Source organism: Mobula birostris, chromosome 13, assembly GCF_030028105.1.
Source record: "Mobula birostris isolate sMobBir1 chromosome 13, sMobBir1.hap1, whole genome shotgun sequence".
Taxonomy (NCBI): domain Eukaryota; kingdom Metazoa; phylum Chordata; class Chondrichthyes; order Myliobatiformes; family Myliobatidae; genus Mobula; species Mobula birostris.
Window position 1 is genome coordinate 68,826,916 of NC_092382.1, and position 144,179 is coordinate 68,971,094.

Consider the following 144,179-nt stretch of genomic DNA (forward strand, 5'->3'; position numbering starts at 1 on the left):
CTGTGTCCAGTTCTGGTCACCTCACTATAGGAAGGATGTGGAAGCATTGGAAAGGGTACAAAGGAGATTTACCAGGATGCTGCCTGGTTTAGAAAGTATGCATTATGATCAGAGATTAAGGGAGCTAGGGCTTTACTCTTTGGAGAGAAGGAGGATGAGAGGAGACATGATAGAGGTGTACAAGATAATAAGAGGAATAGATAGAGTGGATAGCCAGCGCCTCTTCCCCAGGGCACCACTGCTCAATACAAGAGGACATGGCTTTAACATAAGGGGTGGGAAGTTCAAGGGGGATATTAGCGGAAGGTTTTTAACTCAGAGGGTGGTTGGTGCGTGGAATGCACTGCCTGAGTCAGTGGTTGAGGCAGATACACTAGTGAAGTTTAAGAGACTACTAGACAGGTATATGGAGGAATTGAAGATGGGGGCTTATATGGGAGGCAGGGTTTGAGGGTCGGCACAACATTGTAGGCCGAAGGGCCTGTACTGTGCTGTACTATTCTATGTTATATGTTCTAAACTCTTTGCAGCAGTTTCCTGTTTTTCCCCTCGGCCTTTCTCACATAACACGACCGTGTGGCCTAATGGATAATTTCTTACTATCTCTTCTGTCAGTTAGTCCTGACGAAGGGTCTCGGCCCGAAACGTCGACTGTACCTCCTCCTATAGATGTTGCCTGGGCTGCTGCGTTCACCAGCAATTTTTGTGTGTGTTGCTTGAAATTCCATCATCCGCAGATTCCCTTGTGTCTGCATCCTCCATATGTTGTATCGCTTTATTTCATATTGGTCTTTTGTAAAAAAAAATGTCACAGAAAGGGCAGATTTGTTGTACGTTCAGTTCCGTTTAAAATGTTTAAAACCTGATATGCAGCAAATTCCAGAATTCACTTCTGCTGTTAGCTGAAATCAGTGTTTGACTATTGCTTTAAAATGCAGATAGATGAATTTGGTATTTGTTTCTAACAGTGAGAATACCGTCTCCAACCGACAAAGCCGTGTCTCACTTTTATATTGATGAGGGAGACAGATTTGAAATTCTGAAGCTACTGAAAGTTCCTGGGTATCCCCCCTGCACGCTTGATAATTCTACTTCAAAGATCACCCGGTAAGATGATCCGGGCGCAATCTGCTACAGAGCTGCAAAGTGATCGATGGCGCTAAACGTCAGTCAGCGAAGAATCCTGATTAAAAATACAACAATTTGAGCAAAAGATCCGTCAGTGGTAATGGAGACCCCCTCAATAGTTTTATCCGCAGGGTAGTATTTGGAATTAGGGAGTGTTAGTGTGTTGCCAATACATGTAAACCAATTCCATTACACAGTTTTCGCAGATTAAAACGGACAGAAGTTGAGCAAACCTGGAGAATGTATAACAGTCATTATTACCAATGGAACTCCTGCGGCACTGAAGACAGATGAAACAAATTAAATCCAGATTTTCCGGAGTCAGTCGCTCTCCTGCAGTTATGTTTCCGGTGCCTTGTTCTACAATGCCATTGTTCAACCCCTCAATCCATTTCCTCTCTTTACTTGGTGCGGATCGCCGACACAGGCGGCAACGATATCAAATCCCAATGGTAAATGAAGTGAAAGGTTCACTTGTAAACATCAGTTGGCAGTGAAAGTCGTTGTTGTTGTTGGACCGGAGCAGACCGGCCTGTAGGTTTGCACAGCTGAGATTTCCCAAAGTCCCAAATGAAATGTACCTGTCAATAGACAATAGACAATAGGTGCAGGGGTAGGCCATTCGGCCCCTCGAGCCAGCACCGCCATTCACTGTGATCATGGCTGATCATCCACTATCAGTATCCAGTTCCTGCCCTATCCCCTGTCGTCGTGGAACTAACTTTCCAGACCAAGTGGGCAGGGGATATTGTTTCATTGGATTCATATTTCCAGAACCTTTGCTTGGTTGTGCATGTGTGCTAAATAAATGACGTAAAAAGCATTTCCACCTTATTTCGTGAATAGGACGATATGAAAGTTTCAGAAGGAAGTTCGTGCAGCTGATCCACTTCTGGTACAATTGCAGGCTTGGCCGGTCTGAGGAGGGATATGAAAACAAATGAGACGGACCTGTCAGCTCATTGAACGAATAGAACAAGCGGCAATCTAACTATTCCGGAAGGCGGCAGTCATCCGTCACTTACTGATATGAAGATGACTGGTTTCCGTATTGGTCATGGTCTTTAGTACAGCTACGTGTCCCGTTTAACTTCGCTTTTGCAAAATAAATCAGCGTTAAGCTTTAATATTAATGCTAATATTTCTCTTGCCAATGAAAGGAGAAACATCTAATTTGAATGCTAAGAGATTCTACGGAAAAGAGTACAGCCGAGGTTTAAGTCCTGCCGAAGCGTCGACTGTACATGTTTCCAGAGATGCTGCCTGGCCTGCTGAGTTCCTTCAGCATTTTGTGTGTGCTGCTCAGATTTCCAGCATCTGCACATTTTCGCTTGTTTGTGATTGAATGCCAAGAACAATACCTTTCAGTGATATGGAAAGATTGGAGTGAGGGTTAGATTATCCGTGGAAGATGAAAAACTGTGAAGGAATTTGCCAGGGTTTTATGAAAATTTGCAGGGTAGAGTCAAAGTAGATGGAGCGGGAAAAGTTTGGAGGAGCATAACTGTGATATTTAGGTAGGTTGTCGGACTAATGGGGAATATGACAGATGAAATTCAGCGCTGATGACAGCGTCATGTTATATTTTGACTCCCAATAATAAAACAGACCTCTTGCACCGCACTCTCCAACTGACTGCACATGGTTCCAAGTGGCCACACAGACCGACCCCACCTTCGGCATCACATAGGCCTCCAGAGACAGATTAGCTCCTCCATTAGCCTCATCAAATTACCTAACGATTCAGCATCAGCTGTACCCATTGAAACCGGTCTCTCCACAATTCTCCACCACTGACTATTCCTCCTCACCATGCTCTGTAATTGAACACACCCTTTCTCCGCCAGCTCTCAATAACCACGCGTCTTCCCAGCAGCCCGTCCTGCTGTGCCGAACCCTCCCACACAAATCCCAGTGAGTCCATTCCGTCATCACAGTGCCTTCGCATTGAAATTATGAATCCCACACGTTTTACACATACCCAAAGACCACACACTACATCATCGAATCCTCCTCCTAAATCTACTTCTTCCCGATCAACATATGGCAATGAATCTGATCATCTCTGTCAGCTTCTCCCAGTGATATCATCAGATCCAACAGCATGCACCCCTGCAGCCTCGGCGTCCCATTAACCCTGATTGCGTAATCCCCCCATTGACCACCTCTCTCAGCAGTTCCTCTGACCCCACTCATAAGCACAATTCCCAATGACCCCACAACCTCGAGTGGTCACACAACTTCCCATATGTTATCTCTGACAACAGAATTCCTCCACCTTCCGACACGTCCCCTATAGTTCCTGCTGATGCCACATCGGCACGTCCAGAATGACGCGACACCCCACTAATTGCTATTGAAGCTACACTGTTTCCACATTACAAACAGCACCACAGCACATCCAAGAGCCCCTAATGACGTCACATTTCCACGTCCTCAGTAATCACACACCATCACAGCAGTTTGTCAGAGTATTGGCCACTCAACCTGCCGATTATTTCTCACTGACCCCCAGGTCTCAACTTTTCCAATGACGACATGCCTCGCATATTCTCTCTGAGTACCCTCCTCCACAGCAGTTCACACAGCGCCCATGCCTCCTGAAAAGACCCCAGAGTTCCGAGGCGTCTGACATTGACCACACACCACTCTCGTACACCACATTCGCCCACACACTCAGCCTGTATCTCACCCACCGGACCTGAAACCGTCCCCATACTTCCGCACCAACACCACACCTGCACCTCCAGCGAAACAAGGCCTAACGATTCTCTGGCCCCATAACTACACATAAGCCGCTCCCATAGACACCATCAGATCCCTGGCACTAAGTAAACCCTTTCGATCAGCCACCACAGACCCCACTCTTCCACTATCAACTTCCACATCTGCAGCAACGCAGATTACTAACAACACACACACACACACACACACACACACACACAGTTATCTAACTGACCGCTCACCCCCTCCGGACTGGATAAATGTCAATGCTTGAGACGATGCCTCTCGTACGACATTTCACGGGTCTCCTGTCGGCAGTAGAAATCTCCAATAAACTAATCCGCTATTACCAAGAGGATAAAGTGAAATTGTGCTGATTATGAATGGAGAAAGGAGACTAAAAAGAGAAAGGGTCAGGTTTTGGGAAGTGACCAATCACTGATCGCGACTGAATTGTGGTCATTTGCCCCATCTTCTATGCGCTGACAACTCTCTGAGCAGACTGGATATCTCTGCTCCCTGCCCCGGTTCCAAAGCTCCATCTAATCGCAACATGATCTGCGTATGTAGCTGCCTTCAAAGACTCCTGGTGAATCTACGTTATTAGTTAGTGCCTTCCAAATGACAAACACTGATTCTTTGACGTTTTAAAGGCCGTGAATCTCTAACTCTCCGACCATTAGCCCTCCACCACTATATCGTCCTTTACACCCGCTCAATGCTTTATGTCTTGTTTGTAAAATCTATTTTGAACCTTGTCTTCACTCAGAGGTTCACTCGGCTTCTCCGGTGTAAATGGAGGTTACCGCCTGGTACCTTGTCTTCACTCAGAGGTACACTCGCTTCTCCGGTGTAAATGGAGGTTACCGCCTGGTACCTTGTCTTCACTCAGAGGTACACTCGGCTTCTCCGGTGTAAATGGAGGTTACCGCCTGGTACCTTGTCTTCACTCAGAGGTACACTTGGCTTCTCCGGTGTAAATGGAGGTTACCGCCTGGTACCTTGTCTTCACTCAGAGGTACACTCGCTTCTCCGGTGTAAATGGAGGTTACCGCCTGGTACCTTGTCTTCACTCAGAGGTACACTCGCTTCTCCGGTGTAAATGGAGGTTACCGCCTGGTACCTTGTCTTCACTCAGAGGTACACTCGCCTCTCCGGTGTAAATGGAGGTTACCGCCTGGTACCTTGTCTTCACTCAGAGGTACACTCGCCTCTCCGGTGTAAATGGAGGTTACCGCCTGGTATCTTGTCTTCACCCACAGGTTCACTCGCTTCTCCGGTGTAAATGGAGGTTACCGCCTGGTACCTTGTCTTCACTCAGAGGTACACTCGCTTCTCCGGTGTAAATGGAGGTTACCGCCTTGTACCTTGTCTTCACTCAGAGGTACACTCGCTTCTCCGGTGTAAATGGAGGTTACCGCCTGGTACCTTGTCTTCACTCAGAGGTACACTCGCTTCTCCGGTGTAAATGGAGGTTACCGCCTGGTACCTTGTCTTCACTCAGAGGTACACTCGCCTCTCCGGTGTAAATGGAGGTTACCGCCTGGTACCTTGTCTTCACTCAGAGGTACACTCGCTTCTCCGGTGTAAATGGAGGTTACCGCCTGGTATCTTGTCTTCACTCAGAGGTACACTCGCTTCTCCGGTGTAAATGAAGGTTACCGCCTGGTACCTTGTCTTCACTCAGAGGTACACTCGCTTCTCCGGTGTAAATGGAGGTTACCGCCTGGTATCTTGCTTGCACTCCGTGCAGTACTAGGCCTGCTGTCCGACGCAATACCCCAGCCAAGGTCAAGTTTCCCACAGCAGTACACAATCACGTCGAGGACTCGGATAGGGCAGCATCCGTAGAGGGGAAAATGAATGTCGGCATTTCAGATCGAAACTCGGTTTCAGGACTGGCGATTCATCGTGATTTCCGTGTTTCGCATGTATTCACTAATCCTATTCCTTTATGAGGTATCACAGTTTCTTGCATTCTGTGTCAGGTGGATACGGAAGGAACTGAGATAGACCGAGTTTCTGTTCACTGTATTTATCGCTTACCACCCATTTCTCTGGAAGCCTGATTGTTGCGCCTCAGGAAGGAAAGTTTCAACTTTGATGTTTACACACAATAGATTGTTATTATATGGTCTGTTGACAAGGATGAAACAAGGTCTGTGGAGTGGATCGACCACGGCCGCGAGAGGATGGGGAGACACGCAGACGGGGAGACGGGGAGACAAGGACCTAGCAATCACACTCGGCATAAATCGCGGATTAAATTACAGTTTATTCACTGTTATACATTTTCTTCCGTGAAGAAGCATCGAAAATCACAGACAGCTATCTATAGAAACTGAGCGGACAAACTGAGAGATCGTTTCCCTATCAGCAATAGGTAGCTAACGGGTCGCCCTACTGATCAATGTTTGGCGTCTGATCTTGACAATCAATATCGAAAATTCTGCTCTGCGTTCAATCCCAGATTTTTAATTAACATAATAAATTGCAAATTCACGAATGGACTTCAATCTGAAACTCAGTGGAGTATTGCATAGAATTCCCCCTGGATACGTTGTAAATTTGGAGCACTAGCAGATGGAATTTAATTCGAACAAATTAGCGTTAATGAATTTTGGAGCTTCCAGTAACGTAAGCAGTAAATACACAGAGTAAATTGTTTGCACCGAGGAAAGCCAATACTATAGTTCCACGAAGGTTGCCCTTTCTATGAGAGATGATTAACTGCGCGATGAAGAAGATTGGCGACATGATTGTGTCTGTAATTCTGGGCCTAGAACTGAAATGTTGGGTCGTTATATTGCAACGTCACGGTGCTGCAGTCTAGCTCACCGCATTATGGTGATGAAGTGATCATTTGAAGTGAGTGCAGGTGATACCTTCCAGGATTTTTTCTTACATTGCACAAATCAATACATTGATTTATGAAACCGAATTTGCAAAAAAAAACTATATTTACGATCCTAACTACTTTGCCGCCACTTTCGACGAATTATGGATCCGTATACCCAGATCAATTTGTCCTACCACACTCCTCAGTACTCGACCGTTCACTTTAAAAGACCTTCCTTGGATGGTGCTACCAAAGTGCAACACTTCGCACGTGTCTGCATTACATTCCATCTGCCACTTTCAGCCCATTTTTTCCCAGATGATCCAGTTCCCTTTGCGAGCTATGATAACCTTCCTCGCTGTGGCCACATTATCATCTAGATCATTGATATAGATGACAAATAACAACGGACCTAGCACTGATCCCTAGTCAGAATTTGGATAGACATGGACTGCTTATACATGGTTATACATTACCTACCACGAACAAAGTCCATGCCTGTTTAAATACTCATATATCCAGTCCCTCAGAATACCTTCCAATAACTTTCCGACAACTGATAACAGACCTCTAACTTTCTGGTTTATGTTTAGATTATTTCTTAGATTGTGGAACAATATTGGTTATCCTCCAATCCGCGGGCATCTCTCTTGTCGCTAAGGATGATTTAAATATCTCTGCAAGGGCCCCCGGCAACTTCTGCAATGAACTTGCCCTTAATAGTGTATCGTCTCCTTGCACTCTCCTAAAGAAGGTGCAACATTTCACACTCAGCACACACTGAATGCTGGAGCAACTCAGCCGGGCAGCAGCATCTATAGCACCATCTGTGGAAAACAATAGTGGGTGTCTCGGGCCGAGGCCCTTCGTCAGGACGGAATTCAATCAGTTCAATTATGAACTTTTGCACTTTCTGTCACGAAATCCAAAGAGGCAGCATAATGTTCGTGTCGAGACACTTAACAATGTTTACGCGAAGACCGATATTGGTATCGAAGTTCATACTGCCATGAAAATGTCTACACATGTAGACAGGGTAGTAAAGAAGGCATGGGGGGTATTTGCCATTGTTAGTGAAAGAACTGACCATCCAGAGATTGGGAGTTTATGATGTATCTTTATGAAGCTCCAGTGAGGCGGCAGTGGAGTATTGCATTTAGGTCTGGTCGCTCCATCTCAGCAAGCATGTGGAGGATCTCATAATGAAGCAGATGATGCCTGAATTAGAAGGCATGTGCTGTCGGGGAATTTGGATAAAATCAGTTGCTATGTTTGGTACCGCGAAAACTGAGTGGATATTTGAGAAAGATTCATGAGATTATGAGGGGCATAGGTAGAACTGTGAGTCAGTATCAATTTGGCAGCGTTGAAATGCGTATCATCAGAGTTCATGTACTTTAGAGGAGGTAATTTCAAAGGTCTATTCAGAGATACTGGTTAGTACCGAGTATGGACGTGCGGTGGCAGAGGTGAATGTGAAGTAGGCGTTCAAGAAGTTCCTGAGCACATTGTTGGGCAGGGTTGCGACTCTGCTGTGACCTAAGAATAAGCGAGAGACCTGTTCCCTGAAGCAGAAGGACAGTGTTCAAGTCAACAGAGCAGACCAGGAAACAGCTGCAGGGTGATCGATAGGGCATTCAGGTAGAAAAGAATGTGGTCATTAACTTTGGCAGAGATTTACAGAGATCAACTGAAAGCAGTGAAGGACAACACACCTGCGGCGCAGGGGATGAAGAAGTGTGTGACCGTCATGGGATGAAAATAGGATCAGCAACCAGAACAGAGAACCCATGGGAAACTTCCCCTCAATAACAAGTATCTCACTTCAGATACTGTGAGGAGTGACGCCCTAGCAAAACAAAGCCACCGGGTCTGACTGTCTGACACAGAACAGAATGGAAACAGACAGATAGTAATGACAGGGGATTCAATGTTTATAGGGACAGGCAGGTTCTGTGAACGAAAACGATATTCGAAGATCATAAACCTCCAGGCTTACCAGTGTTGGATAAATCTTGGATAATGTCCATAGCATTCTTAAGTGGGAACGGGAGTGGGCGAGCAGCATGAGGTCGTGGTTCCCGGGGGTATCAATGCTACGGGCAGAGAGTGTGACCATGTCCTGCAAAGTGAGTTTAGGTTGTTAGGTGATATAATAGGGGACCAGACCTCAAGGTTGATTATCTCAGGATCTGTAACCATGCCAAATGCCCCAGACGCTCGGAATATGAACATAACACAGTTTAGCATGTGGCTCAACAGATAGTGCAGGAGAGAGAACTACAGAGGTTTGGATCTTTGGAGTCTCCTCCACAGAAGCTAGGACATTTCCAACGGAGACAGATTGCACATCAACTGCATTGGGACGATTATCCTTGCAGTAAGGGTTTCCGGTCCTACTCATGGACAATTGAACGAAAGCTGCAGAAATATGGAAACCCGTGTGCCAGGATAGCTGGTGAAATAGTTGTGGGGAAAGTAGGGTTTAGGCCTACATGCAAAGACATGACCGAAGATTTGCGCATTTTGGGACAAATATTCTGAGTTGCCTCTATTTCAGTACAATGAGCATTGTTGGTAAGGCAGTGATATTATATGTTGGATCAGCACGTGGATTCTGATGTGCGACCATTAGTGACAATTACATGCTAGAGGGCAGAGCTCGAAGTTCACTGTTCCGAGGTTCTATTGTTTCATAACGAATGGAGAGGTGGATATTTATGAGGGAAAACGGTGCCGTTACTCGTCATGGAATATGCCATAACAGTGCTCATGCAGGACCACCTCGAGGTCTTCTATAACGAGTCTATATGAGAAGGACAGAATACAAACTAACTCATGATCATGTTTTTCAGGTTATATCAAAGATCAGCGGGATTTAGAGGAAAACATTTGCAGAAATTTCCGATAGTTGAAAGGGAAATAAGGTTGTGATTGAAGATAATTTTAATTTTCCACGTGATGAATGCGTCTCGGATACTGTAAATTGTTGGAAGGGGTAAACTTTGCATAATATGTTCAAGTAAGTTTTCTAAAAAATTATATAGCAGTCCCAACTAGAGAGAGCGAGATACCAGCCCCCCTCTTAGGGAATGAGACAGGGCAGGTGGCAGAAGTGTGTGTACGAGAAAACATGTGCCCAATGATCTTACTGTCATTAGTTTGAAGAACGACTGGACTGGTGCTCAGTTTGAGATCCGAAAATTGGAGAACGACCAGGTTCGATTGCATCGTAAAGGATCTGTAGCAGGTGTGTGTGATGTCGATTAGGATGGGTTCCTTATATCAAAGGGATGCTTGGTGTCACGGACCCCGTGATGGGAATAAAGAACCAGCAGAGATGGAAAACACTTTGGAGTCTAGTATTGCTATAAACTAATAATATTTATTAGTAACTACTCAAAACAGTAATATAAATGTAGATAAATCAAACAGGTTAGCAATGATTCTATATGTAAGTATATCAGTAGGTGTGGAAATACATGTATGAAAAAACAAATTCCTTTAAGTCTAGGGGTTAAAAGATACAGTCTTATGATGATGGGTAAAGTTCAGCTCAGTGCAGTTCAGTTCGTGGTATTGAGTTGAATAGTTATGGAGAGAGAGAGGGAGAGATTTGAGTCTTCAGGTGAGCTGATGTCGTCGATCTTCTCGCTGTGCTTCGAAATCCTTTAAAAGTCACCGACTGTGACTTCAACAAAGGGGATCAGTTTTCTGTGGTGGAGCTATCCCCCAGGTGAGGGTGGGCACATGGACAACTCCCCACCAGTCAACCCTTTTCCTCCTTCCATTGCAAGAGCGATGGATCGATCCGCCTGATCGATCCTCCAAAACCCATTTTTCTTGCGGGCACAACAATGCTCATTCAGTGTCCAAACATGTGCCTGAGGTCTGTATCATCTGACCTCCTATTTTATCTTCCCCTGCTGAACATCAACTGTCATTCAAATAACTCCTCCTTCCTATCTCTGTGAAGAAATGCACAAGCAGGTGAACTGTCCTTGAGAAGTGCCAACAACCTGCCGAAAATCATAACATCGAGTGTCCATTAAATAACACGGCCTTTGGTCACCATAGCAACTTACTAGCTGCTCGGCGCTGTCTCTGACTCAGCAGAAATCCAAAAGTTAACCAGTTCTTAAAGTGACAGTCCAACAGTTAGTCATCATCTCTCTCTCTTTCTCTCTCTTTCCAAAGCAACATGTCGGTGTTAAATAACTGTCTCGCTCTCTTTTCAAAAGCACAGTTCATAGGGATGCTTCAGGATTCCGTCACGCTCCCCTTCCTCGGAGAAAAAATGACGAAGACGATTTTTTGACTAAATGTAAATTACAGAGTTTGCAACAATACAGGTTAAATTATCAGATAACACAGCAAAAATGTGCATAATTTGCAACTTAATATCTGGATAACTAATCAGCTATAATATTGTCAGTACCTTTCACATGTTTGATTTTTAAGTCACCTTCCTACAATATCAGACTCCAATTTAACAACCCTCTATTCTTATCCTTCATCTTAATTGGAAACACCCACAGATTATAACCCATGTAAACCACAAGTGGTCTCTGGGCAACAGAAAGATTTCGAGGCCCCTGCACATAGACCTCAAAATGTGGTCAGATCAGAATAAGTGCTAATAATTCATTTTCAAGAGTTGAATAATTTTTCTGGTGTACATTAAGTTTCTTTGTGAAATAAACTACTGGACGTTCAATGTCATCCACACCCTTCTGTAACAGTACTGCCCCAGCAGCTTCGTCACTAGCGTCCGTTGCTATAGAAAATTGCTTTGAGAAAACAGGTGCTTTGAGCACAGGATGGTTTTCAGACGTTCAAATGTCCCCTGGCAAAGGTCATTCTATACAAATCTTTCACTCTTCCCTAGGGGTTTTGTTAGGGGGAGAACGATGTCAGCAAAGTTCTTACATAACTTACAATAATACCTAACCATTCCTAAAAACCTTCTCAAAGCCGGAACAGGAACTTCAGCAGTAGCTTGCCCTTGGCCTGTACAGGAGCCAGTTGGCCTTGGCCTACTACGTAGCCAAGATAAATAACAGTAGCATGATTAACCTCACTCTCATCAAGGTTCATGGTAAGATTGGTTTTGGAAAGTCTCTCAAACAGTTTCTCTACAGCTGCAATATGTTTTTCCCACGTGTCATTCCAGACCACTAAATCATTGATATAAACCCCACCCCCCAATCACAGAATTGATCATTCTTTGAAATGTCCCTGGAGCATTTTTCATCCCGAAGTGTAAAAGATTGTATTCATACAGTGTAGATGGTGTCACAAATGCTGATATCTCTTTAGCCTTCTCTGTTAAAGGAACACCCCAGCATCCTTTTAACAAGTCAATCATTATAAGGTATTTAGCCTTCCCCTCTCTATCAATACAGTCATCCATTCTCTTTCCTTCTTTCCTGTTTCTAATTTCTTCTTCAACCATTTTACTTTTCTCGAAGTTCTCACTGTGAAGATGCTGTTTCATAGGCTGGGCTGAATTTATAATGATGTGATGCACTACACCTGTGCACCATTTCAAAATACCAATTAGTGCTTTTACTTGTTTTTGTGGTTTTGGGTCCAACTGATGGACCTTATCAGTAATATTTTCCAAAACACTGGAATTCTGACATTTTGGTGAGACGAGATTTAGTGGATAAACATGTTTTTCCACTCCATCATCAGATTCCATGACTGCATTTTGTTCCATAACAATTCTCCCAGCTGCAATTCTAGCAAACAGATGTCTTATTTTGTTTCGACCATTTTGTAAACTTTCCTTTGCAAGGACACAAAGCTTACTAAATCTCTTCCAGAGTTTGAAAACATACTTGAACACACTGACACATTTTTCTAAATCAGACCATAGTTCTCTGAGTAGGGTCAAAGGTCCTTTTGGCCTGAAACTGAATACAGGTTCTAACAAACTACCCTTCACTGCCTTCTGAATTGAATCTCCAACAATAAATAAGGGAAGGGGAACCCCTCATCCCAATTTTTCCCATTTCTTACACAATGTGCTTTAATCATGGTCTTAAGAGTTGAGTTGAGTCGTTCCAAGGCTCCCTTGGACACTGTGTGATATGTAAATGACACCATGTGCTTAGCTTCCAATTCTCTAACTATACCTTGGAACGTTCTCAAAGTAAAGTTACTGCCCTGGGCAAAGTGAATTTCTTTGGGCAAAGCTACCAGTGTGTAAAACTTACTGAATGATTTGACCACAGACTTGGCCTCCGTGTTTTCAAAAGGCACTGCTACAGGGGACCTGGACACAGCACACACAATTGTTAGCCCATATTGATAACCAGCTGCGGTCTTTGACAATGGGCCTACACAATCCACTATGACCCTAGGAAAAAGTTCACTAAAAGCAGATATCAGTTTAAGTAGTGTTACCTGAATAACCTGATTAGATTTCCCCTCAACTTGACAGGTATGCTCAGTCCTGTTAAAATTCACAACATCCTTTATTAAACTAGACCAGTAAAATTCCTTCATAATCCTGTTCACTTTCTCTCTCACTCCACGAGGTCCACCTAAAGGCATACTGTAAGCCATGTTTAAAATTTCAGCCCTATAAACTTTCAAAACCACCACGTGACTTGCAGGCACTGTGGCTGGTCTCCACCTCCTCATCAACACCCCATCTTTAAGGTAATATCCTACTGGTTCTCTCTGAACCTCCCCTCCTGTGAGAGCCACCTCCCTTAAAGCCAATATTCCAGAATCTCGCTTCTGTTCCTCTGTAAATTCCTTCCTCAATAAAGACAAACCTTTCTCATACACCTTACTCTTCTCAGCCTTACTACCCTCTAAGTCCTGCTGAAATCTGGATGGTAGAAAAGTCTGCATCACATTATCATACATTAAACCTGTGGTTTTGCTATCATAGGCTCCAACAGCAGCTCTGCTCATCAGCTGAACAGCCATATCAACCTTACCTTGGAGAGGTGTCAACATGCCTCCATTGTTTACTAAACTCAGCACCATCATCAGGCTTATGAGAACTATGTATACATTATGGAAGAGACCAAACAATCCACCCATCTGATTATGACCTACCCTTCGACTTGCTTCCATAACATCACCCTGAATAACAGTATGACCTTGCAGGTGTTCAAATGTTCAAACAAAATTCAACAGAGTAGTACATCCTTTCTCAGCAGGCCTTTGTCCTGCAAACAGGGTCAAAGGTCGCGCAACCAATCCAACCTTTTCTAGCACTTTATACAGAAGTCCAGAAACAGCACTTTTGCCATTATTTCCAGTACACTGACCTCATCAATTTCTACCTCTTCACCAACTTTTAAAACACGGTCTGATACAAGTGACTGAAAATCCTCACATTCCACTGGTATCAAGGTTAACCCCTTATTCACTGAACCAAGATCATCTGACACACAGAAACTGCATTCCTTTCCAACCAAGTCAGACACCTCCGACTTCAACTGAGCTTTAACACAAGTTTAAGGCTCTTGTGAAGTCACAGGTACTTCCACAATCTGAACACATTCAATCGGAACAGCTGCCTCTTCTGGGCTGTCACCACTTATCCCAGTTCACCCGAACCTCACAGCTATTCTCTGGCAACCACTTTCCTGGAGTAAACTCAACCTCGTGGGTTAAAACTTCCTCGTCTGCTCTCTTATCAAACCCCTGCAGGGTAGCAGGGAAATCAAGAACACGACCCACCCAGCCAACACACTTTTCGTCCCTCGTCCCTCCTGGAGAAGGCTCAGGAGCTTGAAGACCGGTACGGCCAGATTTGGGAACAGCTTCTTTCCAACTGTGATAAGACTGCTGAACAGATCCTGACACAGATCTGGGCCATACCCTCCAAATATCCGGAACTGCACCTCGGTTTTTTTTGCACTACCTTACTTTCCATTTTTATATTTTCTATTTATTATTTATAATTTGAATTTTTAATATTAACTATCGATTTGTAATCCAGGGAGCGGGAAGCACAGAATCAAATATCGCTATGATGATGGTACGTTCTAGTGTCAATTGTTTGGCGATAATAAAGTATAAAGTAAAAGTAGCGGCATCCTCAGCATCTGGGTATGTCCTCACACAAAACAAGCCCTTCCGAGCTGTAAACATTATCAACGTCCGACACTAAACCTCTTTGCTGCAACTTCTCTATCCTTTCCAGCTCGAACCGCCTCTGCATCTGGGTATGTCCTCACACAAAACAAACCCTTCCGAGCTGTAAACATTATCAACGTCCGACACTAAACTTCTTTGCTGCAATCTGTCTATCCTTTCCAGCTCGAACCGCCTCTGCATCTGGGTATGTCCTCACACAAAACAAGCCCTTCCGAGCTGTAAACATTATCAACGTCCGACACTAAACCTCTTTGCAGCAACCTCTCTATCCTTTCCAGCTCGAACCGCCTCTGCATCTGGTAATGTCCTCACACAAAACAAGTCCTTCCGAGCTGTAAACATTATCAACGTCCGATACTAAACCTCTTTGCTGCAACCTGTCTATCCTTTCCAGCTCGAACCGCCTCTGCATCTGGGTATGTCCTCACACAAAACAAGCCCTTCCGAGCTGTAAACATTATCAACGTCCGACACTAAACCTCTTTGCTGCAACCTGTCTATCCTTTCCAGCTCGAACCGCCTCTGCATCTGGGTATGTCCTCACACAAAACAAGCCCTTCCGAGCTGTAAACATTATCGGGGTCCGACACTAAACCTCTTTGCTGCAACCTCTCTATCCTTTCCAGCTCGAACCGCCTCTGCATCTGGGTATGTCCTCACACAAAACAAACCCTTCCGAGCTGTAAACATTATCAACGTCCGACACTAAACTTCTTTGCTGCAATCTGTCTATCCTTTCCAGCTCGAACCGCCTCTGCATCTGGGTATGTCCTCACACAAAACAAACCCTTCCGAGCTGTAAACATTATCAGGGTCCGACACTAAACCTCTTTGCTGCAACCTCTCTATCCTTTCCAGCTCGAACCGCCTCTGCATCTGGGTATGTCCTCACACAAAACAAGCCCTTCTGAGCTGTAAACATTATCAACGTCCGACACTAAACCTCTTTGCTGCAACCTGTCTATCCTTTCCAGCTCGAACCGCCTCTGCATCTGGGTATGTCCTCACACAAAACAAGCCCTTCCGAGCTGTAAACATTATCAACGTCCGACACTAAGATGTCCATGAAGACGTCAGTGAACTAGGATATACATTGCCTGCGTGGGATTTTGAATAGATAGAGTGGATAGCCAGCGCCTCTTCCCCAAGGCACCACTGCTCAATACAAGAGGAGATGGCATTAAGGTAAGGGGTGGGAAGGTCAAGGGGGATATTAGAGAAAGGTTTTTTACTCAGAGAGTGGTCGGTGCGTGGAATGCACTGCCTGAGTCAGTGGTGGAGGCAGATACACTAGTGAAATTTAAGAGACTACTAGACAGGTATATGGAGGAATTTAAGGTCGGGGCTTGTATGGGAGGCAGGGTTTCAGGGTCGGCACAACATTGTGGGCCGAATGGCCTGTACTGTGCTGCACTATTCTATGTTCTATGTTTACACTTTAGTCCACACAAGATGAATGCAAACATTTCATACCGGCTGATTTGATATACCTGCGGAGAAAAACTTGTGAAGTTTTGAAGATGTCCATGAAGACGTCAGTGAACTAGGATATACATTGCCTGCGTGGGATTTTGACGTCCGGCAACCTTACAAGAACTGCTTCCATGCAAACTCCTTGTCATGTCTGCCGCTGCAGCTGATAAGTAGGCGTCTACCATGAAGGCGTTTTGTAGACGGGTACTGGGTCTATACAGGGTCCTTCTCATGTCTGCGACTGCTCCGTACAGTGGCTGCGCATTTGGAAGGCGTTATGTTGACGGGGACTCGCTCTCTGCAGACTTTTTCTCATGTCTGTCGCTGCAGACAGTGGTTGCGCACCTGGATGGCGTGATGTTGCTTCCCTCGGTGTGTGCAAATTATTTTTTTTAGAGATTCGGGAGGGATGCCTGACTGGAACATTCGACGCCATTTTTTCCTCGCGTCGCCAATAATGCCCTGATGCCCAGCTACATAGCGTTATCAGAAAGGTGCTCCCGTTTATTGAAGTTGTGTTAGACAGTCTGTGCCATTTTGCTACTCTGAGAATTATTTTGATTCCAGACAAAGTCAGCGTATATTCGGACCTGCCGTGCGGCCTGGCCTTTTGCTATCCCCAGGAACGGCCTTGACATGCTGCCGTCGGAGGAAAGCCTGCGCACTCGAACCATCCCCTCTATCATTCTCTGTGCCTCTTTCACTCTCTCAGCTGATCGAGAGTGACAGCCAGTCGGTCCTCCAAACGGGAGGCTTGGAGAAGCAACGCTGTAGACCGTAACATCAAAAAGATAGTGTCTGGTTCTGGAGTATCGGAATGATAGAGCGGAGGAAGGGGAAAATAGAAATAAATCTAAGATAGTGAGCAGTAAAGATGTCAGGAAAGACAGGCAGGTGATGGGGCATATGTGTAGCCATTGGGATGAGTTGCAGTGCAATAAAGTTGCAGTGAAATCAAAGCAAAAAGTATCAAATACTGGTCTTAAGGTGTTGTACTTAAATGCACGCAGCATAAGGAATAAGGTGGATGATGTTGTTGTACAGCTCCAGATTGGCAGGTATGATATTATGGCCATCACTGAGACTTGGCTAAAGGATGCATGTCTCTGGGAGCTGAACGTCCAAGGATACACGGTGTATCGGAAGGATAGGAAGGTAGGCAGAGGGGGAGGTGTGGCTTTATTGGTAAGAAATGATATTAAATCATTAGAAAGAGGTGATATAGGATCGGAAGGTGCAGAATCTTTGTAGGTTGAGCTAAGGAATAGCAGGGGTAAAAGGACCCTGATGGCAGTTATTTATAGGCCTCCAAACAGCTGCAGGGATGTGGACTACAAATTACAACTGGAAATAGAAAAGGCTTGTCAGAAGGGCAGTGTTATGATAATTGTGGGGGATTTTAACATGCGAGTGGATTGGGAAAATCAGGTCGGCACTGGATCTCAAGAGAGAATTTGTAGAATGTCTGCGAGATGGCTTTTTAGAACAGCTTGTTGTTGAGCCCACTCGGGGATCGGCTGTACTGGATTGGGTATTGTGTAATGAACCGGAGGTGATTGGAGAGATTGAGGTGAAGGAACCCTTAGCAGGCAGTGATCATAACATGATTGAGTTCACTGTGAAATTAGAAAAAGAGAAGCCGAATTCTGATGTGTCGGTGTTTCAGTGGAGTAAAGGAAATTACAGTGGCATGGGAGAGGAACTGGCCAAAGTTGACTGGAAGGAGACACTGGCGGGAAAGACGGCAGAGCAGCAGTGGCTGGAGTTTATGTGAGAAATGAGGAATGTGCAAGACAAGTATATTCCAAAAAAGAAGAAATTTTCGAGTGGAAAAAGGATGCAACCTTGGTTGACAAGAGAAGTCAAAGCCAAAGTTAAAGCAAAGGAGAGGGCATGCAAGGAAGCAAAAATTAGTGGGAAGACAGAGGATTGGGAAGTTTTTAAAACCTTACAAAAGGAAACCAAGAAGGCCATTAAGAGAGAAAAGATTAACTATGAAAGGAAACTAGCAAATAATATCAAAGAGGATACTAAAAGCTTTTTCAAGTATATAAAGAGTAAAAGACAGGTGAGAGTAGATATAGGACCGATAGAAAATGATACTGGAGAAATTGTAATGGGAGATGAGGAGATGGCAGAGGAACTGAACAAGTATTTTGCATCAGTCTTCACTGAGGAAGACAGCAGGATACCGGACACTCAAGGGTGGCAGGGAAGAGAAGTGTGCACAGTCACAATTACGACAGAGAAAGTACTCAGGAAGCTGAATAGGCTAAAGGTCAATAAATCTCCTGGACCAGATGGAATGCACCCTCGTGTTCTGAAGGAAGTAGCTGTGGAGATTGCGGAGGCATTAGCGATGATCTTTCAAAAGTCGATAGATTCTGGCATGGTTCCGGAAGACTGGAAGATTGCAAATGTCACTCCGCTATTTAAGAAGGGGGCAAGGAAGCAAAAGGGAAATTATAGACCTGTTAGCTTGACGTCGGTGGTTGGGAAGTTGTTGGAGTCGATTGTCAAGGATGAGGTTACAGAGAACCTGGAGGCATATGACAAGATAGGCGTGAGGAGCATGGATTTGTGAAAGGAAAATCATGTCTGACGAATCTCATAGAATTTTTTGAGGATGTAACTAGTAGAGTGGATAGGGGAGAACCAGTGGATGTGGTATATTTGGATTTTCAGAAGGTTTTTGACAAGGTCCCACACAGGAGATTAGTGTGCAAACTTAAAGCACACAGTATTGGGGGTAAGGTATTGGTGTGGGTGGAGAGTTGGTTAGCAGACAGGAAGCAAAGAGTGGGAATCAACGGGACCTTTTCAGAATGGCAGGCAGTGACTAGTGGGGTACCGCAAGGCTCAGTGCTGGGACCCCAGTTGTTTACAATATATATTAATGACTTGGATGAGGGAATTAAATGCAGCATCTCCAAATTTGCGGATGACACGAAGCTGGGTGGCAGTGTTAGCTGTGAGGAGGATGCTAAGAGAATGCAGGGTGACTTGGATAGGTTGGGTGAGTGGGCAAATTCATGGCAGATGCCATTTAATGTGGATAAATGTGAAGTTATCCACTTTGGTGGCAAAAATAGGAAAACAGATTATTATCTGAATGGTGGCCGATTAGGAAAAGGGGAGGTGCAACGAGACCTGGGTGTCATTATACACCAGTCATTGAATGTGGGCATGCAGGTACAGCAGGCGGTGAAAAAGGTGAATGGTATGCTGGCATTTATAGCGAGAGGATTTGAGTACAGGAGCAGAGAGGTACTACTGCAGTTGTACAAGGCCTTGGTGAGACCACACCTGGAGTATTGTGTGCAGTTTTGGTCCCCTAATCTGAGGAAAGACATCCTTGCCATAGAGGGAGTACAGAGAAGGTTCACCAGATTGATTCCTTGGATGGCAGGACTTTCATATGAAGAAAGACTGGATGAACTGGGCTTGTACTCGTTGGAATTTAGAAGATTGAGGGGGGATCTGATTGAAACGTATAAAATCCTACAGGGATTGGACAGGCTAGATGCAGGAAGATTGTTCCCGATGTTGGGGAAGTCCAGAACAAGGGGTCACAGTTTGAGGATACAGGGGAAGCCTTTTAGGACCGAGATTAGGAAAAACTTCTTCACACAGAGAGTGGTGAATCTGTGGAATTCTCTGCCACAGGAAACAGTTGAAGCCAGTTCATTGGCTATATTTAAGAGGGAGTTAGATATGGCCCTTGTGGCTATGGTGGTCAGGGGATATGGAGGGAAGGCTGGGGCGGTGTTCTGAGTTGGATGATCAGCCATGATCATAATAAATGGCGGTGCAGGCTCGAAGGGCCGAATGGCCTACTCCTGCACCTATTTTCTATGTTTCTGTAGGCAGAACTCAGCATGGATTCCTTAAAGGAAAATCCTGCCTGACAAACCTATTACAATTTTTTGAGGAAATTACCAGTAGGCTAGACAAGGGAGATGCAGTGGATGTTGTATATTTGGATTTTCAGAAGGCCTTTGACAAGGTGCCACACATGAGGCTGCTTAACAAGATAAGAGCCCATGGAATTACAGGAAAGTTACATACGTGGATAGAGCGTTGGCTGATTGGCAGGAAACAGAGAGTGGGAATAAAGGGATCCTATTCTGGTTGGCTACCGGTTACCAGTGGTGTTCCACAGGGATCAGTGTTGGGGCCGCTTCTTTTTACATTGTACATCAACGATTTGGATTATGGAATAGATGGCTTTGTGGCTAAGTTTGCTGACGATACGAAGATAGGTGGAGGGGCCGGTAGTGCTGAGGAAACGGAGAGTCTGCAGAAAGACTTGGATAGATTGGAAGAATGGGCAGAGAAATGGCAAATGAAGTACAATGTTGGAAAGTGTATGGTTATGCACTTTGGCAGAAAAAATAAACGGGCAGACTATTATTTAAATGGGGAAAGAATTCAAAGTTCTGAGATGCAACGGGACCTCGTAGAGGATTCCCTTAAAGTTAACCTTCAGGTTGAGTCGGTAGTGAAGAAGGCAAATGCAATGTTGGCATTCATTTCTAGAGGAATAGAGTATAGGAGCAGGGATGTGATGTTGAGGCTCTATAAGGCGCTGGTGAGACCTCACTTGGAGTACTGTGGGCAGTTTTTGTCTCCTTATTTAAGAAAGTATGTGCTGACGGTGGAGAGGGTACAGAGAAGGTTCACTAGAATGATTCCAAGAATGAGAGGGTTAACATATGAGGAACATTTGTCCGCTCTTGGACTGTATTCCTTGGAGTTTAGAAGAATGAGGGGAGACCTCATAGAAACATTTCAAATGTTAAAAGGCATGGACAGAGTGGATGTGGCAAAGTTGTTTCCCATGATGGGGGAGTCTAGTACGAGAGGGCATGACTTCAGGATTGAAGGGCGCCCATTCAGAACAGAAATGTGAAAACATTTTTTTAGTCAGCGGGTGGTGAATCTATGGAATTTGTTGCCACGGGCAGCAGTGGAAGCCAAGTCATTGGGTGTATTTAAGGCAGAGATTGATAGGTATCTGAGTAGCCAGGGCATCAAAGGTTATGGTGAGAAGGCGGGGCAGTGGGACTAAATAGGATAAAATGGATCAGCTCAATATAAAATGGTGGAGCAGACTCGATGGGCCGAATGGCCTACTTCTGCTCCTTTGTCTTATGGTCTTATGGTTCCGCTCACGGTTTGCAGTGGTTGAGGGGTTGGGGATGTGGGTGGGAGAGCCTGTGTGAGATACACAAGTGCTCGGTTATGGTCTGTAGTTTTTTGATGTACTGCAGATCAAGTTGGCTTTGTTACTCTAAAAGTGCAGACCATTGAAGTGAACGGGAAGAGTTCCGGTCCTTTGGGACTGCGGAGGATGGGAGTGAATGGGAAGGGTTTGGGGCCACAGGGAGCCTGGACCGTTGGACCGAATGGAAAGGGTTGGTGCCCCATGTGAGTGCAGACGGTGAGAGTGAATGGGAAGGAGTGGGTTCGAAATGCGTATCTAGACCGTGAGAGTGAGTGGGATGGTGTGGGATCACTTTGTGTATGCGGGCGGTGAGAGTCAATGAGCGTGCGGATAGGGGGAGTGCATGGGAAGGGGTGTGGTGCCGCTGTGAGTGTGCATGGTGGGAATGGATGGTAAAGGGTGGGGTTTCGCTAGGAGTCAAGTGAAAGTGAATGCAAGTGTATGGCGTCCCGTTAGAAGTGTGGTCTGAGAGGTTGGGAATGTATGTGGTCCCTTGTAACAAAATAATTATCTTCGATTCCATCCATTGATACTTCTCAACGCTCAAAGTCAAATGAGATTGTTATCCGCTAAGTTTCTGCGATCCACCTGTACACCTCTGCACGTCTGTGTCCCCCTCACTCACTCCTCGTTTTCGTGATATGACTCATTCCTCTGTTACCGCTTCTCCACCCGCGTGTCCCAGACGTGACAGAGATGGTAAATATTCAAGGGGTATGCTCATTCTGCCATTTCTGGAGCTTCCTTGCTCTCCAAAGTCCTCTGTTACATGGCCGCTCCGCCTTATATTTATATTTATCTCTCTCTCTCTGTCTCTCTCTCTCTCCCTCTCTCCTCCATACCCCTGCCTCCGGGACGCCACCTTCTCCCTCCCCCTGCTTGCTGAACGCTCCTCTCTATCCTTACCTCCTTTCCTCTCGTCAAGTGTCTTTGGATACCAAAGTATATTTGCAGCTATAGAAAGAGCAAAAGGGTGACGATTGAGAGGCAACATGGCGAATTAAGAAATGGTGGACGATTTTTATAAGTATTCTGAGTCACTTTTAACCGTGGCAGACACCATCATGGTGTGAGATATTAAAAAATGTCAGCGGACAGGATTGAATTAGTTGCTATTAATAATGGTTCAATGGTTCAATTTAGAATGTACTTCGGAAGATGAAATGTCTGAAGGGAGATATGTCACCTGGACTACACCCCAGGGCTCTGAAAGAGGTAGCTGAAGAGACTATGGAAGCATTGGCAGTGATCCATTATGAATCAGTAGATTCTGGAATGGTTACTGAGGACTGGAAAATTGCAATCGGCACTTCAATCCTCAGGGAGACGAAAACAGGAAATTATACGCCAGTTAGCCTGACTTCAGCGGTTCAAAAATGATGGAGTACATTCTTCAGAATGGAGTTTAACGATACTTGGAGGCGCATGATGAAATAGGCGAAATATACAAATACATTGTGCCCTTAAGTAGAAATCTTGCCTGGCAGATCTGTTGTAATTCTTTGAAGAAATAGCAGGCAGTACATACCTTGGGACGGTCAGATAAGAAGTAATGGTATTACAGGAAAGATGGCAGCAGGGATAGAATCACAAACAAGAGAAATTCCGCAGATGCTGGAAATAAAAGTAAGGCACATGCTATGCTGGAGGAGCTCAGCATGCCAAGCAGCATATGTGGAAAATGGTAAACAGTTGACGTTTTGGGCCAAGGCCCTTCATTGGAACTGGAACAAAAAAGCTGGAAATTCAGCGGAAGCAGGTGGTGGCGGGGATGTTCAAGGTAGTAAGTGATAGGTGATACCAGGAGATGGGGAGAGGTGAAGTAAAGAGCTGGGAACTCGACTGATGAAAGTGATAAGGGTTCGATAAGTGGAAATTTGATAGGAGGGAACATAGGCGAAAGGGAAGGGTGATGCACAGTAGATGGCAGCTCTTGGCCAGGTAAGGAGATAAGAGGAGAGAGGGAAATTGGAAGGGGCAGTGATAATGGTACGATGAGTAGAAGTTCATGCCATCAGGTTGGCGGCTACGCCGACGGAATATAATATGTTGATACTCCACTCTGAGTGTGACTTATCCCAGATATAGAGGAGGCTAAGAACTGAAGCGTCGTTCATGCCCAGGTTGGAGGCATGAATAGAAGAATGGCTGAATATCAGGATGCATAGATTGTGCATAAAACTGGATCTTTCTGTTTGGCTGTCGGGAACTAGTGGTGTTCCGCAAGGGTGTCGGTATTGGAACCACGTTTTCTGTCACACGGATTTGATTGTTTTGTGGCAAAGTTTCCATGTGATACAAAAATAGGTGGAGAGGCGGGTGGTGTCGACAGAGCAGGACGACTGCAGAAGGACTTAGAAGACTGGGAAAACGGGTAAAAACTGTGGCAGATGGAATACTGTATCGTGGAATATATGGCCATGAATTTTGGTAGAACGAATAAAGGCATAGACTACTTTCTAAACGGGGAAAAAATTCAATAATCAGTGGTGAAAAAGGACTAGGGAGTCTTTGTGCAGGATTCTGTAACGTGTAACCTGCAGGTTTATCTGTGGCAAGGAAGACAAATGCAATATTAACATTCATTTCAAGAGCACCAGAATATTGAAGCAATGATATAATGCAGAAGATTTATAAGACATTGAGCAAACCACACATGGAATATTGTGAGCTGTTGTTGGTATTCCAGTGACCCAATCGAATCCGCACTGTCAGACGACGTAGCTTACCGGTCTGTAAGTGAGATTCAAAAAGGAGCATTCTCGGACTTCCGGCATTGTCCACCAGCTCAATTGAATCGCGATTCATTAGAAAGCTCAAATGAAAATGAAGTAGGGACAAGCGAAGCGGCCATTGTGTGAGTGGTGAGAGTGGGAACGTTTTCATTCTTTGTACTTCGGCGAAAATTATCTTGGGCGAGTTTAATATCCGGTAAGTTTCCTCTCTTTTTTTCATCTGTTCGTACATAGTAAGGACAGTCAGAATGGCCCAGGGGCTGTGCTGTGTTCTTTGGCAGAGATGTGGGAATTCCGGGAGACCTCCATCTTCCCTGATAACCACACTTGTACCAGGTGCATCTCTTCAGACAACGTGTTAAGAAACTGGAACTGCAGCTCGATGGTCTTCGGCACATACGTACAACTGAGGATGTGATCGATCAGAGCTGCAGGGAGGTAGTTACACCTAAGTTGCAGGAGTCAGGTACCTGGCTGAATGTCAGGATATGGAAAACAATTGGGGAGCTGGTGCAGAGTAACCCAGTGGTTGTTCCTCTCAATAATCAGTATACCACGTTATATTGTTGGTGTTTGGAGAGAACTACAGGGGGAAGCCACAGCAACTGAGTCTAGCTGGTGGCTCACAAGGGAGGGATCTGGGGCGTGGAGAGCAGATGACTGCAGTATTTTTATGGGATTCCGTAGTAAGAGGAGTAGGCACGAGATTCGGTGGGCGTGATAAATACACTAGGACAGTATGTTACCTGCCAGGTCCCAGGATCAGGTATATCTCGGACGGGTATATAGCATTCTAAAGGAGAAATGGTGAGCAGCCAAAACGCTTGGTACATATTGGCGTCAGTGACATAGGTGCAGAAGGGCAAGGGGTCCTAAAAAGAGAAATTTGCAAACTATGTGGATAGACAAAAACATGACCAGTGTAATCATCTTTTGATTCCCGCAAATGCCACGCGCTGATAAGGCCAAGAATAGGATGATCTGGCAAATTGAACGTTTGGCTGAGGAACTGGTGCAAAAGGTAAGGGTTCAGCTTTCTTGCTCAGTGGGATAGCTCCCACCTCTTTTGGCCTCTGCAATAGGACCGGCTGCACCGGAACTGGAGACAGACTAATATCCTTGTTTGCAGATTTGCTAGAACAGTCAGGGAGTGTTTAAAACTCATTTGGCAGTGGTGATTGGAAATGAGTGATATGACTGCAAAGGGGCAGTTAGTATACAAGCAGAATGGGAGTTATCCCACCATAGGAAGGACGGCGATGCTTTGGAGAGAGTGCAGATGAGATTTACCAGAAATTTGTCTGTATCCGAGGGCATGTGCTATAGCGAATGGTTGGAGAAACTTGTGTTACTTTCTCCACAGCCGTGGAGGCTGATAGGAGACACGACAGATGTGTATACAATTATAAGCGACACAGAGTAGACAGAGAGTATCTTTTTTCCCCAGGATAAAATTATCAATTAGCATTGCATACGTATTCAAGTTGTGTGAGGTGTGAGGGGCATTTTTTCCAGAGTAGTGGGTGTCTGGAATGCACTGCCCAGGCTGGTGGCAGAGGGAAATGCATTATGGACTGTTAAGACATGTTAAGATAGGCACACTTGTACGGTAATTGGAGGAAAGTTTATGGGAAATATCAGAGGCAGGTTAAATAATTATAGTGAGTAATGCATGCCGAGGGTATTAGCTTAGACAGATGCATTAGGCATATTTAAGGAACTCTCAGATGGGCACATGGATAGATTTAAGATGGAGAGTTACAATCTGTGCGTAGAATAGTGGAAGGAAGGAGCGCCGTAACCACCACCAAAAATTCCACCTTCCTTCCGTTAACTGGCAGGTCATCATCGGGCTAGTCGTGGCGCCTGTTGATCTCCCCCGCCGCTACTCAGCGTTACATGAAGCCATTGGAACGGTATGTGGATTGTCATGTGGGCAGCTGATGCATATTAAAAGTCCTGGATATGCAACCATTAACAACAGGCTGATGATCTCTGAAGAGTATTGATGATGGGTAGGGTCGCCAGTCAGGTAGAGATAATTCCCAGAAGAATGCAATGGCAAAGCACTTCTGCAGAAGTAAAAAATGCCAAGAAGAATAATGGCCAAAGACCACGATAGCCCACGTGATACGACGCGGCACATAATGACGATGAAGAGGAGGAAGTGATCAAACTATGGAAGAATGCAGCCTTTATTTTGGGAGAGACATAATAAATTAAAATGTATCGGTGCTGTTGAACAATAAGAATTACAGAGGCATGATAGATGAAGTCCCGAAGTTAACTGGGAAAAGACACAAGTCGTAATAACGGTGGAACAGCAATAGCTAGAGTTCCCCGGAGCAATTCAGAGGGTGATGCTTAGATATATCACAAAGATGTAGTCTTATTCAAAAGGAAGCATTAGGCAACTAGGACAGACAAGGGAGGTCCAGGAAAGTACAAAAACAAAAGACAGGGCAAAACTTAATGGGAAGTTAGAGGAATGGGAAGTTTTAAACACCAACGAAAGACAATTAAAAAAATGATTCGGAGAGGAATGATCAAATATGAAGGTAAGCTAGCGAGTAATATAAAAGACCCTATTTTCTGATTTTAAAAAGTGTAAAGAGAGGCGGGAGTGGGTATTGTACCGCGGGAAAATGATGCTGGGGAGGTTGGATTATCGGTGGAGGGGGAGGGAGTCAGAGAAATATTGGATGATCTTAAATGCAATTTCCATCTGTTTCCACTGCGGAAAAATACAGCGGAATGTCAGAAGGTCTAGAGTGCCATGCGACGAAGTGAGTGTAATTGCAATTACAAAGGAGAAGAGAAGCGAACTGGGTGGTGGTGCTGGGGGAATGGGAAAAGATTGAAAACCATTGCGAGATCTGTGGAGCAGGATGAATAAAGGATCGGGAAGGGTTTAGGGTCTGGAAGCGAGTAGTGGGGGGGGCGGGAGGACAGAAGTCAGAGAATGTGCATGGAGGTTAGATGTCAGGGACAGGTACAAGGAGACTGCGAGCGTAGCGGGGTCAATACGGCGCTCGGTGAAGCCATGAGAGAGCTGGAGGTGAGGGCAAGGAGTGCAAGGGTCCATTTGTATGGTAGAATGTGGCAAACCCGGAGCGGTGAGCGAGAAGAGTGCGCGGATGCCAGAATGAGGAGGGAGGGGGTGACGTGTGGGAGGGAGCAGAGGTGGGGTGAGAGTGAGGGGAACGCGAGGATTTGGGTAAGGACAGAATGGGGAGGAGGTGTTGGTTGATCGAGGAGACTGAGTGAGGAAGAGGCACGAGAGAGTGTGGGTTAAGAGGGGGACGAGTTTTGACTGATCACCCTCAGTTTGGAGTGAAATGCTGCCACGCCAGTGTAAGGATCTCTGGACCACTGTTGTATTAGGGTGAGCGGGTCAGCAGTAACTTCAGATCACTGTTTCTCCTCCAATAGGATTCAGATTCAAAGTGAAGAAAGGATGTTACAGCAGTTTATTGATTTCATCATGACAAATGTAAACTCAACAACATGTGACCTGCTAACGTGCGAAAATAAATAATCTGCTCCCGATTCACTCACAGGCACATACAATTAACTGAGAGGCGATAACGACCACCATCACTCTGCATCAGGGAAATGATGGCCACAAAATCTCACTTGAGTGCAGTCTCCGAGGACACTGCAGATCCAGGGTCACCGAGGCTTTTGTCAATTTATCATCATTGTAAATGAACGTAGAAGCATAGAAGCACAGAAAATCTACAGCACAATTCAGACCACAGAGTTGTGCGGAACATGTCCCTACCTTAGAAATTACTAGGCTTACTTATAGACCTCTATTTTACTAAGCTCCATGTCCCTATCTAAAAGTCTCTTAAAAGGCCCTATCGTATCCGCCTCCACCACAGTTGCCTGCAGCCCATTCCAAGCACTCACCACTCTCTGTGTAAAAAACTTACCCCTGACATCTCCTCTGTACCTACTCCCCAGCACCTTAAACTTGTGTCTCCTTGTGGCAACCATTTCAGCCCTGGGAAAAAAAAAGCCTCTGACTATCCACACGATCAATGCCCCTCATCATCTTATACACCTCTATCAGGTCACCTCTCATCCTCCATCGCTCCAAGGAGAAAAGGTCGAGTTCACTCAACCTATTCTCATAAGGCATGCTCCCCAATCCAGGTAACATCCTTGTAAATCTCCTCTGCATCCTTTCTATGGCTTCCCCATCCTTCCTGTAGTGAGGCGACCAGAACTGAGCACAGTACTCCAAGTGGGGTCTGACCAGGGTCTCAGATAGCTGCAACATTATCTCTCGGCCTCTCAGTGTAAAAGACTACAGAATATACTGTCTTTAGCAAAGTGAGCAAACTAATTCTCTGCAGGATATTTCCAGCCCGGCACACTGGTGGACCAGGCTGAGCTCCTACCTGGGCTCTTCCCGTTTGTGTAATTATCCAACAACCACAGGCCCCACCCCCTTCCAAAGAAACCAAGAGACGGCATCTAATGAGTTAAGTCTGGAGGGTCGTCATTAAATAAATGGATGGCTGTTAAATGGCTGGGGGAGTATGAGATCAGCCAAAACGTCCCCATTCCGCGAGCGGTGATGTTGACACATTCAGTTTTCACAGCATCACTGCCAGTCCGGGTCTGGAATCCTGCAGAGACATCAGTTCCTTCTTCCCGGTCTCACTGAACTGATTTCTCCAAAGCCTGAAACAGATTGAAGAATAAAGAGGGAATAAACAGATTACACAAGAGTGTCAGTAATGGGGAACTGGGTTAATTCTTCAGCAACAGTCACAGAAAAATATCGGAAGAAACCACACGGCTTTGCTGATATTGTATCACATTGAGCATTAACAGAAACACTCACCCTATCCACACCAGTCTCAGGAGGTTCAGTACGAGACGGCGGAGAGCGGGGACAGATTGGTCTGTGAGCCAGTTGAAGCTCAAGTTCAGTGCATTCAGTGATTGGATTGTACTGAGAGCGGAGACGAGTTCTTCGGCACCGGAATCTCTGAGACCGACATTGTACAGCCTGGAGATGAGACAGAATGATGGTGAAGGACACAGAAAGACAAGAGACGGCAAAAGTACCTATTGTTTGTCAGTAACATAATTACTGATCACATTCATGTTCAGTGACTGACACATGATGACTGGAAACACGATCTCCCACAGTTTGGTACTCACCACAACTTCTGTATTTTACACACCCGGTTGGTCAGAGCTGCAGACAGCAGTTTCACTCCTGGATCTCCCAGAGTATTCTCCCCAAGTCTAATATGATCAGAGAAGTCGATGAAGTAAGTGATTGAAACGTGGGTGTAAGAGGATTTCAACACTCGGCCACTTCAGGAAACACCAAACCCCTCAGAAAATCACTGGTCAATTCCCTCACCGTCAGTGTTCCTGACTGACCATCTCCAGATCATTAATATGTGTAAACCTGTAAATACCCCAATTCCCAATATCAGATCTGTCTACCGCATTTCCCCTTCACCCTGTGGGAATTCTCTTCCCTATTCCCCTCAACTGAGAGGGTCAGAGGATCAGGGGTGAAAGGTGAGACAATGTGCATGGGTAATGGAGAAAGAGAACCCTAACAGAAGATACTAAATAAGAAGGGAGATCCACACAGGAGGGAAGTGATGGGGATGAAGATCCAACATGATGAAGGAGAATGGGGCAGAGAGATCCGACAGCAGAACGATGGATGTGGAACAGAGAACCCACGGGACAAAACAGGATAGGAAAGGGGGTTTCCAAGGAGAAGGAGGAATGGGAACAGAGATTGCACATGAGGAAGAGGGCATGAGAAAGAGATCCGGCAGGTGCAAGGGGAATGGGGATAAGAGACCCCACAGGAGGAAAGGAGCAGTGGGGATGAGAGGTCGCACAGGAGGAAGGGGATGGGAAAGAGAGATCCCAAAGGAATAGGGATTGGGTTGAGAGATCACACAGGAGGAAGAGGGATTGGAAACAGAGGTCCAACAGGAGGAAGATGGATGGAGAAGTGAGATTCCACAGAAGGAAGGTAGATGGGGAAGAGAGCTCACACAAGAAGTTAGGTGGGGAGATCCCACAGAAAAAGGGGGATGGGGAAGAGGGATCCCACATAATCATGGCGATGTAATTCGACAGGAGAATGTTGATGGGTATGACAGATCGCTAGAAGAAGGCAGCATGGAGAAGAGGATGATGCATAAGGGGATGGGGAAGAGAGATCCCACAGAAAGAAGGGGGTGAGGAAGAGAGATCTAACCGGAGCGAGGGGGATAATAAAAAGTCTAACAGGAGGAAGGGGGTTATGAAACAGACTTCTTTTACGAGGAAGAAAATGGGGAAGAGGCACCTCACAAGAGGGAGGAGGATTGGGAAGATAGATCCACACAGTAGGAAGATGGACCATGAATAGTGATCATTACAGGAGCATTAGGGATGGGAAGGGAGATCCAATCCGAGATAGGAAGACTGGGAAGAATGGCCTAACAGGAGGAGGACGATAGGGAGGAGAGCTCCCACAGAAGGAAGTGGGATGAGTAAACAAGACCCCACACTAGGATGGGGAAGGGAAAGAGAGACCCGATAGAAGGTGGGATGGTAAAGAGAGATCCCCCAGAAGGAAGGTCGATGGGGAAGAGTGTTTCTTACAGGCAGTTCTGATGGGGAAGATAGAGGTCTCTCTCACAGAGGTATATCTCTGTTTCTCACTGGGGAAGTATCTTGCTCCCCTTCACAATGAAGGCAAGAAGCTCCGAACAAGCTGTTGCAGTCAGTGTGGGTCTGGGTGTGAGTAACAGTGAGAAGGAACGTTGTCAATTGATGTGTCACAGGCAGCGAGAAACATGACTATTCCTGTGATTTACTACCATGAAACCAACGGCCGTTTTTCGCTGATCAGATGAATTCTCCAACAACCAATCACAAGAAACCACAGAACCCACTCATCGGGAGAATTACTGAACGATCCTGGGCCATTTGTCACAATTCTTCACAATTTGTTTTACTATAGTTTTACCCATATTCCTTTACATTGAATCAACACAATGGAACAGTTACACTGTTCAGAATGACTCATAAATTAAGTTACCTCAACTTCCTGCATTTGTGCAGCCCAGGTCCCAGACGCTGAATTCCATCACTCTGAATTTGGCAGCGAGTGAGGTCGAGGTATTTTATTGCACCACACATACCAATGAGATGAGACAGGACTGCACAGTCAATCGGGGTCAGACGCATTTCACTGAATGAAAACTTTTGCACAGATCTCAGTGTGGATCGAGTCAGTCTACGATTCTGAGACTCAAACAGGTAGTGCAATGTTGTCAGGAGGCTCCTTTTACCAGCTTCACTCTCTGTGTTTCCACTCTGGCTTTTAACCTCTTCCTTCACCCAGTCAATCACCCGGCTGGTTGTTTGCTGAGAAAATGGACCCAGAAACTCCACCAGGCTGTGAGCTGTCATTGGGGCGGAGAGACCAGCAGCAAAACGAAGAAACACCTCAAATCGCCCATATGTTGAGTTGTGGGCTTTCGTGAGGAATTTCAGAATATCCCCGGGATACGGATTCAGGAATTTTGCGAGTGCAGCTATAAACTCTTGGATGCCGATGTGTTGGAATGTGTACACCACGCTCCCGGCAGAATCCTGTCTCTCAAAAAGCTCCATTAGAAGTCCAGAGAGGAATTGGGAAGGCAGCAGATTGTTAGTTATCAAATCTTCATCTATAAACACAGTCTTCCTCCTGGACACTCCTGTGAATGCCAACTGACCGACTCTAAGCAACACATCACGGGCGTTTTCAATCTCACCACTGTACTTTTTCAGAATGTTGTAAATATAGTAGCAATACAGCTGGGTAATGGTCTTGGGAGCTTGGTGCGGATCCATGTCTCGTTCTGTGAAGAAGGGCCCCAGTGCTAGAGCGAGGATACCGCAGCAGGAGGGGCTGTAGCTCATGGTGTACAGGATCTCGTTCTCCTCCACGTGTTTGAAAACAGCTGCTGCCACCGTCTGATCTTCAAAATGCCGCATGAAATATCTGTTTCTTTCCTCACCAACAAATCCCTTGATTTCAGCCCAGATACCGATCCCTGCCTTTTCCAATAAATCTAACGCAGTGGGTCGGGTGGTCACCAGCACTGAACACCCTGGGAGCAGCTTGTGCTGGATTAAACTGTACACAATGTCAGACACTTCACATCGCCACTCGGGATCTGGGCACTGGTGCTGAGGTTCAGTGTATCTTCGACTGTCAGTGAAGTCGATCCTGTGTTTGAATTCATCCAAACCATCGAATATAAACAGCAGTCCCTTTGGATTTTTCAAGACCTCTCTCAGGATCTTTCCAAAGTAAGGATACTGATGCAGAATCAATTCCCTCAGGTTTATTCTGCAGTTAATTGAGTTTAAATCCCGGAATTTGAAACTGAAGACAAATTGGAATTTGTGGTATATTTTCCCTGTGGCCCAGTCATAGACAAGCTTTTGTACCATTGTTGTTTTCCCGATTCCTGCAACTCCGGCCACCGCTGTTGAACACCCAGATATGGATTTACTCCGGGAAAAGCTGCTTTGGAATAACTGATCAGTCCGGATCTTTTCCATCTCTCTGTGGACATGTTTCCCCCTCCACTCCTCCTGATCTCTACCTCTTGCCAGCAGTTCATTGTCTACCAGTCTCCGATCTCGAACACTGGAAATGACCGTGAGCTCAGCATATTGATCAACCAGCTGGAAAATCTTCTCCCTCGTCAGGATCGCGTTCACTCTGAATGTTTCAGTCTGCACCCGCAGAGTCTCTTTGTGTTTCTGTTGAACATCTTCCATGGGAACAGAGGACATAGTCAAAATGTTAAATGGCTACTCTGGCAAAGAACTTTCTAACTGCATTTCAACATTCTGTGTTTGAGATTACATGAATTAATTCAATGTTTCCACGGATATTAGGTCAGAAAATAACATTTTCAGGGACACCTGAAACAACTGCGATGGATGTCCCAGCAAATATCGATTCCTCATAGTCTTCTACTAATTCGTTGTGAAGGTGAACATCCCCCTGATATCCCATTGCAATCCCGCCTGCACTGCTGTGGACGTTTCCCTTTTCAACAACATGTCACCATTTTGTAAGCACTGCTTGCATCATTAATAGATTTATGTTATTTTTGATCTGGTGTGGAAAGATTGAGAGCAAGACTCCGTGTATTTTGGCAAAGCTGCACAGTTGGGATTCACAGATGTCCACAGCTCAGTGCATGAAAACAGGAGCAGAATATGTATGAAGTAGTCAAAAAGGGCAGCATCTGTGGAGAGATTTACGGAGGTTTCTATCGATAACACATGGGAAGGACAAGTCAGATAATTGGTAGAATTTAGTTGCAGGGATGGAGGAAGGATGGAAAGATGAAAGGGTATTGTCATGACTAGGAGAGTCCACACACGTCTCAGTGATGTGTGTTTGTGGGAGAGAGTGGTAAAGTCTTGGCAACTGATACTGATTAGTCGAGCAAAGGGGTTGTGGGGTATTATATTATTGACAGTAAGTCGGTAAATTTATTTATTATTGTCACATGTACCAAGGTACAATGAAAATAATTTTTGTCTGCTATCCATATCGATCACTCCATTACATCAATACATTGAGATTGTACAAGGAAACACAGAGCAGAAAAGTTCAGGGAAACAGCGTTGACAATATAGTATAAATCCAAAATATAAATAGCAGGTCCGCTTTTTTCTGATCAACGCCCTGAAACGGTAAAATTCAAAACCTAAAGTTACAGTACAGTACACGAGTCTTATGCGAAGGTACACACACACACCTAAGAGGTTTGAAAGTACTGTATAAGCAATACAGACTCAATTGTCGCTTTAAAACGACAGCTCAGAATCTTTTTAATTGAACCTTGCTTAAAGCTAACATGGTTTTGTCTTTCATTTTCTAGTTTGCAGTCTATCCAAATGAGATGTAGTTTGAACAATATCGTCTGTATGAAATGTGCGCCAGAAATAAAATAGTATTATTTTTATTTTTTCTCAGCTCTAGCTGCTTCACCCTGAGGTACAAACATGGACATGAATACTCATTTCTCAATTGCTCGGAACTTCCGGACTTTTTTTTTGTGACGTGCATAAATATTGTTTTATAGGCCTAATTCTTGAATCGTACTGTGCAGTCACTTTGGCATGATGCCAGTGGAAGATATTACTATTGGGACAATGTATATCCTGTTGGTGTTCCAGAGTACTTCAATTTTGTCTTCTCGTTCAGCGCATTTCTGATCTTTTTTACTCATAGATTTATATCTGCTATGTTTATCAGAATTGCATACACTTGTATGGAGTGCCGAATCCTGTTTTCGCTGATGAAATTATATCCTCAGAAGTTTTATCTGGCACTTGTGTAAGTTTTATGTCTGTTATTCCACTTTCTCTTTCTGTCCTTGGGAGTGTTAATCTAAGTGCGTTCAAGTGTACATAGTATTTTATAGTTTGTCATTTCAGTTCTTATTTTTTTCTTTGTAAATTTCCTTATCAGTTTCCAAACAAGCTTTTATGCCAGAAGTATAAGTTAATAAACTTCTGAGGCTGAGGTTGAAGCGTTCGGATAGAGATGGTGCTCGGTACTCGGTGTCGGAGGGCTGTTCAGAGCTCCAAGTTTTTGGACGACTCAGAGTTGGGCTGTGGTCGGGCATGGCAGGGAGAGTTTTCTTCCTTCTCCTGTCTGTGTGAGATGTGGGACTTCCGAGAAACTTTGAACTTTTTTTTTTACTGTGCCATGGACTATTCTTCATCAAGTTATGGTATTGTTGCACTGTTGTAACTATATGTTATAATTATGTCGTTTTGTTAATTTTTCAGTCTTGGTCTCTCCTGGGTTTTTGTGATATCTCACCAGAGGAAATATTCTATCATTTCTTAATGCATGCATTACTAAATGACAGTAAAAGAGGACTGTGTGTCCTCATAAACTAATCTAATCTGATATGGGTATGGCGAGAATATATATTGCTTTTGTTGTATTCTCTCGAATGTTTTCCCTTCATCACCTCTGATATATTTTTTGTGCTTGTTCATAACTCATGTACCCATATATTTCACATTCATCCACGGGTTATCATCCTGCTCTGTTTTCTGTTGCACAAGCTCTTTTGAACCTTTGTTTATGTTTAATGTTCATGTCTATACCTTATGAAAACATTTCTAATACTTGAATTAATTTCTCTGGCTTTACTGCTGAAGGAGCATAAAATTTCACATTGCCCACAATTTAACCCATTTCGAGATATATTTCATTCAATCACACAGGGGATAATTGGGCAGGGGTTCTGTCAGACAGAGTGTATTTGGTCTGCAGTAGCGGCATTTTGTAGTACATAATAATAATACTGTAAATTACGGTAAGAACAGATTACCGTAATGCAGCCAGTCAATACAGTTTCAATCACTCATCGATGGAAGTTTGAAAAATGGGAAAAAAATTCTTCAATCAGTTAATTCATTCTCTATATGTGCTAAACATGCATTGATACAGTTTAAAGTAGTAGTAGGGCTCATATGTCTAAGGATAAATTATCTCGTTATTATTCTCATATAAATCCTACATGCAATGGATGTCACTCCGAGATAGCTTCTCTAACTCATAAGTTTTGGTCATGTCCTTTGTTGAAAAAATATTGAAAGATAATTTTGATACTATCTCAACTGTTCTGAATATTGATTTACAACCTCACCCTATTACTGTCATTTTTGGGTTACCAATAATAGAATCAAGTAATTTAACCTCTTCAGCTCGTCGGATGATTGCATTTCTTACATTAATGGCTCAAAGATCCATTTTGCTGAACTGGAAAGAGATTAATCCTCCCACCACATTTCATTGGTTCTCTCAAACTATGTTGTGTTTAAATTTGGAAAAAAAATTAGAAGTGTTGTTTATGATCCCTCTATTAAATTTGAAAAAAAACTTGGAGGCCATTTATTCGACAGTTTCATATGATGTAATTTGACATTTTTTTGTAATATATGTTGAGAGGAACGGAGTCGACGACACTAATGGTTACTTTTTTTTTAATGATGTTTCATAACAGCCCCGTCTTTTTTTTCTTAGTTTAGTTGTTTAACACTGTTTAGGTTAGTTTTTTTGGGGGGGATATATTATTTATTTATTTATTTAGGTTTTTTTCATGATTTTTTTTAAGACTTTTTTTTGTTTTATGTTGCTCATCTGTATCCTGTACGATGGGAGATTTAACACTCATGTGTCAACTGGGCTATTTAACTATGTTAACCGCAACAATGTATTCCCAATAACTTTGTATCAATATTATGGTATGTTTATTATGAAACTAATAAAAAGATTGAAAAAGAAAGATAGAAGTTTGCCAAGGTATTCGATGACATGCTGAATCTCCATATACTCCTGAAGAAGCGCACGCACAGTTGCGCTTTCTTTGGAAATATATTTATATGATGTGTCCAGGACAGGTCCTCTGAGGTAGAGACACCCAGGAATTTAAAGTTACTGACTGTCTCCACCTCTGAGCCACAGGCGATTACTGCCTCATAGGACTCCGGTTCCCTCTGATGGGGTCTGCAATCAATTCCTTGGTATTATTGACAGATATTATCGGTATTATTGAGAGATAGTTGTTATTAAAAAATAACTCAGCCAAATTTTCAATCTCCCACCAGTATGGTGATTCATCTTTGATACAGCCCAGAACACAGAGACATAGGAGCAATGCGAATAGAGCAGGGAGCTAAGTACACTTCTCTGCAGTGCTCCTGTGCTGATAGAGATTGTGGTGGAGATGTGTTTGCTAATCAGCATTGACTGGAGTCTACAAGTGAGGAAGTCCAGGATCCAGTTACATAAGGGGGTATTGAGGCCCAGGTCTTGGAGCTTACTGAGAGGTTTAGGGGAGATGATAGTGTTAAATGCCGAGTTGTAATCGATAAAGAACATTCTGATGTATGCATTTCTTTCTGACCAAATATTCCAGGGTTGTGTGAAGAACAAACGAGAAGGTATCTGCTGTAGACCTGTTGCTTCGACAGGTGAATTAAAGCGTATGCAAGTCACCACTTAGCTAGGAGCTGATATACTTCAACATCAGTCTTTCAAAGCACATCATCACTGTGGATGTAAGCACCACTCGACAGTAGTCATTTGGACAAGCTACCACGTTCTTCGGCATCAGCGTGCTTGAAGCAGGGGGGTACAATACACTTCTGCAGCCAGAGGTTGAAGATATTGGTGAATACACCAGCCAGTTGGTCAGTACAGGTCTTCAGCACTCAACAAAGTATTCCGTCCGTACCGGATGCTTTACTTGGATTCACTCTCTTGAAGGCAGCCCGCACGTCATCTTCAGATATCGAGACCAAAGGACCTTCAGTAGACATTGGTGTGCGCGATGGTTTTTCACTGTTTTGGTGATTAAGGCGAACATGAAAGGCTTCAAAACGAAGCTCTGCTGACCACTATGTTGCAAGATTTAACTTTCTAGGTGGGTTATGCCATTGAAACCCTTCCACAGATGTCGAGCAAAGCTCTTTCATTCCAGTCTAGTCAGGAATCTTGACTGCGCACGAGAAATGGCATTCCGGAGATCATACCTGTACCTTTGTGGCATTTTTGATCTCTAGGCTTGAATGCCTCTGATCTGGCTTCAAGCGGATTTCGGATCTCATTTTTCATTCAGGGCTTCTGATTGGGGGAATCCCTGAACAATTTCGTGGGGGCACATTCATCCGTAACTGTTTCAATAAAGTCTACCTAACGGCCCTAATGTAGTTGTTCATGTAATCAGATGAGCTCCTGAAAATGGCCATGTTCACTGACTCAAGACAATCCTGTAACCGTTTCTCTCCCATCACCGACCGCCTCTTGAGTTGTCTTGATCTCTAGAGTTTTGCAGGTAGCAGGTGTACAACCAAGTGAGCCGACTTGCTAAAATGTGGTCTCGGGAGGAACGATGGGCTTTCCTTATCGTAGTCTAACAGCGGTCTAGTGTGTTGGGATCTCTGGTGCAGCAGAGTTATGAGCTGATAATCATTTGTCAGGGTTCCATCAGAAAGGGTTTCCTTCGTGAAACTTATTGTTCTGAAGCAGCTGTAAATTGCAATACATAACAGTAAAACTATGGTAAAATTATGGTAAGAATATATAAAGTTAAATTAATATGCAGTGCAAAAAGAGAAATAAAAGAAGCGAGGCTGTGTTGATCGGCTCAATGCCCTTTCAGAAATCTGATGGCACAGGATAGGAATCTGTTCTTGAATCGTGTAATGTGTGCCTTCAAGATCCTGTACCTTCTCCCTGATGGTACCATTGAGAATAGGGTATGTCCTCAGTGATGGGAACACTTTCTGGTGGATATGGATTTTTGCATCGCTCCTTGAAGATGTTCTGGATGCTGGGGAGGTGTATCCCCATGATGGAGCTGTCTGTGTTAACAATTTTGTTCCTGTGCAGTCACACCCTCAAGTTCCCAATACCAGATGGTGATGCAGCAAGTTAGAATGTTCTCCACAGTACATTTAGAAAAATGTTCTAGTGTCTTTGGTGACACCCCAGAACTCACCAATTCCCAATGAAGAACCGCCACAGTCATGCCTTCTTTGTAAGATTTAGATATGCTGGGCCCAGGATAGATCCCCACAGAAGCTGACTCACAGGAACTTAGAGTTGTTCAGACTTTCTACTTTCGATTTATCTAGAAGGACAATTGCGTATTCCTTCGTCTTATCCTTTCTGAAGTCCACAAAGAATTATTTGACCTTACTGACGTTATGTTCAAGGTTGCTGCTGTGACACTGCTCATATCTTTCTTTCCTGTACGCATCATCGTCACTATCTCAAATTCTGCCAGTAATAGTTTAGAGATGATATTTGAGGTTTGCCTACCCACACCGCTTTAGGCTCGGAGAGGGAGAAGTGCAGTGGGCTAAGCAGACGTCTTTGAAGTGCTCCAGTTTTGACTGACAGCGAAGTGCAGACTTTTTTTTCCAATCCACACAGACTGTGGTCTTCCAGTGAGGAGGTTGTTCATCCAGTTGCAGTGGGAGATACTGAAGTTCATGTTTTAGAGCTTTTGAATGCACCTGTAGGAATGATTGTTTTAAACAGCAGTTTGACAAAAGTATTAGCATTATCAGGGGACCCAGGGCAGCAAGAGGAGACAATTAAATCACATCAGCTGTAGACCTATTGTGGTGATTGGCCTGCCAGCTTGTGAGGGTTCACCCTCTTGATCGACTTTCTGACGTCAGCCTCCGAGACAGATAATAGGGTCGCTGATGCTACAGGAAATTATCGTAGCTATAGTTCTATTTTCCCTTTCAAAGCATGCATGAAGATCGTTGAGCTCGTCTGGGAGTGAAGCATCACTGTTGTTCATGTTGTTAGCTGTTGCTTTGGGGGAAGTAATGGACCGCAAACCTGCCAGAGTTGACGTGCATCCGCTTCCACCTCCAGCGTCAATCATAATTATTATTTTGCTCTTTAGATAGCCAATCGTAAGTCGTAGCTGGCTCCTACTGATTCGCAAATCCTGAATGCAACAGATCTAGTCCTCAGCAGACTCCGAATCTCCTGGTTTATCTCCAGCTTTTCATTCGTGTATGATCCATACCTTTTGATTCGGGCAATTGCAGTATGTGCTGATAGACACACACACACAACCAAACAGGTTTTAATGAAGTTAGTGACAATTGAGGAGTACTCATATAGAGTCAATGATAAATCTCTGAATCGATTCCAGCCCGCCGACTCAAAACAGTCCAGCAAACGCTCCTGTGCCTCCCTTGTCCATATCTACTTGGCCGTCTCTACTGGTGCTGTGGTCTTCAGTCTCTGCCTGTACTCAGTGAGTAGAAGTGCAGCCGGGTGTTCTGACTTTCCAAAGTGTGGGCGTGGGATGGCACAGTAATTGCTCTTGATGGTAGTATAACTGTGTTCCAGTGTCTTTGCTCCTCTGTTTCCACAGGTCACATGCTGGTGATAATTGTTTGGAGACTTTTTGAAGTTGGCCTGGTTAAAATCCTCCAAAATGATAGGAAAAGCATCAGGGTATGCTGTTTCCTTCCTGCTGATTACGTAAATCAGCTCATTTAGAGCCAGTTTGACACGGGCCAGAGGTGGGATATACACTGCTACCAAGATGATGGCTGAAAACACCCTGACAGATAATATGGACGACGCTTGATCGCTTGCTGTTCCAGATCGGGTGAGCATGAGTGAGATAAAACCACCACGTTTGTTCACCACGGGGACTTAATAATGAAGTGCACTGCTCCTCCTCTGCTTTTGAATACTCAGCAGTTCGGCTCATTGAGACGAATGTGAAGCCAACAAAATGTACCGATGATTCCAAGCCGGAAATCCAAGTCTCCGTGTAACCAAAACAACAACAACAACAACAACGTACCCGAATGTCCCTCTGGTACAGCAATCTTGCTCAGATCTTCGATTTCCTTTATCAGAGACTGAAGTTTTGCCAGCAGAATAGTCGGTAGTGGAAGTTTGAAGCCTTAACCAGACATTAAATCCAGCATGGCATCTATTTTCTATGATTGGAGACTGCTATCCGAAATTTTGGGGCTTTCAGTAGTGATAGATTTTTTAGTCACCTTAAAACAATTTTACTTCCTATGTTGTCCATAACATTAGCTGTATATTGCAACTGTAGCAGTCTATAGCCGGAATATTTGATCACCTCCACCGAGCTGCTCGCATGTGTGGCCTCCTTAATGGCGCCTCAGAATCTATTGAATATTCTGCATTTATCTAGTCCAAAGTTGATGTTGATACCTTTCTAAAATAGTTCCATTGTTTGAGTTAGCTTTACTGGTAACGGATTATATATGTATTTTACTGATGCGATTCAGTAAATTGGAGAGTGGGATTCAAGCTGCGAAAGACCATAGTGGGCTTAGAGAATCACCCTGAGAATTCTCTCTGTTTATTTTGATAATGCTGTATTTTTTGTTGTTAATAGATAGTGTGTTTAGAGTACGTCACTTTTTCATCAGATGTTGTAGGAAGTTCATAAGAAGTGGGTGTAGCTTATATGTATGTATTCTATAATAATATAACTTCTTTTAACCATGAATGTGGGTCAGAAATAAATGCTTTATGGTGGTCAAGATAACAATATAACAACATGAAAGAGTTCTGCTTTTCTATAGGGATTGATATAGGTTACAGAATCGATCATTACTAGATGCTCTTTACATCCTTTCATGCGCTTACGCCATCGTTTCATCTCTTCAACAAGTATATTGAGTTTATTTAAGTAAGCTGTATTTCCCAATTAATCACATGATGTTACAATTTTATATATAGTTTGTAAACAATTAATAGGATGATATTTTGAAGGACTACTTCAGGTGCTGCTACTACTACTACTATCTTTAGGTAAGAGATATGATTTACCTTATTATTATATTTATTATTATTATGAGCCGATTTTAACAAAGTGGGTGACAATTCGGTAGTCTTAGAAATACCAACTTACAATTGTCATTGATAGTTGTGGTACATACATTTAGGCCTTTGCATCTGCTGCTCAATGCGAGTTGGAGAAGAGAGAATGTTTGAGGTGCGCAAGCAGTAAGCAGGGAGGCTTTATGCACGGCAATTAGCGTCATCCAAACTTCAAGTTGGGCGTTTGACAATCCTGCAGAAAATTAACATGCTTGTGAACTGTGGTGAATTGGCCTTTTGGAATTATAATTGTCTTCCCCATAGAAGACAGATGTTATTGAGATTTAGTCTGGCTGCAGTTCTTTGACAAGTGCTGTTCTGCAGCACTGTGTACTGCGATTTGCCATATCCAGATTTATTTTTGTTTATAAAATACCCGAAATAAAATGTTGATTGGAGTTTGCAAAGATTGATGATATCGTGAAGAGTGTAGAAGACTACTAATGGAAACAGTGCAGTGTAGATTGGTTGCAGATATGTTGCAGAAATCATGTTGTTTAAATTGGTCAAATATGAAGTATTTAAACTTAGAACGTGAACATACAGTGCACTGTTAAAGGCAAGACCATGAACGGTGTTAATGAGCAGAGAGATCTTGAGGTCAAAGCTCATATTTCCCCAAAAAATGGATTCAAGGGCTGGTAGGGTGACAAGGAAGCCATGTTGCTTGCTTGTATTTATTAGTGCAGGATCTTAGTTGAAAAGCTAGGTTGCAGCTTCACAAGAATTAATTTAGGCTGAAAATTTGCCCTCCAAAGTGATGCCTTTGTGGCAAAGCTTGTAGGAGTACTCAGATAGATTCGGAGAGTGGGCAACACAAGAGTGGCAGATGGAATACAGTCTAGCAAATTGTATGGTCATGCACATTGCGGAGAGGAATGAAGGGGTAGACCATTTTCTAAATGGGGACAAAATTCAGAAATCAGAGCTGAAAAATTACTCTGCGGTCCTCATGAAGAATTTCCTAAATGTTGCTTTGTAGATTTTGTCAGTGGTAAGGAAGGTATGTGTAATTGTATTACTCATTTCGGGAAGACAATGAAATAACAAGGATGTAATTTTCAAGCTTTACAAAACACTGGTCAGATCATATTCGTAGTATTCTGAGAACGGCCTACCAATGGAGATTCGCAGAAGGTAACTCAATTTCCAAGGAGGAGAACACCAAGAGCATCAAGCAATTTCGAATCATCTTACTGTTCAATGTGGAAGGGAGGTATTTTTCAGTGTTGTTGCCCAACGCCGAACGGAATATCTCCAGAATAATCACAACATTGCAAAAGGGCGGGTTTAGCATAGGTTTCTTGGTGCCTAGAAAATCTAGGCGTGATCACTCAATTGATCAAAGCAGTATGAGAAGGTAAGGGAGATCTTTCCATCCTCTGACTGTATCTACAAATGCATGTAATTCTATACCGCCTAAGATGGTTAAGGTCGCCATCAAGAACGACTATGTCCTATTTTGGACAGGGAACTCTTTCTGGACTACTACAGCAATTGCAGTCCATGAGTCAGCTTTGGGACAGTCACAACTGGTTGGCATCGTCTTGAGAAGGTGGTCATAACAGGATGTCTGTGATACTCTTCCCCTTGGCGACCACCATGTTGCCCAACTCAGCAGAAGTATAGAGCAGAGGCCCAGGCCACATAGTCACATCTAGTGTCCGTCAATCATCTGAAAGTGCATTCACGGATGACCTGACTGTAAGAACAAGGTCAGTGCCAGGATGCAGACGGGTCCTCCAGGGTCTGGAGAAGCTCACACTTGGGTAAGGATGACCTTCAATCCTAAGAAATCAAAATTCATTACTCAATACAGGAAAGGTAGTTGACAATTTCGGCTTTAACCTGGAAGGCGCCCAATTTCTAAGGCTATATGAGAAGCCAGTGAAAAACCTGGTCCAAGTTTTTCATTGAAGAAATGAATGAAAAACTTCAGCATCCAATGAAGAAACAGCATTCAAGCATCCACATCCATCAAAGCAGCCGGAGAAGAGCTGCATAAATGGTTGACTGCTGTTGCTAAGTCACGGCTGCCAGACAAATTCAAGGCCTGGATTTACCAGCATGATATTCTCCCTCAGATCCACTGGACTCTGCTAGTCTCTGATGGCCCACTGTCAACAGCGGGGAAAAAAAATCAGCTGGTACCTAGGATGACGGTTATGTTTGCTTCGGAACCTAACCAGTATCGCCTTTTACGGGAAGCAAAACAGATTGAAACTCCCCATGAACAATCTGAGCGAGGTGTTATTGGTGCAATACAACGAGCCCAGGTACCCGAAGGTCTCACACACTGGCATTGATCTGAGGATACTACTGAACAAACTGAAGCACGCTGCGCCATTGGGTGCTGGTGAGCTCAGAGGGATGCAGGGCAGGCGGGCTTGGGCTGCTTCCCGACAATTCGCTTTGATAAAGTGCAAGGAAGAGCGAGGCGCCAGTTGGTCCAGGAAGAAGTGCGAACTGCTGAGGAGGAGCTACATACCAGCAAGATTGACGGCATACGTGGACAAGATGGGACAAAGTAATGGAGTGCAACATCTTGTTGTGGGAAATCTTGCGAGCTGAACCTCACCGTATCACGTTCCTGATCCAGTCGGTCTATGTCGTCTTGACAAGCCCAGCGAAACTTGACTGCTGGGCCAAGGCCGGAACACCTGCGTGTTCCCTTTGCTGAGGGAAGAGGTGCACACCCTCAGCTGCTGCTCAAAAGCCCTGGGGCAGGGCGAGTATCGTTGCCGCCAATCAGCTGCTGAATACAGTGAAGACACCTTGCGCATAGTCATCGCCCAGGCGAAACACCATCGTCCAGCAAAGCTTTTACTGAGGCAGGGTTAAGGCTCACATCCAACCTATGTCTTCTGCCAACATTCTGAGAACACCAAAGGACTGGCATTTGAGTGTCAACCAAGGGAAACGGCTCTGATTCCCTGAACACATTTGCTCGATCTTGTTTAGGCCAGACATAGTGCTGCTGTCAGTCATCTAGACTGGTGGTCATGTTGGAACTACAGCCTAGAGACGCTTGGGCATCTCAGGATCCCAGAAGAGGAATGTCGTCAGGATAGCACAGCGGCATCAAAGCGAGCCTCGACATGGTTGTGGATGTGACAGACACAAGTTGGGGCTTGATCACTTATGGCTGGGTTGCCCCAGTGTGTCGGATGTTGAAGGACCTGAAATACCCTGTGACCGCGGTGACATCACAATGATGTGTCTGAGTGCGTCCTTGAGCAGGCTGGACTCAATCTCTGAAAAAAAATGGATGTGCTAGCATTGCAGAGCAGATTCACGAAAATGATTCCATGAATGGAAGTGTTACCCAATAAGGAGAATTTTACTGCAGGAGTTTATGAGAATAGGATATATCCCATTGAAACCCATCTAATATTGGAAGGCAGATATATAGTGGACATAAAAGATGTATCCTATAATCCAGGAATTTTGGACCGGGGGCACATCCTTAGAATAGAATTGTGCCTGCTCTCATCAGAATTAATGAGAAATTCTTTGCTGGCGAGTGGTAATTGTGTGAAATTATTGCCGAATACGGCTGTGGAGGACGTGACTGGGTATATTTAAAGCAGACATTTATTGGGTCATGATCTATAAGAGTGTCACGGTTTACTGCGAGAAGGAATAACAATAGGATTGAAAGGATTTGTGGAGCAAATTTGATCAGTCGGATGGCCTAATTCTGCTCATAGGTCGTATGCCCGTAGGCTGCACATGGAGTATTGATTTCACTTTTAATCTCAAACTGTCGGAAAACTGGAGAGGGTGAAGGAAATGTTCACCAGTATGTTGCCTGGATTCGACTGCATATGCAACAAGGAGATGTTTAACAAACTGGGTTTGTTTACTGTGGATATTTTGAGAGATCTGATAGAGGTGTATCAGATTGAAAGAGAGAGAAAGTTAGAGTAGAGAGCCATTACTTTTTCTCCAGGAGTGATGTGTCTAATACCAGAGGGCATTTGGTTTAGGTGAGATGGGTCCATTGAAAGAACATGCAGGAATTTATTGATTTATGTATTTGTTTGTTAGCTTGTTTTGTTCATAGAATGTACTGCCTGGATGGTTACTCAGGCAACTATGATAGTCGTGTTGAAGGTGCTCCTAGATATACACGTGAACCGGAAGGATATGATCAAAAATATAAAAAAGAGGGTTCCAGGAGTTTGTTTTTGTTGAACTACAGATATAAAGAGATGTATAATCAGTCAGCTTCACCATGCATGCCAGCTGCCGTACTATCCAAATATTTTCAAGGAACGATGCCTCAGAAAGTCGGCGATCATTATGAAAGACCGCAATTACTCAGCACATGCCATTTCCTCATTGTTACCGTCAGGAACGGGGTACAGAAGCCTGGAGCATACACTCAACGATTCAGAAACAGCTTCTTCCCCTAAGCCATCCGATTCCTAAATGAACATTGAACCCATGCACACTACCTCACTTTTCTATAAGATTTCTGTTGTTGCATTATCTTTAATTTAATTATTCAGTTATATATTTAACTGTGGTGCTATTTACTGTAACTCATTATTTCTTTATTACCATGCATTGCATTGTACTGCTGCCGCTATGTTAACACGTTTCACGACATATTCTAGTGATATTAAATCTGATTCTGATTGATTTTGATTCTCAGGTTCTACTAAGTCACAGTCTAACACTTGAGATGTGGATTGAACTGTGCATTCCATCACTCACCTTTCAGTCGAGTGGGTAACTCAGATAACCCTCGGGCGACGCTCGTGTAGTCCTGTGGATCAGGGCCTGTTTAAATCAAAAGCTTTCATGAAAAGAAACCTAACATGCTTAAAACTGTGTATTTCAATGTGACTGTGTCCAGTGTGTGGCTTTAACATACCGAGCTCCTGTAGTTCCTTCAGTATTTTGTCCAACTCAGGTAACTCAGTCCTCATTTGCACAAAGGATTCCCACATCATCCTCCGGGTCTGCGAGCCTTTCCCCATCACCAAACTGAGGAAGAGTGTGGAACTCTCTGGACGGTTTCCCTTCTCTGTCAGTTCAGTGACTTTCTATAAAAGAGAAGCAATGAATTTATTGTAGCAGACAGAAAAGATGGAGCATGTGGAGGAAAGGACATGTTCATTGTCCCGGAAGCTTTGGAGCAGGTGCAGTCACTGGGCAGCCATCTCAGATAGTAAATCTGTGGATTCTGTCATTGACTGAAGGAAAGTCTAAATCAATACGGTGTAAGAATGGGGCTTTACTGACATTCTGCAGTAGGTGCAACGTGATTAATTTCCTCACTCTTTCAACGTGCAACATTACAGCAACAACATGTGACAACAAGAACGCAAGGCAGGGGAGAGCAAAAGGGTTGGAAAATCGATGGCGACCATCACTGAATCATGGCGGAAAGGAGATGATAGCTGTGTGCTTACAACCAAGGATACATATTATATCGAAATGTTAGGCAGATAGGTGGTGAGTTTAGGTTGACTCTGCTGGGAATAAAAACTTAGAAAGAGGTGACATCGAATCAGACGATTTTGAAACCTTGCGGGTAGGTAGAAAGTACAAAGGTAAAATGACCAGGATGGAAATTATATACAGGTCTCCAAGCTGTAGCAAGGACGTGGATTACAAATTACAACGGGAGATAGAAAATGCATGTGAAAAGATCAATGTTAAAATAGTCATGGTGGATTTCAATCTGCAGGTAGCTTTGGAAAATTAGTTTCTTGGAGCACTTCTGGAGTCTTAGGATAGATCATCCCAAAGATGAAGATTTGTTCGAAAGGGAGGAAGAACATCCATAGCTGGCGAGTATAATAATAATGGCCTCGTCAGTCTAAGTAGGCAATGGATGCGCCCGGTTGGGTGTGGAACAGCGTCGGCTGCGGCTGAATAAGCCGGTTCTTGAGCAACAGTCCGGGCGAAGACCTAGGCGATGAATATGGAGATCGTGGGCTACCAAGACATCAAGATCCCCCTCTGCTTCGTGAATCTGGTCCAAAGGAATACGAAGCAGTACATTTGGCATCAGCTTGGCTGCAGGAGCTGTCGAGAGGTGACGTGATACGTCATCCAACCACCTTAGGGGCTCCACTCCGGATTTGTGTAGGGTTAACTCCTTAGCCTTCTCTTCTCCCGAAGGTTCCCACAAGGCAGTGGGATCTGTAACCCTGGGTAAGGGCCCAGATCAGGTACTGTCAGCCAGAGTCAGCTGAGCCCGGGACTCCTGGCTGGCGAGTAAGCCAGCAGAAACCAAAGGAAAGGGTATCGAATATAGCAAAAGCAGTGGAAAGCTGGAGGACGTTGAAGCTTTTATAAATCAACTGAAGGCAACAAAAAAGTCACAACGAGAGAAAACATGAAATATGAAGGTAAGCTTGCTCATAATATAAAGGTGTTTTTCAAAATGTTCTTCAGATATGTAAAGAGTGAAACCGAGGGTATAGTAGATACCGGACTGCTGGAAAATGTAGATGGTGTCGTAGTCTTGGGGGACAAGGAATTGGCAGAAGATATTAGTGCGGCATGTATTTTACATCAGTTTTCATTGTAGAAGACATTAGAAATGTACCAGAAATTTGTGAATGTTGGGGGGGGGGGCACAGAAGTAATGTATTCTCAATTATTAAGCAGAAGGTCTTTGGGAAGCAGAAGGTACTAAAGATTGACGTATCACGTGTTCCAGCTGGACGACACCATATTGGCTGTGAAAGGGGTAGATGAAGAACCATTGTGGAGGTAGTCGTAATGATCGTTCAAGAATCACTAGATTTTGGAATCGTTCTCGAAGGCTGGAAATTTTAAATGTCACTTCACACCTTAAGAAAGGAAGGAGACAGAACAAAGGAAACAATGGGCAATTAACCTAATCAATGATCAGGAAAATGCTAGCAGTCAATTACTGGCGATAAGGATTCGGGGTATTTGGAGACATATGCCAAAATAGGCCAAAATCTATTAGGGGGAACCTTGACTGACAAATCTTTTGGAAATATTTGAGGGAATAGAAAGCAGGATCAACATGGGAGAGTCGGTGTAAATTGTTTACCTGGATTTTCATGGGACCTTCGTATACGTACCGCACATGAGGCTGCTTAAAAAGATTAAAAACCAATCGTGTAACAGGAAAGATACCAGCATGGGTAGAGAGTCCATGTTTATTTCCAGTTAAACATTTGGCTGAATGAAGAGAATAAAGAGGGCCTTTTCTTCTTGGATGCCATTGATTAGCTGTGTTCTGCAGGGGTAGGCTCTGGGTTCACTCCTTCTCATATTGTACGTCAATGACTTTGTCCACAGAATGATGGCTTTATGGCCTAGTTTGCGGACAATGTGAAGGTAAATACAGGATCAGGAACCATTTGAGAATGTTGGGAGTTCATAAAAGCAAAAGGACAGATTGAAAAAATGGACAAATCAGTGCCAGCTAGAGGACGGTATATGGGCATGCAATTCTGTAGAAGTAATGACGACGTAGACTATTTTCAAATCTGGGAGAAATTTCTGAATTCAGAGTTGCAGAGGGTCTTGGAAGACCTAGTTCAGGGGACCCTACAGATTGAGTCGGTGTTGAGAACGGTAAATACAAAGTTAGCAATTATTTTGGGAGGGTTATAATATAAGACCACTGTTGTAATACTTTGGCACTGGTCGAATGTCACTTTCATATTGTGATCAGTGTTGGTAGCCTTATCTGTGAAAAGATATGATGCTATTGGAGAACGTCTAGAGGAGAATCAGGAGAATGATCCGTGGAATAAAAGGGTTAATATATGAGGAGCGGCGGGTGACTCTGCACCTGTACTCGGTAGAGTTTAGAAGGACAAGGGTGAATGTCATTGAAACCGACGGAATGTTGAAAGTTGCAGATAGAATAGGTGTGGAGAGGACGTTGACTAAAATGGGGACGTTTATTGTCATGGGGAGTCTCGAACCGGAAGACACAGCCAGCGAGGGTCATTTAGAATGGATGAGGAGGAACGTCCCTAGCTGGAGGTAGAGAATCTGTAGCATTTATTTGCTCAGACAGCTGTGGGCATCGAGTAATTGTGTACATTTAAGGTGGAGGTTAGTAGGTTGGCAATGTTTACCGGGAGAAAGCAGGATCAGGGGATGAGAGAGATAATAAATCAGCAATGATGGAATGGAGGATAGGCCGAATGGCCTATTTATGATTCTATGCCTTCTGGTCTTATGATTGACGTGTGAAAACAACACAATGTCCAGGCGACTGTCTCGGGATTCGGATTTTTACTGCCTGTTCACTAATGCTCTGAAATTGTGTCACTTCCTCAATGCAGCAATGGGCTTACTGATCAGTGGGGAATTCTAAATTAAACATATTCAACTATATTATCTTAGGATGGATTGAAGGTCATTGATAATGCAACTAAAAATGAATGGGTCTTAGAAACTGTTCTGAGAACAAAAAACTGCTGTGATATTCTGGTGTTAGAATGATTGATCTCCAAGACAGGTTATCAAAAGAGAAATGGAAAGATGTTGCATAATAGGAATAATGGACAATAATCATGGAACGAATCAGCATAAGTTCCTGAGGTTCCACTGCATTGGAAAATTATCCCAGTTTCACTACAACTAGGTCTGAGGAGTAGCAGTTGTGAAAGGGATTTAAAGATGTAATTTCCATACTACTAAATTTGAAGAATTCAGATGATGAATTTATAGATGAACTTCATATTTACAGACGACTCCTCTTTACTGAACAGCGGGCTTTGGATAACACCTGTCTATTATAGACAGATCCACTGAGTCCCAACGAGAACAGAATCAGTCGTGGGTGTAAATCATTTAATATTCCAATACCACACATGGCTGGACAGTTCAGATCTTGGATATGACCATCAGTGCTTGTGAAGTCCATGGACAGTGGCCTGAAATACCATGTTCATGTCTATCTTTAGGTAGATATTCAGCAAGTCAACAGTTTTCTTTTTTTTTTCCGGTTTGTCCTTTATCTGCCCTTTTAGGGCAACCTGGTGATTTCTGGTGTCATGAGTTGTCAGATTCCTGCATGGTAGATCGTGTCTTATAGAGTTTTTCGAGGACGTTACCAGGAAATGTTGATGATTGCTCAGAAGTGGATGTGGTCCACCTGGACCTAGGCGCACATTCGGACCAGATATCACTTCATTTGGATATCGCCCATATACGAAGAGACAGACATTGAAGCGGGTCAATAGTTCACAAGCTTTAATGTTAACAAAGTTAGAAGAAAAGGAAAACAATAAACGTTACATCAAACAGGCCGTTAACAATTACTCTCAAATGGAAAAAGAAGCCAACACCGCAGCCAAAAGGAATAGCTAAATACATATAAAAAAGGAAACAATGAAAACCGGTCGTCTTCATAGACAGTTGACTCGACTGCCCGATTTCTCATGCAAGACTGAATGCAAGCAGGCAGCGAACCGTACTGTACTTCCAGAAAAATAATAGTTAAATACTGTCACAGTGAAATAATACTTAGCTGACATATGCATATTCATCAGCACAATTGCTGTATTTGCTCAGCTGCCGAATCTGTGATTGTAACAGGAACCACTTCCCTAGGCTCCTGAGGTGCAGCAGACCTGTGTGTGCTGGAAGTCCTGGATAAGCGACTTGTCCAGGATGTTTTTCGCCGGGATCCAAGTACGTTCTTCTGGACCATACCCTTCCCAGTCCACAACGTACTGAACTTTACCACGTACCGGGCGAGGTACCAGGAGCTGACGTACAGCATAGATCAGAGAACCATCTACCAACCGACAAGACGGGAGAAGTTGTGTGACTGCGCCTGTGGAAGAGGTAGCAAACGGTTTAAGCTGGGAGACATGGAATACACGGTGAATCTTCAGTGATGCTGGTAGATGCGATCTATACAAAACATTGCTGCCTGCCTTTACCAATTCAAACAGTCCCACGTAACTCGTTGCTAACTTGCGTCTCTCGTCTGCTAGGGGATGACAACAATACTGCCTGTCCTTGGACGTAGATGGCCACTGCAATTGTCTCTTTATGAACTCCTGGGTCCAGTGCATTGCTGGATCTCCAGCCAGACGACTTGTGTGTCCTCCTTTAAACATGTTAGGCGCTCCGCATCAGGGACGAACAGCCGTAAGGAAGTTCAGACACCCATGCCTATGTCCGACTGTTGGGCGGCCCTCATCTCCGCCTCTATCCTTCAGATCACCGTTGGAGCAATACATGAGCGAGGAAGCTTGGGCTCTGTATCGAAATTGCCCTCAGATCCATGGAACTGCCGGGAGAGAGCGTCGGCCTCAGTATTCTTGCAGCCGAGAGGATAGGTGAGGATGGAATTGAACTGTGCGAAGGAAAGACTCCAGCGACCTTGAAGATAGATGAGTCTCTTTGCATCCTAAATTTAAGAGAGATCCTTGCTATCTGTGCAGACCAAGAAAGGATGTTGTGCCCCTCCAGGCAGTGTTGCCATTACTCCCTGACAGCCAGAAGTTCCCGGTTCCAACATCAGAGTTTCTCTGAGCCAGGGTCAAGTGAGGAAAAAGAAATACACAATGGCAGAGCCGACTATCCGCAGAAGAGCACTGAGAGAGGACAATTCTAATGCCAACACTGGCTATGAATGACTGTGACGTGCCTGGTGAGTGCATTTATGGAAGATGCGATAGAGCCGAAATTCCAGAAGAAGCGGCGATAAAAGTTTGCAACACGCATGAAGTGCTGCACTTGTTTGATTGTAGATGATCTTGGAACTCTGGATAATTGTCTGATCTTTATTCTGGTCCATTTGAACAGTGGATGCGGTAAGCATATAGCCCAAAAAATGACTCCTGGTCTTTATGAAACTCACACGTTTCGTGCTTGGCGTACAGGCTATTTCCAAGGAGCTCTATGTGCACCTACTGAAAGTGCGAGAAGATGTGTTCCCAATGAAAGGGGCAGAAGATAAGGATGACAGCCAAATACACGAACGCAAGCTGTTTCAACATGTCCCTAAGTATCATTAATTCAGGCCCGGGATACAGCGGATGTGTTGGCCACACAAAAATGCATCGCCAGATACTCATAGTGGCCATTAGAGGTGCTGACAGCTGTTTTCAACTCTTCTCCTTCTTTCATGTGAACTAGATTGTAAGCATTGCACAGATCAGTTTTGGACAACATTGTTGCTCCCTGGAGATGTTCAAACGCAGAGGTCAGCAGTGGAAGAAGGTAGCGGTTCTTCACAGTGTTGTTATTCAGGGGCCGATAATCAATGAAGGGACGGAACTTGTCATCTTTCCTGCTCCCAATGAAGATTGATTCTGCCGGCGAGGTTGACGGATGCATAAAGCCCATAGCCAATGCCTCCCAGACATATTTCTCTGTAGCCACCATTTCAGGACGAAAGTGTGAAAACATCAGCCCTGGAAAGGGCTAGTACCAGGTAGCAGGTCTATAGCATAGTCGGATGGCCGGTGTGGGGGTACGGAAGTAGCCGTCTTTTTTTATTGAAGAACTCAGGAAGTTACGCATATTTATTTCCAGACAGGTCCACATCTTTAGCGGACACAGGAGAGGATTCATGGAACGAAGCTTGAGCTGACTGGTAGACAGGGATGCCAGTCCCCACTCTTGGAGTGCTTTCAGAGACCAATTGATTTGTAGTTTATGCTAGGATTACCAGTGGAGACGAAGTGCAGTGACTGTTCAGGCAAATCAACCAGATAGAAAGAGACTTCTTCACGATGGACGCCTTTGAGCACAAGTTTGTGGGGTTCGATAGAATGTGTGGCTGAAGCGCAGATGTTGACTGTCCATTCCTTTGCTGTTGCTCTTGAGGTATGGAGATGTCTATGAGACTCACAGCTGCAGCAGTCAATAAACTCCTTGGGGTCATGGGTTCAAGACCCCCACGATAAGGCAGCAGCTAGTATTACATAATTAGAGAAAGTTTATGAAATACTTAAATGACTCGTCAGGACTTCCCTCCCTGCTGACGGGTGTCCTCTTTTACTGGACGGTTGGGATGTCCTGTACAGCCACATTAGGGGCAGGAACCTGTTCCCCTGCGCTGGTTTTGATCTTCCTGACACAAGCGCATCCGCCATACATGCATAGGCTTCTTCGTTGACTGGGTGCTGGGTGATGAAGGAGTGGGAGGAGCAGGGAGTGCGGTGAAAGATGGTGATCAGAGAGAGCGTAGGAAGCTTGAAATATACTTTCCTTGCGCCACTCAGTTACCCATCATCAACTCAAATAGCCAGGTTAGTCAGGTCATCTAGACTGTCCTACACATCCATTCAGAACCCCTGTGTTCTGTCCACGCTGGCAAACAATGATGTGCGATCACTCATTATAACCTGTCTTGACTGGAAGAATGCAGAATTTAACTGCACAGGCTCTCACCGCCCCTTTGCCTTGGCACAGGTCCAGGAGTCAGTGGGTAGCCTCCTTAGCCAGTGCTGCAAAACTATCCTTCACTCTGCAGCAATGAAACATTGGAACTACTGGACTGCTGGGTATCCTTGCTACCGTAATATGGAGAACAGGCTGAGTTGATGTCCATCTGGGAGTTTGACCCATACACGCAAGCTTTCGCGCATATCAACAAAACTATCAAACCGGGCTTGAATGTCAGCTGACACTGGGTAATAAAATACTTACAACCATCGAGATCTTCCTGGTGGAGGAACACGGTTCCTGTTCTGACGTGGGTGTCTGTCAGGTTCTGAATGCATGAGTCATTTCAGGTCCGACAGCGGGAATATTAGGACCAGACATTGTAGGGGCAGCACAAAAAGAAGACCTGCGAGATGCTGAGAGTGAGACTGACGCAGACTGAGGTGCGGAATTGACGAGAACCCTAATGGCTGCCAGATGACACTGGCTGTCTACAGTGAGCTCGTGGACGTCGTCTGTGAGTCCGGAAATCGCAGGCAACTGACTGATTGTCTGCGGTGAGCTGTTGAACAGTTGCTGCAGTGGATGATAACTGTTCCTCCATGTGAGTCTCACTTGTCGGCACGAGATTATCACCCTTATTGCTTCTGTAACTTCACTCAGAACAGATTCAATTGCTCCTAGCTTGTCCCCTACCTGTTCAAGCAACCTCAGGGGCAAGGTCAGTGCTTTTCTCTCTCTGCTGGGTCCATCTCTGTGTATTGCAACTTGCTGTCAGTATCTTCAGATATGACCCAGGAGCGGTGGGGGGGAGAGGGGGAGAGGGGGAGAGGGAGGGAGGGGAAGAGGAAGGGGGAGACTGAATAAAACTGGTCAATAGGGGAAGGAAAACAATAAACGCTAGGCCAAACAGGGCTGTTAAGTAAATCTCTCAAATGGAAATCGAAGCCAATAACCCGGAAGAAATTAACAATTGAACACAAAACGAATACAGCTAATCTGCAGAGTCAGTTTACTAGACAGACCAACTACTGAAACAAGGCCGAATGCAAGCAGGCATCGAAACATTGCTGTGCTTTGCTCAGGTCTCGACAAGCACTACGACAAAAAGAATGGAGTTAAATGCCATCACAATGAAATAATAATGAAATGACACCTGCATTTCCACAAACGCAATGGCCGAATCTACGGTATGCTGATCCTTGGTTATGACACAATAAGTTCAGTTACTCAGCATTCAGGAGGAGGTAGTCAATTGGAATAGGCATTGCCTTCCTGGAAGAAGCCAAAGAGGTGTAGTAGATAATTGAGTCTCTGACTGTAGGCCTGTAACTATTGGAGTGCCGCAGGGATCGGTGCTGGGCCTTTCGGTCTTTATCATTTATATCAATGATCTGGATGACAATATGGTTAATTGGATCAGCAAATTTAAATGATACCAGAACTGGAAGTGCAGTGAACAGCGTGGAAAGCTATCGTGGCTTGCAGCTTGACCGGCTGGAAAATGGGCTGAAAAATAGCAGATGCAATTCAATGCAGACACATGCCAAGTGTTGCATCATGGTAGATTCATACAGAGCAGATCTTGCACAGTGAATGGTTGGAAAATGAAGGAATGTAGCAGACCAAAGGTATCCAGAAACACATTTTCATAATTCAGCGAAAGGGGCGGCAGATTATGATAGGATTTTAAAGACTGCTTTTGTCACATTAGACTTCAGAAATGAAAATACGGAATACAGGAGAAGAAGTGTTAGATTGAACCTGTATAAGATATTGGTGAGACTGAATTCAGAATCTTGTGTGCATTCATGGTCACCGACGTAGAGGAAAGCTGTATATTAGGTTGAATGTGTACTGAGAAAATTTAACCAAGTTGTTGACGGGACTGGAGGACCTGAGTTATAAGGAAAGATTGAATTGGTTAAGATCTTATTTGTTGCATGGATATTTGATAGAGGTATCTGAAATTATGAGGTGCACAGATCAGAAGATTGCAAGCAGGCTTTTTCCGCTGAGGTCGGGCTTTGCTACAACACACGGTAATCGATTAAGGGTGAGAAGTGAAAACTTTAAGGGGAACGTGAGGGGAACCACTCAGGGATCGAGGGAGTGGATCGTACTACCGGTGCGTGTTGCAAGCATGTTCAATTTCAACTGTTACCAGAATTTTGGGTAGATACATGAATGGTAGGGGTACAGAAGGTTATGGCCGTTGGGAGTAGGCAGTTTAAATGGTTAGACAATGACTAGATGGGACAAAGGGCCTGTTTCAGTCATCACTTTTCTATAACTCAATGAAAGGTCAGCCACCCATTTTTGGGGAATTCAGATGGAGGTGAGAACATGTGTGGCTAGCTGCTTTCCGACCCTCAGTATGTGCAATGAAGCCCAGTTTTTTATTTATCCTGGGTTAATGAGCTCAGTTGAATTTGACCGATGGTCCTGATAATATGTGAAGTTAACTTTAGACTGAATGCCTGCTCAACAGTCCAGATGCGCAGCCCCTACTCTTATACCACAGCGATAAATACAGCAGGTGCAAGAGGAGAAGGGTATGCTGAACCTGTAGTTCCCTGTGCTCCCCACCTTAACAGGCTTTTACAGCTAAAACCAGATCTGCTGGAGACAAGCCAGAGATACAACTTCCAGAGTCAGATGTAAATTCTAGAACGTGCAGGCGATTATCACTATTCCCTTTGATATCAACAGTTATGTCACAATATATGAAATACTCACCTCATTTTCTTGTGCACTGAAATGTCCCTCCTTTGTCAACATCCAACCCAGTCTTTCAACCTTTTCTTCAATTGCTTGTTTCAGTCTGTCCCTGTAGAACTTTGTTAGTTGGTACAGTCGATACTCGTCCCACTGAGCCAGGAGCTCAGAGATTGTAGATTCTGTAGCTGTGAATTTAAAAAGGATAAGGTAGACACGAACTCGAATATCCCTCGTCTCCACTGCTGTCACCTTACGCAGCAAATCAATCATGTCTCGAATCTTAGTGTTACCTACATTTAGCTACAAAATACGGATTTTCTTCCAATCTTTTAAAACCGACATAACAATGCTCTGGACATCAGTTTACCAGAAGGACCAGTTCCCCACAGTCCTACTCCCAAACCACCCTCTCATCCAGTACAAATATGGCCAATAAATACTGTGATTGTCAATGATTCTCGCTTCTCTGAGATACTCTCTTCATCTGAGCGACTACTTTTCCTTAATTCACATCAAATAAATTATCTTAATCTGGGCAGCTGCATTTCCTTCAATACACATCATACAAATCCTCACTTCAGGTAGTACATTTCCTGTAGTGGGGTAAAGGGTGCCCCACTACACCACATGTACCACACTCACATAGTATTTTCTCCTCTCTGACCAACCCTCCAAGTGCGTCTATTCCTTGGCGCACTTCCCACGGTCCCCTTGTAAATTTATAATAAGTTTGAATGGCCTTGACAGAGTAGATGTGGAAAGGAAGTTTCCCATGGTAGGAGAGTCTGAGGCAAAACAGACATGCGGAGCAATTTCTTTAACCAAAAGGTGGTGAATTTGTGGAATTTGTTCCCACATGCAGCTGTGGAGAACAGGTCGTTGGGTGTATTTAAGGTAGAGAGTGATAGGTTCTTGATTGGACATGGCATCAAAGGTTACGGAGGGAAGGTCGAGAACTGGGGTTGAGGAGAAGCAAAAAAAGAGGATCAGCCATGATTGAATGCTGGAGCAGACTCGATGGGCAGATGGCCTAATTCTGGTCCTATATCTTATGATCTTATAATCCCCTTCATTGTCCAATGTACCAGCAATTCTGGTAGCATTTGCAAACGCAAGAATGACATTAACAACTTTATCTCCCATATCTTTAATACAGATAGCAAACAGTGGATCCAGCATTCATAGATACCACTAGTCACAAGCCGACAATCTGAGTAGCTCTCTATTATTAACTGTCTGATTCCTTTCACCTGGTCATTTTTGTATCCAATTGTCCAGATCGTTCACAGGGAAATTAATCCTAGACTTGTATATGGTGACAGATGTGTACTTTGCTAATAAATTCACAGTGAATTTTGAACTTTTAATAAATGCAAAGGTCTGTGAATGTAGCAGCTCAAGTAGGCAATGTGTGGAGGCAATTGTTAACATTTTGACATCATTTGTTGCAGCACAGAGTACACTTGCAGGGAAGTCTTCTGACAACTTTATAAGTTGGTTGGGTCAGTCGGAACAGCATGTGTAGTTCTAGTAACAATACAACCGGATGGATGTATTTGTACTGAAGAGAGTGCAGAAAAGATTCAGCAGGGGATTGCTTGTGATTGAATATTTCAATTACAGAAGATCGTATCGATAGTTTCTGATTCAAAGTCTCGGCCCAGACATTCCTTATTCATTTTCCCCCATAGATACTGCTTGACCTGCTGACACCCTCCCTTTTTGTGTGTTACGTGTTCTCGTCACTGAGTTGAAATGCCTTGGGATTCACATTAATCATACCCCTGATAGCCTTGTTTCATTCCATGATTGTCTCCTGCTCGTTCATATTCCTCAAAGACTCTGTGCTATTTCCGCGTAGAAGGACCTAAAGCATCCTTTTAGAAAACTACGTTCACCATTTGTCCTCAGCCCAGACTTTGATTAGTGCATTAAAACATCCAAACAGACATAATTTTCTCTACAAAGAGCTGTCTCCTGCTCCTGGGCCATTCTCAACACTGGTAATGTTCTCGGCTCGGCTGCCAGAAACAGATTCTGAAAACACCCTTCATCACCATTGCACTGCAGCCCAGAAAACCAGTTGGAAATTGCTGATTGTCCTTCCAAATCCCAAAATTCTTTGTTACCACGCAATCTCTTAAATCCCAGAAATGCTTCAATTATCTGGCGGTGACTTTCAGAAATGAATCTTGGAGTGTCTTCAACATCAGTGCCTGTCTAGAGGTGAAACAGACTTGACTGTTCCCTTCACTTCCATCACTCACAAGAGCTAAGTAATCCACTAATATTAAAGCCTATAGCAACTATTTCTTCAGATACAAAAACTGTAAAAGAGAGTTAAGAGTGGATATGGAAATCAATACGTAGTGTGCATCAGTTTTCACAGTGGAAAACACTAGCAATATGTTGGAAGTTTCAGGTGTCAGGTGTAATGAAGTGTATGAAGTTACCATTACTCGGGAGGAGGGTTTTGAGAAAATGAAAGGTCTGAAAGTACAGTAGTCACCTGGACCAGGTGTTGCACTTCCCAGAGTTCTGAAAGAAGTGGCTAAAGTAATCGTACAGGCATTAATAATGATTTTTCAAGAATCACTAGATTCTGGAATGGTTCCAGAAGTTTGTAAAATCCCAAATGCCCATTCCACGCTTCAAGAAGGGAGAGAGGCAGATGAAAGGAAACTATAGGCTAGTTTGTCTGACCTCAGTTGTTAGGAAGATGTTGCAGTCTATTACTAAGGATGTCTCAAAATACTTGGTGGCACATGATACAATAGGTCGTAGGTCATAGTTTTCTCAACAAAACATCTTGCCCGACAGATCAGTTGCAATTCTCTGAAGAAAGAACAAATAGACAATAGTGAATCGGTTGATATTCTGTAGTTCGATTTTCAGAAGACCTTTAAAAAGATGCCGCACGTAAGGCTGCATAACCAGCTATGAGCCCATTGTAGTACAGGAATGAATCGAGAATGGATAAAACAGGAGTTGTTTGGCAAGGTGCAAAGAGTGCCAATAAAGGGAGCATCTTCTGCTTGGCCGTGTGACTAGTGGTGTGTCCCCAGCAGTCTGGGTTAGGTCCGGTTCTTTTTTACGTTATATGTCATTAATTTGGATGACAGAATTTATGGTTTGTTGCAAGTTTGCAGGTGATCTGAAGACAGAAGAGGTTTCGAGGAAGTAGAGATGTTACAGAAGGACTTTGACCGATTAGGGGAATGGGCAAATAAATGGTAGATGGAATACAGTGTTTGGAAGTGTACTGTAATGCAATTCGTAAAAAAAAGGAAATGAAAGTGTTGACTATTTTCTAAATGGAGAAAAAATACAAGAAACTGAGGTGCAAAAGAATTGGGAGTCCTTTTGCAGGATTCGCTACGGTTATTTTGCAGGTTGAGTTTGTGGTGAAGAAAGCAAATACAATGTAGACATTCATGTCAAGAGACTAGCATATCGAACCAAGGATATAATGATGACTATTTATTTTTAAAAATGGTGAAGCCTCACTGGGAATATTGTGAGCAGTGTTGGGCCCCTCATCTTAGAAAAGCTATGCTGAAACTGCAGAGGGTTGAAAGGAGGTTCACAAAAATGATTCCAGGATTGAATAGCTTGTCACATGAAGAACATTTGATAGCCCTGGGCCTGTATTCAGTAGAATTTAAAAGAATGACTGTGACCTCATTGAAACCAATCGAATGGTGAAATTACTTTTTTAGATTTGTTGTGGAGAGAAGGGCTGTAATATTGGGAAAGTCCAAGACCAGCCCCAGAAGAGAGTGGCGTCCTTTTAGAATATAGGTGAGGACAAATTTCTTTATCCAGAGAGCAGTGACTCTGGACTGGGCAAAATCGCAAATCAACAACTTCTTTCTCTATCTTATTACCATAACACCATAAGACCATAAGACATAGCAGCAGAATTAGGCCATATGGCCCACCGAGACTGCTCGACCATTCAATCAAGGCTGACAGTTTTTAAAAAATCTCGTCCTCAACCCCAGTTCCCGGCCTTCCCCCGTAACCTTTGTTGCCATGTCCAATAAATAATCTATCAATGTCTGCCTCAGATAAAACCAAGAACATGGCCTCCACAGCTGCAAATTCCATAAATTCACCGCCATTTGTCTAAAGAAATTTCTCCGCATCTCCTTTTTAAAAGGACGCCCCTCTGTCCTGAGGCTGTGCCCTCTTGTCCGAGACTCTTCCACCATGGGAAACATCCTTTCTGCATCTTCTCTGACTATGCCTTTCAACATAAGACTACAACATATAGCAGCGTAAGTAGGGCATTCAATCATGGGCTGATCTACTTCATCCAGTCATCCCCACAATCCTGCTTTCACCCCATATGCTTTGATGCCCTGGCTAATCAGGAATCTATCTATCTCAGCCTTAAGTGCACCCAATGACCTGGCCTCCACAGCCACTTGTGGCAACAAATTCCACAGATTTGTCACCCTCAGACTAAAGTAATTTCCCCGCATCTCAGTTCTAAAAGGAAGCCCTTCAATCACGCAACGAATGGGAATAAAATAATCCTTTTCTGGTTGGCTGTCCCGTGACTAGTGGTGTTCCGCAGGGGTCGGTGTTCAGACCACTTCTTTTCCTGCTGTATATTATTGATTTAGACGATGGAATAGATGGCTTTGTTGCCAAGTTTGTTTCTCCTACAATGGAGTCTGTCTTACCTCCGTACTTGGGTTCCAGTTTCGACATTTACCACATGTTCTCTAATTCCAATGTCTACAAACTGCAAGTGTGTAGAATGACCCACGGATGTGATGTCCGAGTAAATAGTCCGTGATTCCCCGTTTTATATCTACATAAATAAAATAAAAATCGGCGGGATACATTGACCAAAAGGATGTGGCGGTGCTGCTGCTTGACTCATGACTACTAGCTACTCGTCCAGTCATGAACGCTCTGCTTGAAGAAAGTGAGAAAATGATCCCTGCCGAAACCACGGACGCTGAGGAAACTCTCTAAAATTGTTGCAGCCCGTTAAATGCAGATTTCTGAATTTGGTAAACGTTGGTGGAATTGGTGATCACCCCTGTGAATGTGCGCATTCAGAATTGCTTTTTGTAGGGCGGCGTACAACCGCTCCGTTCGAACGTTCCAGAGTGATGGTTACTGTCCAGCAAGAGTTCTCACTCAATGTCAGCAAGACTAAGGAATTGATTACAGCCTTCAGGAGAAGGAAACCAGAAGTCCCTGAGGCATTTCTCATCAGAGAATCAGAAGTGGAGTGGGTTAGTGACTTCAAATACCTAGATGTTATCAGTTTGGAGGAACTGTCTTGTGCCAAGCACGAGTGCAATTCTGAAGAAAACACGGCAGCGCCTCAATGTTTTAGCAGTTTTCGGAGATTTCTCATCACATCTAAAATGTTGACAGATTTCTATGAATACGTAATGCAGTATATTGAACAGCTGCATGGCAGCCTGTCATGGATGCACCAATGCTCTAAAATGTAATGGATAGGGTACAGTTCATGAAGCATACAGCGCTCCCTATCATGGATCCTGCTGTAATCTCCATGTTTCTGCATGCAGTCATCCACTTATGCGATGGCTGGTCTCCACAGATTTGCGCTGCCCATACTCATCCATTTCTCCATTCTTCTTCTTTTCCTTATCAGATCAGTCTGTTATGTTTCAATTCACTGCCTGAATCTGATCTGACTGACCTGCATCAGTTTCTACTTGTATTCGGCCCAAGGCCACAACGATATTATCTTAGTTTTTTTTTCATCCCAGACTTGCAACCTAGATCATTTATTTTGTTATTTCCCACCCAGACTAGTTCAAACCCAAACAACCAGGACAGCTAAAACACTGGGCCCAAACCATCAATGACAGGTTGCATTCCCAAATGAAAGCCGTGGAAGAATCATCAGGTACGTCGTCTGCTGAAGGCTAGATCTGTGGCATTAAAGGCTGGCGACACAGATCTGTACCACAGGACCAAGTATGAGGCGAATGGCTATCACAAGGGCGAAGAGACAATTTCTTATGATGTTGGAGGTGACATTGGATGTCGACAACTCTGGCAGAGTTTGCAAACAATTAATTCCTACAAAGTGAAACCCAATTGAATGAATGGTAGTGATGCTTCACTACCATATAACCCAAAAACTTCTATGCCCACATCGAAAGGAAGAATATAACTACAGCTGTGACAATCCGTGATGGACTTGGTGACCCTGTGATCTGTCTGTCAGGGGCCGATGTTAGGATGTCTTTAAAGAAATCGAACCTCCGAAAGGTGGAAGCTGCCGACGGAGAACATGATAAGGCGCAGAAAACTTGTGCTAACCAACTGGTGGAAGTATGCACGGACATTTTAATTTCTCACAGCTACAGACGGAAGTTCCCACTTGCTTCAAAATGGCAACAATTATACCAGTGCCAAAGAAGAATAATGTGCGCTGCCTTCATGGCTATTGCCCCGTAGCACTCATATCTACAGTGATGAAATGATTTGATAGGTTGGTCATGACTCGACTCAGCACTTGCCTCAGCAAGGACCTGGACCCATTGCAATTTGCCTATCGCCACAATAGGTCAACAGCAGGTGCAATCTCAATGGCTCTTCACACGGCCTTAGACCACCTGGACAATACAAACAGCTGTCAGGATGCTGTTCATCGACTATAGCTCAGTATTTAATAACATCATTCCCACAATCCTGATTGAGAAGTTACAGAACCTGGGCTCCTATACCTCTCTCTGCAATTGGATCCTAACTAGAAGACCGCAATCTGTGCGGATTGGTTTTAACATCGCCGCCTCGCTGCCGATCAACATGGTGCAGCTCAGAGGTGTGTGCTTAGCCCACTGCTCTGCTCTCTCTACCGTCATGACTGAGTGGCTGGGCATAGCTCAAATACCTTCTATAAATCTGCTGATGATACAACCATTGTTGGGAGAATCTCAGATGGAGACGAAAGGGCGCACATGAGTGTGGTATGCCAACATGTGGAGTGGTGCCGCAACAACCTGGCACTCAACGTCAGTAAAGCAAAAAAAAAGCTGATTGTGGACTTCGGGAATGGTAAGATGAAGGAATGCATACCAATCCTTAAAGAGGGGTCAAAGTGGAGAGAGTGATCTGGGTGTCAAGATCTCCGCGGACCTAACCTGGTCCCAAAATACCGATGTAACTACAATGAAGGAAGGCAGCGTCCATATTTCATTAGGAGCTTGTAGAAATTTGGTACGTCAACAAAAAAACACTCAATATCTTCTATAGATATACTGTGGAGAGAACTCTAACAGGCTGTATCTTTCTCTACTACAGGGGAGGGGGCTACAGCAGAGGACGAAAGAAGCTGCAGAGGGCGAGAAATTTCTTCCGCTCCAGCTTGGGTACTAGCCTACAAATTACCCAGGTTACCTTCAAGGAGCGGTGTCTCTGAGAGGCAGCGTCCATTTTTAAGGACCTCCATGGACCTCCAGCACCAAAGGCATCCTCTTTTCGCATTTTACCCCCACTGCCATCCGATTCCTGAATGGACAGTGATCCCGTGAACAATACCTCACATTTTTAATATATATTATGTCCGTTGTTGCACAATTTTTAATCAGTTCAGTCTACGTTTACTATAATAGATATTATTATTATATTTCTTTTTCTTCTGTATTATATAGAGAATTGAACTGCTGCTAACTCCTGGGTGACCAAGGATGGGAGCTCACCGTTCAGGGATATTCAATATTCAGGAGGGATAGACATGAAAGAAAAGGAGGTGGGGTGGCGTTGCTGGTTAAAGATGAGATTAACGCAATAGAAAGGAAGGACATAAGCCGGGAAGATGTGGAATCCATATGGGTAGAGCTGCATAACACTAAGGGGCAGAAAACACTGGTGGGAGTTGTGTACAGGCCACTTAACAGTAGTAGTGAGGTTGGGGATGGTATTAAACAGGAAATTAGAAATGTGTGCAATAAAGGAACAGCAGTTATAATGGGTGACTTCAATCTACATGTAGATTGGGTGAACCAAATTGGTAAAGGTGCTGAGGAAGAGGATTTCTTGGAATGTATGCGGGATGGTTTTTTGAACCAACATGTCGAGGAACCAACTAGAGAGCAGGCTATTCTGGACTGGGTTTTGAGCAATGAGGAAGGGTTAATTAGCAATCTTGTCATGAGAGGCCCCTTGGGTAAAAGTGACCATAATATGGTGGAATTCTTCATTAAGATGGAGAGTGACATAGTTAATTCAGAAATAAAGGTTCTGAACTTAAAGAGGGGTAACTTTGAAGGTATAAGACATGAATTAGCTTAGATAGACTGGCAAATGACACTTAAAGGATTGACGGTGGATATGCAATGGCAAGCATTTAAAGGTTGTATGGATGAACTACAACAATTGTTCATCCCAGTTTGGCAAAAGAATAAATCAAGGAAGGTAGTGCACCCGTGGCTGACAAGAGAAGTTAGGGTTAGTATCAATTCCAAAGAAGAAGCATACAAATTAGCCAGAAAAAGTGGCTCACCTGAGGACTGGGAGAAATTCAGAGTTCAGCAGAGGAGGACAAAGGGCTTAATTAGGAAGGGGAAAAAAGATTATGAGAGAAAACTGGCAGGGAACATAAAAACTGACTGTAAAAGCTTTTATAGATATGTAAAAAGGAAAAGACTGGTAAAGACAAATGTAGGTCCCCTACAGACAGAAACAGGTGAATTGATTATGGGGAGCAAGGACATGGCAGACCAATTGAATAATTACTTTGGTTCTGTCTTCACTAAGGAGGACATAAATAATCTTCCAGAAATAGTAGGGGACAGAGGGTCCAGTGAGATGGAGGAACTGAGAGAAATACATGTTAGTAGGGAAGTGGTGTTAGGTAAATTGAAGGGATTAAAGGCAGATAAATCCCCAGGGCCAGATGGTCTGCATCCCAGAGTGCTTAAGGAAGTAGCCCAAAAAATAGTGGGTGCATTAGTGATAATTTTTCAAAACTCGTTAGATTCTGGACTGGTTCCGGAGGATTGGAGGGTGGCTAATATAACTCCACTTTTTAAAAAAGGAGGGAGAGAGAAACCGGGGAATTATAGACTGGTTAGCCTAACGTCGGTGGTGGGGAAACTGCTGGAGTCAGTTATCAAAGATGTGATAACAGCACATTTGGAAAGCGGTGAAATCGTCGGACAAAGTCAGCATGGATTTGTGAAAGGAAAATCATGTCTGACGAATCTCATAGCATTTTTTGAGGATGTAACTAGTAGAGTGGATGGGGGAGAACCAGTGGATGTGGTATATTTGGATTTTCAAAAGGCTTTTGACAAGGTCCCACACAGGAGATTAGTATGCAAACTTAAAGCACACGGTATTAGGGGTAAGGTATTGATGTGGATAGAGAATTGGCTAGCAGACAGGAAGCAAAGAGTGGGAATAAACAGGACCTTTTCAGAATGGCAGGCAGTGACTAGTGGGGTACCGCAAGGTTCAGTGCTGGGACCCCAGTTGTTTACAATATATATTAATGACTTGGATGAGGGAATTAAATGCAGCATCTCCAAGTTTGCGGATGACACGAAGCTGGGCGGCAGTGTTAGCTGTGAGGAGGATGCTAAGGGGATGCAGCGTGACTTGGATAGGTTGGGTGAGTGGGCATATTCATGGCAGATGCAATTTAATGTGGATAAATGTGAAGTTATCCACTTTGGTGGCAAAAACAGGAAAACAGATTATTATCTGAATGGTGGCCAATTAGGAAAAGGGGAGGTGCAACGAGACCTGGGTGTCATTATACACCAGTCATTGAAAGTGGGCATGCAGGTACAGCAGGCGGTGAAAAAGGCGAATGGTATGCTAGCATTTATAGCGAGAGGATTCGAGTACAGGAGCAGGGAGGTACTACTGCAGTTGTACACGGCCTTGGTGAGACCACACCTGGAGTATTGTGTGCAGTTTTGGTCCGCTAATCTGAGGAAAGCCATAGAGAGAGTACAAAGAAGGTTCACCAGATTGATTCCTGGGATGGCAGGACTTTCATATGATGAAAGACTGGATGAACTGGGCTTGTACTCGTTGGAATTTAGAAGATTGAGGGGGGATCTGATTGAAATGTATAAAATCCTAAAGGGATTGGACAGGCTAGATGCAGGAAGATTGTCCCCGATGTTGGGGAAGTCCAGAACAAGGGGTCACAGTTTGAGGATAAAGGGGAAGCCTTTTAGGACATAGATTAGGAAAAACTTCTTCACACAGAGAGTGGTGAATCTGTGGAATTCTCTGCCACAGGAAACAGTTGAGGCCAGTTCATTGGCTATATTTAAGAGGGAGTTAGATATGGCCCTTGTGGCTACGGGGGTCAGGGGGTATGGAGGGAAGGCTGGGGCGGGGTTCTGAGTTGGATGATCAGCCATGATCATAATAAATGTCGGTGCAGGCTCGAAGGGCCGAATGGCCTACTCCTGCACCAATTTTCTATGTTTCTAAGTTAACAAATTTCACAACACATGCCGGTGATAATAAACCTGATTCCAATTGAAGCATTGTAAGGGAAAGGTCTGTTGATCGTTTGCCCTTGATGATTTCTGACAAAATTACTGCACCTCTTTCAAGCTTGGTTAAGTAGTCTGTTGCAGAGTTGATGCATAGTTGAGAGTCTCACTTGTGCAGAGAAGCAAATTTGTTTCCATCTGTCTCAGTAATTTGCTGATAAATTCAAAATGAGACCAACTGGAACATTTTCTGCCCAGGAATCCAAATGTTTCTAACTTTCTCTCCCTGTGACCCCAGGTGAGTGGGAGTGGATTGGTATGATACTGTTTTAAGTCTTTGCAATTGTGCTGCACAACGCTCAGACAGTCAGGCACAGTTTAGTGACCATCCACTTTGTCACTTTATCATTTCCGGTCAGTCATCTCATGTTCAGATACTCCCACAACCAGCCTCTATTTAAGTACATACCATCAGTGTTTGCATACAGTTAATCCTATGTATTTACCAGCACATTAAATAGCTGCGTGTAATTTTATTTTTCATAGTATTCCATTTATATTTATTCTGTTTTTATAAGTAATGTGTTTTTGACAGCTGCACCGGACTCGTGCAATATTCGTTCTGCTCTCCTTTACACTCGTGGACTGCTGAATGACAGTAAACAATCCTAAAGCATGAGATAGATTGGGTTGGAGTCACAGAGAGGTACAGACTGGGCAAATAGAGAACAATCAATGCTTAAATCGCACAAGCTAATGAATAATTGCTGGCATTCTGGTACCTTTACTTATTGGTGTTTCTGAGAATCGATAATTCAATGAAAATGATTCAACACAATTCAAATTAACGCTGCAAAGGGATATTTTAATTTGCGTCTCACGGTCATTATTCCATGAGCGGTGAAATTCAACAACTTCACAATAAGAAGGTGGAATATAGGAGCGTTAATGACTCCTAACGGCAACTCCAAGCTTGCCTTTTCAGAAACAGCTCTATTTCCATCTTTAATATCTCCGTTTTTCCTCCTCAAGGTTGTTTTGAAGACCCTGACCTGGAGTTACAGGCTGACTACGGTTCCTTGCGGGAATGGGATCCGCTATCGTGGTTTCACAACTGTCCATTATTCGGCACACCAAGGGCTCGGCCTAAGAACTTTGCTCATCTTTGGAGGTCTGAATTTTCGTGGCTCTGCAGACGGGGGGTTCAGAGGTCAGTGTCCGAGCAGAAGACTGGTGTGCAGTGTAAGATAGAAGATCTAAGACTGTGTGCCCAGCAACTCGAGATCTTTAAGCACATAGCTTGGAAAAAAAGCGACGCAACAGACTTTTAACATCGTGAAATGGAGACCACCTTTTCTCCCTTATTAGGGAGAGAGAGAGCCTGTGGTATGTCGAATGCCGGGTGAACAATGTAGTCTTTGCAGTACTGCAAGTCCGTGCCTTTGCTGTTGTGGGTTTTTATGTAGATGGGGTTAGGGGATTGTTGCTTTCTGCTGCTTACACGTGGGAGAGAGAGGAGCTTTAACTATCATTCACTCTTTAGGGGCACTCCACTGTTTTCGTGAATTGCTCCGAAGAAATAGCATTTGAAGATGTGTATTGTATACATTTCACTGACATTAACCTTTGAAACTTTGAAAAAGCACGAAAATGCATGGTTCAACGACATTTCGAATTACTGGTCTTGTGAACTCAGTGACGTAATAGGAGAGGGCTGGAGAAGCCGGTGACGTGGAAAGGGTGATATCAGAGATCAAAGCTCTGAACATCATAAGGAAACCTGGTACATGAGTAAAAAGGGACATTCAGACATAGCGTAATGTTTACGGTTCTGTGCCTACTGCAGTCAAAATACATACCAGAGGAATGCATAGACCTGACAAAATACAGCTATCAATAGGGATCATTGCTTACAAGGCAGCATCTAGCAAAAGTATGGGTATGAAGTTAGTCATCATTTTTAGATTATGAAGACATGCAGTCCTCTTTTATTGTCATTTAGTAATGCATGCATTAAGAAATGATACGATATTTCCTCTGGTGTGATATCACAAAACACAGGACAGACCAAGACTGAAAAAACTAACAAAACTATATAATTATAACATATAGTTACAACAGTGCAACAATACCATAACTTGATGAAGAAGTCCATGAGAACAGTAAAAAGTTCAAAGTCTCTCAAATGTCCCACATCTCACGCAGACAGGAGGAGGAAGAAAAACTCTCCCTGCCATGCCCGACCACAGTCCGACTCTGAGTCATCCGAAAACTTCGAGCCTCCGATCCGCTCTCTGACACCAAGTACTGAGCGTCATCTCTATCCGAACGATTCAACCTCAATCTCGGTCACCAACAGCAGGCAAAGCCGAGGATTCTGATGCCTTCCCTCTGGAAGATTCCCGACTGCGCAGTAACAACAGCAGTGAACTGGCGTTTCAGAAATTTCTCCAGATGTTCCTCTGTGCTTTCACGTCTGTCTCCATCAAATCAGAATTGTCCATGGTCCCTATTTAACGGATACAATATCATTTTTCACCGGAGGGCTGCGCACGCGCGGGGCACTGCTCTCTCTCCTCCCGCCGAATTTGCAGTCTCAGCAGGATTGACAGCGGGCCAGGGACTCCAACTAGTTTGCGGAGTTGACCGGGGGAGGGGGGTGAAGGGAGTGGGGCTGAAGGCTCCGGACACCAGGAAAATGAAATTCCTACTGGCGTCGGAAGGATGGCTGGAATCTTTTCTGCAGCTATATCTAGTTATTTGTGGTCTCATTTTACCTGCGGTGAAAGTGAACCGCCTTCCGGGAAAGGAGAAGCAAAATAGTATTCTGCTGGTGACACGTCACATTCATCATCAGTTACCAGTCAGTGTGGCTTTAAATGGGAGGCTTCGATGCAAAGGAGCAATAACTCTCCTCAGGTAAACCAACACACATCGCTGGTAGGTTACATGGAGATTAAATCAAGACAGGTAAGAACACCTGGTCAGTGTAGTCTCCTTTCCCAGGTAGTAACTTTTCTATTCTTTGGGTGTTCATTGGGCGGGGTTTCGTCAGAGGAACTTAGTAGGTAGAAGTATTGACATTTGACACCTGGAACTTCTGCAAATCCCATTATCCCCATTACTTCCTCTCGAGCGTCATTTTCTAGCAGTCCAATATCGACTCTAGCCTCTCTTTTAAACATTATGTATCTGAGGAAACTTACGCTATCTTCCTTAATATCATTGGCTAGCATAATTTCGTATTCCTCCTTTGAATTCTTAATGCCTTCTGCTGTTTTTTTAAAATCTTCCCAATCCTCTAACTTCCTATGAACTCTTGCTCTATTACGTGCCTCTTGTTTGTGTATTATGTTGGATTTGACTTCTCTTCTTCGTCCGGGTGTGTCATCTTTTGTTTTGGAAATGTTTCCTCCTTGGGATGTATGTATCCTGTGCCTTCCAAGTTCCTTCTAGAAATTGCAGCCCTTGCCTCTCTGTTGTTATCCCTAGCAGTGTTCTTTTCAAATCATTTCTGGCCAATTCCTCTCCCAAACTTTTGTAATTACCTTTATTCAAACCTAATTCTGATACACCTGACTTTAGCTGCTTCTTCTGAAATATCAGGGTGAATTCGATCATATTATGATCATTTTCCCCAAAGCAGCCTTTTACCAAGCTCTCTAATTAATCCCAGCTCATTACACAGCACCCAATCCAGAATAGCTGATCTGGTAGTCGGCTCAACCTCGAGATGCTCTAAAAAGCCATCTTTCAAGCATTCTAGAAATTCCCCCTGTTGGTATCCAGCATGATGATGATTTGCCCAGGCTCCCTGCAGATTGAAATCTCCCATGACTAATGTAACATCGTCCTTTTGGTATGCATTTTCTCTCTCCCATTGTAATTTTTAGACCACATCCTTTGGGGAGTCTGTACATCAGGGTCTTTTACCCTTACAGTTCGTTAGCCCGATCTATAATGATTAAACACCTTTGGACCCCGTATCACCCTTTTCTGATTATTTGATTTCATTTTTAATCAACAGGGCAATGCCGCCCGCTTTACCCTCTTGACTGTCCTATCGCCACATTGTGTATCCGAAACATTACGCTCATTATTTATCCATGATTCAGTGATTCATACAACATCCTATACACCTATTCCAACCTATGACTGTGTGACAAGTTCTTCTACCCTATCTCGCATACTTAGCGCATTCAAGTATAACACCTTAAGTCCAGTATTTACCTGTTTCGATTTTATCCATCTATTATAATTCAACTCATCCTCTTGACTGCAATTTTGCCCTATCATCAGCCTTTCCTTGTTTGGAGCCTCAGTTTCTGAACTGACTACCGCATCTTCAGCACTATCACGCCGGTTCACATCCCCGGGAAAAGATAATTTAAATCCACCAAAAAGAATCCAGCCAACCTGCCCGCAAGGATATTGGACACCTCGGGTTCAGGAGTAACCTGTACCATTGGTGCAGGTCATACACATGCCAGAATCACCACAACAATCTCAACTACAATATCTTTCAAAATCGTTAATGACAATGAGCAAAACGGCAACAAATCGTCTCTGTGTTCGATGTCCCCAGCGATAATCAACACTCTTCAGAGATTATCCGTCTGCTGTCAGTGGCCGCATAACCAGGACTTACGATATACACCAGCGGCTCATACAGCCATTGTCCACCAGCTCCCATGGCTGCACACAAACTTTATCGGTGGGGGTGGGGCTGGTGGTGTGCTGAGCTGGGGTATAGCGTGTTCAAGGGCAAACTGCAGGCTAGCGGAGGGAAGCATCTCTTTTATTTGGTCAAAGTGCAGAAAATTCTTTCCAGAAATAGTTTAGTGTATTTGTGGATAAAAAACCTAAAATATGAAATGAGGTGCTGCTTGTGTTGAGTGGCTGCAGATAAAACACACCAGGGATGCTAAAACTATCGAGTCGACCTCATTTACAGCTTTATACAGCTGCTTCTTTTTCTGAACTCACATATTGGCAATGACATAGTCAATATAATTGTTTAAATATCTTGTATACATGTATATCCTGTTGAACATACTTAAACACTTTAACATATTGTGAAGAATGCTGCAAATAAATGTTCAGGTTTGTGTTGTTCCAACCAGGCTGTGTACAACAACAAAGGGTATTATTGCACATCACAAATCACATTAATTGCATTCAGAAATAGATTCAGTTAATTCATTGTAGTTCAGCACATACAGACATATGGAATATGCCACATGTTGTTATGAAATGAAAATAGTACATGTTATTATTATAGATTTTGCAACCATATGAAATGTTTCTCCAATACGAGTAAACATTCCAAGGAAGAAGTCTCTACAGATGGGGAAGGATGTGAAACACAACCTTGATGAATCTGCCCAAAATTTACATTAATCACATTCAGACTCACCTCTCTGACCTCCTGTGGAGCCACTGTGTAGATTGGAACTGCAAAGTGGCAGACACAACCAGACACATTGAGTACACTGCTGGAACATCAGAACGATGACAGGATTTGTATTCAAAATGCAGAATGGTCTGAACTTTGAAAACACGTCACTAACCGATGGGATATTGTCACTGCAACTCTGGATCTAAGCTCACTGAACTGAGATGATAACCTCACAGCTGGCCACGCTGCCGACACCATTACTATTCCCTGCCCATCGTCGATCATGACGATAATGTTGTCTCTGGAGCCTTAACACTGACCACACTGCTAATGTAACAGCGTGTCCTGGTCATTCTCTGAAATACATTCCTAAGACACCCATATTTTAACTTCTTCCTTCTCTGCATAGTATTCAATTGGAGATTTACCCAAATCCTTGAGTCAGCTGATCGCGATTAGGTAGATCAATGGCACCAACAAATGCAATATTGTATTATGTACATTACTGCCCCATATGACTGAATAGCTAACAAACCAGGTGGAGAATTAGTACAGATGCTTCTCTCCTACGGTGTTAGCACTAATATCAAATGCAGGATCCCTGCCATCCTCCTACATCAGCTTTCACCTTAAATGTGCAACTGATGTGTCGTTGTTCTAATACCAATTAATTTCAATTTGTCGAAATGCAGCTGGAATAAGAGAAAATCTGCAGGTGATGGAAATCCGAACAACACACATAAAATGCTGGAGGAATTCAGCGGGCCAGGCAGCTTCTACGGAAAGGAGTGCAGTCGACGATTCAGGACGAAACATGTCGGCAGGGCTGGAGACAAAAAAAGCTGAGGTGTAGATTTGAAAGGTGTGTCGGGGGGGGGGGTGAGAGAAATGCCAGGAAATAGGTGAAACTTGGAGGGGAAGGGATGAAGAAAAGATCTAGGAAGTTGATTGGTGAAAGAGACAGAAGGCCATGGAAGAAAGAAAAAAAAATGCGTGGATAGGAGCACCAGAGGGAGGCAATGGGCTGGCAAGGACATAATATGAGAGAGACACACAAGGGAATGGGCAACAGTGGGGGAGGGGGGGGTGGCATTACTGGAAGTTTGAGAAATCGATCATGCCATCAGGTTGGAGGCTAATGGAACAGAATATAAGGTATTGTTCCTCCAATCTAAGTGTAGCCCTATCGTGACATTGGAGGAGCCCATAGACGGACATATTGGAATCGGAACGGGAAGTCAAATTAATATGGGTGGCCACTTGAAGATCCTGCTTGTTCTGGCGGATGGAGCATAGATACTGAGCAAAGTGGTCCCCCAATCTACGCCGGTTCTCACGCGATATACATCGGGTGTGGTTTTCCTATAGATAAGTCACTGCACAACAGATTGGGAATTATATTAAACGAACACCAACACAAATAATTTGTCTCCATCACATGGATGGCGGAGCAAAGTGATTGAACAACGCAGTAATGTGAGGCACAGAAGTTGATCATTTTAACTTTAGCTTCAGCACAGTCAATTTTTCAAACACCATACGTGTAGCATAAACTTATATACAAGATAAAGCATTATTAGCATCTATTTCATTACATCTGGTAGTGAAATAATCAAAACGGGACATCTTTCTCACTGTGCGAGACGGTAAACTATTTAGATAATAGTCGTGGAAAGGGATTGGTAATGCAGAGGGATCTGAGGAAAACATTTTCCAACCATATACCAGAAGCAGTCTGGAATGCACTGTGTAAAGTGACTGCTGGTGGAGGGTAAACTCAAAACATTTACAAGTGTAATATCGCACAGTAGATTGAGAGAGTTGCCAGATATGAAGCAAGCAAACTGTTTGCACTTCTGGAACTTGACAACTATTAGAGGCGTAGTTCATTTCTTAAATGGATCCTACGCAGCAATAAATAAAGTAGCCGTGGATGTTAGCAGCGAATCACTGACTGTACAAAATCAGAACCAGAATGAGGATTAGTATCACCAGCATATGTCATGAAGTCCGTCTTTATGCGGCAGCAGTACATCGCAATGCACAATAACAAAAACCATAATTCCCCTTACTGAAATTAAACGTTTCCCTAACTTGTCTGTTCCTATCCCCCTCCAATACTATGGTAAAGGAGATAGAATCGTGATCACTATCTCCAAAATACTCTCTGACTGAGAGACCTACCACCTGACCGGGTTCATTTTCCAATGCCAGATCAAGTACAGTCTCTCCTCTTGTAGGCTTATTGTGTCACAAAATCTTCCTGAGCACACCTAACAAACTGCATCCCATCTAAATCGCTTACTCTAGAGAGATGCCAATCAATATTTGGGAAATTAAAATCTCCCACCACAACAACCCTGTTATTATTACTCCTTTCCAGAATCTGTCTCGCTGTCTGCTCCTCGATGTCCCTGTTACTATTGGGTGGTCTTTCAAAAAAAAAACACCATGTTGCATTATTGGCCCCTTCCTATTCCTAACTTCCACCAACACAGACTCCGTAGACAACCCCTCCATGACTTCATTCCTTTCTGCAGCAGTGACACTATCTCTGATCAACAGTGCCATGCCCTCACCTCTTTTGCCTCCCTCCCTGTCCTTTTTGAAACATCTAAAGCCTGGCACTTGAAGTAGCCATTCCTGCTCCTGAGCCATGCAAGTCTCTGTAATGACCACAACGTCACAGCTCCAAACAATGTTACCTCTAATTTTTAGTAGTCAGTGTGCACAAAAATCTTATGTTGTGCAATTTATTTTTCCTGTGACAAAAGTATGAGCGCACTGAATGCACACATGGCACAGTTTATGTAGGTTTGTTATGTATTTGACATAAAACTGCACAGAATTGGAGGCCGGTAACTAGTGGTGTGCCTCAGGGATCTGTACTGGGTCCAATGTTGTTTTTCATATACATTAATGATCTGGATGATGGGGTGGTAAATTGAATTAGTAAGTATGCAGATTATGATACTAAGATAGGTGGCGTTGTGGATAAAAAAAAATAGCTTTTCAAAGCTTGCAGAGAGAATTAGGCCAGTTAGAAGAGTGGGCTGAAAGAAGGCAGACAGAGTTTAATGCTGATAAATGTGAGGTGCTACATTTTGGTAGGACTAATCAAAATAGGACATACGTGGTAAATGTTAGGGCAGTGAAGAATGCAGTATAACAGAGGGATATAGGAATAATGGTGCATAGTTCCCTGAAGGTGGAATCTCATGTGGATAGGGAGGTGAAGAAAGCACTGCACATTTCTTCAGCTTTTTTTCAGCTCAGAGATATCGTTGGGCTGCACAGCTGAAAAAAAAACATAGGGATTGTTCTTAACAAGGAAGATTCCAGGACTGAAAAGGGTGGGAAATGTATGATGCCTCTGGGCGTGTAGTCTTAATAGTTTAAAATACTGAGAGGACATCTGATTGAAATACACACAAATTAAAAGTCCAAAAGTCCTAGATGGAATAGATATCATGAGTTTCCGTGTTGTATGACTCTATATCAATCTACAGTATACTTTTCTGCTGATAAAAAGAGAAACTGGTGTAAATGTCTGACTTTGTTGCTACAAGCATAACCCAGAATATTGAACTTTGCGAAGTTCCTCACGCAATAATGAAATTCTAGTTCCAAAGCAACAATGAAATGCGTGTACAGCTTTTGAACATGAGTGTATATTGGTAACCAACACTGGTATCGTTGTGTTTCCACACTTGTAACAACAGTGACCCTGAAAGGGTACTGACAGGATGCAAATAATTACATTAACAACCCAAAAGCTGTCTTGTAGATTTGTCAAAGTATAGTATTGTCTGCATTCAATTCTTAACATACACTGAAGACTTAATAGATTCTAGGCTCACACAGGAGACTTCAGACCAAATCTACCTTGTCTGTTGATGATGCAGGGCTGTCGTCAAGTTGCGACAGTGCGTACATTCTCCCGTTCTGGAGAATCTGGGAGCACAGATCCAAGGCAGAACAGGAACAGAACATGGTTTGCTGAGAACATTATTGATCTCTCAAAACAGCATCTGAGGAAATGTCATCCATCTGAACGCCTACTGTGTTAAATTTCTCTCTCCATAATTTCTGCATAGCTTGCTGATGTTTCTGATAATTTGTCTTTTTAAGTTCAGAGTTATGCCATCCGCATTATTTTGTCTTTTCATCACCAGAGAAGTTTTTCCTCTGTGGTTATTTGAAATGGCTGAGCAGAATCTGGAAGCTCAGGTTACACAGCACTGGCTGTATCATGAGTTTTTTTTTCAGGACAATTAGCGTGGTTGAATGGATTTTCTGGAAGTTGCTTCACACTGAAAGCTAATGGGCATCCTTCACCTGAACTCCATCCTTGCCAGCAGCAACAGAAGCAACTTTCTAGTTAAACACGTGAGCCATTACACACGTGACATTTGATCAGGTTGCTAATTTCATCAGGTGCCAAAACACATTCTTCTCACCCCCGATAAACACATTTTTTCACAACCTCTGTTTTCCTATTAATCGTTGTATATTTCAACGTGGGATTATCTTCTGATTCTGAACTTCTGTGTTGTATGTCTATTTTGAAATAGTCTTTCTGTGTTCCAGAGCTGTGACATTGTTGGCAGTGTGTTCCGGGGCGTCACAGAACACTTCAGCTGACGGGCAGGGGTTAAACTGCCCACAAGTTCATACAAAGCGATATCAACTCAATACCAAACACACAAAAACACAAGTACACACATACAGTCTCTCTCTCACACAAACACACACACATTAAAGAATTAATGTGATTCAAAACGCGTAATGAGATAATCCAGTTCGAATACTAAATGGTAACAAATGAAAAATTGAAATAAGTTCTGTATCGAAGAGTAGTTCTTTTTTAAAGTAAACTGGTGTAATCATGCCAGATGTGAAAGTTAGGTTGAGCTAGGGTCACACGGCCTTGGGTTCCACACCCACAAGCCCCCATGATCTTATTTTGTCCATCCAGCCGACGCCTAACCGGCAAGATCCCATAGTAAATGTAGGGCAGAGTTATCCTATGCATTGGCTAACATTTCCTAATCAACAAAAGATAAACCTTCAAGAGATTAGTGACTTACAGTGTAACAGAGTAAGTTGGAAAGTAGAGATAAAACAAATAAAAAAGAGCAGCCCTTCAATAAATGAGCGAACAAGACCAAAGTCTCACTTACCAGTGACTTCGAGAGTGATGGTCGCTAAGGTTTTTGGGCCACGGATTGGAAGCATGTTCACACGGTACACCCCACTGTCTGACTCGTTCACCGACTTCAGCAGTAGCGACCCATTGGAGGTGAATAGTTCAGCTCGCGATGTATAGGGATTATCAATGGACACGAATTGATCGATCCACTGACAGATAGTTTTCCCATTGAAGGTCCAGCTTCCACTTGAGATCTTCCCTGATGGCCGCACTGAAAAGAAGGCTTCTCCCCCGATGGCTGCATATATTTTTCTGCGCTCTACATTGATGGTAAAATGCTGAGACTCACCTGAGGAAGAGCAAATCGTATGAGGGTAAAGTGACAAAGGTGCAAAAACTAGAGAAATGTACGCACAGTAGCTCAGTAATTACAGATATTTATAACCTATATACAGCTGAAAACGCAGATCGCCTCTTGTAAACCAATCTTCTATCCTACATCTATCCACCAATCTGTTGATTCAGGGACACCCTCTTCCACCAGGCCAGCAGACTGATTAACTCACCCTGATACAATTGTATTTCTATATTGTATGGACTGTCCTGTTGTTCGTGTTATTATCATCATCATGGCTTGGCTTCGCAAACAAAGATTTAGGAAGGGGGCTGCCTACGTCTGCTGCAGGCTCGCTGGTGGCTGATGAGGCCAATACGGGATAGGCAGGACCGGCCACAGCAGCTGCAAGGGAAATTCTGTTCTGGGTTTGGTGCTGCTGTGTCACGGTTCTTCCTCCCTCTCCTTTTGTCCTTAATGCCGGCCCTGCGTGTGTTCTCGAAGGAGGAGACAGTTCGGTGAATGGTGCGTCGCCAGGCCTCGCAATTGGAGTCTAGATTAGACCACTGGCGATGGTCAATGTGACAGGCGCCAAGGGATTTCTTCAGAGAGTCCTTATAATTTACCATAAGTAATTGCACATTGCACATTCAGACGGAGAGGTATGTGATGCAACACAGAGCGTCATAGGAAGTCATTCCTGCCTGTGGCCATCAAACTTTACAATTCCTCCCTTGGAGGGTCAGACACCCTGTGCCAATAGGCTGGTCCTGGACTTATTTCCATTTGGCAAAATTTACATATTATTATTTAATTATTTATGGCTTTACATTGCTATATTTATACTCTATTTTCCTGGTTGGTGCAACTGTAACAAAACCCAATTTCCCACGGGATCAATAAAGTATGACTACGACAATGACAATGTATACGAAAGATGTAAGTAAAAAACTCAATTCAGTCATTCAATTTATTCCTGGCCAATGTACCTTCACTGGAGTGTAAGTCATAGGACCTAGAGGTAAGATTGCTGTATTGGAGGGAAGCAAGTGATTATTGTGTTTTCTGTTTCACTGAGATGGACCGGTCAGCAGCATCAGGCAAGAACAAAGCAGCGGCGCTCCGACATAGAGCTCTTGTTTCATTCTTGTTCTCCAGACTCAGACCATCCTACATACCGAGGGAGTTCCCCGGCGTGATCCTCACTGTCATTTATGTACTGCCAAAGGCAGATGTCAAGCAAGCACTGGGCGTATTTAATATCATTATAAAGAAGCAAGAAATGACATACCGCGACGGCTTTCATATCTTTGCCAGACACCTTTAATCAGGTAGTTTGAATAAGTCTCGGCCCAACTACATCAGCACATCACCTGCGGCACCTGAGGACCCAGCACACTCGACGACTGATGCACTACTATCCAGAATGCCTGTTGTTTCATCCCTAGACCACATTAGCGGAAATCCAAAATCTGACTGTTCTCACCTTACTTGCACACAGACAAAGCAGCCTGGCCCCAGATACTATTCCAATAAAGTGTTTGTCCTGGGTGGCTAATTGGCTGAGTCTATGGACTTCATTGTCTACATTCAGCAGTCTGACGTACCACGTTGTTTCAGGCAATCTGTAGTCATACCGGTCCGCAGAATATCGCGGTTATCTGCTCAAAGCCTAACATCTTATTGCACTAGCATCCATTGTACGGAGTGATTCGGGAGTTTGCTCATGAAAAACATGAACCCCTGCCTGAGGAATGAAGTATTTCTTTTCCAAATTGCCCAGCATCACAGCTGGTCGACACCAGATGTAATTTAATTGGCTGGTCACTAAGTACTGGAACAACTGTACAATAAATATGCATAGGTGAGAGTGGTTCACATTGAGTACAACTCAGCACCCCCTCAAAACAAATCATTAGGCACCACAAATAGCTCCCTGTTCAACTGGATCCTCGATTTTCTCAGATGCAGACACCAGTATGTACGATTTAATACAAAAAATCCATGGGCCCGATTCGAGATATCCCTGATCCTGGCAATAGGATAGCAACATTATCATCTGGGTGTCCCCTTTACCTCCATGGAATCTCCTTTTTACTCTTCTAATTAAGTAATCTTCTGTCACTATTGCACTCCTGTTCTCCCCCCCCGCCCCATTTTCTTCTGAGCCACAGAGCCAGACTCAGTGCTGGAGACATATACGGCTTCCTTCTGGTAAGACAACCCTCTAATAGTATTCAAAGCAGTGTACTGATTATTGAGGGGTAAGGCTACAGGGGCGTTCTGCAAAGGTCAACTATCCCTTTTCCATCTTCTGACAGATACCCAGGGACCCGCTTTCTCGAGCTTAGGAGTGACATATCCATCACCTCCTCATTCTTCTGTGTTGGTCAAAGTTCACCCAGCTGCAGCTTCAGTTGCTTAATACTGTCTCTTAGAAGCTGCAACTCAATTAACGTCGTGAAGATGTGCTTGCAGGACCTTCATTGCTGACCTAAACGCTCGCAGACCGCAGTAAGTAGATAAGTATTTATGAACTTACTTCTTACTTAAGTAAGCAAATGAATGAACAAATAAATAAATGAGTAAACAAACAAGAAAAATGAATAAGAAAATAAACAAGTGAGCGAGGAAAGAAACACAGAAACGAATAACTAATATTGCCGATATAAATAAATTCACAAACAAGAAAGTAAATAAATAAGGAAACAAACAAATAAAAGAAGAATTCTGAGGTCCTGTTCATGAGCTCAAGGACAGTTCCGAAATCTGATTGCTGAAGCTGTGTGTGTGTGTGTGTGTGTGTGTGTGTGTGTGTGTGTGTGTGTGTGTGTGTGTGTGTGTGTGTGTGTATGTGCATGTGTGTGTGTGTATAAATAGATAATAGTAGGTAAGAACTAGTGCCAAATGTTTAGAAGTTTTGAGAGCAGCCTAGAACAGGTCGCCGTGGTCCACCAGCATATGCGGAATAAAGTGTTGCATTTACAGAGAAAGTGCGGTGCAGGCAGACATTATGGTGCAAGGCCGTAACGAGTTTGATTGTGAGTTCAGGAGTCCATCTAGTCATACAGGGTCCGATATTTGTCTTTTCCCAAGCAGTAAGGCTGATCAACATCCCCACCCACTATCTCACCCCTCCACACAGCCATCACCACTGCTTTATCATTTCCTGTCAGTCACCGTATGTACAGACACAACTACGCTGAGCATCAACTTATGAATGTACAACCAATCCATGTATACAAGCTATCTTATGTGTTTACATTTATTGTTATTTTAAATTATTGTGTCCTTCATTTTATTGTTTTTTTGTGCTGCATTGAATCTGAGATAAAAATTACTTTGTTTTCCCTTACATTTGTGTGCTGCAAATATCATTAAACAATCCTGCATCTTGAATCTTCCAACAGTTGGACAGAAGCTGTCCTCGAATATTGAGCGTACCCTTAGGCGGTTGCATCTTCTGCTCGATTAACCTGTGCCTAAAGTGGCTGGCTAAATATGATATTTGTTCCACATTCTCCTCAGTACAAGTGAGAGTTTAAAATAAACAAGTTTCTTTTCCTTGTTCTACTTATGATTTTGTAGCTAAGCAGAGTTCCAATGACACCACAGTCATAGGCCGCATCAAAAGGGGTGAGGAATTGGGGGGGGGGAATAAGTTCTCTCAACTTTACTTCATCCATTACATTGAAGGACTCTTCAAGTTCCAAATTAAATTTATTATCACTGCACATTTATATCACAATAAAACAGCCCGGAGGTTCATTTTCTTGTGACAGAATAAATCTATACACTGTAATAATAAATATAATAGAACCAGTGAAGTACCACACCAAGAGTGTGCAAAAGACAACAAACTGTGCAAAAACAACAAAGAAAGAAAGAACACTGATAATAAATGAATAAGCAATAAACCTATGGATGGGTGGGATACGGAGGGCTCTCTATGTTACAGGTGCTGGTGGATGCGACTCGGCAGATTAATGACTTCGTGTGGACTATATGGGTCAAAGGGCCTGGTATTGTGCTGTGACGATATCCTGAGTTATTCATGATGGATTGTGCTTTTAAAAAGAGAGAGCACACAGCTGTACAGCACCGAGTGTGAGAGTGTGTGTGTGAGACAGAGAGAGAGATGGACAAAGACTGCTCACAGTTTGATCGGGATTTCTACAAGGCCACTGCTAGCTTCTGAGTTCCTACAGAGAGAGAAGGGAGGAGCTACTTGATGGACAGCTGGTGTTCAGCACAACAGTATCTGAACTAGCGTAATTGCTTGTTTCACAGGACACGCAGATGCACTAAGGTAAGGTGAAGTTACCACTATCCTGTTCAGGTGCCCACGAGAGTGGGACTGAGGATCGATCGTGAGGGATCGATCTGTGATTATTAGTGCGTGAAAGAGAGACCCTGTGGAGTCTACCAGTGTGTCTAACCTTTGCCTGGATTGGTAGACGATCACTCGAAGACGGTGCTCTTAAGTTGGTCAAGTTTGGCTAACTTGGAAGTTTCGGAGGACAACAGGAAGGATCGATGGCATCGGCTTACTCAGACAACCACGACACCTCTCTCTCTCTCCATCATTACTGAACTCAATACCACGAACTGAACTGATTTCATTTACCCATCGTCGTAAGACTGTATCCATTTACTCCCTAGGCTTGAAGAAGCTTGGTTTTTATATTTCCACACTTATATATGCATGAACTTTGCTAACCTGTTTGATTTATCTGAATTTATATTACTGTATTGCGTAGTTACCAATAAAATAGCATTAGTTAACAGCAATACCAGACTCCAAGGTGTTTTCCATTTCTGCTGGTTCTTTAATCTGTTACAGGGTACGTAACAGTGCTATGACTATGATGGTGAGATATGTGGTAGAAGTGATTGTGTCTACAACCTTCTGCAATCTCTGTCGATCCTGTGCTTTGGAGCCTGTATACTAGCCGGTGTTGAAACCAGCTGGAATGCTGTTCAGATCTGTCGACATTTTCCAGTCTCCTCTTTAATCTCCTAAGCAAGTACACCCGCTGATGTGAATGTATAAATATGCGAGGCCAAGCAGATTGGTTGAACCTGCTCACCACTTCCACCACCTCAATGAGGACTGGAGTGTGTCCCGCACCCCACCCCCTGAGGAAAATGTCACATGAGCTGGTAAAGCATGACAGAAGGAGAGTTAGGGCTGAAAGGCCTTCTGCTACTTCTGTGTTTTGGGTTATTTCCTTCTCCACCTTCTCACTCGACGATCCATTCAGTCTGGCTTTTCAGATGACAGACACTAGTGAACTGGCACAGAGACCAGAAAATGCACCTCAGTCTCCAAGTGTAACAGAGACAGGAGCATTCTCTCGGTGTGGCAGTGATGGAGCTCTTGTTCTTCATCTCTTCACACCGGCTGGTGAGGAACATTCAGTTTGAGATAGAAAACCATAGAAACCATAGAAAAACTACAGCACAAAAACAGGACTTTTGGCCCTTCTTGGCTGTGCCAAACCATTTTCTGCCTAGTCCTGCTGACCTGATATGGACCATATCCCTCCATACACCTCCCATCCATGTATCTGTCCAATATATTCTTAAATGTTAAAAAAGAACCCGCATTTGCCACCTCATCTGGCAGCTCATTCCATACTCCCACCACTCTCTGTGTGAAGAAGCCCCCCCTAATGTTCCCTTTAAACTTCCCCCCTCACCCTTAGCCCATGTCCTCTGTTTTTTCTCTCCCCTTGCCTCAGTGGAAAAAGCCTGCTTGCATTCACTCTATCTATACCCATCATAGTTTTATATACCTCTATCAAATCTCCCCTCATTCTTCTATGCTCCAGGGAATAAAGTCCTAACCTATTCAACCTTTCTCTGTAACTGAGTTTCTCAAGTCCTGGCAACATCCCTGTAAGCCTTCTCTGCACTATTTCAACCTTACTTATATCCTTCCTGTAATTTGGTGACCAAAACTGAACACGATACTCCAGATTCGGCCTCACCAATGCCTTATACAACCTCATCATAACATTCCACTCTTACACTCAATACTTTGATTAATAAAGGCCAATGTACCAAAAGCTCTCTTTATGACCCTATCTACCTGTGACGCCACTTTTAGGGAATTTTGCATCTGTATTCCCAGATCCCTCTGTTCCACTGCACTCCTCAATGCCTTACCATTAACCCTGTATGTTCTACCTTGGTTTGTCCTTCCAAAGCGCAATACCTCACACTTGTCTGTATTAAACTCCATCTGCCATTTTTCAGCCCATTTTTCCAGCTGGTCCAAGTCCCTCTGCAGGCTCTGAAAACCTTCCTCACTGTCTACTACACCTCCAATCTGTGTATCATCAGCAAATTTGCTGATCCAATTTTCCACATTATCATCCAGATCATTGATATAGATGACAAATAACAATGGACCCAGCAATGATCCCTGTGGCACACCACAAGTCACAAGCCTCCACTCGGAGAAGCAATTCTCTACCACCACTCTTTGGCTTCTTCCATCGAGCCAATGTCTAATCCAATTTACCACCTCTCCATATATACCTAGGGACTGAATTTTCCTAACTAACCTCCCATGCGGGACCTTGTCAAATGCCTTACTGAAGTCCATGTAGACAACATCCACTGCCTTCCCTTCATCCACTTTCCTGGTATCCTCCTCGAAAAACTCCAATATATTGGTCAAACATGGCCTACCACGCACAAAGCCATGCTGACTCTCCCTAATAAGTCCCTGTCTATCCAGGTGCTTGTAGATTCTGTCTCTTAGTACTCCCTTCAATAACTTACCCACTACCAACTTCAAATTTACCGGCCTATAATCTCCTGGATTACTTTTCGATCCTTTTTTAAACAACGGAACAACGTGAGCCACTCTCCAATCCTTCGGTACCTCACCCGTAGACTCTGACATTTTAAATATTTCTGCTAGGGCCCCCGCAATTTCAACACCAGTCTCCTTCAAGGTCCGAGGGAACACCCTGTCAGGTCCTGGGGATTTATTCACTTTAATTTTCCTCAAGATAGCAAGCACCTCCTCCTTTTCAATCTGTACAGTTTCCATGATCTCACTACTTGTTTCCCTTAATTCCATAGACTTCATGCCAGTTTCCTTCATAAATACAGACGCAATAAACCCATTTAAGATCTCCCCCATTTCTTTTGGTTCCGCACATAGCCGACTACTCTGATCTTCAAGAGGACCAATTTTATACCTTACCATCCTTTTACTCTTAATATACCTGTAAAAACACTTTGGATTATCCTTCACTTTGACTGCCAAGGCAACCTCATGTCTTCTTTTAGCCTTCCTGATTTTCTTCTTAAGTATTTTCTTGCACTTTTTATACTCCTCAAGCACCTTATTTGCTCCCTGTTTCCAATACATGTCATACAACTCTCTCTTCTTCTTTATCAGAGTTGCAATATCCCTTGAGAACCAAGGTTCCTTATTCCTATTCACTTTGCCTTTAATCTTGACAGGAACATACAAGCTCTGCACTCTCAAAATTTCTCCTTTGAAGGCTTCCCACTTACCGATCACATCCTTGCCAGAGAACAACCTGTCTTGATCCACGCTTTTTAGATCCTTTCTCATTTCTTCAAATTTGGCCTTCTTCCAGTTCAGAACCTCAACCCTAGGACCAGATCTATCCTTGTCCATGATCAAGTTGAAACTAATGGTCTTATGATCACTGGAACCAAAGTGCTCCCCTACACAGACTTTTGTCACTTGTCCTAACTCGTTTCCTAACAGGAGATCCAATATTGCATCCCCTCTAGTTGGTCCCTCTATATATTGATTTAGAAAACTTTCCTGAACACATTTTACAAACTCTAAACCATCTAGACCCCTAACAGTATGGGAGTCCCAATCAATATATGGAAAATTAAAATCCCCTACCACCACAACTTTATGTTTCCTGCAGTTGCCTGCTATCTCTCTGCAGATTTGCTCTTCCAAGTCTCGTTGACTATGGGTGGTCTGTAATACAATCCCACTAATGTGGCCATACCTTTCCTGTTTCTCAGCTCCACCATAAGGACTCAGTGGACAAGCCCTCTAATCTGTCCTGCCTGAGCACTGCTGTAATATTTTCCCTAACAAGCAATGCTACTCCCCCACCTTTCAGTCCTCTGCCTCGATCACATCTGAAACATCGGAACCCTGGAATATTAAGCTGCCAGTCCTGCCCCTCCTGTAGCCAAGTTTCACTAATTGCTATAATGTCATAATTCCACGTGTCAATCCACGCCCTCAACTCGTCCGCCTTCCCCGCAATACTCCTAGCATTGAAATATATACACCTCAGAAGATTTTTACCACCACTCACAACCTTTCTATTTGCGGCTTTGCTTGAACTTTTAACATCATTTATTTTCACCCCAGCCTCACTGTCAGCTCTGGCACTCTGGTTCCCATCCCCCTGCAAATCTAGTTTAAAACCTCCCCATCCCCCTACAAATCTAGTTTAAAGCCTCCCCAATAGCACTAACAAACCTCCCTGAAAGGATCTTGGTCCCCCTGTAGTTCAAGTGTAACCCGTCTCCCTTGTACAGGTCCAACCTGCCCCAGAAGAGATCCCAATGATCCTGAAATCTGAAACCCTGCCCCCTACACCAGTTCCTCAGCCACTTGTTCCTCCTCCAGAGCATCTTATTCCTACCCTCACTGGCACCTGGCACAGGTAGCAATCCTGAGATTACCACCCTTGAGGTCCTGCTTTTCAACTTCCTACCAAGCTCTCTATACTCACTCTCCAGGACCTCCTCACTCTTCCTTGCTATGTCATTGGTACCAATGTGCACCACGACATCTGGCTGATCACCCTCCCACTTCAGAATGTCATGCAATCAATCAGAGACATCCTCGACCCTGGCACCCGGGAGGCAACAAACCATCCTGGATTCTCTGTCACGACCACAGAACCTCCTATCTGTATCTCTAACTATCGAATCCCCTATCACTACCGCTCTCCTCTTTTTCCACCCTCCCTTCTGCACTGCAGAGCCAGACTCAGTGCCAGAGATCCAGCTACTGCAGCTTGTCCCAGGTAACTCATCCCCTCCAACAGTATCCAATGCGGTATACTTGTTGTTGAGGGGAATGGCCAAAGGGGAACCCTGCTCTGCCTGCCTTTTCCTCTTCCCTCGCCTTGCGGTAACCCAATTACCTGTCCTCTGCTCCTTTGGCGTAACTACCTCCCTGTAGCTGCTATCTATAATCTCCTCATTCTCCCGAATGATCCGCAGGTCCTCCAGCTCCTGCTCCAGTTCCCTAACTCGGTTTGTCAGGAGCTGCAGCTGGATGCACTTCTTGCAGGTGTCGTTGTCAGGGACACCGGAGGGCTCCGTGACTTCCCACATCCTGCAAGAGGAGCATTCCAACATCCTGCCTGGCATTCTCTCTACGCTAGACAATCTGAACAAAAAAACTAATGGGAACCTACCCTGGCCTCTGCCCGTTCTCGCCAAAGCCTGTTGAGCCAAAGCCGTCCCACTCTGACTCAGTCCACTCTGACGATGGCCGCTACAACGATGGTCGCTGTATATGGTGGTCTGTTTTTAAACCCTGGCGCACTACGTCACGCGCCTGCGCAGTGCAGACCCTTCTCCCCGAGCAGTGTTTAAAAAAAAACTTTTTCTACTTGATTTCCTCACTCCCTTCTTCTCAGCTGCTTGCTTCGACTGATATATACTTCAAACAGATAATAATCTATTTGAGCACACTGGCAGATAACTGCAGAACAGTTAACAACATTTGAACTAAATATTCAAAGAGTATTTGTCCTTTGATTGGGGCTGATTCAATTGGCTCTGCCATTTATGACGCCATAATCCAATCATTTGAACCGAAGACCAATATCTACGGCTCAGTCTCCGAGTGTAACAGAGATAGGCCCTGCTGTTGGGATGATTTCTCAGTGCTTGTTCTTTGTCTCTTCCTACCTGCGGGTGAACGACACTCTCTCAGATAGTCAGGAAATCAAACAGTGCAGCGGGTGGTTGTAGGAAAGAAGAGTCGGTTACAAGATACAATCTTATTGAGCCAAACAGTCCCTAAGGATCTGCAGTTATTGAGCTAAGTACAGTTCTGTAGTCTATCTATATCTGCTCTTCCTCAGGTGAGTCTCATCCACATAGAGCAGAACCAGATAAATGTCACTGGCGGGGAAATGTTTTCCTTTCTGTGCAGCCGAACTCAGCAGTGGAAAACTGAATTTTAATGGGAAACAATTGCCCAGTGGATCAGTAAACACCGTGTCTATTGATAATGCATAAACATTGCGGGCTGAGTTAATCATCTTCAACAGGTTGTTGCTGCTGAAGCCAGTGAACATGTCTGGCAGTGGGGAATACTGTGTGAATGTGGTTCCAAAAAATGTCCCCATGACCTTGCCGATCATCACTCCACGAGTCGTTGTTAAGTGAGATTTAGTTGTATGCGGTTATGCATTCTCCAATGATTACGTTCATTTTATTCCTGTGATGAATGTGTAATGCCCTGGTTCACGTCTTTGCTGTTATACTGCAGGTGTTTCGTCTGGTAGTTCTGTAGGAGGGGACTGTTTTGCTTTTAGCCTCCTTCGGTTATTGTTGAAGATAAGGGATGATGTTGAATGTGTGCCATCAATTAGCAGGAGGTTTTTTTCATTAGGAACAATAAGATTGGTTTTGGTTCAGCGGGAGATGAAAAGAAAAAACGTAGCATGCGATCTGGTTGGAGACCGATTGTTCAAGATGGATTTAAAAAATTAGATGCAAAAAGATGACGCTGCGTACGGTGGCCGTGTTGAGAGCTCTGTTCCAAATCTTCAGTATACTACTAACTTCTACAATTTTCTTCGCATTTTCTGTTCAAGTAGCTGATAGTCACATCACATACAATGGACTGACACTTCTGTACATCGGAAAGATGGCACTTACCCACTAGGTGCCGCCTTTCCTACACTGGGATCCCCTGCTCGCGCGATCCATGGGAGACTCATCTTGACAACGCCACGGCATCGGAACAAGCGCCGGAGGCAAGGGAGAAGGGATGGCATCCTGGTGTGGCTGAGACTGCGTGCTAATCGGCCAAGGCTCCCTCGCATACCCTTGAACAACAAGCTGTGTGAACTGACAGCCAGAATCTTCTACCAGTGGGAAACAAAGGTATGTAACATTTTGTGGCTCGTGGAGACCTGGCTGATGATGGAAATACCAGACCTCGCTATCGAACCCTTTGGGTTCTCCCTGTTCTGGGCAGATAGTCAAAAAACCTCTCTGGGACGAGTAATGGAGGAAGGATATACTTCATGGTCAAAAGTGCTTACAGCGATCCCCGGAATGTGCATGCCCTCAAATTCTTTTGTTCTCCCGACCTGGAATAACTGGCGCCACTGTGTAGCCCCTACTGGCTGCCCAGGCAGTTCACGGCTGTTATCATCACAGCAGTGTACATTCCACCGCAGGCTGATGCTGACCTAGCTCTTAAGGAACTGTACAAGACCATCAACATGCTGGAGACTGCACACCCAGAGGCTGCCTTCATCATCGCCGGTGATTTTAATCGAGCGTCGCTGACGGAACTCTTTCCAAAGTTTTGTCAGTACATCTGGGTGAGCACTCGGGGAGATAGCACACTCGACTGCTGCTACTCTCCCTTCCGCAACGCTTACAAAGCTCTCCTACGCCCAGCTTTTGGAAAATCAGATCACTGTTTGATCCTGTTTCTCCTGACGTACAGGCAGAAACTGATACAAGATGTCCACTGTTGGTCCGACCAATCGGTCTCCATGCTGCAGGATTGCTTCCATGACGAACATTGGAATGTCATTGGAATTCTAGTACGAGAGGGCATGACTTAAGGGTTGAAGGGCGCCCATTCAGAACAGAAATGCTTAGAAATTTTTTTAGTCAGAGGGTGGTGAATCTATGGAATTTGTTGCCACAGACAGCAGTGGAGGCCAAGTCATTGGGTGTATTTAAGGCAGAGATTGATAGGTATCTGCGTAGCCAGGGCATCGAAGGTTATGGTGAGTAGGCAGGGGAGTGGGACTAAATGGGAGAATGGACCAGCTCATGATAAAATGGCGGAGCAGACTCGATGGGCCGAATGGCCGACTTCTGCTCCTTTGTCTTATGGTCTTATGAAGATCTCTTCGAGATTAGGGATAGAGTCACGTGCTTCATCGGGAAATGCATCGATGATGTTGTCCCCCAGAAGCCAGTTAGGGCCTTCAAAACCAGAAACCCTGGATCAATAGTTCCTTGCGAGCAGGATTTACTGCGCGACACAGACCTTACCTTGCCAATAATCAGCAGGAGATCAAGAAAAGCAGCTACAAACTGTGCAAAGCCATCAAGGCTGGGAAACCACACACAGGGACAAGACCGAGTCATGAGTCTCTCTGAATAGCACATGTGACTTGTGGCGAGTGTTGCACACCATCGCAGACCTCAAAGCCAAACGCAGTGGTGCAGCCTCTCTCCCAGATGAGCTCAGTCGCTTTTACACTCAGTTCGATGTCACTAACTCTGAGCCTCCCAGGAAAGCCACGGCTACAAACTGCAACCCGGTCATCTCCGAGGCTCTGGTACGCAGATGGTTCCAACGAGTGGACAGTCGCAAGGCTGCGGGATCAGAAGGCATCCCAAGGCCAATAGTTAAGATGTGCGCAGTACAGCTGGCAGGTATGTTTACAGACATTTTTAATCTCTCCCTCTCCTAGTGTAGAGTGCCCTCCTGTGTCAAATTATCCACCATTGACACTGTACCAAAAAAGACCAAGGTAAGATGTCTGAACGACTGGCGTCCTGTCGCACTCACCGCAATGCTCTAAGAGGACTGCAACTGCACTAACCCTACCACCTAAAATGCACCCCAGGCAATTCGCCTGCCAACACAACTGATTGACTAACAACACAATAGCCACTGTTCTACATACCGTCCTTACACATCTGGAGAAGAAGGATGCTTATGTGAGAATGCTGTTCTTGGACTACAGTTCTGCATTCAACACCATAATTTCCTCCAGGCTCGACAGGAAGCTCAGAGACCTCGGCCTTGTCCCTGCCTTGTGCATCTGGATCCCGGACTTCCTGTCAGATCGCTGACAGGTGGTAAGAGTGGGCTCCCCCACCTCCATCCCTCTGACTCTCCACACAGGAGCCCCTCAGGGCTGTGTACTAAGTCCGCTCCTTTAAGCCTGGTTTATACTTCTGCGTTAACTGCGCGCCGTAACCTACGCAAGTGGCCTACGAGTGTTGTGAGCATTTATACTTGTGCGTTGGTGTGTCTGCGTCGCTCTGCAATTCGCGCACTTCACGCATGCGCACTCACCTGCCCGCGCAAGGCTTCATAGTAGTCTCGGGGTAAACAAGACGTGAGCGTCTTTTTTCATGCGAAATGTGTCCTCCATAATTTCGGAGGTCTGTAAAGCTTTATGGAAAGCATTGCAGCCAGAGTTCCTTCCCTGCCCTTCAGTCACCCAATGGGAACCTATTGCAGCGTAGGATGAAATGCGATGCTACCAAGCGGACCAATCACAGCTTGCGTTCTGCATTGCCATGACACGTGGTTACATTTTGGGAGAGGTGCGCGTCGCAGCAACACAAACTCTCGTGTAGGGTTCTGCATCAGCTTTGCGGCGACGCATTGACACAGAAGTATAAATCAGCCCTTATTCTCTGTGTACCCATGACTGTGTCGCCCCCATAGCTCTAATCTGCTAATTAAATTTGCCGATGACACTACATTGATTCGTCTTATCTCAAACAATAACGAGGTGGCCTACAGGGAAGAAGTCATCCCTCTGACACAGTGTTGTCAAGAAAACAACCTTTCCCTTAATGTTGCAAAAAAGCGAAAAACAAAGGTGCTGATGTTGGATTACAGGAGGAATGGAAACGGGCTGAACCCTATTAATAGCAATGGATCTGTGATTGAGAGGGTAAACAGCCTCAAGTTTCTCAGATTCCACATCACCAAAGATCTCACGTGGTCTGTACACACCAGCTGTCCAGTGAAAAAGGAACAACAACGCCTCTTTGACCTCAGACGGTTGAAGAAGTTTGGTTTGCGCCCCTAAATCCTAAGAACTTTCTACAGGGGCACAATTGAGAGCATCCTGAAATGCCTGTTATGGGGACTCTAACTCCCTTAATTGCAGGATTCTGCAGAGAGTGGTGCAGACAGCCCAGTGCATCTGTAGTTGTGAACTTCCCATGATTCTGGACATTTACAAAGACAGGTGTGAAAAAAGGGCCTGAAGGATCATTGAAAACCCAAGTCACAACAACCATAATCTATTCCAGCTGCTGCCATCCGGGAAGTGGTACCGCAGCATAAAAGCCAGGGCAAACAGGGTCCGGGGCAGCTTCTTCCACCAGACCATCAGACTGATTAGCTTGATTTAAGTGTTACGTTGTTACATTCTATGTTACATTGACTGTTCTATTTATTATAAGTTATTATAAATTAGTATGATTGCATATTGCACATTTAGACAGAGACGTAACTTGAAGATTTTTACTCCTCGTGTGTGAAGGATGTAAAAGTAAAGTCAATTCAGTTCTGATCAATTCTGTCACCGATGATTTTTTAAATGTTCCACCTTTGTCCGGCATCCTTTACTTGTATCTGTCTTATGCCACCGGAATATGTTTTCGCAACATTTTGGTCTTTGACTTGAATGTCTGCTCTATCTGTTATGTGTAACAACCTGGTAATGAGGCACTGACATCCAAGCCAATTATACATTCCCATTCACTCACAAGTAGTCCAATCCAACCATTTGACTTGCGTTACCATTTGCATCATACATAATAGTTGTTCGTCCATCGTTGATGTTGGTGAGGACCTCGACATCATTATGATGGTGTCGAGACTAGTGCTTGATTTGGATTTAAGTGAGGGAGAGTTGCGTAGCATCAGCCTCACTCTCTCTTCACAATTCCCATCTGGATCCAGTGGCAGGACAGAGTCGAGACATAATAATACATTCCTGGAGGCAATCAAAATGGTTGGCACTTAGACAGCCAAAGGCAATTAGCTTCAGGAAAGAGGGGTAATAGTGGATATGACACTGGAGAAGTAATAATGGCAACAAGGAAATGGCGGATAATCTTAATAATTATTTTGCTTCAGTCTTCACTGTGGAAAACACCACAGTCTTCCCGAAATTGTACAGTGTCGAGGCAGGATTGACTGTAGTTGCTATTACTAATGAGAAGGTGTTGGGTAGTTGAAAAGCCTTAAGGTAGATAGGGAGGGGAGGGAACGTCGACTCAGACCATGAGAGGCCTGCATCAGGCATTTTCATGCCTTACAAGGCGCAGACTGGATGTCCGTGTGGGGCACCACTCCTTGCACAGACTAGAGCAATGTGTGATTAAGTGCCTTACTCAAGGGCACAAACACACTGCCACAGATGAGGCTCGAACTGGCGACCTTGAGATAACTAGACGAACACCTTAACGACTTGGCCATGTGCCCAACACAAGGTAGATAGGTCACCTGGAACAGATGGGCTATGCCCCATTTCATGAAAGTGGCAGCTGAAGACATTATGGAGACATTTGTAGTGATTATTTAGGAAGCACTAGAATTTGGAATGATGTCCGAGGACTAGAAAATTGCAGAAGTCACTCCACTCCTTAAGAAGAGAGGGAGGACAAAAGAAGGAAATTATAGACCATTTACCTGACTTCAGTGGTTGGGGACTTGGGATCCATTACTAAGAATGATGTTTCAGTGTACTTGCAGGCACATGGTAAAGTAGGCCAAAGCCAGCATGGTTTCCTTTAGGAAATATCTCTGCCTGACAAGTCTCCTGTCATTTTTGAGGAAATAACTGAGAAGATAGACAAATGAAATTCAGCAGATGTTTGATACTTAGATATGCAGGAGGCCATTGATAAGGTGCTGCACAATCGAGAGGCTGCTTAACAAGATAAAAGCTCATGGTATCACAGGAAATATACAAACATAAAACGATTGGCTGATTGGCAGGAGGCAAGGAGTGGAAACAAAGGTGTATTTTCCAATTGGCCGCTGGTGATGTGGTGGTGTTTCTCAGGGGACAGTATTGGAATTGCTTCTTTTCAAGTTCAGAACTCCGAGTTGCAACGGTAATTGTAAGTCTTCTAGCAGGATTCCCTGAAGGCTAGTTTATAAGTTCCATCCGTGAGGAGGAAGGAAAATGCAATGTTAGCATTCATTTCAAGACGGCTAATACAAAAGCAAAAGCTGTCGTGCCGAGCCATTTTAAGGCACGTGTAGTCCCACAAGTGGTAATTTGAGCAGTTTTGGGTCCGTCACCTAAAAGAAGATGTGCTGACCTTGGAGAAGGTTCACAGGGCATTCACGAAAATGATTGTAGTACTTAATGGCTTATCGTACGAGGAATGTTTGATGGCTCAGGGTCTGTTCAAACTAAAATGAATGACGACTTCATTGAATCCCATCGTATGTTGAAAGGCCGAGATCGGGTGGATGTTGTGAGGATGGTTCTATCCAATTTAACTTTAAACGACAACATCAAACCTGCCTCAACCACTTCTGCTGGAAGCTACCACTCTCTAAGTAAAGAAGTTCCCTGTCATGTTACCCCTAAACTTTTGCCCTTTAACTCTCAACTCATGTCCTCTTGTTTGAATCTCCCCCATTCTCAATGGAAAAAGCCTATCCACGTCAACTCTATCAATCCCCCTCATAATTTTAAACACCTCTATCAAGTCCCCTCTCAACCTCCTACACTCCAAAGAATAAAGACATAACTTGTTCAAACTTTCTCTATAACTTAGGAGATGAAACCCAGGCAACATTTTAGTAAACCTCCTCTGTACTCTCTCAATTTTGTTGACATCTTTCCTATAATTCAGTGACCAGAACTGTACACAATACTCCAGATTTGGCCTTACCAATGCGTTGTACAATTTCAACATTACATCCTAACTCCTAAACTTAATGCTCTGATTAATAAAGGTCAGCATACCAAAAACTTTCTTCACCAGCCTATCCACATGAGATTCCACCTTCAGGGAACTATGCACCATTATTCCTAGATCCCTCTGTTCTACAGCATTCTTCAATGCCCTACCATTTACCACGTATGTCCTATTTTGATTAGTCCTACCAAAGTGTAGCACCTCACATTTATCAGTATTAAACTCCATCTGCCATCTTTCAGCCCACTCTTCTAACTGAACTAAATCTCTCTGCAAGCTTTGAAAACCTACTTCATTATCCACAACACCACCTATCTTAGTATCATCTGCATACATACTAATCCAATTTTCCACCCCATCATCCAGATCATTAATATACAAATGTTTGTATATGACAACCAACATTGGACTCAGTACAGATCCCTGAGGCACACTGCTGCACACCGTCCTCCAATCTGACACACAGTTATCCACCACTACTCTCTGGCATCTCCCATCCAGCCACTGCTGAATCCATTTTACTACTTCCATATTAATGCCTAACGATTGAACCTACCTAACTAACCTTCCGTGTGGAACCTTGTCAAAGGCCTTACTGAACTCCACATGGACAACATCCACAGCTTTACCCTCGTCAACTTTCCTCGTAACCTCATCAAAAAATTCAATAAGGTTTGTCAAACATGACCTTCCATGCACAAATCCACGTTGACTGTTCCTAATCAGACCCTGTCTATCCAGATAATTATATATACCATCTCTAGGAATATCTTCCATCAATTTACCCACCACTGACGTCAAACTCAAAGGCCAATAATTGCTAAGTTTACTCCATAACTACCCATCTTGTTTCCTTTACCTTACTCAATTTAATATCCTTCTCCTTAGTGAATTCTGAAGAAAAGAAATTGTTCAAAATCTCCCCCATCTCTTTTGGCTCCACACATAGCCATCCACTCTGATTCTCTAAGGGACCAATTTTATCCCTCACTATCCTTTTGCTATTTATATAATTGTAGAAACCTTTTGGATTTATTTTCACCTTACTTGCTAAAGCTGCCTCGTATCTTCTTTTAGCTTTTCTCATTTCTTTCTTAAGATTCTTTTCACATTATTTATATTCCTCGAGCACCTCATTAACTCCAAGCTGCCTATATTTATTGTAAATCCCTCTCTTCTTCCGAACCCAGTTTCCTATATCCCTTGAAAACCATGGCTCTCTCAAACTTTTAACCTTTCATTTCAACCTAACAGGAACAAAACGATCCTGTACCCTCAACACTTCACCTCTAAATGACCTCCATTTCTCTACTACATCCTTCCCATAAAACAAATTGTCTCAATCCACTCCTTCTAAATCCTTTCACATCTCCTCAAAGTTAGCTTTTCTCCAATCAAAAATCTCAACCCTGGGTCCAGTCCTATCCTTCTCTATAATTACACTGAAACTAATGGTATTGTGATCACTGGACCCAAAGTGCCCCCCAACACATACCTCCGTCACCTGCCCTATCTCATTGCCTAAGAGGAGATGCAACACTGCTCCTTCTCTAGTTGTTACCTCTATGTATTGTTGCAAAAAACTATCTTGCACACATTTGACAAACTCCAAACCATCCAGCCCTTTTACAGAATGGGCTTCCCAGTCTATGTGTGGAAAATTAAAATCTCCCACAATCACAACCTTATGCTTACTACAAATATCTGCTATCTCTTTACAAGTTTGTTCCTCCAGTTCTTGGTCCCCATTAGGTGGTCTATAATACACCCCTATAAGTGTCACTACACCTTTCCTATTCCTCAATTCCACCCAAATAGCCTCCCTGGATGAGTCCACTAATCTATCCTGCCAGAGGACCGCTGTTATATTTTCTCTGACAAGCAATGCAACACCTGCCCCTCCTATTCTATCATTGAAGCAATGAAATCCTGGGATATTTAGTTGCCAATCACACCCCTCCTGCAACCAGGTTTCACTAATAGCTACAACATCATATTTCCAGGTATCGATCCATGCTCTAAGCTCATCCACCTTTCTTACAATGCTCCTAGCATTAAAATAGATGCATTTAAGAAACTCTCCACCTCTTACTCTCTTTTTATCCTTAATGTAGCAAACAACTTTGTTATCTTTTTCTTCCTTGTCCCCTACATCTTTGGTCTGAGTACTCCTGATCTCTGCCCCCTGCCTATCCTCCCTCACACACTGTCTACTAGTTTTCTCTATATACTTCAGAGTCCTGTCCCATTTCACCGAATAACGTGAAATATTTTTTTGACGAAACCAATTCACCTTTGGTCCTCAGGCCAAACATTCATCAGTGAATAACAGAACACATCAGAACAGACCATAAGGTCAGCAAATACAACTTATCTACAAAGAGCTGTCTCCTGATCCAACACCACCTCTCACTATCCCCTTCATGTCAGCCAGGAAAACACACTACAGAAACTTCCCTCATCTCCTCTGGGCAACAACAGCGAAAACTGATGAGAAATTGACTGACGCCATTCCAGAACACAAACTAGACTCTCGCATTTGTGAACTCCTGGAAATCTGCCAATCATCCGATGTTACCTTTATAATTGCAAGGTAGAGGAATCTACCACTTTAGAAACAGTCTACTGGTGAAACAGATCCTGTCTGTTCCCTGGACTCTTACATCGCCTACAAGAACCGTTGTCATAAAGCTGTCAGCATTTCATCCATAGCCGCCTGATTCAGGGCCTCCTGATCCCTTTCCTCATAAAGCTTTGCATGGGGAGAAGACTAATTCGACCATTTGCAGTGCTGTACCTGTTTGGTTGTTCCAGTGCTCAAGGCCGCTTTACAGGATTGATGAACCCATTAGATGGCATTTCTCTCTGTTCCCGTTAGCACCCGTGTATGTCTCTTTCACTGGCCTTTTTTATAATTATACGTTTAATTATACAGATCCCAGTGATTATACCTGTGTCCATTCTGATTCTGACCAACGATTATTGATTGTCGTCTTCTTGCTTACACTTTTATCCCCGCACAGGAAACCTCCACCTGCTGGTGATTCTGTGAATTGCACACAACAAGCAGACAAATCAGTCATTGAGAGTATGATTACTTTACAAAGTATGATGGTATCACCATCCCCCATATCAGAGTAGCGGTTGGCCCAGGGACCAAGCTTTCCCCATTTCCATCAGTTACTGCATCATGTCTGTGTGTCTGTCCAGTGATATCTAGCGCATCCCAATGATAGAGTCACAGAGCAATACCCGACGGAATCAGACCCTTTGGCCCAACGAGACCATGCTGATGATGATGCCCACCACGATGGTCCCAATTTCCTGTGATGGGCCCACACCCCTTCATGCCCTGCCCCTCCATGTACTCGTGCAAACCGCTTCTGCCACTCCCTGCGGCATCTCACTCCACATAATCAGCAGCCTCTGCATGAAGAACATTGCTGTTCATATTCCTTTTAAATCTTTCCCTCTCATCCTCAATCTAATTCCCTAGTTCTGGTCTCCATCTACGAAAAGGAAACCTGCGAAAAGTTCTGTCACCGAACCAGGTTCATTACCTTGTACTAGATACAGTATGGCAAACCGTCTAGCTGGCCCAACCACATAGTAAGTCAGGAAACGTTCCTGGACACCAAGCATATTGTGTCCCATTTAACATTTTTGAATCAGGAGATGGGAACCAATATTAGGGAAATTGAAGTCAACAAAGACAATGACTCTGTGATATTTGCATCTTTCCAAAACCTGCCAACTTACCTGCTTCTCATTGTTCTGGTGGGCTTTTTTGGTGGTGGTGGTGGTGGTGGTGGTGGGGGTGGTGGGGGGGGGGGGGGGTCTGGGACCATAGGATACACTGAGTGATTTCTCTTCCACTTCTCTGATTTTCATCCACACCATATGCCCCTCCCCCCCGATGTCCTTCATTTCTGCAGCTACGGATATCAATTCCACTTGTCCTCCTTTCACCTCCCTCCATATGCCTTTGAAACAAATAAACCCTGCTACATCAGACATCCAATCCTGCCCATCTAACAGTCATGTCTGTGTAATGGTGATAGCATGTATCATGCACAGACTGAAACATGTTCTAAATTATTCCTATTTTAAATACTTATTGTACTGAATTAAACACATTTCAACTCATCCAGTGATACCCTTTCCACAGCCTATCATTCTCTGAACATTGCATCGACCTTTATATCAACTGCTCCACCATCTGACCTAACACTCTCTTTCCCATCCCCTGACCAACCGAGTTTAAATTGACCTCAGAAGCTCTACCAGTCCTGCCTAGAAGGACATTGGCTCATTCTAAGTACAGGTATAACCCATCGCTACGATACATTGTCAAATAGGAACAAAATTTCCATCTAAATTACCCTTCTTCTTAATCGCAGGTTCATATGTACTGAAAATTTAATTAGTAGAAAAGTACTCAATGAGGCCTGGCGTATATAAATGAAAATTATTTGTTGGCAGTTGCTAGTTTGGACTGAAGGAGAAGCACTGTTGGATGGTTCTGTGATTCTCCATCGGAGCTAATCAGCCATACCTCTGCTTAACAACCTACTAGGCTTACTGGACTAACTTGAATGTTGAAAAGCCATGTATAAAAATGGTCAATACTTGGCAATTTTCCTCAAATCGTGCATTTCTCATAAAAGAATCAGCGGAGGATGAGTGCTCTGGGAATGGAACCAATAAATGAAACAAACAGATAAAAACCAACTCACAGGTCTGTAGAAAAAGCAGCTTTATTCCATTCTCATGTTTTAGGATCTATAATAGTGAAAAAGAGAGTGAATTGTGTTCGAAGTTTCAAACACAACTTGCGACTTGTGAGATTCTCACAGCTATGGAAACATATGCACCATAGTACTTAATTTGGAGCTGCTTCATGTGCAAATATGCACAATGGTGCTTGTCGTTTCCATCTACAGTCTTACATGCAAGGTTTCAAAAATAAATTGTGGACCTTCACTGAGAATATAGCATGTTGCCCATGCTAATGAATTGGCAATGTGATACAATAATTGAAATCAGCACACAGCACATAGTTTCACCAGTGAATGAGCTACGAAAGAAGAGCCCCAGACATGAGACTAATCTTTTGACACCTTTTGTAAGAGTTCTTTAGCTGCTTACATATCAGTCATGTCAGGTGTGTGATGGAATACGTTTCACTTTCCTGGGGAGGAGTATGTCCTCACAGTTATTTTGCAATTCCATTGTTACTGTGAACAGGTAGGAAAGTGGAGCTGAGGCTAAGACAGATAGATCAATACTTTTTGACCCCAAAGGAAATTGCAATGGCACCGTAGCATTACAAATGCACAGATACATAAACATTAGAAGAGAAGTAAGAAAAGAACAAAAAATAAGTTGCCTCAAACAATCTAACTGAAGGGGATATTCACTTCCCGGGTTATAGACTGACTCATTAGAGAACATAATGGCCGAGGGGTAGAATGACTGTAGAACTACCAAGTTCCCTAGGCCTCCCATCCCATGATCCTCTCCCTTCTCCAGCCTTGTATCCGTTTTGCCAATCAACTTTCCAGCTCTTAGCTCTATCCCTCCCCTTCCTGTCTTCTCCTATCATTTTGGATCTCCCCCTCCCCCTCTCAAACCTCTTACCATCTCTTCTTTCAGATCGTCCTGACGAAGGGTCTCGGCCAGAAACGTCGACTGTACCTATTCCCATAGATGCTGCCTAGCCTACTGCGTTCACCAGCATTTTTTGTGTGTGTTGCTTGAAAAATAACAAGTGGAGTTTAACATAGACAATTGCAAGGTGCTGCACTTTGACAGGACATGCCAGGCTAAAACTTACACAGTCTGTGTTAGGGGACTGAGGTCTGAGGTGGAACAATGGGACCTAAGAATGCCGATGCGCACTGACATGGTGCCAAAAGAAATGTTGGAGTTTTCCATAGTGGGAATTAACTGTTCATTCTAACCTTTGCAGTTACTTACGAAGGTATTGAAAGAAGAAAATTACCAGCATGGATTTTTGTTCTGTCCTGTCTTTGTTTTCGTTTAGTGTTACTTTATGTTTTTTCAATGAAAACTGTCACATAGAGACCCAGATTCCACACTGGCCATGTAGAATCCAGATTAAGGTAACGGAAATTTCTGCATCTCTATTCCAGATATGAGACCCTCTCATTTCAGAGGGAAATTGCCCATAGGTAGACAGTTAAATTAGGAATTTTAAGTTAACATTTTGGAAGATTGGAATATTTGGGGAGCAATCCTAAAAGTTGTTTTTACTCACAAGAGTGCCTTCTTTTTACAGAACATAAAATATGTTGCTCAAGACTTTAGACATCGTAATTTTTACATTTGAATTTCCTTTAAAAATAGTTATGATGCAATCATAGTATTTGTCATGCAAATTACCAATTTAAATACTAGGTTGTTTCAAAAAGCAGTTTGCCATTAATTGCCCCACCATTTTAACACACACATTTATCCAGCTGTTGCTGGGTGGTCGAATCGAAATGATTTGTTCAGTCTGCCCTGACACTGTAGGGATGAGATGCAGTTGTAAAGGATATTAACATTTTCTGCCTTCCTTGCAGATAACCTTCAGGTACTGGAGAATAGCACGGACATTATGATATGACAGCAGATTATCTACAGGGACCATTTGAATCAAAACAAAAATAGAGAAGTTGGAAGGAGATTTGCAAAGCAAGGTGCTAAATGGGCAGGAATGGCTGCCACAGACTGGTGAGATCGGAAGGCAGAAGGAACAACAGGTTAGGCTTATGGGTCTACCAAAAGAGAAAGAGGACTCAAATATGTGCTATGCTTGGGAGAATGGTGTGATGGGCGTGGACAAAAACCTTCCAAATTCCAAAAGTTGCAAATGTACAGATCTGAAATAAAATTCTCAAGATGAAGTATCGCAGAGGAAATAATAATTATCAGCTTTTAGGCCCACTTACTGAACAGCTTTCAGGTAATGATAGCCATGGTAAGGTTACAGTACAGTGAGAGCAGACTCATGTGAACGTTGAGCTGGATAGCGACTCACATAAGAGGCTATCGGTTGAGGTGGTCACACCAAGCATTTTTCAACTGTCGTTTCAATCATTATAAAATATTCACAGGAGGACATCGTACACCAGGATAGTAGATGGGAAGGGCATGAAAGGACATGGATAAGTTATACTTTCAAGGCCCAGGACCCTTCCGGTTTTTCAAAACTACTAGACCATCAACCATCCACCACCCCACACCCTCAAGTGACTTAAATGATACCAGAGCCCAGGGTAACACAGAGGGGTTGGGATTAGTGTTAGAAGATGCAAGCAAATTTGTCACTTTGGCACCAAGATACCAGCACCTGCAGGTAAATTTTAATCAAACCAAAATAATGGTGCTCGCCTACAATGAGACAGTTATTCACTCACATTCTTGGAAGGCAATGAAGCAGGAGAGAGTTTAAACCTGATAGAAGGAAACGGCGATGATTAGAATTACTGGAAGCAGGTTATGCCTCAGGGGTACTCACTGTTACTACCTTAAATATAGTAGAATTAGAAAGCTAAATACAGTCCCTTCAGTAGAAAATACAGGATACGGTATTACTGGAGAAGGTTATCAAGATCAGTACCAGACTAATCAGATTGTTCATGACGTATCCCAGGTAACTCTGGATGCAGTGAAGCCCCTTCAAGGTACAACAAACCTGGTTACTGACCATATAGACTCAACTACGAAGGAAACACAAAAGACTGAGATTTGTGCCACATAGTCTACATGCTTAATAGCCATGATTGGCACAAATTTATTACAACTTGATCCATATCAAGTACCAAACTGGGTATCAGGAGGGCAGATAAAAGAATGGCTTGAAGACAAGGGACCCTTATGTCACATTACATGTCTTACACTGACCAACAGAGCACTGGGTACAGATGGTGATGTTAAAGGGTGGTTTTATCCCTGGTGTCATGAATTCTTGATTACCTGACTGGCAGACCACAGTATGTGTGCTTGCAACACTGTGTGTCTGACAGAGTGATCAGCAGCACTGGGGCTCCACAGGGGACTGTCTTGTCTCCCTTTCTCTTCACCATTTACACCTTGGACTTCAACTACTGCACAGAGTCTTGTCATCTTCAGAAGTTTTCTGATGACTCTGCCATAGTTGGATGCATCAGCAAGGGAGATGAGGTTGAGTACAGGGCTACGGTAGGAAACTTTGTCACATGGCGTGAGCAGAATTATCTGCAGTTTAATATGAAAAAGACTAAGGAGCTGGAGGTAGACCTGAGGAGAGCTAAGGTACCGGTGACCCCTGTTTCCATCCAGGGGGTCAGTGTGGACATGGTGGAGGATTACAAATACCTGGGGATACGAACTGACAATAAACTGGACTGGTCTAAGAACTCTGAGGCTGTCTACAAGAAGGGTCAGAGCCGTCTCTATTTCCTGAGGAGACTGAGGTCCTTTAACATCTGCCGGACGATGCTGAGGATATTCTACGAGTCTGTGGTGGCCAGTGCAATCATGTTTGCTGTTGTGTGCTGGGGCAGCAGGCTGAGGGTAGCAGACAACAACAGAATCAACAAACTCATTCGTAAGACCAGTGATGTTGTGAGGATGGAATTGGACTCTCTCATGGTGGTGTCTGAAAAGAGGATGCTGTCTAAGTTGCATGCCATCTTGGACAATGTCTCCCATCCACTACATAATGTACTGGGCTGGCACAGGAGTACATTCAGCCAGAGACTCATTCCACCGAGATGCAACACAGAGTGTCATAGGAAGTCATTCCTGCCTGTGGCCATCAAACTTTACAACTCCTCCCTTGGAGGGTCAGACACCCTGAGCCAATAGGCTGGTCCTGGACTTATTTCATAATTTACTGGTATAATAATATGTAAATTATTTAACTATTTATAGTTTTATTACTATTTATTATTTATGGTGCAACTGTAACGAAAACCAATTTCCCCCGGGATCAATAAAGTATGACCATGACTATGACTATTATGTTGCTGCAGAGTTCCACATTCCACAATGGGGGAATAATGTAACCTGCCCTTTGAAAGGGATTCACATTGTTGTCAAGTGTCGTGAAAACACTTAATAGATTCAGTGCCAATGAGAACTGTTTATTCTGCCTGTGAGTAATCAAGTCTTTTTTGCCATATGCATTGGTGGGACAGTCGTATTACATATCAACAGCAGGCACAAGTTTTCCAAGGACTGGAAAGTGTCCTCTGAGGTAAATTTTACCTCTATCTGTATATAATGTGACCATAGCACACCTGCTAGGTGTCCATGTGTAGTCAACAGAATGAGTGGAGGATAATGATCCTAAGATTAACATCTTTGGTTCAAGATGAGGGAGATGTTGGCCAGATGGAACTACAAGAGTAAACCCTACATCAGACTGCTTTTTAAAGATTACAGTTTCACGTTCATCACAAACATACACTCCATTCTAATTGACAAGCACCAAAAACCTGAGCCCCTGTTCCTCTCTCTGAAACTGGATTATTAACTTCCTCATCGGGAGACTATGGTTTATGCGGATCAGAAGTAGCTTCTCCTCCTTCCTGACAGTCAACACTGGTGCACCTCAAGGATACGTGTTTAGCCCACTGCTCTACTCTCTCTCTCCACCCGTCTGTGTGGCTAGGCACAGCTCAAAGGACAACCAGAAGTTTGCCAATGGCACAACTATTGTTGGCAGAATTTCAGATGGTGATAAGGAGGTGTACAGCTGTGAGGTAGATCAACTGGTCGAACAGTAACAAAACAACAAACTTGCACTCAAATTAGTAAGACCAAGGAATTGATTGTGGATTTCAGGAAGGGGAAGTAGAGGGAAGAGCAGTGGAAGGGTGGTGCCAGCAGCTTCAAGTTTCAGTTTGTCAACATCTTTGAAGATCTATGCAGGGCCTAACATATGGATACAATTACAAATAGCATGACAGCCGCTATATTTCATCAGGAGGTTTATGCGATCCTGGACGTTACCAGACTCTAGAAAATGTTAACGGATGTAACACAAAACAACAAGTTTCACAACATATGCCAGTGCTATCCAGTGCTATTCAGTGCTCGGGACCGTTTTATGGGAGGGTCTAAGACCAGGGGTCACAGCCTCAGAATGGAGGGACGTCCTTTCAGTGCGGAGATGAGGATGAATGTCGTTACCCAGAGACGATGAATCTGTGGAATGCTTTGCCTCAGGCAGCTGTGGAGGCCAAGGCTTAATGTGTATTTAAGGCAGAGTTTGATAGATTCTTGATTAGTCTGGGCATGAAGGGATACAGGGAGAAGGAAAATTAGATCAGCCACGATGTAATGGCGGAGCAGACTCAATGGGCCAAATAGCCTAATTCTGGTCCTCTGTCTTATGGGGTAGATCTGGGGTGGCTTGTTTGCAGGATATTCAGGGACGGATAAGTCGTGTAGGGCCCTGGTGAACTTTTTAAATTACAGTAAGTTTGGGAGGCGGGATGTGGCTTCTGTTATCCTCCCATTGCAGTGGGCGGCGGCAACACTATAAAGAGTAAGAATCAGGAATCACAGGCTGTACAAAACGAGAGTGTGTGTCAGATCTGTATCTGATTGACTTGCCCGAACGGGCCGACAAGGCAGAAACTCACACAAGTGGAGCTACGTCCGGAAAGTACAATTTATCCGTTTTAGAGTGTTTTTTTCTGTTCGGTGAATTGAACTGGGGACACTGCCGAATATCAGACCAGCAACACTCCGCGACAGGCGCAAATACTCACCGGTGAGCCGGGAGCCTCTCTCGACGGGCGAAAACTTTCCCCAAACTCCGGACCGAGGTAACACTGAATGCGGAAGGACGGAGGGAAACGGCCGCCCAGCCGGAGATCAGCGCATGCGCAGCATGATATCCGCGACTGTTTGCTTCTCGGTGCAACAGAGCTGCAGTAGCTGTCGTTTCACTGGCTCTTCACTCAACCCTGGAGCATCTGGACAGCAAAGGTACAAACATCGGGATGCTCTTTATCGACGACAGCTCGGCATTTAATACTATCACCCCCTCAAACCTAAACAATACGTTTCAAATTTGGTCTCAATATACCCTTGTGCTACTGGACGCTCCGGCGGCTGCCTTGCAGACGCCGGTCAGTTTTATATCGATTGTTATTACTGTTAATTAATCATTGCCCGATGTCAGTCATCGAAAAGTAACGAATCATGTAGGGGTCCTTTAGAGGATAGACTCTGAAATGGTTTCTGGAATCCTCAGCTCCTACTTGTGGTGGGGACCAGCTCATGATATGCAGATTCTCAAAAGTTTGTTCCCAGTCAGTTTAGATTGGCAGCAACATCTCCTCCACAACCTCATCAGCATAGGTCACCATGAGGCTGTGCGTTTAGCCCTCTGCTTTACACATATGACCATGTGGCTAAACATAGAAAATAGGTGCAGGAGTAGGCCATTCGGCCCTTCGAGCCTGCACCGCCATTCAGTATGATCATGGCTGATCATCCAACTCAGAACCCTGTACCAGCCTAGCCTCCATACCCTCTGATCCCTTTAGCCACAAGGGCCATATCTAACTCCCTCGTAAATACAGCCAATGAACTGGCCTCAACTGTTTCCTGAGGCAGAGAATTCCACAGATTTACGACTCTCTGTGTGAAGAAGTTTTTCCTAATCTCGGTCCTAAAAGGCTTCCCCTCTATCCTCAAACTGTGACCCCTCATTCTGGACTTCCCCAACATCAGGAACAATCTTCCTGCATCTAGCCTGTCCAATCCCTTTAGGATTTTATACGTTTCAATCAGGTCCCCCCTCAATCTTCTAAATTCCGACGAGTATAAGCCTAGTTCATCCAGTCTTTCATCATATGAAAGTCCTGCCATCCCAGGAATCAATCTGGTAAACCTTCTTTGTACTCCTTCTATGGCAAGGATGTCTTTCCTCAGATTAGGGGACCAAAACTGCACATAATACTCCAGGTGTGGTCTCACCAAGGCCTTGTACAACTGCAGTAGTACCTCCCTGCTCCTGTACTCCAGTCCTCTCGCTATAAATGCCAGCACCATTCACCTTTTTCACCGCCTGCTGTACCTGCATGCCCACTTTCAATGACTGGTGTATAATGACACCCAGGTCTCGTTTCACCTCCCCTTTTCCTAATCGGCCACCATTCAGATAATAATCTGTTTTCCTGTTTTTGCCACCAAAGTGGATAACTTCACATTTATCCACATTAAATTGCATCTGCCATGAATTTGCCCACTCACCTAACCTATCCAAGTCACCCTGCATCCTCCTCGCATCCTCCTCACAGCTAACACTGCCGCCCAGCTTCGTGTCATCTGCAAACTTGGAGATGCTGCATTTAATTCCCTCATCCAAGTCATTAATATATATTGTAAACAACTGGGGTCCCAGCACTGAGCCTTGCGGTACCCCACTAGTCACTGCCTGCCATTCTGAAAAGGTGCCGTTTATTCCCACTCTTTGCTTCCTGTCTGCCAACCAATTCTCTATCCACATCAATACCATACCCCCAGTATCGTGTGCTTTAAGTTTGCACACTAATGTCCCGTGTGGGACCTTGTCAAAAGCCTTTTGAACGTCCAATTATACCACATCCACTGGTTCTCCCCTATCCACTCTACTAGTTACATCCTCAAAAAATTCTATGAGATTCGTCAGACATGATTTTCCTTTCACAAATCCATGCTGACTTTGTCCGATGATATCACCACTTTCCAAATGTGCTGTTATCACATCTTTGATAACTGACTCTAGCATTTTCCCCACCACCGACGTTAGGCTAACCGATCTATAATTCCCTGGTTTCTCTCTCCCTCCGTTTTTTAAGAAGTGTGGTTACATTAGCCACCCTCCAATCCTCAGGAACTAGTCCAGAATGTAAAGAGTTTTGAAAAATTATCACTAATGCATCCACTATTTCTTGCGCTACTTCCTTAAGCACTCTGGGATGCAGACCATCTGGCCCTGGGGATTTATCCGCCTTTAATCCCTTCAATTTACCTAACACCACTTCCCTACTAACATGTATTTCCCTCAGTTCCTCCATCTCACTGGACCCTCTGTCCCCTACTATTTCTGGAAGATTATTTATGTCCTCCTTAGTGAAGACAGAACCAAAGTAATTATTCAATTGGTCTGCTATGTCCTTGCTCCCCATAATCAATTCACCTGTTTCTGTCTGTAGGGGACCTACATTTGTCTTAACCAATCTTTTTCTTTTCACATATCTATAAAAGCTTTTACAGTCAGTTTTTATGTTCTCTGCCATTTTTCTCTCATAATCTTTTTTCCCCTTCCTAATTAAGCCCTTTGTCCTCCTCTGCTGAACTCTGAATTTCTCCCAGTCCTCAGGTGAGCCACTTTTTCTGGCTAATTTGTATGCTTCTTCTTTGGAATTGATACTATCCCTAATTTCCCCTGTCAGCTACGGGTGCACTACCTTCCTTGATTTATTCTTTTGCCAAACTGGGATGAACAATTGTTGTAGTTCATCCATGCGATCTTTAAATGCTTGCCATTGCATATCCACCGTCAACCCTTTAAGTGTCATTTGCCAGTCTATCTTAGCTAATTCACGTCTCATACCTTCAAAGTTACCCTTCTAAGCACAGCTCCGATCCATATTCAGGTTTGCTGATGATAGCCCCGGCATAGGCCGAAACAAGTGTGGTGACAAATCAGCATGTAGGAAGGAAACTGAAAATCTGGCCCAGTGTTGCCACAATAACAGCATCTCACTCAATGTCAGCAAGACCGGGGAGCTGATTAGTGACTTCAGGAGGAGGGACCCAGACGTCCATGAGCCTGTCCTCATCAGGGGATCACTTTTTTATTTGCACAATAGTCTTTATCACAGTGTTTGCTTGTCGGCCTTGTTGGGAACGGTCTTTCATTGATTCTATTCTGGTTCTTCAATTTAATGTGTATGCCCACAAGTAAACAAATCTCAGGTTTGCATATGGTGACCTGTGTGTAATTTCATTTCATATTTCAGAGTAAATTTATTCTGTGATCTCCCAGGCCCGATTACTACTTCCACCCTTCATCACTCTCCTCCCCCGGATCCACCTCACACTTACCTAAATCTTCCCAGCTCTGCCCTCACCCCTTCCCCTCACTGTCCCCTGACCCTCAGTCTGGGTCTGCAATGTCAGCTGTTCATTTCCCTCCACAGGTGCCGCCTGAGATTTCTGCCCGATCCTCAGTTTCGTGCTTTCTGCAGTCCCTGCTCATCTGGTGACGTCTGCCTTATGTGAGGAGTCTGACTGAGTCTTCACAGCCCTTTGAGTCTCATGATTCACTATACTCTGAGGGAAGACATTTCTCCTCCTCCCAGTCCTGAACAGCCCACCACTTTTCTGCTATTGTGGCCCCTGTTTCAACCACTAATGATGTTGTGCATTTCAATCAGTTCACCTTTCAGTCCTCAATTCTCTAAAAGGAACAGTTCCCACATTTCATCTTTCTTCTGGGATTACCACACCATTCTGGGATCGTTATGAAGAATCTTCATTCTGCTCTCTATGACAAATATTACCTAACCTCTTTCTTAAACCATTGTGTAATTAATTTCCATCTTCAACAGCCCTGTGTGACTCTGAACACTCACCTCCATCCCCCTGTCACTACTTCCAACTTCTCACCTCCCCTCTCCTGGATCCAGCTCTCGCTCTATAGTTGATGTCAAACACCCACACCTCAGCCCTTTTTTCTCTGGTCATCTCCCATCCACTTACAGTCCAGAGCGAGGGCATCGACCCAAAATCTCAACTAACCATTTCTGTCACCAGATGCTGCCTTTGTGGCTGAGGTCCAGTCCTGATGAAGGATTTCAGCCTGAAATGTTGATTGTTTCCCCTCTTCCATAGATGATGCCTGGCTTTCTGATTTCCTCCAGTGTTTTGCGTGTGTTGCCTGAGGTGCTCCAGGAGTTCATTCTTTGCACAACGAACCTCTGTGAGAAAAGAGAGCAGGATTTTACACAGTTTTTTAGCTGCAATCTCAACAAAGCTCAAGGAAGAGTGAGAGGATATTTTCAGTCTTTTACCCAGTAACTCTTCCAGTAAATACCTTTGACCTCCCTCCCTACCCACTGCACATCAGTCCCTTCACGATATAAACACAGTGTTTCTGTGTCTGCTGCAGAAGTGGGTGACCGCTCCTTGCCAGCTGACCTGTCCCCATCCACTCAGTTTCCCTTTGTCACCCTGAAGCCTCTTGACGATACAATCACTACTCAAACCTCAGGAGGTTTCTCACTTTCAATTGAGTTTAATTGCCGAGTGCACAAGTATAGGGAGTTCCAGGCACAGCGAAACACTTACTTGCAGCAGCATCACAACCTCAGAAAGGCGCTGCCAAAGTTATACCAACATGTCTCCTGCCCCACTAGACGCCCGAATATACTTGACCACTGCTACACAGCAGTCAAGGATGCCTACCGTTCCGTCCCACGACCTCACTTCGGAAAATCGGACCATCAGGCCGTACTCCTCCTCCCGGCTTACAAACAGAAACTGAAGCGGGAGGAAACAGTGTCAAAAGTAGTGTCGCGTTGGACTGAGGAAACGGATGAGGTCCCTCATGACTGCTTTGAATCGGTGGACTGGTTAGTATTCAAGGACTCGGCAGCTAACCTCGATGAGTATGCCTCAGCTGTCACAGACTTCATTTGGAAATGCACGGAGGACTGCGTGTCTCGCAAGACGATCTGGGTATTCCCTAACCGGAAACCTTGGATGAATTATGAGGTCAAGTCCCTTTTAAAGGCTAGAGCTGCGGCTTTTAGGTCTGGGGATACCAGTCGCTACATGAAGTCCAGGCGTGAACTCCGGAAAGCCGTTAAGGGCACCAAGAGTCAATATCAAGCCAAGCTGAAAGCCCAGGCTAACCAAAGGGATGCCAAAAGACTATGGCTGGGTCTAAATTTGATCACTGGGCGCAAAGTAAAGGCTGGGAATATCAATAACTGTGGCGCTTCTCTTCCTGACGAACTTAACGTATTCTACGCAGGATTCGAACAGAAGAGGAGCGTCCCGCTCCCTCCGGATGAACCGGACCTGGTGGCATCAAGATCCATCGTCACCAAGAAGGACGATAGAAGTGCCTTCCTGAAGATAAATCCAAGGAAGGTGACGGGCCCAGATGGCGTCCCAGGACGGTTTCTCCGGGCCTGTGCAAATGAGCTAGCTGGAGTGTTTGCTGACATCTTCAACTGCTCCTTGCTTCAGTCTAAGATCCCCTCGTGTTTTAATAAGGCAACGATAATCCCAGTGCCGAAGAAGAGCAAGGTGGCATGCCTGAATGACAATCGACCTGTGGCTCTGACATCAATTGCTATCAAGTGCTTCGAGAGATTGGTTATGGCACACATCAACCACAGCCAGGATGCAGGCTGTAAAAACAGGGGACAGGCTCTCCTCTACAATCACACTGAGCACCAGTGCCCCACAAGGCTGTGTACTCAGCTCCCTGCTGTACTCACTGTACACCCATGATTGTGTAGCCAAGTTTCCATCAAATTCAATATATCAGTTTGCTGATGACACAACAATTGTAGGCCGTATCTCGGGTAAAGATGAGTTTGAGTACAGAGAGGAAATTAAGAAGCTGGTGGCACGGTGCGAAGACAATAACCTATCCCTCAACGTCAGCAAGACAAAGGAATTGGTTGTTGACTTCAGAAGGAGTAGCGGACCGCACGACCCAATTTACATCGGTTGTGCCCAAGTGGAACAGGTCAAAAGCTTTAAGTTCCTCGGGGTCAATATCACAAATGACCTGACTTGGTCCAACCAAGCACAGTTCGCTGCCAAGAAGGCCCAACAGCGCCTTTACTTCCTGAAAATACTAAAGAAATTTGGCCTGTCCCCTAAACCCTCACTATTTTTTATAGATGCACCGTAGAAAGCATTCTTCTGGGGTGCGTCACAACCTGGTATGGAAGTTGTCCTGTCCAAGACTGAAAGAAGCTGCAGAAGATCACGAATACGGTGCAGCACATCACACAAACCAATCTTCCATCCGTGGACTCACTTTACACCGCACGCTGTCGGAGCAGTGCTGCCAGGATAATTAAGGACACGACCCACCCAGCCAACACACTTTTCGTCCCTCTTCCCTCCGGGAGAAGTCTCAGGACCTTGAAAACTCGTACAGCGAGATTTGGGAACAGCTTCTTTCCAACTGTGATAAGACTGCTGAATGGATCCTGACCCGGATCTGGGCCGTACCCGCCAAATATCCGGACCTGCCTCTTGGTTTTTTTTTGCACTACCTTATTTTCCATTTTTCTATTTATGTTTTTTAACTTAATTTTTTAATATTTACTAATTTTAACTATTTTTAATATTTAATATTTGTAATCCAGGGAGTGGGAAGTGCAGAATCAAATATCGATGTGATGATTGTACGTTCTAGTATCAATTGTTTGGTGACAATAAAGTATAAAGTATGGTTGTTATTGCCCACAACCATTGGACACTGGAAGCAAATGAGCTAACTTCACTCACCCCATCACTGACCCGTTCCCACAATCCATGGAGCCACCTTCAAGGACCTTTCACCTGATGCTTCAGATATTTTTTGCTCAATTATTTATATATTGTTATTATTTTCTGGATTTGCTCAGTCTGTTCTCTTTTTTACATTGTGTCAGTCCTGTTGTGTGTGGTCTTCCACTGAATCTATTGTGTCTCTTCGATTGATTATGTATGCCCGCAATGCTGACAATGAATCTCAGCATTATACAAGGCATACTTTGATAACAAAATTACTTTGAAGTTGTGCTTATAAATGTAGATTAGTTAGATTATTCAGCTCTGTATCAAACAAAATAAAAGAAATGAATTTTGCATCATTTTGCCATATAAATATAAATTCTCCTTCAACAACACACTCAGGAATGTACAGGTAGAGAGATGTCAAGGGTAAGTTGTTTTTTACGCAGAGAGTGCCAAGTGCGTGGAACGGTGGCGGAGGCAGATATGGTAGGGTGTTTTCCTGGATAGGAACATGGGGTTTAGAAATAGAGAGGGCTATAGGTAACACTTGGTAATTTCTGCGCTAACTACATGTTGGGGACAGCTCTGTGGGCCGAAGGGCCTGTATCATGCTGTAGGTTTTCTACGTTTCTATGTTGGATTTGGTATCTCAGCCAAATTGTTGACACAGCTTGGGAACAACTGGGCTCCAAGCCCCAGTCCCTACAACACCGACTAGGACATCCTGCAGGTCTGGGGAGAGTCCGGTTATTCCATCTCTGTAAACACAAAGACAACAGGAACAGGAGCAGGCCACTCGACCCCTCCAGCTCGTCCTGTCATTCAGTAAGACCCCGGGCCTGTCCGTCGTTGACCACCAGCACCACTCCTAGCCCTACTTTGCCATGACCATTGCAATAGGTCAACAGTTGCCGGTGTTTGCCCCCAATGTGGTGAATCGCCACCACCGTGGGCTCAGACATTTCCACAGATGAGCCCCTCCTGTCCCCACCGGGACAAACATCCTGTCCGCCCCCTCTCTCATCGTCAGCGACTCCGGCCTCAGGAGACGCTTCACAAACGCCCCAACTTCCCTCGGGGGGAAATGGAAATAAATCAGAAAGCGGACATTTACTTTGGGATTTGTTCCGCTTTGACGGTGCTTTCGAATGGGAGCGGATGATGATGTAAGCGAGGGTAACGCCCTCTCGGCGGGTCCGCCTCCGCTATTGGGTGTAACCAGTGATTGACATCACCCGGCACCAATGGGAATTGCAGTAGATCCAAAACCCTCTGTTGTCAGAGGGGGAGGGGGAGGTGTCAGATGATCGTTTGCTCAGCCGTTAAACCGTTTCAGCGCGTGTGTGGCGCACGTGACGACAGATCCCGAATGGGGAGCGCGTGTGGGTGCCAGTGTGACGTCACTTGGGGGTGCGGTTGTGTTTTAAAACACCTTAATAGATATTTCTCATAAGTTCAGTGGTATAACAAAATTAATTACCGTTTTCATCCTGAATCCAAATCTAAAACAGAATTATAGCGGTGTGTATACACAACCTCTCGACTGTCTCTCCTGGTAAATTAACACTGACAAATTTGAGATGACCCTTCCTTTAGCAGCCGGAATCATTCAGATAGTTGATCGCTGAGAAGAATTATGTTTATTCATCTTTAAAGTTCACCCAGAGACGGCTGGACGAAGTTGATGTGGAGGTCGGGGTGTCCAAGTGAAAGGGCCGGAATGCCGAACCTTCTGCGTTGTCGCTCCGACCTCCGACCTCCGACCATGGATAGCGCCGTGCTATTGGCGACATGGCGACCTCCACCACCGGTGGAGCCGCGAGGGCCTCCATCCACTGTTGGCGACATGGCGACCTCCGAGCACGGGTGGCGCTGCGGCGAACTCCTGGTAAGTGCAGGAGCGGTCCGATCCTCCCCCAGGTGTCGTTGGTGGTGTTCCTGTCCGGGCGGCGGTGAGGAACTGACTGATCCCGAGTTTGTTTAAATCGAGGGTCGATGGCAGTGGGAAAGGGCCGGGACGGAGCTCTGCTGAACGGCTGGAGGTTGCAGGCTCTCCAGGGCCGCAGCCCCGATCTGAGTTTTACGCCCGAGCCCGGACTGCGGGGTCAGTTAGTTGTGGTTCCCAAGCTGGCAGGGGGATTGAAGTGAAGGGGAGCTGTCTGTCTGAGTGGGGCGAGGTTATGGATGGATGTAGGGTAAGTGGTGGGAAGTGGTGTGGGACCACAGGCGGGAGGGGGGCTTCTGGGAGAATTTGTTATGATTATTGACATTGCGTGACCCCGGGGTGAATGGGTCCGAGGGCAAATTAAATCGCAAACTAGGGAGGAGCTGGTCCATTGGGGCAGACAGCACGCGTGTCCTTTCAGGAAACAGCAATTCCCTCTTCATATTAATCACTGTCTAGTTCTGCTGTTAAGTTTGTGTTTGTTACAGAGCCCGAAAGTCTGGGAACAGCCGTCACCGACATGGGCTGCGAGTGCATATTGGTGGCGGGGGCGGGGGCGGGGGGGATGGACATGAAGTCAGGGACCCATGCAACAGAGAAGGACACGGGTTTGTACAGCCTCCTGTGATTTATACATTTCCTGCAGTCGGTTCGGATCTGGTGACATCTGGATGTGAGAAAGTGAAGAGGGAAGGGGCTGAGGAGAGAGTCTTAACAGAGGAAACATGGTCAGGTTTGAAGGGGTGGAGAAGCTGTCTGATAGATCGTTTTAGTTTTTTTATGATCTCACAGATGGTGAAAGAGGGGAGAGGCTTCTTGAGGAAGAGAGTCAATCAGAGCTGAGCGTGGTTGAGAATGTACAGAGTACAGTCAGCAAGTTTGTAGCAAGTAACTTCAAGCAATCACTTTTTTTGAAAGATGGTATAAACACACCCCTTTGTCCTCTTCCTGCTCCTTACCGCTCCCTGCCCACCTTCTGTCTCCTCCCTGTCTTCCCCTCAACACCCCCCCCCCCATTGGTCGTAGGTTAAGATTGAAAGGTGAAATGTTTTTGGCGAATCTGAGGGGTACATTTTTTGCTCAGACATTGGTGAGAGTAGAACGAGCTGCCAACGGAAGTCCTGGATGCAGGTTTGATTTTCATTCTAGAGTGAAATTTGGATACGGGAGGTGTCTGACGGCTGTGGTGCAGGTGGATGGAACTAGCCAGTTTAAAAAAAACTCTTTCGGTTCTGTTGTGCTGTAAGTAATATTCTGATTTATAATTTCTACAGTCAGTGCTCTGCTTTGAATGTCTGAAGCCAGTAATTTACAGAATGGGTGAAGAGGCTGTCCATTCACTGTTCCTGTCAAAGACAAGTTGAAGCCCTGTCATGTAATGGGAGAGTTCACTGTCGGTCAAAAGCCGCTTCTACTGTACCAGTGATTGATTGGCCTGCATGAATGATGCAGCAGCTCCTTCCCGCTGGCTGCCCATTGACTGTTCCTGTGCTCAAGGTCAAAATTCACGGGTTTGGTGAGGGCAACAGAAGACACTCATTGCGAATAAGCAAATAAACCACTTATTTTCAAACATGTCAACCAAACATCTAAGAACCACCCCCTCCTAAGTTACACAAACTAGAAAACTAAATGTTTTACAAACAGACAGTTAGCTCAGAGTGCATGTGGCACTGTGTATATCTCAGCAGACTTCCCCAAAGTGCCTTCAGCAATGGCTGTGATGTCAGTGTGAGCACGAGTGCCTGGGGATGAAAGAAGGGAGTCGAGCCTCCCACACTGCCTATCCTCATACCCCTGAGACACCTGAAATCGGACACTGGCACCGTGGCATAACAGGTAACCAACGGAAAAGAGCTGCTGCATCTTTCATACGGGCCAATCAATGACCATCATTGTAGAAGCGGCTTTCAACCAACTAGGAAACTAACGACCCCCAAACCGCTCCCTTTACAAGACAGAGCTGCAGTAATGAGCCTGGTCTCAAAGACAAGCATGCATTTTGCCTTCTTAACCACCCTATCAACCTGTGTAGCTACTCTCAGAGAGCGATGAAATTGGACCCCACGATCCCTCTGTTCATCAGAACTTGTTGCTTGTGAGACCATGTTCTTTTGGGTCTTGCCGGAACAGTGTACTGTCTCCTTTTAAATTTGACCTACCAAGGTGCAGCACCTCTAATTTGGCTGGGTTAAAAGAGCATCTGCCATTTTTCTGCCCATATCTGTAACAGTTCTACAGGATATCCCACTGTATTCATTTCCAGTCAGCCAATCTTTGTATCATCTACGTATTTACTGATGCAGCCATGTACATTTTCATCCAGGTCATTTATGTAGATCACAAAGATCCACAAATCAGTTAGAATCAGTCCCTTCAACCACTTCCCAGTGTCTCCTATGGACAAACTAGTTCTGAACACAGTTCCCTATGGATCCCATGCAACTTAACACTCTGGATCAACCTCCCATGTGGGAGTTTACTCAAACACCTGACTCACCTTACTGGAGAGACTTGTTCTGGAGCTGCTCCGGCCTATGGTTAGGCCACTTAGATCCCCTCCAGTTCGCCTACCAGCCCCGACTAGGAGTTGAGGATGCCACCATCTACCTGCTGAACCGTGTCTATGCCCACCTGGACAGGCCTGCGAGCCCTGTGAGGGTCATGTTTTTTGACTTCTCCAGTGTGCTCAACACCATCCGCACTGCTCTGCTGGGGGAGAAGCTGACAGTGATGCAGGTGGATGCTTCCCTGGTATCATGGACTCTTGATTACCTGACTGGCAGACCACAGCACATGTGCTTGCAACACTGTGTGTCCAACAGAGTGATCAGCAGCACTGGGGCTCCACAGAGGACTGTCTTGTCTCCCTTTCTCTTCACCATTTACACCTCGGACTTCAACTACTGCACAGAGTCTTGTCATCTTCAGAAGTTTTCTGATGACTCTGCCATAGTTGGATGCATCAGCGGGGAGATGAGGCTGAGTACAGGGCTACGGTAGGAAACTTTGTCACATGGTGTGAGCAGAATTATCTGCAGCTTAATGTGAAAAAGACTAAGGAGCTGGTGGTAGACCTGACGAGAGCTAAGGTACTCTATTTCCTGAGGAGACTATTTGCTGTTGTGTGCTGGGGCAGCAGGCTGAGGGTAGCAGACAGCAACAGAATCAACAAACTCATTCATAATGCCAGTGATGTTGTGGGGATGGAACTGGACTCTCTGACGGTGGTGTCTGAAAAGAGGATGCTGTCCAAGTTGCATGCCATCTTAGTCAATGTTTCCCATCCTCTACATAATGTACTGGGTGGGCACAGGAGTACATTCAGCCAGAGACTCATTCCACCGAGATGCAGCACAGAACATCATAGGAAGTCATTCCTGCCTGTGGCCATCAAACTTTACAACTCCTCCCTTGGAGGGTCAGACACCCTGAGCCAATAGGCTGGTCAGGGCCATGCATATCCTTAGACAGAGACGGATAGGACATTTCAGTGCCACAGTAACAGTACAAGTGTACAGATATACAAATATTAGCAGAGAAGTAAGAAAGAACAAAACCTTAAAAATAAGATGTCCAAATTTACAAGTCAAACCTTACAAGATTTCCAAGTTCGCACCATCCAGATAAGAAGTGATAGAAGTATTGTACAGGGTGTTGGCGATAGCAGGGTCTGGTAAACAGAACTCTGCTTAACCGAGGTTAATAACAGTCTAACAGGAAAGCGGCATCACTTCCCCGGCTACTGGTTGACTCATTTTAGTGACGTTCTATAGCGCTTTTTGGAGCAGCGCGGTTGACTTAGTCTATTACTGAAAGTGCTCCTCTGTTCAGCCAAGGTGGCACGCAGAGTGTGGGAAACATTGTTCAGAATTGATTATCCGGAGGGTCCTTTGTCCTACCACAGCCTCCAGTGTTTCCAGTTTACCTCCTACCATAGAACCAGACTTTCTCATCAGTTTGTTGGCATCACAGTGTTGACGTCATTGCCCCAGCACACCACCGCATAGAACATTGCACTGGCGACAACAGATTGGTAGATCATGTGAAGGAGAGGTCTGCATACTCCAAAGGGCCACTGCCTCATTAGGAAGTAGAGGCAACTCTGTCGCTCCTTGAACACAGCCTCTGTGTTGGTGCTCCACTCACATCTGTCGACCCCAAGTTTCTTGTAGGTCCTCACCACATCCACGTCCTCATCAGCTGTAGTAACAGGGAGCAGTACAGACTTGGTTTTCATAAATTCCATCACCATCTCCTTTGACATACTGACGTGGAGCTGCAGATGATTTGCCTTGCACCATTTGACAAAGTCCTCCACCAGGACCCTGTATTCATCTTCCCATCCTCCCCTTATACACCCAAATAATACTGAGCCCACAGAAAATTTCTGCAGATAGCAGGACTCAGTGTTGTATCTAAAGTCCGAGGTATACTGGGTAAACAGGAAGAGATCTGTAGCTATGTTAAACCTTAAGGTGTTGTGTTCACTGTTTCTGAACTGCTTACTCAGTGAAATGTTTATCACCTGGCCAGGCTCATTACTCACCAGGTTCTCTACAGCTCTGTCATGTGAGGACTTAGTTTACATGTTTTCTGTAGATGCTGGTCATCGATTGGCCCGCATGAATGATGCAGTAGCAGCTTGCCATTGGTTGCCTTGTATGCCACGGCGCCGGTGTCCGACTTCGGGTATCTCAGGGATATAAGAACATCAGGTATGGCAGGCTCGCTCCTCTTTCATCCTCAGCGTCGACACTGAAGTAACACTGAAAATCTGCTGCAGATATCGAAGGGCCCATGCGCGTTCCTGGCAAAGTATCTGTTTGTGGAATATAGTTTTGTAGCTTGTGTAACTTGTGTCGGGGGACGCGGGGGGCATAGATGAAGTATCTGTTTGTGGAATATAGTTTTGTAGCTTGTGTAACTTGTGTGGGGAGGCGGGGAGATAGGTATTTGATAGAACCTTTTACTGTTTGTAAATAAATAATTCTTTCTTTTTTCATTCCTTTTATTGGTTTTTGAAAAAAAGAAGTGTGTATACAAACAGGAGGAGAATATCTCTGACAATATGTCAATAACAGTACATACAAAAGGTAAAATAAACAATATCAGAATCACACATAGTGTTGATCTACAAAGTATAAATTTGATACAGAATGTATAATACAGAAAAAAAGAATGTAAACTCATTCTCTTATCAATTTATGAAGAAAGGAAGGACTATTAGAAAGTTTATATTAAAAGCAAGCAAAAAAAAAAATCACTATCCTAAACAGAAAAAAAAAGACCAGGATTCTCCAGCCTGAGAGAAAAACTGAAAAAAGAGAGACTCGCTGATCAAATCCAAGGTTCTGAAAAATTAGCTGGAAGAGAATCAGATCAGATGAAAATATTGAATGAAAAGTCGCCAGATTTCTTCAAATTTAAAGGATGTTTAAATTAAATAATTAATGTGCTTATTCATAATCAGTGTCTTCTATCACACTTACCAGACCCATGAACCTGCTTCCTCTGAACAAGCTCCCCGTCTTGTTAGGTTATCTGAATACTGGTTTAAGAAACTGTTCTGCATGTACCTGACAAACGCTGGCACATCTATATCAGCAGCACTAAGAAAAAACCAGTTGCTAGTGGGGAAGTCAAAATTCCCCATGACAGCAACCCGATTGCTTTTACATCGGTCTTAATCTGCCTCAGTGTTCATCAAATTTGATAGGCACGTGGATGAGAGATAAATGTAGTGCAGATCATTCCACGCTCTCTTCAATCTCTATGTACAAAGACTTACCTCTGGCATTCCCCCTATTATTCTCCAATCACCTTAAAATTATGCCCGATCATCCCAGCCGTCTCCACCCTGGAGAAAAGTCTCTGGTTATCCACTTGTTCTCCTCTGCATTTCATCTTGTACACCCCTATCAAGTCAGTTCTCATCCTCCACTCTAAAGTGAAAAGCTCTTGCTTGCTCAACCTGTCCTCATACGATGTGCTCTGTACACCAGGCACCCTCCTGGTAAACCTCCTCTGCAACCTCACTGAAGCTTCCGCATAGTTCCTACAATGAGGCGCTCAGAACTAAACACTATTTTCCAAGTGTGGTCTAAACAGGGATTTTAGATTTACATCATTATCTCGTCGCTCTTGAACTCAAGACCCTGACTAATGAAGTCCGACACCGCATATGCCTTTTTAACTACTCTAATTTATGAAGAAACATTGAGGGATCTATGGATTTGGACCGTTATGCCTCTGCTCCTTGACACTGCGGACAATCTGAACATTAGCCCTGCATTCTGCCTTAAAATTCGTCCTTCTAGAGTGAATTTCTTCACACCATTCGAGGCTGAAGTCCATCTGCAATTTCTCAGATCAGTTCTGCATCCTGACGCCGTAGTCTAGGATAATATTCTACACTATCCATAACTCCAACAAGCCCCATGTCATCTACAAAGATACAAACTCTTCCCTTCTTCCTCATCCAAATCATTTATATAAAAAGCCCTAATACAAGGGGATCCCGGAACGGAACCACACCGAACACCACCGGTCAACAGCGAGAACCTCTAGCGAGAAAATGCCGTCTTCTGCCTTCCATGGACAAGTCAATCCCAAATCCACCAGCAAGCTTTACCTGGATAACATGCTTACTTACTTTCTGAAGGAGACCATCATGGTGAACCTTATCAACTGCTTTACTGAAGTCCATTTATAGCAGATGAGCTTCTCCACCTTTATCAATGTTCAGCGTGCTAGTGAGGGTGCAGCTTCAACGTGTTAATGTCAGAAAAAAGTACAACAAATAACTGAGTTCAAAAGTTCAAAAGTAAGACACTACGGAGCAACTGTAACAGGCTGCATACACGACCGGCGCATGCGCACAGTACGTGTGCTTGCAACACTGTGTGTCCGACAGAGTGATCAGCAGCACTGGGGCTCCACAGGAGACTGTCTTGTCTCCCTTTCTCTTCACCATTTACACGTCGGACTTCAACTACTGCACAGAGTCTTGTCATCTTCAGAAGTTTTCTGATGACTCTGCCATAGTTGGATGCATCAGCAAGGGAGATGAGGTTGAGTACAGGGCTACGGTAGGAAACTTTGTCACATGGTGTGAGCAGAATTATCTGCAGCTTAATGTGAAAAAGACTAAGGAGCTGGTGGTAGACCTGACGAGAGCTAAGGTACTGGTGACCCCTGTTTCCATCCACGGGGTCAGTGTGGACATGGTGGAGGATTACAGATACCTGGGGATACGAATTGACAATAAACTGGACTGGTCAAAGAACACTGAGACTGTCTACAAGAAGGGTCAGAGCGGTCTCTATTTCCTACGGAGACTGAGGTCCTTTAACGTCTGCCGGGCGATGCTGAGGATGTTTTACGAGTCTGTGGTGGCCAGTGCTATCATGTTTGCTGTTGTGTGCTGGGGCAGCAGGCTGAGGGTAGCAGACACCAACAGAATCAACAAACTCGTAAGGCCAGTGATGTTGTAGGGATGGAACTGGACTCTCTGACGGTGGTATCTGAAAAGAGGATGCTGTCCAAGTTGCATGCCATCTTGGTCAATGTCTCCCATCCACTACATAATGTACTGGGTGGGCACAGGAGTACATTCAGCCAGAGACTCATTCCACCGAGATGCAGCACTGAGCGTCATAGGAAGTCATTCCTGCCTGTGGCCATCAAACTTTACAACTCCTCCCTTAGAGGGTCAGACACCCTGAGCCAATAGGTTGGTCCTGGACTTATTTCATAATTTACTGGCATAATTATTACTATTTAACTATTTATGGTTCTATTACTATTTATTATTTATGGTGCAACTGTAACGATAACCAATTTCCCCCGGGGTCAATAAGGTATGACTATGACTATTTGTCACATCGTCAACCAGACTCGTGAGACTTGATCTGCCCCTCACAACGCCAAACTAACCTTCCCCAATCAGCTCGGCTTCGAGAGGTTTTCATAAGTCCTATCTCTAAGAAGCATCTTCAACAGTGAAGTAAGACTCACTGGACTATAATCTTCAGAGGCATCCCCTACTCACTTCCATGAACAAAAGGAATAATACTTTCCATGCTCTAATTTCCTGGCACTAATTCTGCAGTGAATAATAACACGAAGATCATTGCCAAGGTGCGAAGATCTCTTCACCCGCTTCCCGCAGTAACCTGGGGTTATCCTGACCACACAAGTGGACTTATCTATCCTAATGTTTTTCAAAAGTCCCTTGCGCATCCTCTCTGTTAATCTCGACATGTTCCAGCAGATCTGCCCAGTTAATGCTGTCCTCATAAGCGGCAAGATCCCTCTGACTGGTGAATATTGAAGTAACATCTTCATTAAGGAACTATCCTACCCCCCCCCCCCACCCTGCCCCGACTCCAGGTGCATGTTTCGTCTTCTATCCCTCCCAGTCCTACCCTCGCTCTAGTCATTCTGTTCTTCACACACGTTTAGCACGCCTTGGGGTTTTTCTCACAAAGACATTCTGAAGACCTTTCTGTCTTTCCTAATTCATTTCTCCACTTCCTTCCTGTCTACTTTGTAGTTATCTATCGCCCTGTCAGACCCTTACTTCATAAACCTTAAGTCAGCTTCTTTCTTCCTCTTGGCTAGATGTTAGACATCTTTTGTCAACCATGGCTCCTTCGAATAGCCATCCTTTCTCTGCCTCAAAAGACAAATATATCCAGAACCCCATGCAAGTGCTGACTAAAACACGTCCATACTTCCGTTGTGCATTTCACAGAGCATACCCCTTCCCGATTTGTTGCCCCAAGGTTCCAGTCTAATGGCATCGTTATCCACTTCCCTCAATTAATAACTTTCGAGACTGACACAGGGCTGATGGGAGTGAACAGAGCAGTGAGATTAATTTGTGGACTGACACAGGGCTTTGAGGTGTAAGCGGGGCAGGAAGCTTGGTTTGGGGATTGACACGGGGCTGTAGGAAATGAACAGGGCAGTATGTGTTTGGGGACTAACGGAGTGTGTGGAAATAGTTGCGTAGTGCGATTACTTTGAGACTGGCACGGAGCTGTGGAATTAGTGTGTGTTCCTTGTTTACGAAGAGAGGCTGCTGGAACAAAGTGAATGCCACTTAAATATATATACAGTACATATTTATTACTGAGGTCCTCGAATTGTGTTATTCCATAAATAGTTAGAGTGGTCTATCGAGCTAGATTAAGGCCATACAGCCAGGAGCGGCGCCTCAGTGCCCTAATCCATATTCTCGCGCTCTCATGCTACACTTCTTCTGAGCTCAAGATCACTGAATCCTCAGTTCAGGAACACCGCAGGTTCCACGACTGCCGGGAAACCTGGATTCCCGCACCCCCTTCCACTGCGTGCCTCATTGATCAGTCCGACTTGCGGGAAATGTCCAACGCTCCCACCCCACCCGCGGCCCCTGTTCTCAGGACCCAATCAACTCCGAACGCCTCAGAATGGCTTATCAGTATCTCCCACTCGCTGGAGAAGCGGGAGGGAGAGCCTACCGCGACCCCTCTGTCCGTCCGGAAGGTCCCAATCCCTTCGGTAAAGCTTCCACCACTTCTCGAGAAGCCGAGGCCGAGAAAAACGCCCCAAACAACGGCTACTCCTGATGGGCCTGGAAGGCGAGCGAGGCCCCTTTGTACACAGTCCCAGGAGGCTCCCGCTCCTTCAGATTCCTTAGCGCCTGGAACAGCAGCCCGCGGTACGTCCGAGAGGTTAGGGTGCTTTGGGTCCTGGAATAGAAGTGAGGCTATACCGTGCTCCATATTGATGAAGCAGTGGATGGGAGCGAAAGGGCAGGGGCTGTTCCAGGCTGTAGGCCACCACGACTGAGGCCGGATCTTCGCTAAGGGAGGAGACGCTCCCTTGTTAACTCTGCCCGAGCTCAAGTACGGCCCGTCTCCAGGGTGCACTGAACATCGGCAGCAACTCCAGAACGGACTGGAGACTAACGGGACGTGCGTGTGTGTGATGGAGTGGGGTTGGGGGAGGGGGTGAGGAGGGAGAAGGGCGGGGGACTGCCACTCTAAAATATACACAGGCCCTCATTTGAATTTTCGAAACTCCCGATGGTTCACAAGCGATGTCAACCGCTCTCCCCGGATCTCACCGGTGATTCGCTTCGTACATTTCCTTCAAAATTGCAGCAATTCCTTAAAGCACAATGCAATACCTTTAAATTTGAACTTAAAACATGTTGCATTATGGATACAAAATAACAGTGATTAATACGTAAAGGTGGCGAGCGTTCTGGATTATAAGAATTTACTTTGATAGCGGTTTTGCATCGAAAAATCAAAGTTGTCTGTTATGAATCCACAAAATGAACCCATCACCCCGAGTTTCCACTCTACATCTGTTTCAACTGTCGGCGTATTTCAGCGAAGGCTACGTGTTAAACTGCAACTACATTCACTGCTACAACGGCGTCACAACATTGTCGGTAACTGAATGAGCCCAGAAACTTCTCACAATGGAGACCAAATGTTAGTTCGCCTAGGCTCTTACCAGGTACCAATAACTGCAATGATCATGAAATATGTCTTTCTCACATAGTAAAATGTTGCAAGCATGCTGTGTGATATTCAGACTGTCTTCCAGCTGCCTGCGATCTCGCTGAAAAAACTCTGAGCGATGAATCTCCACGGTCATTCATTTATTCCCGCTCTATAATACTACACAAGGCTAACGTGTCCTCCAACAGCTGCGGTAAAAATAAACATGAATTCAGTCAAGTTAAATCCCAATTCTAATGAGGTATGGATAGCTTGACAAGAAGTTGCTAAATCTCAAAGATAAAGAAATGACGATTTGAGGTCATTGACTGTTGTTTCCAACCACACTCAGCTCTCAGTTTCATGGTTGTTATTGTTAATTTTGGCCATATCTCGTCTCCGTTGAGTTTGTCACCGCCTACCAGTGATATACGGTCATTAGGCTGTCTGTTTCACTCCCGGAATTGCCTCGGTTATAGATCTTACAATAGAAATATATGGCACTTGATTACATTGCAGCAGGAAATGAACATTTCAGTTAGCAGCAGAGAATACGCAATTCTCCCCTTGAAGCGGGGGAGGAAGAGGTCCTTCTCACAGAAGCTTAAAACTGTGTTCAGTGGTGAAATCATTTCTTTCTGTCAGCTGAATCTAATACGGAAAGCATTGGCTTACTGGAAGAGTAAGTTTCAGCATAAATTAGCATGAGGTGTCGACCTTCATTCTGATATAAGGACATGACACGGAAATTGAATTGCAAACCTGCCGACCTAGGCTACTGCACTTTCAGTGCTCACAATTTTGTGTCCACTACATTCGAGAGAAAAAAAAAACAACTGAGTTTTAGTTTGAATGTTCGATCCTCACAGTCACGTGGTTGATTGTCAGCTCCCTGATCTTATCACACTTCAATTCTTTAACACTGACATTCAGACTTTCTTTGCTTCTGACGTCAGCTTTCTCCACTACCAACTTTAAACAAAATCTGTCACTTGATCCACGCTGGAATAAAATAGTGGGTCATAGCTTGCCAGATGTCTATGGCCAAAACAGTCCGATCTATGGAAATGACTAAAGAGGTGTTTGCTGACGTGGCGACTCACACAAAACAAAAACTTACGAGGGTTCATATTGTCTAAAGCAGCCGTGCTGAAGACGTAGAGTAAATCGGTGTGCCGGCACCCGCCAGGTTTCCAATCCCCTTAACAAATAATCAAATAATAGGAAAGGAAACATCCGGGAAAAAGAGGCTACGCTGGCCAGGCGGTCCTCTTGATACCAATGTAATAGAAACATAGAAACATAGAAAATAGGTGCAGGAGTAGGCCATTCGGCCCTTCGAGCCTGCACCGCCATTTATTATGATCATGGCTGATCATCCAACTCAGATCCCCGCCCCAGCCTTCCCCCCATACCCCCTGACCCCATAGCCACAAGGGCCATATCTAACTCCCTCTTAAATATAGCCAATGAACTGGCCTCAACTGTAATCTTTGTTTTTTTCCGATTTGGGATCATCAGCTCCTGCTCCGCATAATTGTCGCCGCCTGTACTCCCGAAATGCTCGTTCAGCTCAGTCTGTTAGGTTTGAATTCCTTTGAAAAAAAATGTATGGCTCTTTCTCCTAAATTTGTGATCTTGTTTATTTATTTTGTAGTTTCCAACTGAGACTCGTTTGTCTCCTTGTCTACTATCATGTTTCAGTTTTGATATTTGAAAGCACAATTTTTACACCAAATTATAAACCTGCTTAGAATCAATACCACTGATAAAATAATCTATTTTCCGGGAAATGTCCCTCATTGCTAGCAATATATGTGAAACTATCAAGTGATGTGGGTGACATACTACACTTCTTCATTAAAAAACAAACGAATGTACTTACTCTGCCTTCAGTTTGAACATTGTATCAGTTCTGACACCGACGTTGTACCACCATTCAGGATATTTATTTTTAATTCAGTAAATAAAATAAAATAAGGATAAATCAGAACAAGATAAGTATGTAATGTTCTGAGGCCGGAATGCAAATTCACAGAGTATGAATGATCACAAATATACCATATATTTAACACTTTGCAACTGTACCCTTACACACGTTGCGTCATCATGCTTCGAACACACAAAAAAAGTTGCTTCAATTAAGCTATTAACTCTGGACGTTTCGGTCATACATTACATATTTGATTCAAGAACAATCCATTATACTCTTTCTTTTGATTTAAAATGAGAAAATAAACTTTTGTTGTTCGTTTGATTTCATCCAAGTTACTTTCACGTCATGTTTTTCAAACGATGTACTGCTCATATATAATACACGCATACGCAATACGATAGTCAGTCCTGGAAAATGTTGTTGATGTTGTCGTTCTTTTCTTTTTGCAATCTATTGTCTAACACAAACTTTTAAACTTCCCGACCAAGAAGTATCAGGCTTTTCCTCATTGCCGCTTTTGAATACAGATACCACATTTACAATAGCCCAATTCTCTGTTCCTGTGTCTGAGGCCAACGAAGGTCTAAAATTCTCCATCTGGCTTCATCGTGCTTCTGCTATTCCTGTAATATGTTCAACGTTTTGCAACCGTAAGATGCAAGGCAACCATTCAGTTTCAAACGCTAAGCGATTCAGTTTTCAAATCGCTAATCTGTTATAAAAGTACGCCATCCTCTCCAGAACTGCAAGGTAAGCATTTTTCCACACTGTGAATCTGGAGATATTGTTTCATTTCAGGAAAAAAAAAAACAAGGAAGTCTGCATATGCTACAAATCCATTTCAATGTAATCAACTTTCTGGAAAAGTCACCAGGCAGGGCATCATTCCTAATTTCACGGTCTACGTACAAAAATGTCTCTGGGTCAGTAATGCTGTAAGCTTTCACCGTTCTGGAATTGCATGCAAGAATAATTTGGATTTTACTGTAAAGTTTGCTGCCAATTATACTTTGCATCTGATATTTAAATTTACTATTTTTAAAGTATACCCATCTATTGCCGTTACACTTATTTGAAAGTCTGATCGATGCACCCTTGAAGCGTGCAATCCTGCTGCGGCAGCGGCTGTGCCTGAGATCGCAAGAGCGCAGGTGGTCGCAGCTCCTCACTAATGGAAATCAACGCCACCTAATGGAGCCCATGTTACCTTCTCGTTGCCTGGGAAATACTTCAAATCAAATCCAACACCGACTTCAACCATTCTCACTTGTCTCCTCTCTCATCGAGAAGAAAGTACAGCAACCTGACTAAAATGCAGACAGATTTGAAGGACTATTTCTTTCAGAGCTTCAGCTGACGATTGGATTTACCGGAGTACAATGAGGTGTATTTTCGATCTGAAATTCTGCATTATTTGGCCTAATATGTTGTCGTCTGTCAGAACACTGTGGTAATAAAATAATGACATGCTAAATATGATGCATTCCCTATCTCGATAAATCTGACAATAATAAAAAGCTTTTAATAAATTTATAGTTCGCTACAACAATTTAAATGACAGCTGTAGTTTTTGTGCAGATGAACAACGATCAAGACATGGATAAATTATTCAACACATTTTCAGCTCAGTATATTTTATGTCACATGTTTGTTCAAACTTTCGTGGTGAGCAGCAGTAATAATTACAGAGTTCAGCACCGACAGTCAGTCTCGAAATTGCATTCAGCAATGGTGATGGACAAATATCCAGCATGCAGCTTATTGAAACTTTCTCCCCAGTGTGAACCCAGCAGTATGTCACAAGTGTAACACACTGTAACGTTTCACTGCTAATGTAACGGCCTCGGTGCAGTGTTTCACTGCTGAGGTAATGGTTTCTCTGTAGCAGCAATGTTTAGGTTACGACTAGAGATAACAGGGTTTTGGCGTGCGGAGCAATCCAATGAGTGAAATGTTCTTTCTTGTGAGTCTGAAAGAGAGATTTTTGTGGTCTTTTGCCAGGGAGAGATGCGAAGATGCGAATGGAGAGAGTGGGCCCTTTTTGTTCTTCACTAACCATATAGTCAAAGTAAGAATTATAAAGCTTAATTGTTTAATCACATATTGTGTACTGTTTGTTATTTCAGGGTACTGATGGTAACAGGGGACAGATCACGCAGCATCCTCCCAAACGAGATTTCTTAAGTTTGGCTCGGCTGGGGGGCTATCACCCCCTATATTAAGCTGCTAGCTGAAGTGAGAGTTACACAAGGTTAGATGACTGAGTGAATCCTTTCCCACATTCACAGCAGGGGAACGGCCTCTACCCAGTGTGAACTTGCTGGTGTCTCTGCAGTTGAGATGACCAAGTAAATCTCTTCCCACAGTCTGAGCAGGTGAACGGCCTCTCCCCAGTGTGAACTGACTGGTGTGCTTGTAGGTGGGATGACTGAGTGAATCCTTTCCCACACTCTGAGCAAGTGAATGGCTTCTCCCCAGTGTGAACTCGCTGATGTTCCTTCAGTTGAGATGATGAAGTGAATCCCTTCCCACATTCCATGCAGGTGAACGGCCACTCCCCGGTGTGAACTCGCTGGTGCGCCATTAGGGTGGATGACTGAGTGAATCCCTTCCCACAGTCTGAGCAGGTGAATGGCCTCTCTCCAGTGTGAACTCGCTGATGTACCTTCAGTTTAGATGACCGAGTGAATCTCTTCCCACACACTGAGCAGGTGAATGGCCTCTCCCCTGTGTGAACTGACCAGTGTGCTTGTAGGTTGGATGACTGACTGAATCCTTTCCCACACTCTGAGCAGATGAACGGTCTCTCCCCAGTGTGAACTCGCTGATGTACCTTCAGTTGATATGATGAAGTGAATCCTTTCCCACAGTCCGAGCAGGTGAACAGCCGCTCCCCAGTGTGAACTCGCTGGTGAGATATTAGGGTGGATGACTGAGTGAATCTTTTCCCACAGTCTGAGCAGGTAAATGGCCTCTCTCCAGTGTGAACTCTCTGATGTGCCTTCAGTTGACATGACCGAGCAAATGTCTTCCCACAGACTGAGCAGGTGAATGGCCTCTCTACAGTGTGAACTCTTTGATGTATCTTCAGTTGAGACGACCGAGTGAATCCCTTCCCACAGTCTGAGCAGGCGAACGGCCTCTCTCCACTGTGAACTGACTGATGTACCTTCAGTTTAGATGAGCAAGTGAATCCCTTCCCACAGTCCGAGCAGGTGAACGGTCCCTCCCCGGTGTGAACTCGCTGGTGAGCCATTATGTCAGATGACCGAGTGAATCCTTCACCACAAATTCAGCAGATGACCAGCCTCTGCCCAGTGAGAACTGACTGGTGTGTCCACAGGTGGGAAGACCGACTGAATCCCTTCTCACACACAGAACAGGTGAATGGCCTTGCCCAGTGTGAACTTGCTGATGTACCTTCAGTTGAAATGACTGAGTGAATCCATTCCCACTGTCTGAGCAGATGAGTGGGAACTCACCCGTGTAAGATGACGGGCGTGCCAGTCGGTCAGATGAACGAGTGAATCCCTCCCCACAGTCTGAGCAGGAAGGATGATCGAGTGAATCCCTTGCTCCACTTCTTAAATATCTGGACAGAGACAACAAATCTGGTGTGTTGTGTTCAACATTCCCGTAGACAAATTCCTTGTCAGTTTTAACCTGTAAATAGATTTACAAAATCCATCAATGGGTGAAGGACGACATTTCAGATGAGATCACTTGAGTTGTCAAGGTGTGACCTGGCATCACACTGTTACAGTGAAGTTCAACCCAAGTTGGAAGGAGAGATCATCATCTAACTGGGCACAGTGCTGGTACCTGGAATGATCATCAAATTCTCTGATGCTCTTTCTGTCTCTATATGAATGGGGAATTTCTGCCATCTCCAATCTGTGACCTGGCCCCACAGTTACTGAAACCCTGTCACACAAATAGCCAGCAGTGCATTCCACGCTACCACCACTCTCTGTGTAAAAAACCTACACCTGACAGCCCCTCGGTATCTATCTCCAAGCACCTTAAAACTATGGCCCCTCGTGTTAGCCATTTCAGCCCTGGGAGAGGACCTCTGGCTATCCACACGATCAATGCCCCTCATCATCTTATACATCTGAATAAGGCTCTGAACATAAACAAGGAAAGTATACATTGCTTTGAGGATTTGTTGGAAGTATACACAATTATGAGGGTATAGATAGGGTAAATGCAAGCAACCTTTTCCAATGAGGTCGGTGGGATGACAACCAGAAGTTGTGGGGTAGTGGGGAAGGTGAAAATTTAACAGGAACAGGTGGAAAAGCTCTTCGCTGAAATGGTCGTGAGTGTGTGGAATGAGATGTCAGCTCAAGTGGTGAATATGAGGTCAGCTTCACCATTTCAAAGAAGTTCAGATGGGGGTCTGGATGGTAGGGGTATGGAGGGCAATGGTCCCGGTGCAGGTAGCTGCATTAGACAACTTAAATGTTTTTTTGGCATTGACTAAATGGGCCAAATAGCCTGTTTCCGAACAGAACTTCTCCATGTTTCTATGACAGAGAAGCTGGCCAAACTTGTTTGGAAGGGTAGAGGTAGGAGTGACAACGGAGCAGCAATGGCTGGAATTTCTGGGAGCAATTCGGGAGCTGAGTGATCGATACATCCAAAAGAAGCATTGGAAAGGCAGGAGGACACAACCGTGGCTGAAATGAGATGCTGAACCCAACAGAAAAGCCAAAGGGATGGCAAAATATAGAGCAAAAACTATTGGGAAGCTTTTAGAAACCTACAGCAGATGACTAAAGAAAAGTCAGATGGGCTCAGGGCATGGAATTATGATATTGATTAATGAGTTTTGGTAGCACCCAACAGTCTGAGGCATTTTGAGGAACAAAATATCCCGAGCCTCAATATCTCTTGAAAACCAAGGTTCCCTGCACCAGTTACCTTTCAACTTTTATTTTGGCAGGCTCATACAAACTCTACACCCTCAAAATTTCACTTCTGAAGGCCTCCCACTTACCAAGTACTCCTTTGCCAGAAAACAGCCTGTTCCAATCCACACTTGTCAGATCCTTTCTGATACGATCAAGATTGACCTTTCTGCAATTTAGAACCTCAACCCATGGTCCAGACCTTTATTTTTTTTATCTTTACTTTGAATTTCATGGCATTATGATCACTAACTTCTGTCATCAGCCCTGGATCATTTCCTAACAGCTTATTGCACACTTCTACATCAGGAATTCTACATACTGACTAAGGGCACATTTGACAAACTCTACCCCGTCTAGTCCTTTGACAGTATGGGAGTCCCAGTCAATATATGTAAAGTTAAAATCACTTACTGACTCAACCTTCGTTTCTTGGCATGGTCTGCGATCTCTCTACAAATTTGTTCCTCTAAATCCCTCAGACTGTTGCATGCAACCAAGTCCCAATAATGGCTACAATATCAGAAATCCCTGTCCTGTGCTCCTCTGGATTTCGTACAATGCTTCATGCATTGTGATATACACAGCTCTGCACATTCATCGCACCATGCTCGAACATTTGATTGCTCACTCTATGTGAGGTCTGAACAACATCTGACTGGCGTCAAGAAAATAAACTCTCCCTGATTGTCACAAAAACAAAGGAGCTGATTGTGGACAACAGGAGGAATGGAGACAGGCTAACCCCGATTGACATCAATGGATCAGTGGTTGAGAGGGTGAACAGCTTTAAGTTCCTTGGCATAAACATCACCAAGGATCTCACATGGTCTGTACATACTGGCTGTGTTGTGAAAAAAGCACAACAGCACCTCTTTCACCTCAGATGGATGAAGAAATTTGTGGTGGAGCCCCAAATCCCAAGAACATTCTACACGGACACAATTGAGAGCATCCTGACTGGCTGCATCACCGCCTGGTATGGGAACTGTACTTCCCTTATTCGCAGGAACCTGCAGAGAGCAGTGTGGACAGCCCAGCGCATCTGTAGATGTGAACATCCCTCTATTCAGGACATTTACAGAGACAGGTGCGTAAAAAGGGCCCAAAGGATATTGGGGACCTGAATCACACAACCACAAACTGTTCCTGCTGCTAACATTCAGGAAAAGGTACCACAGCAAAAGGACCAACAGGCTCCAGAATATCATCTTCCACCAGGCCATCAGACTAATTAATTGATTTCTCTGTTATATTGACTGTCTTATGTACAAACTATTTATTATAAATTACACATTGCACATTGAGACAGAGACATAACATAAAGATTTCTACTCCTCATGTATATGAAGGATGTATGTAATAAAGTCAATTCAGTTTAATTCACCCTCTCCAATATTTGTTCTGTCATTCTGGCTCCCTTTCCCCCTACAACTTATGTTAACCACATCACCCCTCCCCCCACACTAGCACTAGCAAGCCTTACCACTAGGATATTAGTCCGCTCTTGTTCTGTTCCCTTAACTAACAAATCCCCTCTCACCCCTTTGACTTTCCTCTGCCAGGTAATCCCCCCAACAGTTTCTAAAGTGGTCCACCTCTTGTTGTGGGGGATGACCACAAGAGTACTCTGCGATGGCTATTTAAACTCATTCCACTTCCTGATGCTCACCCAGTTTCCTGTGTCCTGTACCTTGGGTGAAAATCACCTCTTTTCATGTCATAGGTATCACCCAGCCCCCCAAACTCCCGGATGATCCAAATTCATTGATTTCCAGCTCCAACTCCTTAGAGTGAAGGGTTACAAGCTGTAGCTGGATGCACATCTTGTAGGTGAAGGCATCAGGGACACTGGAGGTCTCCCCACTTTCCCACCAATGTCACCTGTAATTTGTAACAACCAGTGTGCACATAAATCTTGTACTGTGCATTTTTCACCCAGTGACAACACGTGCACAGTGAATTTTATACAGAGAGGTATTCATTTTAGCAGCTAGGAAATCACTGTCGATAGGAACTTTGATCTCCTCTAGGTTTGATCGAGTTCATCTGCACTCTCACACAACCTATGCAGCAGGCCTGTAATGGGTAATGAAGGATTTTCTCACCAGAGCTTTTGCACATTGTCCATATGTGGTTTTCTTGCTAAAATACACTTCAAGAAGTCAGATTTCCACATATCACTACACTTCTTCCCACTTGCAAATTGTCCAGCAACTTTTGCATCACTGCAATACACACAGGTAACACCAGTTTCTGTATTGTACATAAATATTTCCCCTGAACCCTCCCCCAAATGAGGTGAACTCATTGATGGTAATGCCAATGAATATAAAGGGAGGCGCAGTAGTCTGTCTCATTGGAGTCTGGCACATCTGTGATGTGAAAGCTATTTGTTGCCCAGGACAAAGGTGTTTGATATCATTATCTTCACAGAGTGAATAGGTCAAAACATGTCCTCACGGGTAGAAAGGTCCAGAACAAGAGGAGGTAGAACAAGCAACACACACAAAATGCTGGAGGAACTCAGCAGGCCAGGCAGCATCTGTGGAAAAGTGTACTAATGCAGAATTCCGGCATTTTGTGTGTGTTGCTTGGATTTCCAGCATCTGCAGAATGTCTCTTGTTTGTGATTGGAGGTAAAATAAAGGTGATTATCAGAACTGGCGATGTAAAAGATTTTGTTCCCTTTCTCCGAGTTCCTAACCCTTTGATGGCTGGAGCTCAGCTCTGTCTGAGAGATCCATCGGCTCCCATTCCCTCATCAGCCGGAAGCTCCGTGGGGTCAGGGTAGGGATCGTGGGGCTGAGAGAGGGAAGAGAACAGGACTGTTCCGGGATCGCGGGGTCATAGTGTCCGGATTCACAGCAATTGCCCCTCAGTCGGTGGTGAAAACGGTCTCACGGAGAAACACTCACCGGCAGCGATAGCCGAGGCCTTTTGTGTACTGCGCATGCGTGATATTCGGGACTTCCCGAAACCCTGACGCCTGCGCATTCGATCGGTGCTTCAGCGACAGCGAAAGTTGTTACGCTGAGCTTTCAAGTTAATCACGGTGCCGTTGAAAGTTTCTGCAAGCACCGGCTCAAGTACAAACCCCAGGTTTTTTTTTGTGTGTAGAAAACTCAGCACCTCTTTTAACGAAGAAAGCACTCCCTTAAAAAAATACAATTAATATCAGCAAACTTTCCGCGTGTTTAATGCCAAAGTAGAACGTTCTTACAAATGCAGATATAAAACACAAGAGATTCTGCTGTTGCTGGAGATGTGGACACATTCACACAAAATGCTGGAGGAACTCTGCAGTTCAGGCAGCAACTAAGCAGAGGAGTACACAGTCAATGCATGCTGAAGGGGCTCGGCCTGAACGCTGCCCATTTATTCTTCTCCGCATTGACTGCCTGATCTGTTGATTTCCACCAGTATTTTGCAGAAATTAACCACATTTTTCCCATCAACCAGTTTCCAAATGTTTCTGATCTTTCATTTTAGCCGCATCCTGCTGATCTGATTCCTCTTCCTCCTCCTCCTTGTAAAGTCTAGTACCCATCTCTTCCTGGAGCCCCAAAGTCCTGACTCAGGCTGGTAACTCTTTGGTTTCTGACTCTGCTCCATCGAAGATTCACTCTTTAGTCTGCTGTCAGACTTTAGCAGTGCATTGCAACAACCCTACTGTCTGAGGCACAGTCCTTTGAAATTAGTGAAAATGACACCAAAAGTTGAAAAGAGCAGGGAAGGAGGAGTTTAACCGCCTTAGTCCGGAGCCCTGAAGAACGTGAAAACCACAGTGAAATCATTGTCTTATTCAGCCTGGAGACAATCATGCAGGGAATTCATGCAGGTGTACAAGATGATGAGAGGCATTGGTTGTGTGGATAGCCAGAGGCTTTTCCCAGGGCAAAATTTCCTCCCTGATGTGAAGTTGCTGGTGTTGCAGCAGCCGGGGTGGTTTAGTAAAACTCTTTGCTCACTCCGGACAGAAATGTGGCCTCTATTTATTGTGAACTCACCGGAGCATCACAAGGTGGGTTAACTGAATGAGTCTCTTCGCACACACGGAGCAGGTGAACGGCCGCTTCCCAGTGCGAAGCTGTTGGTGTTTCTGCGATGGCCGACTGAATCCCTTCCAAAATGAGAGCCAGTGGATGACGTCACACTGCTATCAACGTCATGGCAATGTATCCAATCAGATCACGGACATGGACACGTGATCGGACTCTCCTTGTAGCGAGTGGGGCGCTGTCTTCTCCAGCATCTCCGCCTCCACATTCAAGGATCGGCGGCATTCAAGCGCTGGTGAACTGACAGAAACAGCGGAACTAACGGGCTGTAGTGTTTGTGGTTCCCATACTCAAATCCTTTGACTTTTCTACACTGTTAAAAGTTTACAACGCACGTCAGCGAGTGAAGGACAACATTTCAACTTAGAAAATTTCAGTCTCCATGGTTATTTCTGATAAAAAAACAATTTCACAGCTGAAAACATTTCGGAGGAACAAGAAACACACATACAAATGCTAGTGGAACGCAGCAGGACAGGCAGCATCTCTAGGAAGAGGTATAGTCTCGTTTCGGGTCGAGACCCTTCGTCAGAACTAACTGAAAGAAGAGATAGTAAGAAATTTGAAATTGGAGGGAGAGGGGGAGTTCCGAAATGACAGGAGAAGACAGGAGGGGAGGGGTGGATCAAAGAGCTGGAAAGTTGATTGGCAAAAGGGATACGAGGCTGGAGAAGGGAGAGGATCAGGGGACGGGAAGCCTGAGGAGAGAGAAGCAGGGGGGGGGGGAGAGCCCGAAGGGTGGAGGGCAGGCAAGGAGTTATAGTGAGAGAGACAGAGGGAGAAAAAAGAGAGAGAGAACAATGGGGGAAAATAACAAATATATTTTAAAAATAAATAAGGGATGGGGTATGAAAGGGAAGAGGAGCATGAACGTAAATTAGAGGGGTCAATATACATGCCATAGGGTTGGAGGCTACCCAGACGGAATATAAGGTGTTGTTCCTGCAACCTGAGTATGGCTTCATACATATCAGAATGGGAATGGGACGTGGAATGAAAATGTGTGGCCACTGGAATAACAAGACCCTTCTTGGGCCTGCAGGTTGTCCCAGTCGGTGTTGTAGGGACCGGTGCTCGGAGCCCAGTTGTTCCCAAACTGTGTCAACAGTTTGGCTCAGGGACCAAGTCAACATTCCCCAGTCTGTTATTGACAAAAAAATGCACATTTATATCGTGAAAATGACACCAACTGTATATTAGATCCTGAGAGTTTCGGGAGTTTGGATAAATTAAATGAGGGTGTCTGCGGGTTTTTGTTTCCCGGGGTTTGTTTCCACGTCCTGATATCGATGGAGTGAAGCGGGAGTTCAGAGCCGACACAGCGGGGTCCGATACAGGTCAGACGGGGTAAGTTACAGGCGACACTCCGCTCCGGGACCATCAGCACCGGAGCATTTAAAGTAACGCCGCAGTAATTCCGGTCAGAGAGAATATTAAATGAAACCAACATGGACACTTTCTGATCCGATCCCCTGACAGAGTGTGAAGGAGCCGCGGCGAAGAGTAGTTGCAGAATTTAAAATAAGCGAGCCGAGCCGGGCCCGTGTGGGCGGAAGCCGAGGAGGAGATCGATGCCTGCGAACGGGGGAAGTAAATCCGCAACGAGCTTTGGAAATTGTCCGTGGACAAAGTCGGAGACAGCAGGGCTGAGCGGGACCGGACAGTGTGAACAGATGTGACCGGATCTCGGGAATCATTGTCGCTGAGAAAGTTGCCAAGGCTTTCTCGGCTTTGCATATCAGTCAGAAACCTGATGGACAGAGATTTACACTGATTTTCCGAAGCGTTCCCGGCCTCCTTCCCGAACCCTACTCTCCGTGCAGTCAGCGCCCCGGACCGGAACGTTTCTCCCGGCATCGGCACCTTTGAGGCGCCAGTGATCGCCGCCTTCCGCGTTTTAAACCTCCGGGAATCAGCTGCCCCACGGAGCGGACAGACAGTAACTCACTCGCTCTCTCTGTTGCTTCCCAGTGAATTTAGTGGCGATGGTGATCCTGTCCCGGGGAAAGTGCGGCCTCTCCACCCGCACCACTCGCTACCTGGTGGCCACGGCAGCGGCGGATCGACTGACCATCGTGTTTGCGGTGATATTGTGGCGGGTCGGTTACTATTACTTCCCCGGGACTTTCCTGGACATCACCCCGTGTGCAGTGTGATCTCTGCCCTGGGAGAGGCAGCAACAGAAAGTTCTGTCTGGTTCACCGTCACTTTTACATTTGATCGGTTTGTCGCTATTTGTTGCCAGAAGTGGAAAATAAAATATTGCACCGGGAAAACTGCGCCTGTGGTTCTGACAACAACCGGCGTTCTGCTCTGTTTTAACAATGTGCCCTTCGTCTTTATATATCGTCCTGTGAAAGTGATTGACAATACACCCTGGGACTGTATTGAAATACCGGGCTACTATACGGATCCCGGGTGGGTGGGATATGACCGGCTTTCTCCCGTCCTAACGCCATTACTCCCGTTCGTGTTAATACTGTTCAACGCTCTGACAGTCAGACACATTTTAGTGACTAGTCGTGTCCGTAAGGGGCTGAGGGGTCAGAGCAAGGCGGAGAACCGCAGTGACCCGGAGATGGGGAGTAGGAGGAGGTCTGTGATCTTACTTCTCACCATCTCCGGAAGCTTCGTCATCCTGTGGTCGGTGAGTGTTGCCGAATTCCTTTATAACACCATCGCCGGACTGGATCAAAATAATTACAACGATTCTGAATACATGTTTCAACACACCGGAGACATGCTGATGATATTAAGTTGCTGCACAAACACGTTTATTTATGGGGTAACTCAGTTCAAGTTCAGACAGCAGTTCATCAGCGCAGCGAAATATCCGCTCACGTCAATTATTCAACTAACTAACAAATAACATATCTAAGCTCTTCTCGGAGGCCGTCGCAATGTTTTCGATCTTGACTCTACAGAACCAATGATTATTGTAGAACGTGGCAGCGGGGAGAGTAAATCTGGTTTCGAGCCCGAGAAAAACACAGCCCAGGAAAACCGTACCCCGCGACTCCACTCCTACCGATTCTTCAGCTCATCCTACCATTTATTTTCAGTTTCCACCATATTCCCGCGCTCGTCACCGCCAGACCCATTTCGGTCTGAGAAAACGGAACAGGTTCTGGGGACATTCAAGACCAAATCGGCAAAAAATGCAACTCATTTGTTACCTTAGCCTTTTGCAGAAGAATGAAGAAATCACCAGGGCCTGTTATTGTGGCAAATCACCACCAGGTGGCAGTGTTGTCCATAATAGGGAGATGTTTACAGACATACGGAGGGGTGGAGGGAGCTGGAAGCCAACCCCGCAAGTGGCTGAAATACTAAACCTGCCCCAAACTACTCTCTTTACCGCTAGTCAGGGTCCCAAACAGTCCTTCTGTGTGAGGCAACTCTTCAGCTTCGTGCCAGACGGGGTCATCTGCTGTTTTCTGTTCTCCCCGTATGGCCTCCTCGACATTAGTGAGACCCGCTGTCGTCTCTGCACTCTGACCCAATGAGATGCTGGAGATGCAGAGTAACATACACAAAATGTTGGAGGAACTCAGGAGGTCAGATAGCTTCTAGAGAGTGGGGGGGGGGAAGCATAGCAGAAATTTCTTGCTAAGACTCTTCCTCGGAAATGGAAGGGGTGGGGTATGCGGAATAAGATGTTGGGTGGAGGAGAAGGATTACAAGCAGGCAGGTGATTGGTGAAGCCAGGTAAGAGCGAAGCTGAGTGGGCGGGGAGGGGGGAGGTGAAGTGAGAAGGAGTGAGGTGGTAGGCAGAATAGGCAAAGGGCTGAAAATAAGAAATCTGAGAGGAGACGAGAGCCGACCATGGGAGAAAAGGATGGAAAAGAGGCACCAGAGCGAGCTGATCGGCAATGGGCAAGAGAGGAGGTAAGAGGGGAGACAGAACCGAGAGGGTGGGGCGTGGGTGGGAAAAAATGTGGAGTAGAAGTTAAAGATATCGATGTTCATGCTGTCAGGTTGGAAGCTACACAGATGTGTTATGAGGTGCTGCTCCTCCAACCTGGGAGTGCTGTCATCGCGTCAGTCCAACAATGATCCGGCATGTTGGAATGGGAAGCGAGAGTGGACTGGCCACCGGGAAATACGTTTTATTGCGGTCGGAACGAATGTGCTTGACAAGGAGGTTTTCCAATCTACATCGGGTCTCGCTGAGGTGCAGAAGGTCGCACTGGAAGTGCCGGATACGGTAGATGAACCCGACAGACCCGCAGGTGATGTGCTGCCTGACCTGGAAGGCTGAATCGAGCCGACGGAGGAGGTAAGTAGGAACGTGTAGCACTTCTCTGGCTTTGCAAGGTTACGTTCCAGGAAATAGATCAGTGGGGGGAGACGAGTGGACGAGGAAATCCCTAAGGAAAGCAGGGGGTTGGGGTGGGGTACAGTAAAAGATGAGCTTGATTGTTGGAGACAAGAGAAGTTGTGGAGGTGACTGGGATATGGAGTGAAGGTGAATTTTCGGGAAATGGAGCAATTAGGTGTGAGATCGGCATCAATGGTGGTGGAAGGGAAACTGTATTCTTTGAAGAAGCAGGACAACTCTGACGATCTGGAAAGGAAAACCTCATCCTGGCAACGAATGTGGCGGAGATGAAGGAACTGAGGAAAAGAAATAGCTTTTTTCACAGGAGGCAAGATGCAAGGAGGGTTAGTCAAGATATCCAAGCAAATCGGTAGGTTTATAAACAAAAAGCGTGAGGGTGTTTTATGAGCCCTGCCATCCGCCACGGCCAGTGTCTTTCTCGAGTCAGCTGTCGCCTGAATGCACCAGGGTGGATGGTGGAGGGTTTTGCAGAGATGGCGAGTGCTGTGGGGGTCGGAAGGGTTTATAGAAATAGGGAGTGCTTTAGGGCTCGGAAGAGTTTTCACAGATGGCGAGGGGTGTTTGAGCGTTTCTCTACCACTGAGGGAATATACTTTACTTGTAGTTCCAACATGGCATTTTTGTCTGCAACAAAATGCAACCCATATTGTATCAGAGTGTTTCACGAATAATGTTTGTGCAACATTATGCTGAGGGAACCCGAGTACCTAACTGCAGACCCACAGTCCCTACACTGTATTATATCTGCCACTTTTATTTCTTTTCCCAAAGTGCCTGACTATACAGTTCCCTACACTGTATTCCATCTTCTATGATAATCAATACATTATTTCAGATAGGACAAACCATAATAACCATTCAGATATAATATTACGGGATAAACAAGAAGGAACAACTCCCTCAATAGATAAAACCATCCCAACACATCTTGTTCCTCGACCCATGAAGCACCTCACAACAGGTACTGTTTGTGTCATCAGTCAGACAAACGAATTATTTTCTCTGTCAATCAGTTTCCAAATGTTGCTACTCTGTCATTCGTTGCCACACCCCGCTGCTGATTCCCTTTTCCTCATCATACGTTCTTACCCCAACCATCGCCCAGAGCCCAAAACTCTGTCCTGTGCAGAACCACCTCTGGTTTCCGGCCCTGCTCCATTGAAAATCCAACTGATGGTTTCCCATTCTGATTTCAGTCTTTAGAGGACAGTGGTGTTTTCTAACAACCCTTTAGAAGCAGGGAAAATGATACATAATGTGGAAATGAGTCGTCAATAAGGAGGTTAACGACCAATGTCATTCTTCCTCAGCCCAGAGATTAAATAATATCTCAGACAGAACTGCAGTCAGCTCGACTTCTTCAGTCTGCAGAAAATTCAAGGGAAACTTCTTCACCCACAGAGTGGTGACTGTTTGGAAACCATCACCACAGGGAGAGCGAGAGGGGAACAACAAGGCAGGATTTAAACAAACTGTCGAGAAACTGAATCACTGGCAGGGTCCAGCCAGCCTGAGCTGACTCTCTACTGCACACTTGGTGTGTTATAAATTTACTAAGTACCGGAGACAGAGTTTAAAATAGAACTGATTTATTTGTCTCAGATCCAGAAGATTAAACTCCAGTCCCATTAAAGGTGAATGTGTAGCAGAAGAAACTCCTCCCATGCCCAGTGACCAGGGTGCAGAACTGGGTGTGGTGAGCAGCAGCAATAATTGCAGAGTTCAGCACCGACAGTCACTCTTGAAATTGCATTCAGCACGGTAATGGACAAATATCCGACATGCAGCTTATTGAAACTTTCTGCCCAGTGTGAACCCGGTAGTGTGTCACAAGGTTAGATTACTGAGTGAATCCCTTCCTACATTCACAGCAGGTGAATGGCCTCTCCCCAGTGTGAACTCACTGGTGTGCCAGCAGATCAGATGACCGAGCAAATCACTTCCCACATTCTGAGCACATGAATTGCCTCTCCTCAGTGTGAAATCGCTGCCATGCCAGCAGATCAGATGAGTGAGTGTATCCCTTCCCACAGTCTGAGCAGGTGAACGGCCTCTCTCCAGTGTGAACTCGCTGATGTACCTTCAGTTGATATGATTTAATGAATCCCTTCCCACAGTCCGAGCAGGTGAGCCGCCTCACTCCAGTGTGAACTCGCTGGGGAGCCATTAGGTCAGATGACTGAGTGAATCCTTCCCCACAAATTCAGCAGATGACCAGCCTCTGCCCAATGTGAACTGACTGGTGTGTCCACAGGTGGGAAGCCCGACTGAATCCCTTCTCACACACAGAACAGGTGAATGGCCTTGTCCCAGTGTGAACTCGCTGATGTACTTCAGTTGAGATGACCGATTGAATCTACCCCTACTGTCTGAGCAGATGAATGGCCTCTCCCCTGTGTAAAATGACAGATTTGCCAGTCCGTCAGATGATCGAGTGAATGCCTCCCTACAGTCTGAACAGGAAGGATGATTGAGTGAATCCCGTGTTCCACTGCTTAAATATCTGGACAGGGACCACAAAACTGACATGTTAACCATATAACAACTACAGCACGGAAACAGGCCAACTCGGTCCTTCTAGTCCGTGCTGAACTCTTATTCTAGCCTAGTCCCACCGACCTGCATCCAACCTATAACCCTCCATTCCTTTCCTGTCCATATATCTATCCAATCTAACTTTAAACGACAACATCGAATCTGCCTCAACCACTTCTGCTGGAAGCTCGTTCCACACAGTTACCACTCTCTGAGTAAAGAAATTCCCCCTCATGTTACCCCTAAACTTCTGCCCTTTAACTCTCAACTCATGTCCTCTTGTTTGAATCTCTCCCATTCTCAATGGAAAAAGCCTATCCACGTCAACTCTATCTATCCCCCTCATAATTTTAAACACCTCTATCAAGTCCCCCCTCAACCTTCTACACTCCAAAGAATAAAGGTCTAACTTGTTCAACCTTTCTCTGTAACTTAGGAGATGAAACCCAGGCAACATTTTAGTAAACCTCCTCTGCACTGTACCAAAAGCTGTCTTCACCACCCTATCGACATGAGATTCCTTCTTCAGGGAACTATGCACCATTATTGCTAGATCCCTCTGTTCTACTGCATTCTTCAGTGCCCTACCATTTACCATGTATGTCCTATTTTGATTCGTCCTACCAAAATGTAGTACCTCACATTTTTCAGCATTAAACTCTATCTGCCATCTTTCAGCCCACTCTTCTAACGGGCCTAAATGGCTCTGCAAGCTTTGAAAACCTACTTCATTATCCATGTTGTGTTCGAGATTCCCGTAGATAAATTTCTTGTCATTTTTAACCTGTGAAAACATTTACAAAATCCATCAATTGGTGTAGGACAACATTTCAGCTGATATCACTTGAGTCGTCAAGGGGTGATCTGACATCACAGTGTTACAGTGAGGTTTAACACAAATTGGAGATAGAAACCTTCTAACTGCGCACAGTACCGGTATCTGGATTGACCATGAAATTTTCTGATGCTCTTCCTGTCTCATTAGGAATGGGGCATTTCTGCCATCTCCAATCTGTGACCTGGCTCAGTTTGACTCTCTCCATTGGTATTATTCCCTGTTCCCACTGAGCTGCATGGGTTTCTGGCCCCACAGTAAGTGAAAGACTCGCACACAAATAGCTGACAGTGTATTTGACGCACCCACCACTCCCTGTGTTAAAAACTTACCCCTGACATCCCCTTGGTATCTATTTCCAAGCACCTTAAAACTATGCCCCCTCGTTTTAGCAATTTCAGCCCTGGGAAAAAAACCTCTGGCTATCCACACGATCAATGCCCCTCATCATCTTATACATCTAGAAAAGCCTCCAAACGTAAACAA

At 44.5% G+C, this 144,179-nt stretch overlaps 1 protein-coding gene across 2 annotated transcripts; it reads right to left on the bottom strand.

Moving 5' to 3' along the window:
- Positions 1–27,705: 27,705 nt before the first annotated feature.
- LOC140206936 (NACHT, LRR and PYD domains-containing protein 3-like) lies at positions 27,706–105,990 on the bottom strand. Of its 2 annotated transcripts, XM_072275228.1 has the most exons (10): positions 105,871–105,989; positions 98,053–98,147; positions 77,864–78,181; positions 56,841–57,007; positions 46,621–46,792; positions 46,461–46,526; positions 31,335–33,066; positions 29,435–29,521; positions 29,112–29,279; positions 27,706–28,948 (listed from the first exon to the last, which is right to left on the bottom strand). In XM_072275228.1, the coding sequence occupies exons 2-10, from the start codon at positions 98,060–98,062 to the stop codon at positions 28,861–28,863; spliced, it is 2,808 nt and encodes a 935-aa protein (XP_072131329.1). In that variant the 5' UTR covers positions 98,063–98,147; positions 105,871–105,989; the 3' UTR covers positions 27,706–28,860. The 2 variants fall into 2 exon arrangements, with proteins under 2 accessions (XP_072131329.1, XP_072131330.1); XM_072275229.1 differs by lacking the exon at positions 29,435–29,521 and having other exon boundaries at positions 105,871–105,990.
- Between the last annotated feature and the right edge of the window lie 38,189 nt (positions 105,991–144,179).

Excerpts from the sequence above, each read along its gene's own strand:
- LOC140206936 (XM_072275228.1), bottom strand. Across the intron at positions 46,527-46,620 it reads GAAGGAACTACAGGAGCTCG|GCCCTGATCCACAGGACTAC; the intron begins GTATGTTAAAGC and ends TGATTTAAACAG. Across the intron at positions 29,522-31,334 it reads CACAAATGCAGGAAGTTGAG|ACTTGGGGAGAATACTCTGG; the intron begins GTAACTTAATTT and ends TGATCATATTAG.